At 43.2% G+C, this 121,896-nt stretch overlaps 11 protein-coding genes and 1 long non-coding RNA gene across 13 annotated transcripts; 6 read left to right on the top strand and 6 right to left on the bottom strand.

The window, feature by feature from the left end:
* The first annotated feature begins 12,845 nt into the window (after positions 1 to 12,845).
* On the top strand, positions 12,846 to 13,235 carry LOC115390196 (histone H4). The gene is made up of 2 exons (XM_030093967.1): positions 12,846 to 12,868; positions 12,923 to 13,235. Exon 2 carries the CDS (start codon positions 12,924 to 12,926, stop codon positions 13,233 to 13,235), a length of 312 nt encoding a protein of 103 aa, XP_029949827.1. The 5' UTR covers positions 12,846 to 12,868; position 12,923.
* Positions 13,236 to 16,768: 3,533 nt separating this feature from the next.
* LOC115390182 (histone H2A-like) lies at positions 16,769 to 17,156 on the top strand. The gene has a single exon (XM_030093953.1). It carries the CDS (start codon positions 16,770 to 16,772, stop codon positions 17,154 to 17,156), a length of 387 nt encoding a protein of 128 aa, XP_029949813.1. The 5' UTR covers position 16,769.
* A 2,230-nt stretch (positions 17,157 to 19,386) lies between these two features.
* Positions 19,387 to 19,761, top strand: LOC115390184 (histone H2B 1/2-like). The gene has a single exon (XM_030093956.1). The coding sequence runs from the start codon at positions 19,387 to 19,389 to the stop codon at positions 19,759 to 19,761; it is 375 nt and encodes a 124-aa protein (XP_029949816.1).
* Positions 19,762 to 21,561: 1,800 nt separating this feature from the next.
* Positions 21,562 to 45,612, top strand: LOC115390178 (histone H2A). 2 transcript variants are annotated; one of them, XM_030093948.1, is made up of 3 exons: positions 21,562 to 21,951; positions 44,856 to 44,860; positions 45,601 to 45,612. In XM_030093948.1, exon 1 carries the CDS (start codon positions 21,563 to 21,565, stop codon positions 21,947 to 21,949), a length of 387 nt encoding a protein of 128 aa, XP_029949808.1. In that variant the 5' UTR covers position 21,562; the 3' UTR covers positions 21,950 to 21,951; positions 44,856 to 44,860; positions 45,601 to 45,612. The 2 variants fall into 2 exon arrangements, with proteins under 2 accessions (XP_029949808.1, XP_029949809.1); XM_030093949.1 differs by lacking the exons at positions 44,856 to 44,860; positions 45,601 to 45,612 and adding an exon at positions 22,215 to 22,225.
* On the top strand, positions 24,115 to 24,792 carry LOC115390174 (histone H1-like). Its single transcript, XM_030093944.1, has one exon. The coding sequence runs from the start codon at positions 24,157 to 24,159 to the stop codon at positions 24,790 to 24,792; it is 636 nt and encodes a 211-aa protein (XP_029949804.1). The 5' UTR covers positions 24,115 to 24,156.
* On the top strand, positions 28,051 to 32,154 carry LOC115390188 (histone H2B 1/2-like). The gene is made up of 2 exons (XM_030093960.1): positions 28,051 to 28,462; positions 32,145 to 32,154. Exon 1 carries the CDS (start codon positions 28,074 to 28,076, stop codon positions 28,446 to 28,448), a length of 375 nt encoding a protein of 124 aa, XP_029949820.1. The 5' UTR covers positions 28,051 to 28,073; the 3' UTR covers positions 28,449 to 28,462; positions 32,145 to 32,154.
* On the bottom strand, positions 40,636 to 41,547 carry LOC115390200 (uncharacterized). The gene is made up of 2 exons (XR_003931654.1): positions 41,496 to 41,547; positions 40,636 to 40,862 (listed from the first exon to the last, which is right to left on the bottom strand). It is a non-coding gene; the product is annotated as an uncharacterized LOC115390200 (long non-coding RNA).
* A 164-nt stretch (positions 45,613 to 45,776) lies between the features above and the next one.
* On the bottom strand, positions 45,777 to 46,164 carry LOC115390179 (histone H2A-like). The gene has a single exon (XM_030093950.1). It carries the CDS (start codon positions 46,161 to 46,163, stop codon positions 45,777 to 45,779), a length of 387 nt encoding a protein of 128 aa, XP_029949810.1. The 5' UTR covers position 46,164.
* Positions 46,165 to 49,385: 3,221 nt separating this feature from the next.
* Positions 49,386 to 64,498, bottom strand: LOC115390186 (histone H2B 1/2-like). The gene is made up of 2 exons (XM_030093958.1): positions 64,110 to 64,498; positions 49,386 to 49,430 (listed from the first exon to the last, which is right to left on the bottom strand). Exon 1 carries the CDS (start codon positions 64,496 to 64,498, stop codon positions 64,124 to 64,126), a length of 375 nt encoding a protein of 124 aa, XP_029949818.1. The 3' UTR covers positions 49,386 to 49,430; positions 64,110 to 64,123.
* On the bottom strand, positions 49,396 to 49,823 carry LOC115390185 (histone H2B 1/2-like). The gene has a single exon (XM_030093957.1). The coding sequence runs from the start codon at positions 49,821 to 49,823 to the stop codon at positions 49,449 to 49,451; it is 375 nt and encodes a 124-aa protein (XP_029949817.1). The 3' UTR covers positions 49,396 to 49,448.
* Positions 54,539 to 55,229, bottom strand: LOC115390194 (histone H1-like). The gene has a single exon (XM_030093965.1). The coding sequence runs from the start codon at positions 55,212 to 55,214 to the stop codon at positions 54,579 to 54,581; it is 636 nt and encodes a 211-aa protein (XP_029949825.1). The 5' UTR covers positions 55,215 to 55,229; the 3' UTR covers positions 54,539 to 54,578.
* On the bottom strand, positions 60,826 to 61,219 carry LOC115390183 (histone H2A-like). Its single transcript, XM_030093954.1, has one exon. The coding sequence runs from the start codon at positions 61,216 to 61,218 to the stop codon at positions 60,832 to 60,834; it is 387 nt and encodes a 128-aa protein (XP_029949814.1). The 5' UTR covers position 61,219; the 3' UTR covers positions 60,826 to 60,831.
* Positions 64,499 to 121,896: the final 57,398 nt, after the last annotated feature.

Below are 121,896 nucleotides of genomic sequence, written 5' to 3'. Positions count from 1 at the left end.
TCCGTCTCCTCCTTGTGCGACCGCTACATTGGTGACCCCGACGCTGGACATGTCTGTGGAGTCAAGCAATGGCGTAGGAGCGCAGGGCGCTGCCGCTGTTTATGCCACAGCGATCAAGCTGCCAGACTTCTGGCAAAAGGATCCGGAGCCGTGTTTCCAGCACGTCGAGGTGCAAGTTCGGCTGAGAGGCATCACGGCGGACGAGACATGGTATTACTATGTGGTGGCAGCTCTGCATTCAGCGACCACCAGCGCAGGACAGGTACACCACCCTGAAGGCGCAGCTCCTCCTGCTCTTTCAGTTGTCGGACGCGGAGCGCGCAGAGCGGCTGCTGTCCCTTCACGGCTTGGGAGACAGCACGCCCACAGAACTGATGGAGAACATGCTGGCGAGGCTGGGATCCGGGGATGCCTAATTCGTCTTGACACAGCTGTTCCTGCGCCAGCTGCCGCCTCCGGTCCGCACGGCCTTGGCTACCTCGTAGCTGGTGCGGACTACGGACTACCAGGGTCTAGCGGAGGAGGCCGACAGGATCTTGCTCGTTTCATGACCTTTCAGAGTCCATGCTACCTGCCCGCCAGAGCTGCAACGCCAGCTGGAGGGGGACATACATGCTGCAGTCGTTGCAGCCAGGAAGTGGCGTAAGGACGACTGCGCGCTGTGTTTTTTCCACCGGCGTTTCAGGTCCCGGGCGCAAGCACTGCACACCGCCGTGCGCATTCCCAGTGCAGGGAATGAACACTGTGTCTGGGAGGCATTTTCTGGCGGACACGGGCACACAACGGAGCATTCTACCGGCTTCCAGCACTGATAGAGCCAGCGGTGAACATGGTCCGCAGCTGGATGCCGCAAACGGGTCTGCTATCCACACATTCAGCACCAGATATGTGACTGTGTGTTTTGACGGATGGAAAGTTCGGTTGGGACTTTGTGATGGCTGATGTAGCTGTTCCGATCCTTGGGGCTGATTTCCTCTGTGCACATGGATTATTAGTGGACATTACAAACCGCCGCTTGGTGGATGCGCTCTCCTTTGCCTCCTATTCATGCACTTTGGGGAGGGGTGGATTGCTGTCTTTGACTAATCGTCTGCCCACCGGGGATGTGTACCAGCAGCTCCTGGCCAAGTTCCCAGATCTCATGATCCCCACCTTCTCGGCCTCCCTCATCAAACACGGAGTGGAACATTACATCCCCACGGCTGGGCCGCCGGTTTATGCGCGCCCTCACCGGCTGGATGTGGCTAAACTGGGGATCGCCAGGGAGGAGTTCGCCACTATGGAGTGTCTGGGAATTTTGCGGCGCAGACTTTCCAGTAGCTGATGGACTCTGTGTTATGGGGGTTGCTGTTCCTGTTTGTGTACCTGGATGACATCCTGGTGGCCAGCGCCTCGGCTGAGGAGCACCTGTTACACTTGCGACAGCTCTTCGGAAGGCTTACGGAGCATGGACTAATCAGTAATCCGGCCAAATGCCAGATCAGACTCTCAGAGGTCGAGTGCCTGGGTCATCATGTCTCCTCGCATGGGGTGGTTCCATTACCCACTAAAGTGGAGGCGATTGCCGTTTTTCCGCGTCCTCGCACCACCAGGAGTTCCTTGGCATGGTGAACTTCGACAACCGCTTTATCATACATGCGGCTCACCTGATGCACCTCCTGTATGAGGCTCTGAGGGGTGCAATGGCTAAGCAGGACGTGGACTGGACACCTGAGAGAATCCTGGCATTTGAGAGGGCCAAGGCCGTGCTCTCCAACGCTGCCATGCTGGCGCATCCCTCCCCGACAGCACTGGTCGCACTCACCACTGACGCCTCGGATTATGCAGTGGGTGCGGTCTTTGAGAAGTGGGTGGATGGTGCCTGGCAGCCTCTCACGTTTTTCAACAAGCAGCTGCGAGACAGCGAGAGGAAATATAGCGCATTTGACCGGGAGCTGTTGGCTCTTTTCCTTGTCACATGCCATTTTCGGTTCTTTTTTTTTTTTTGAAATATTTTATTTTTTGGTTTCAAATGCACAACAAATGTACAACAGATAACAAAGAAAATACTTTTAAATTTATCCCCACAACTCCCACCCACCCCTGCTCACTCTGAGAAGAAGAAAAAAGAGAGAAAAAAGAAAGAAGAAAAAAAACACTCCATTTACTATGTTTAAGATACAATTTTGGTTTACAGTTTACATACAGAGACATAAAGCAAAGTGTTGCCAGTCACTTTACAGTTACACCAACAGAGTGTAAATATGGCTGCCAAATTCTGACAAAGGTTTTGTATGATTTTCTTAGACTGTATGTTATCTTTTCTAAAGGCACACAACCATTCATCTCTATATACCATTTGGCTAAAAGCAAGGGGGAATCAGACTTCCATGTAACCGCAATGCATTTTTTAGCTACTGCCAAAGCAATTCCAAGGAATTTAATTTGATACTTAATTAGTGATGCATCAATTTTCATAAGATTTCCGATTAAACAAAGTTCTGGGTCTAGGGGAATGAAAACGTCCATGATCTTGGATAATGTGTCACACAAGTCGAGCCAAAAATTTCTGACCTTGACACATAACCATGTACAATGCATAAAGCAGCCATCTTCAATTTTACACCGAAAGCATAGGTCAGAAAGTTCAGGTTTGGACCTGTGGATTTTTTCTGGAGTTAAATATAATTGATGCAGAAAGTTGTAATGAATTAATCTATATCGTGCATTAATAGTGGCAGATATGCTGTTCTGACATAACTCAGACGAGAGAGAATTTTCAATTGTAGAATTTAAGTCTGTTTCCCACCTCTGTTTCGATTTATAAAGTGCTGGTTTAGGACAGTCTTCTATCAACAAAGAATACACTTTGGAAATAAATTTACATGGTGCATCGTTATGTAATATTTTTTCAAATGCTGTAAGATTGGGTAACACCACATCCTTTCCCAGCGTGCTGCGTAAAAAGGATCGTAGTTGGAGATAGCAAAAAAAGGTTCTATTTGACAAGTCATATTTACTTTTCAGTTGTTCAAAAGACATCAACGTTCCATCCACAAAGCAGTCCCCTAAGATATGTATTCCGTTTTGATACCAAAGTTCCAGAATCTTATTGTTTACAGTCAAAGGAATGAGTGGGTTTTGTTTCAAAGGTGATTTTGGTGACAGACTGATTTTTTGACCAACACTTTTATGTATGTCGTACCATAATTTATTTAGATGCATTAATATGGGATTATCTGTTAATTTAGACAATATTTTTGGATTGTACTTGTAGACAAATTCACCAAAAGCATCATCCTTCAAGGATTTAAATGCAATATTTATCCAAGATGGAACTGTTTTCACCTTCAAACATGGATAAGATGAATCGCATTTGAGCTGCACAATAATATTTTTTAAAATTGGGCAATTGAAGCCCTCCTGATTTGTAATCCCATGTTAATACTTCCAGAGACCTTCTGGCCACTTTTCCATTCCAAATGAATTGCCTCACAGTTTTATTAAGAGAATTAAAAAAGGCTTTTGGAAGAGGAATGGGAAGAGATTGAAAAAGATACTGCAACCTCGGTAGAATATTCATTTTAATACAGCTAATTCGTCCAATCAAAGTGATGGATAAACTTGACCATTTATGCAGGTCTTCCTCAATCTCTCTAATTAGCGGGTCATAGTTTGCATTTAAATGGTCTCCGGAAGGTGTAAAATATCTCGGTATAACTGTGGATAGCAACCTGAAGAACCTGTATAAATTAGAGATACCTTGATATTCAGAGTAATTAAATGATGAGAGTGGAATAATTTCACTTTTGTCATAATTTATTTTGTATCCTGAGACAGAGCCATATAGATCCAGCACGCTCTGTAATCGGACCAGGGATTTAGAGGGGTCCGTTAAGTATACCATTACATCGTCAGCTAGTAAATTAATTTTATGTGAGGTATGACCAACTACAAAACCCTTGATGTCTGAATCCTGTCTAATCGCCTCTGCTAATGGTTCAATAGCCAATACAAACAGACCTGGCGAAAGTGGGCAGCCCTGACGAGATGATCTACTCAAAGGGAATGCAAAAGACATTTGTCCATTAGTGGTAATCCTTGCTTTGGGATGATAATATAAAGTTTTTATCCAATTGATAAAGATCTGTCCAAAACCAAATTTTGATAATACTTTAAATAAATAAGGCCATTCCAGCCTGTCAAAGGCCTTCTCAGCATCTAGGGCTACAGCCACAGTTGGATCAGATCTCGATTTTGCCAAATGGATTATGTTGAATAATCTGCACGAATTATTAGCAGATGTGCGTTTTTGAATGAAACCACTTTGATCTGGATTAATTATTTTTGGCAGTATCTCACATAATCTATTTGCTAATAATTTAGAAAGTAATTTATAATCTGTGTTTAATAAGGATATAGGCCGGTAGGAGGCACATTTCAAAGGATCTTTATTTTTTTTCTTTATAAGTGTTATTATGGCAGTTGTAAAGGATTCAGGTAATGTATGTGTTTTGGCTGATAAATTTATCACATCTGTAATTAAAGGGATGAGTAAATCTTTAAATTCTTTAAAAAATTCAGGAGGGAAACCATCCTCCCCTGGAGCTTTATTAGATGGAAGTGAATTATGAATTTCTGCCTGAGTAAAAGGAAGGTCGAGGTTCTTACTGTCCTCATCATTTATTTTTGATAACTTAATTGTGGATAAAAATTGGTTAGTGTGTGATAAATCATCTGGAAGATCTGATTTATATAAATTGGAGTAGAATTCTTTAAACGTGTCATTTATTTCTGTTGGGTTACATGTAACCCTGCCGGCTCCAGTTTGAATTGCATTAATGGTCCTGCTACATTCCTCAGTTTTCAGTTGCCATGACAAAATTTTATGTGTTTTCTCTCCCAACTCATAGTATCTTTATCTGGATTTTAGAATATCTTTTTCAATTTTGTAAGTATTTAATGTATTGTATTGGAGTTTTTTTTCGAACTAAAGACTGAAAAATGTCATTTGAAGTAGTTCTTTGAAAGTGTTTCTCCAAATCTAAAATTTCTTTTTCCAGTTTTTCAATATCTTCAGTGTATTTCCTTTGTAGACCCTTTGTATAAGAAATTATTTGGCCTCTTAAATAGGCTTTCAAAGTATCCCATAGAATGAAGCAATTAGGAGAGGAGGCACAGTTTGTTTCACAGAAAAACTGAATCTGATCTCTTATAAATAAACAAAAATCGGCTCTTTGAAGAAGGGTGGGATTCAGGCGCCACCTATAGGGTCTATTAGGCACATCAGGGAATATAATGGACAAAGTTAAGGGTGAATGATCAGACAAAATTCTGGACAAATATTCCGATTCCAACACTCTATGAAAAAAGTGAGCAGATAAGAGGAATAAATCAATTCTGGTGTGAGAATTATGAGGACAGGAATAAAAGGAATAATCCCAAGTCTGAGGATGCAATTGTCTCCATATATCGATTAAATTTAGGTCTTTCATAAATGATTGTGTCGTTTTAGCTGCTTTTGACCTGGTAATGGATTTGGAAGATTTGTCCAGAGCAGGATCTCAGCAAAAATTAAAATCACCGCCTATTAATACACTGTGTTGTCCACCTGCAACTTTTAAAAAGATATCTTGCATGAAAGTTTCATCGTCATAGTTAGGAGCATATAAATTAAGAAGTGACCATTTTTCTGAGAATATTTTACAATTAACAAAGACATATCGCCCTGAAGGGTCAATATTAGAGTCAATGACTTCTAAAGGAGTGTTTTTATTCGCCAAAATGGCCGCACCTCTGGCTTTTGAGTTGAAAGATGAGGATATTACCTGCCCTACCCATTCCATTTTTAACTTTTTATGTTCTTGCATAGTAAGGTGAGTTTCTTGGATGAATGCAATGTCAACTTTTATTTTTTTTTAATATGATAAGACTCTTTTCCGTTTAACTGGCCCATTTAGCCCATTAACATTAAGACTAACAAACTTCAAAATCCTGTTCATGTCACTCAGTCTGTTTGATAGCTTTTATAAATCAATACTATACTTAACAAGGTACATAGATGGAGCGACCACACCAAAACAAAAACAAAAAATAGTGAGCCAAAAACCTAACAGTGCCAAACCTGAACATATGGCACACCTCCCATTATAAGTGGTCTTATATACATGAGTAACGTCTAGTTTAACAAATTTTGAAAAAAACAAAATTAACTGCCCATTGGGGGCTCTCCATACAACACAACATAGTAGAAATTTAAGCACTCTTAGCGTAGAAACATGTTAGATTAGAGGAAAAAAAAACGCCTATTACAGAAAACAAAATAATAACAGTCAAACGTCAGATGTTTCAGGGGAACTCACTGTGCTCAATAGCAGTAGAGAGTGAGAATTTTCGAAGTACATCCGCAGTGTCAATCCTGACTCTTCAATCTTCCAACGTGTCCACAAACACTGCCGCATCCTTCGGTGTTTTGAAGAATTTTGCTTTCCCGTCTGGAAGTTTCACTCTCAGTATTGCTGGGTGCAGAAGGGAATACTCCATGCCCAACGATCGCAGCTTCTTCTTTACCGGGTCGAACTCCTTTCTGCGTTTCACAAGACTGGCGCTGAGGTCAGGGAAAAACATTACTGGCTCGTTCTCAAACATGATAGGGCCCTTGTTTGCTTTGGACAGCTTGGCAGAAACACGTAGAATCTTCTCTCGGTCTTGGTAGTTCAGCAGGCGTATCAGAACAGCTCTTGGTTTCTTGTCAGCGGTTGGTCTTGGCGCGGGCGTCCGGTGTGCTCGTTCTATTATCAGCGGTTCAGTGAAGTGCTCACGTCCCAGTATATTGGGCAGCCAGTTAGCAAAGAATGTAGCCGGATCACTTCCTTCACAGCCTTCATGCAAATTCACAATCCGAATGTTGTTGCGTCTGCTGTGATTCTCGAGTGACTCGTTTCTTTCCAGTAAAAACATGTTGTCTTTGGTTAGCTTCGCTATCTGGGCATTCATGTCCGCTATCTGGTCTTCCACTGTACCGATGCGCGCCTCCGCCTCGGTGACACGAGATGTCAGCCCGTCAAGCATACCTTTCAGTCCCGATATGGACTCGTTGATCTCTGCAGTCCGCACGTCCATCTTTTCAGAGAGAGCTTTATGGTAACGCTTCCTTTTACAGTACAGTAATTACCATGTAATAACATGGTAATTGCAAGGTAAGTACCATGTAATAAGGAGAAGTTACTGTAAAGTTACCATGTAATTACAGGGTAACTATGTTGCTAATTACCTAGTACTTTTAGAGTAATTACCAAGCCATTTCCAGGCAAATACCAAGTAACTACCTGGTAGTAAGTATTAATTACTGGGTAATTATAATGTATATAGCAACTATGTTATTAATTGCCAAGTACTTACTAAGTAATTGCTAAGTAATTACCATGTAATCAATGGGAAATGTAGACTTTTTACTAGGTATTACTAGGTACTGCTAGGTGTGTACGCTATGTATTTCCCTAGTAGTCAAGTGTTTTTTACTAATTACCTGGTAACTTCTTAGTATTTCCCAGTAACTACAACATTTACCTGGTAATTACGGTTGAACTGTGGACTACTGCAAAAGGAAGTGAGGCCTGTTTCTACGCTATTACCTGGTAACTACTTATTTGTTACCCAGGAACTGCAAAAATACCTACCTGGAAATTACATGGTTATTAAAGTGCAACTACTGTAAAAGGAAGTGAGGTCTGTTTCCATGTTATTACATGGTAATTACTCATTTGTTACCCAGTAAATAGAAAAATATCTACCTGGAAATTACATAGTTATTAAAGTGGATTTGTACTGTAAAAGGAAGTGAGGTCTTTTTCCATGTTATTACCTGGTAATTACTCAGTATTTAGCTTGTTACTCGGAAACTTTCACATTACCCCACACACTTGCACCACAAATGCAGCAAACCCCATCACTGTCTGTGATACAGTCTCTGAATAGCACACTGTATCTGTCAGGAGATAAGAATTTCCATCAAAACCACCATCACCAGCCATCACATTACATTAAAGGTGTAATACAACATTTTGATTTCCGGGTGGATCACCTAAATAATTGGTGGGTCTGTTTGTCAATCACTCTGACGAGCTGCTTTCGTAAGGCGGTCCTACGTGCTTGCGCCCAATCAGCTTCTCCCTTTTGCGCATGCAAAAGATGTGAAAGTTTCCGAGTAACAAGCTTAATACTGAGTAATTACCAGGTAATAACATGGAAACAGACCTCACTTCCTTTTACAGTACAAATCCACTTTAATAACTATGTAATTTCCAGGTAGATATTTTTCTATTTACTGGGTAACAAATGAGTAATTACCATGTAATAACATGGAAACAGACCTCACTTCCTTTTACAGTAGTTGCACTTTAATAACCATGTAATTTCCAGGTAGGTATTTTTGCAGTTCCTGGGTAACAAATAAGTAGTTACCAGGTAATAGCGTAGAAACAGGCCTCACTTCCTTTTGCAGTAGTCCACAGTTCAACCGTAATTACCAGGTAAATGTTGTAGTTACTGGGAAATACTAAGAAGTTACCAGGTAATTAGTAAAAAACACTTGACTACTAGGGAAATACATAGCGTACACACCTAGCAGTACCTAGTAATACCTAGTAAAAAGTCTACATTTCCCATTGATTACATGGTAATTACTTAGCAATTACTTAGTATATACTTGGCAATTAACAACATAGTTGCTATATACATTATAATTACCCAGTAATTAATACTTACTACCAGGTAGTTACTTGGTATTTGCCTGGAAATGGCTTGGTAATTACTCTAAAAGTACTAGGTAATTAGCAACATAGTTACCCTGTAATTACATGGTAACTTTACAGTAACTTCTCCTTATTACATGGTACTTACCTTGCAATTACCATGTTATTACATGGTAATTACCTAACCGTAAAAGGAAGCGTTACCGGCTGCGGCTTTAATTCCAGTTCGTATCTCCTTAAGTACAAGGGCTATATCCACAGCTTGCGCACCTGGTTCAAGCGCCATCTTGCTAGCTTCTCCGTGAGGGTTTTCTTCTTCACACGATAGAGAATGTGCATTTGTCGAGTTAGCTTGCCCCCTTTTAGACCGCAAGTACATGCCTAAGGTTAATTATCAAAAAGAGCAAAAGATTTAGGCGTTACAAAGGTTTTGAGTGCTTCAGAGGGTAATACGGCGGAGAGCCTCCAAACTAGCGTCTACCTAACCGCTGCATCACGTGACCAACGCCATTTTTGGTTCTTGCTGGAGGGACGGTGGTTCACCGCTTTTGTGGACCACAAGCCCCTCACTTTCGCCATGGCTAAGACCACAGAGCCATGGTCTGCCAGGCAGCAGCACCACCTCTCGGCCATCTCGGAGTTCACCACGAACATTCGGCATGTTGCTGGTAAGAGCAACACTGTCGCTGACTGTCTCTCCCGGGCACATGTGAACTCTGTACAGCTGGGGGTGGATTATGCTGCGATGGCCGCCGGCCAGCAAACTGATGCAGAGGTCCAAGCGTATAGGACGTCCGCTACAGGATTGCAGCTGCAGGACGTGGTGTTTCAGGGCTGCAACGTTTCACTCCTCTGCGATGTCTCCACAGGTCAGCCCCGCCCTATGGTACCTGCCGCCTGGCATCGCCAGGTGTTTGATGCCATCCACGCACTGTTGCATCCTGGAGTGAGGGCGTCAGTGAAGCTGGCAGGGGCGAAGTTTGTCTGGCCAGGCTTCAGGAAGGACGTCAGAAGCTGGGCAGCTTCCTGCGTGGCATGTCAGCGGTCCAAGGTTCACCGCCACACCAGGGCCCTACTGGAGCCGTTCTCTGTGCCGGAGAGGCGATTCGACTACGTCCACCTGGACTTGGTGGGTCTGCTGCCCCCCTCCCACGGTTTTACTCACCTCCTGATTATGGTGGACCGGACCACCAGGTGGCCGGAGGTGGTTCCGCTGGCTTCCACGACGGCAGCGGAGGTGACACGGGCCTTCATTTCCACCTGGGTGGCCCGTTTCGGCACGCCGCTGGATGTCGCGTCTGACAGAGACCCCCAGTTCACCTCCGAGCTCTGTACTGCTGTAGCGAGGAGCCTCGGGGTGAAGCTCCACCTCACCATGGCATTCAACCCCCAGGCTAATAGGCTGTGCGAGCGCTTCCACCGCTCTATGAAGGCTGCCCTCCGTGCCACCCTCATGGACTGCAACTGGGTGGACCGCCTGCCATGGGTCATGCTGGGCCTGCGTTCAGTCCCGAAGGAGGATCTGCAGGCATTGTTAGCTGAGCTGGTGCTGGGTCAGCCACTGCGGGTCCCCGGTCTATTCCTCCCGGATCCTTCAGCGCCCTGGTTGTTGGCGGCCCCCTAGCGGCCCGGTTGCATGGAGCCGGGTCGGAGTTTGGCCCCGGGTCCTGCTCACCACTACCTCCCCCACTCGTATGTTCCAAGGACTTTGATGGCGGCTAGGTATGTGTGTTTTTGCCATGATGCCCACCGGACCCCGCTGCAGCCTTGTTATGATGGCCCGTTCCGCGTTCTGGAGGCAGAGCCCAAGACGTTTGTGTTGTACATGGGCGGGAGGCCGGTCTGGGTTTCGGTGGATCGCCTGAATCCTGCGCATGTTCTCCCAGAGGAGCCGGTGGAGGTGGCGCAGCCCCCGAGACGGGGACGTCCCCCCAGGTCGACTGCTGCCATGGGAGCTCCGGCCCCCGTTACCCTGCCGGCTGGTCCTGCTCCTGCCGCTGTGGAGGTGCGCAGTCGGTATGGCTGTGGGATTAGGCCTCCCTTAAGAGACTTTGACTGATGTTTTTGTGGGAGTTGTTTGTTTCATTCTCCCTTGGGGCGCTTGGTCCCTTCTGAATGTTCAGGGGGTGCCCCCCCCCCACCCCCCCACCCCCCCAGCCCCCCCGGCTGTGTGGTGTCTGCTGGGAGAAGGTGTTTCCTCACATTAGAAGGGGTCGGGTTTAGTCACCTGAGAAGGTGTGGTTCACTGTGGGTGAGGTTAAAAGGGCAGGAACGATCTGTCAGTGTATTGCTTCCTGGAATGACTGCTGCCACCCGTGTGCTGCCACAAAAACGACACCCAGCTCAACTCTCTCGTCCGTCTCCTCCTTGTGCAAGCGCTACAAGATGCTATTTTAATATTGTATAATTAAGCGATATGTATGCACTAAAAAGCAACACTGAAAAGAATATACATTAATTGTATAACTTGTCTGATGTATGGTTTTGATGTATGTAAGGTTTTTAATTATTTTTTTTCTTTTTTCATTTTTTTTCTCATGGATATGGGACTCAATTTGTCTTATACTTAAATGTGAAGGGGTCATAGCCGAGGGAACTTATTTTCAACAGGGGGTGCTGAGAAAAAAAAGGGCGCGTGCGCACACACACACACACACACACACACACACACACACACACACACACACACACACACACACACACACACACACACACACACACACACACACACACAAACAGGTACCAGGCCTAACAGTATGAGATGCTCTTGTGCTGACCGTGTTGCTGACCAACAACTATATATTAAAACTGTAGCTGGGCCGTTAACGGCGATAACGTGCTGCGTTATCGTGAGAGTGTTTTCGCGCGAGAAAAAAAAATGTCGCTGTTAATCTATGCATTTCAAAGTTGGGTATGGGAGCTGGGTCTACACATGCAAAATTCACTTTGATATATTTTAGTGTGGATGTCTGCCTGGCCCAGCCTGGCTGAATAAACGCTGTGGGGGGCGTGAACAAGCCAAACCTGCCCTGCGCCCCGAGAGTCACACCGCGAGTGTAAAAAAAACTGAGTGTAAAAAAACCACACACACGCGCGCTTTTAGCGGTCAAACACGGTCCAGTCCTCATTATTTGCCATATTGAACTCGGCCGAATTATCAGAAAATTGACGAGGAAAAGGTTGGTATAAGGCACAAACTGAAATAACGAGCGCAAATATGAAGAAAATGAAAGTGAATCTTAAATCGCGTGTTTTGTCGGTGCATCGTTTCGGCCAGCTGGGCGTTTTTCAGGCGCTGAAAACACGCAAAATAAAGTGCATTTCCCTTCAACACACAATCTGGCTAAGTATGAGGCACCATGAGGCGTGACTGAATTTAGGCTGTCTTGGAAACATAGCTAAATTAATTATTATTTATAAAATAAAAGTAAGCGATGCAGTTTTCAATTATGGAAGTTTTTGCTACATTCACGAGGGGGTGCTGCAGCACCCTCCGCACCCGTACTTCCCGCGGCCATGGAAGGGGTGGACTTGATAAGTTCTTGGAACTTCTACTTGCTCCTTTCTGAGCACAGTTTAAATGTTATTTGATATTTGGACAACTGTCACTATTGTTGCTGCTCATATAAACAAATTGAGATTGAGATTGAGATAGCATTCCACACACGTATGACAATCACCTTTAAATAAATGTTTTCTTTGCTATTTGGGGAAAATGCACATTGTTGCTGTGATAATAGCAGCGTCATATGGTTCATCTAGTGATTAATCCCATGTAGTAATGGCATCATGTTACCCTACCACAGTGATTCTCAACCCCAGGGGGGCGGCCCACCTTGGGCCAGAAGGTTTTAAACATACTGGCTCAGAAACAAAACTAAGGTTGCACAAACTGAAACACTGCAGTGGGTTTAAAGGGAAAAGAGGTTGTTCTTTTAACATGAGACACGATAAACTGTCAACATCAGCTTTCAGTGGAGAAGAAAAACATCAAGGTTCGTTCTTTGAGTGGAAATAACGAACTGAATAACTCGAGCCTCCAATCCATGTCAGGCACAGAGAACAGTGGCGGCCAATCAGAAGAGATAAGTAGTACAGGCTCCGCCTCTGTCTTCCACTACGTCCTCAGATTGCATGTAAAGGACCGTGACTTACAGTGAGCGTACAATATCGAAACTTCGACAATTGAGAATGAGCGGCAGAGGAAAGGGAGGGAAAGGTCTGGGCAAAGGAGGCGCCAAGCGCCACCGCAAAGTCCTTCGTGACAACATCCAGGGCATCACCAAGCCCGCCATCCGCCGCCTGGCACGCCGCGGCGGAGTCAAGCGCATCTCCGGCCTCATCTACGAGGAGACCCGCGGCGTGCTCAAGGTCTTCCTGGAGAACGTCATCCGGGACGCCGTCACCTACACCGAGCACGCCAAGAGGAAGACCGTCACCGCCATGGACGTCGTCTACGCTCTCAAGAGGCAGGGACGCACTCTGTACGGCTTTGGAGGCTGAAGCTCCATCCAGCTACCTCTACAACCAAAGGCCCTTTTCAGGGCCGCCCACCTTCCCACTGATGAGCTCATTCTCGTAGTTTTCCAGGCAATACTTGATTGTACTGTAGTTCGTAGATCGTGTGTCTGAAAGTGAAATTTAACGTTTTCAGAGCCTCTGATGCCACAGCTGACAGGAATTCTGCTCAGTTTTCTACATTAAAAGTACTCCTACCTCGTCAGATATAAGTAGAGGCAATGGGGGCCCGGCAAGGAAGTCCCTGAGACACCGGGTACCCAAAGTGCTTAATACATATACTGCACAGAAACGACAACAATCGGCTTTTATGAAACGACAATGGGGGCCCCGCACGGCCCTGTCAGCCTTCTGCGCCAAGCTTTGTGTATAATATAATTGACAAGCCTTTCAAAGAATTCTGTTGGTCCCTGGATCTAATAGAAGAGATTAAGGGTTCTCTAGATTTTTCAGTATACATATTATAGCTGGGCCGGTAACATGCTACGTTACCGCAAGACTCTTAACCCGCGAGAAAAAAAATGTCGAGGTAATGTATGCTTTTCAAAGTTGGCTCTGGGAGCTATGTCTACACATGCAAGCTATGCAATTCACTTTGATATATTTTAGTGTGGATGTCTGCCTGGCCCAGCCTGGCTGAATAATGTTGTGGGGGGCGTGAACAAGTCGAACCTGTCCTGCGCCGCGAGAGTCACACTGCTCCTGCTGACCGTCAAAACAAAACACTCGCGCTTTTAGCGGTGAAACGCGATCCATTCCTCATTATTTGCCATATTGAACTCGGCCGAATTATCAGAAAAATCACGAGAAAAAAACTGGTATAAGGCACAAACTGAAATCAGAAGCTAAAATATGAAAACAATGAAAATCAAAATTAAATTACGTGTTCTGCCGGTGCACCGTTTCTCCCGATGGGCTTTCTTCACGCGCTGAAAACACGCAAAACAAAGTACTTTTCCCTTCAACACACAATCTGGCTTAATAAAGATAAGGATGAGGCACAATTCGGCGTGACTGAATTTATCCTGCCTTGGAGATATGAAGTTTGAGGAAGTGTGCGCTCATAAGAAAATTCCATTTGTCATCTGTTTATGACTTGGTTGATGACACATGAACACTGAACTGTGTCAAATTACCTGTTGGTTACCTGTGATGCCTGCTGCTTATTCATGTCTAATTGAATAAACAGAAACTCGTTCTTGATTACTTATTTCTTATTTATGTAGCGCACACACATTTTGAATGGCCTTGGCAGACTTCAAATGAGCCATTTTAATCGATTAACTCCAGGATTACAATTACTCCTGCTTAAGGAATTTAATCGTTGCCCAGCTCTAATACATATCAAATGTCCCGAAGTCCAAAATATTTGATCAATTCACCCTGTCATCCACACGAATTCAGCATTCCGTGGATCTGAAACCGAACATTTTAGAAACCAGGTCCCATGGTGAACAGATCCGAAAACTGTTGAATCCGCGTCTCCGTGTTTACTCCTGTTTTGGAGCATTTCCTGATACGCTTACGTCATTGCGCTAAAGTCGTAACAAATGCGCATCCACGCAACACTGTAAATAACAATGGCGCTGTGCAGTGTAGCAGACGTCCTGCTGAAGACTACGAGCCTTTTGCCGCTTTTACAGCAAAATATTTCACTCCTTCAGCACCACCGGATACAACAAATCAATACTGCATGTTACTTTTTTTTTAATTGTAAATATACACGCACATGGCAAACATTATGCCGGGGTGTACAAAATAAGTGATCAGTTTCTTTCAAATGGTTTAAATTTCTCACAGATCCCGATAGCTTTTACAGCTTTTTTGTTTTCAGAGTCTTTGTTTCAGAGTTTTCAGGAGACAGTTAAGCCAAAATGATGCTGTCTGTTATACTGTAGTCCATTTCAGTGGTGTGACACATTTATTTTTCCTTTGTTTCTCATTTTACTCATTGTGGAGCTTCAGGGTTGTTTTATTTTATTTTTTATTCTTTATTTTTTACATCAGTGTGGTTTAGTACCAATTTCATTAAGTTTTTTTTTTCCATTGTCTTTACAATAATTGTGAACCTTTTATTGTAGGACTTGTATTAATAAAGAAAGGATTCTGAAACGTCTGTGTTGAAAGTTATGTTGGTCTTCATATAATCTGAGCAACAAAATAATACTAAAGTCAACCAGACCATGCAAATGCAATGACTACAGTAATAAGATTTGGCTGCAGGATGATTAAATGATGTAATGGGTAGAAAAATCCAGGAAATGCTGTAAACCACGCCCATTTCTCACATTGTTGACAGCAGTTTAATCTTATCCTGGTAGTTAGCCTGCTGTGGAGCAGCTGGCTGCAGAGAATAAATCACTATGGTGACTTGCCCGGGATAAACTTGGCCAGCTTTCGTGCAATCGACTTGAGGCTAACGTCGTCCAGGATAACCACAAGATCGCCACAGGATAACAACAGTTTGCCGGCTTAATCCCTGATCCTGGTTTTGTGCAATACCCCCCAGGGCTACAAGGCAGAGGCGCTATGATATTCCCATGTATGAAGCGCCACTTTACGGCCTGGCATGTTATTGCAACGTTTCAGCCGTTTTGAAAACAGTCATGTGGATGGTCATAAATATTGAATCAACTCCGTCTTTACAGGCAAACGTTTTTGGAACTATGAGCGTTTTGGCTTCGTGTGGATGGGGCCAAAAATTGTGTGCAAAATTTTTTTTTTTTTTTCGGTGTGCACCTATGGGGTGGGGGCCCGATGATTTTTTTTGCTTGGAGCCCCCCAAGGACCCTTGCCCCACCATTGGATACAAGAACGTCCATCTTTTCTTAGAACTACAATCCAGGGAATGTAGATTAATGTCTGATTATGCTCACACATGCAGGACTTCATCACATGTAATGGAGCTTAATTATTCTCTTGACAGTTCACTCTTTCTTTCTGCATTACTGAAAGGGAAGTAGACCACTTAGACAAAGGTTTGCATTTTTCATAGAATAGTTTCCATTGCCAGACTAAAACAGCTCTGACACCGTGAACAATTTATTACATCAAAATTTCCAGATTATATGAAGAGTTACGATGAAAGCCGCTTTATTGTAGGTTGTGTTCAAAGGGACTGCAATAGGCAGTAAAATGTGACTGTGAAGCTGTAAAGACAAACACGAAGATTTTGCGTTTCAGTCTCCATGATATAAATTCACTTCTCTTTGTCACCAGTCTCCAGACTGCGCGCCTTTTTGAACAAAGAAAGAATGAATATATTAGAAACTGTAAATGCAGTTGAGAAACCACGGCGGGCTTTGTTCTGATTGGTCAGATGGTCTGAGTGGAGCCTCTCTTCAGGATAAGCTTCTGATTGGAGGACGGTTCATTCAGAGCGCGGGCCACACTGCTGAAAGCAGCTTCTCTCATTGGTGCGTCCTGAACTGCCTCGCGCTCTGCCCTGATATAAAGAACACTTGAAGGCAAAGCGCTTCACTTTCTCAGAGAATCAACTCCAGAGAACCCGAAGAGAAGATGAGCGGCAGAGGAAAGACCGGCGGTAAAGCCAGAGCCAAGGCCAAGACCCGCTCGTCCCGTGCGGGCCTCCAGTTCCCGGTGGGCCGTGTTCACAGACTGCTCCGTAAAGGTAACTACGGGGAGCGCGTGGGAGCCGGAGCCCCCGTGTACCTGGCGGCCGTGCTGGAGTACCTGACCGCTGAGATCCTGGAGCTGGCTGGAAACGCCGCCCGCGACAACAAAAAGACCCGCATCATCCCGCGTCATCTGCAGCTGGCTGTGCGCAACGACGAGGAGCTCAACAAGCTGCTGGGTGGAGTCACCATCGCTCAGGGCGGCGTCCTGCCCAACATCCAGGCGGTGCTGCTGCCCAAGAAGACCGAGAAGCCGGCCAAGGCCAAGTAAACGTTTCAAGACTCCTAGGCTTTCAAACAAAACGGCTCTTTTAAGAGCCACCCACCTCTCACTAAGAGCACATTGTCCTTTGTCAGTTACTTAAAAATAACCTTGAATTAAGCGGAGTACTAAGTTTATCGACTAGGTTTTTTTTCTTTTGGTATATACTGTGAACTTACTTGATTTAACCTGAAAGATTGAAAGGAACAAGTGTTGAGCTGTGAGGTTTTAGCAAGAGACTTGACCCCCCCTCTGCTGTGCATGTCTGACCCCATAGCAAGGTCTCCCATATCGCCTCAAAATGATGCAGTTCATTTAGCCTCAACACACGATGTCGGTGTGTGAGTATAACAACTGTATTGTCCTCTTTCACAGGGATTATGCAGTAAGTGAACTCGGGAGACAACCTTGGTGGGCAACAGTCAAAAATGATACTTGTGACAGATTCACTTAATTATCTTTGGCCTTGGGTCATTCAGAATGGTCCTGGGTGCTGATCTTGGCACATGCTGATCTAGTTCCTCTGACCCTTTAAATCTTTATCTGTAAAGCACATTCAATTTTACTTTGAAATCCCAATTTAATTTCAAACGTCATCACTCATTTGTTCTGTCACATTATGAGATTTTCACAGATCTCCAACACAGTGTAAGATGAGCCTATTTTCTGCTGTAAGTTGCTCAATTTTCAGTTGCTTGGTTGCTCGTGCCACAAGATGTCAGAAGCTTCCTGCTGAGACGGCTGCCCCCGCGACCCGGAGAAGCGGTAGAAGATGGATGGAAGGACAAGTTCACCGAATCACCTTTAAAAACAGTTCCTGTCCAACATCACACACACAGTTCATGTGATCCTGACACTGAGGGTGTGTCGATCCTCTTTTGGTCCACCAGGAGGCAGCAGTCCAACACCGCGGAGGGGACTAGTCACGTGATTGTGACCCTCATTCTTCTATTACGTCCTCAGTTAGACTTTATGAAGGCAGAGCACACGCTGCGGAGTTACTCAAGTAGATTCTACTTCATTCGACAACATGAGCGGCAGAGGAAAGGGAGGGAAAGGTCTGGGCAAAGGAGGCGCCAAGCGCCACCGCAAAGTTCTCCGTGACAACATCCAGGGCATCACCAAGCCCGCCATCCGCCGCCTGGCCCGCCGCGGCGGAGTCAAGCGCATCTCCGGCCTCATCTACGAGGAGACCCGCGGCGTGCTCAAGGTCTTCCTGGAGAACGTCATCCGGGACGCCGTCACCTACACCGAGCACGCCAAGAGGAAGACCGTCACCGCCATGGACGTGGTCTACGCTCTGAAGAGGCAGGGACGCACTCTGTACGGCTTCGGAGGCTGAAGCTCCGTCCAGCGACCACTCAAAACAAAACAAAGGCCCTTTTCAGGGCTGCTCACCTTGTCACCGAGGAGCTCTTTCTTATTGTTGACCCATCTAAACAACTAAATGCTAAACCATTTACGGCGAGAGAATTGTGTGAAGTCGCTTTTTATGAAAGACACAATCGATGAGGTGGAGAACGATGAAATACCAGCTTGGCGCGACGTTAGTCTAGGTAAAGGAAGGAAAAAGATGGATTTGACTCAAGTTAAAGCAGTACCCAGTTTAAGACGTGAACTCAAAATTCACCTTCTGATCTCAAACTTGCATGAACAAATATATTAAACCAACTCGAGATTAAATAACCCTGGTCTTAAATCTTACACTGTTTGAAAGCACAATTTCATTTTTTCCAGGTGCGGTCACTTTAATCATAGTAAATGAACTGCAGTCAGACTCTTCAGAGTTGGTCAGTAACAGGTTGAACTTCTATCCACGTGATGTGATCATGTTCAACTCATCCTCTTCTCTCTGCTCTTCTCCTTTATTACATTCTAGTTTTTCTCGTGAACAGAATGAAAACCCCAGCCCAGATCCCAGCTCCCTCCTGACTTCAGACACCTGCTTAGTTCACAGTCAGTCCACTGAAGCTTCACAAACATCAATATTACTCTTTCATATGTTTCTTTTAGCCGGCGTGAACTGATTTTCCCGCTTCTTTGCACAAATGACTGCAGTTGGCGCGCAGTCTGACGGTCAGACCAGTTCCCCTCAGAAACTCGACCCCCACCCTTCAAGCAGCGAGGACTGGAACCAATCACAGCCAGGGGACAGCGCAGCAGCATCTCCATGCAGCCTGTATAAAGAGGACCGCTCCAGCGGGATCCGCATTCTGCTGTGAGGAGCGAGAGAGAGAAAATGCCTGAACCATCCAAACCCGCGCCCAAGAAGGGCTCCAAGAAAGCCGTGAGCAAGACCGCCGGCAAAGGAGGCAAGAAGAGGAGAAAGACCAGGAGGGAGAGCTACGCTATCTATGTGTACAAGGTGCTGAAGCAGGTCCACCCCGACACCGGCATCTCGTCCAAGGCCATGAGCATCATGAACTCGTTCGTCAACGACATCTTCGAGCGCATCGCCTCAGAGGCGTCTCGCCTCGCTCACTACAACAAGCGCTCCACCATCTCCTCCAGGGAGATCCAGACCGCCGTGCGTCTCCTGTTGCCCGGCGAGCTGGCCAAGCACGCCGTGTCCGAGGGCACCAAGGCCGTCACCAAGTACACCAGCTCTAAGTAAAGCGCTCTGCTGCTGCAGTCGAAACCCAAAGGCTCTTTTAAGAGCCACCCACTTCTCTAAAGATCAGATCCTTTTAACCACAAGACAACGTAAAATATGTAGACGGTACCAACTACCAAGATGTAAATGAACAGTTGTTACTTAAGTAAACCTTTCCATATAATGGAAATATCTGAAACCTGAATCAACTATGAGAAGGGAGCAGAATTTGAATTAACTGATACAAAATCAATTTACTGAACAGGTGGAACCAAGAAGGAGGTCTCTCATTAACAAGAACCTCAACTATGAGGTGGTGGAGAGGATGTCAGCTGCTATTGAAAAAGTGATGGAATGGAATGCAGTAGAGTTTTGCATGGGCAAACAATTCCAGCTGTATTCAGAGCCCCTGCATCCGAAGCCTTTAAAGAAAGCATGGAGGGAATAATTTCTTGTCAAAGCTTGTGGAGATTTCAATATTGAGTCACATGCAGTGAAGCTCTGGGATCTGGTCAGATTTAAAGCTGCACAAGTTAAATTTAAAGCAACAACCAGTTCTGTTCTGGGCAATATTGAGAAAATGTTCTGTGACAGGGAGGACGGTTATAACTTCAGAGGAAAACTTAATTTTGAAATGACATTGTGTTTGCTCAAAAAGGAAAAATATGTGTGTTTCAGTTGTTGGTGTGGATTTGTTGGATGCAGGTGAGGAACTGAAACAATGCTCAAAGACAAATGACAAAAGAAAAAAGGCATGAAAAATGCATTTTGGGGAGATATGGTTGAGGATGGGTTGTGTTAAGGGGGGATTTTTTTTCTGTTTGATTATTCTTGAAAACTTGGAGTAGACGTTGAATAATTGAATGTGTACAGATTTAGTTTGTGGATAGCTGCTTACATGTTTATCTTTGGTTCGAAAGTGATTTAAAACAGTGTTATCCGGTTTTAGACAAGTGTAAAAAAGGGGCAGTTTCAGTTTCACACAACTTTTACTTCCTCTTGATGCTTTTCAAATGCTGTTCTTTTTTGTTTGTATTTTGTGGTTTGTTTTTATATTTTTGTTTATTGTTCAAAATAATTATATTCAAACTGAAAATTCCAAATTCAAATTCGGTCTGTAGAGAAGTCGGAGTTTACATGCAAAAGTGTCAAATGCCTTTTATTCAGCTTTGCAGCTGATCTCCATGGTTCATGGAAATGCTTGATTCATCCCAGAGAAATATTCCTGATCGACTGTGACCTGTACACATTTCAGAAAATGTCCCGACAGGACCTGAAAATCACAGGTAAAATGTGAACACTGAATTTGAGCCACACACACAGCTCAAAACTGAGCAAAAGAATATGAGACCAAAACACCCCTGACACCTTGAACAATTCATCACTTCAAAATTTACAGATTGTATGGAGTCGCAATGAAAGCCACTTTTATTCCATTTTTTTTTTGTTCAGAGGGAATGCATTAGGCAATAAAATGATCTTGTGAAGCTGCACAGAGCTGAGTTTTAGTCTTCATGACATAAATTCGGTTCTCTTTGTCATCAGTCTCCAGACTGCGCGCCTTTTTAAACAAAGAAATAATTAACATATTAAAAAACTGCAAATCCTTTTGAAAAACCACGGCGGGCTTTGTTCTGATTGGTCAGATGGTCTGAGTGGAGCCGCTCCTCAGGCTGAGCTGCTGATTGGAGGACGGTTGATTCGAAGCGTGTCATTGGTGCGTCCTGGACTGCCTCGCGCTCTCTGCCCTCTTATAAAGGACACTTGGCGACAAAGCGCTTCTCTTTCTCAGAGAATCAACTCCAGAGAACCTGAAGAGAAGATGAGCGGCAGAGGAAAGACCGGCGGTAAAGCCAGAGCCAAGGCCAAGACCCGCTCGTCCCGTGCGGGCCTCCAGTTCCCGGTGGGCCGTGTTCACAGGCTGCTGCGCAAAGGCAACTACGCGGAGCGGGTGGGAGCCGGAGCCCCCGTGTACCTGGCGGCCGTGCTGGAGTACCTGACCGCTGAGATCCTGGAGCTGGCTGGAAACGCCGCCCGCGACAACAAGAAGACCCGCATCATCCCGCGTCACCTGCAGCTGGCTGTGCGCAACGACGAGGAGCTCAACAAGCTGCTGGGTGGAGTCACCATCGCTCAGGGCGGCGTCCTGCCCAACATCCAGGCGGTGCTGCTGCCCAAGAAGACCGAGAAGCCGGCCAAGGCCAAGTAAACGTCCAAACACCCCGAGGCCTTCAAACACAACGGCTCTTTTAAGAGCCACCCACCTCTCACTAAGAGCAACCAGTGTCCTTGCAGTTTCTGCTTGTCTCCTGGATCGCTTCTGCGCGTGACAGTCATGTCTCGCACTTCACCTCAACACTGCCAATTCATCTTAACCTCTATTGAGATAATTTGGAGCTGTCCATGGTGCCGATATGTGTAGTTGAGTAATTTAACAATCCATATAATCAGTATGGATTGCTTTTTGCATGGAGGAGAGACTTTCGTTAATGGCATTACTTGATTATTTGATTGTACTGAACGACATCTCGACTGTCAGTAAAGGGAAGATGGTTCTCCAATAAAGTGGAACACCTGCATTGTGGAAGTTACTACGGATTTTATACATATTGTACGTCGTCCAAACATACCTTAAAAGCTTGTCCTCGGTCATTCTTTCAAGCTTTTTCATAAAACCCCAAACATAATATAACATTAACAGTGACACAAAGTGGTGGACCTACATGGCGTCAAGTGTTGATTTAGCTGATTTTTCCAGAGGTTGCCATTATCATTTTTGTCAAAAAATGACTTTGACCGTTTTTGTTGATCTGTTTTTTTTTTTATCTTTTTTTTTTTTTTGGGGGGGGGGGGGGGGGTAATAGAGAATGGAATGGAATTGAAAGTTTATTTTGAAAACACAAAAGGAACAGAATAAGAGAATAATAAAGACTTGAATAAAAAATATTCCAAAATTACATTAAACGATGCTCAAGTATTTTATATCACCAAACTCATTCAATTTGACATATTCAGGTGTACAACTTTCCACTTTACTATATCAACAACAGAATACTCCCTCATTATTATTTATGAATGAAATGCCTTCCCAGGCTCAATTCTTGTTTGTTTTTTTTGTTGTTTTTTATTTATTTTTTAATCATAACGAGTCATGTTTGATTTTTGTTAAATTTCCCCACACCGGTTATTCTACAGTTTAACCCCACACATTGTAATTCAGAATGTTTTTAATGCAATTTGAACTTTGTGAACCTTGAAGTTTTGGTTTTCTCTTAAATTGTAACCTTCTCTTGCACAAAACCCCTTGTCTGGATGTTATGATAGGTTCTCTGTTGCTTGATGAAAATTTTCAATGGTTTTGAACTTGATAAGATCAGTAAATTGAGGTTTAATTTAAGTTGCTGTGACATGTTACGTTTCTGTCAATAGAATGAAGAGATTTGTTTCAGCAAATTTATAAAAGGAAAGAAGAAAAAAGCTGAAACTGGGCTTTGATATATCAAAATCCTTTGTGGAGCAATTTCTCAATTCCACCAGTTTAAAATCAGGATATTCCATCGCTTCCTCGGCGATTCAAGGTCCCTAACCTCAAAAAAGTGTTTTACAATTGATCGAAAAGAAGAGGAATGCTGTGAAAGACATGTCAGAGGGAAGAAATGAACTGAATTTGACTGTAAAACCTCAACTCCATCCTGTCAACAAAGCAAAAACCTAAGAACACTCAACTTATGACTTTAATGGCAAAACAACCCTATTTCTTATTTATTGCCCTATTTTCAGGTGTTTTCCTCTGGAAAACCAATATTTGAGCAGTTTAAAGTAGTGTTAGTGAGATGTGCTCCCAGCTGAAGTCAGAAAGGAGCTGCTGCGCTCTGCTTCCGCCTCCATCACTGTGTTTGCTGCTCCGACAAAATGATCATTTTATCATAAAATGGTGATCAGCAGTGGAGGCTTTCCACTCACACTCTGTGAACAAACATGTGCTGAAGCTGTGGGATGTGTTTCCGTGGATGATTGTAGTGTCCGAAAGTATTTTCTGACAGGAAAGAGAGAGAAAAGCCGCTGTGAAGCGCTGAGCTCCGGACTGAATGAGTGACTTCTGAAGGCTCCAGGAACGAATCGCAGAGATCCTGAGAAGAGAATGTGAGCTGAAGGTGAAGAGACAGCAGTCCGCTGTGGACTCGTCCACTTTCAGCCCTCAGCGATGCTCACAAAGCCGTCTGGAGCTCTTTATTCTCCCGACAGAAAACACAAGTGAAGCCTGTTCAGCCTGCGCGCCGGAGCCGGGCGCCGGGCTGAGTCTCCACGGTTCTCATGGTGTGTTTAAGTCCCGCCCGCTGCTCAGAGATCCTCATCTGTGCTCGGACTCTCGTTGCTCCGCGACTCGAAATCTGACCAGCGTGTTATTTTGGAAGAATGGCAGAAGAAGCTCCAGCCGCCGCCCCCGCCGCCTCTCCGGCAAAGCCCAAGGCCGCCAAGAAGAAGTCCGCCCCGAAGAAGCCTCGGACCGGCCCCAGCGTGAGCGACCTCATCGTCAAAGCTGTGGCCGCTTCCAAGGAGCGGAACGGTGTGTCGCTGGCCGCCCTCAAGAAGAACCTGGCCGCCGGAGGCTACGATGTGGACAAGAACAAGGCCCGCGTCAAGACCGCCGTCAAGAGCCTGGTGGCCAAGGGGACCCTGGTCCAGACCAAGGGCACCGGGGCCTCCGGCTCCTTCAAGATGAGCAAGAAGGCCGAGCCCAAGGCCAAGAAGCCCGCCAAGAAAGCGGCTCCCAAAGCCAAGAAGCCCGCCGCCGCCAAGAAGCCCGCAGCGGCTAAAAAGACCAAAGCGGCCGCAGCCAAGAAGACCGCAGCTGCTAAGAAGTCTCCCAAGAAGCCCAAGAAACCCTCAGCGGCCAAGAAGGCGGCAGCCAAGAGCCCCAAGAAGCCCGCCACCAAGAGCCCCAAGAAGAAGAAGGCCCCCGCAGCCAAGAAGGCTCCAGCAGCCAAGAAAGCTCCAGCAAAGAAGGCCGTCAAGCCCAAAGCCAAGAAGACCGCGGCCAAGAAGAAGTGAGCTCTCACTGTCCAACGTCCAACCTCAGCAAAGGCTCTTCTAAGAGCCACCACAGCTCCTCTGGAGACACCAGTCCTCACCACGGGAAATGCACCACATGTCAATGTTATTAGTCCCTCATGTTGTTAGTTACTCATATTACATAGATCAAGATTTTCATCATCCACTTCACCCCCTGATTTATTAACATTTACAGGATCAATCATCAACCTCGGATGTCAAACTAGCCAAGGAGCCAAGCCACAAACCTTGTCAGCAATGTTCACACAAAGCCACTTCACAGCTGACTGTGATGCCCATTAGTCTAATGTCTGCAGGTTCCTGAGTAATGAAGCCCAAGCTTGATGCTCACACCTCCGTAATCCACATGCGACACACAAGAAACCTCCACACAGTCCTCTCCATTCATTTAAGCTCTGTAATTGAGCCTGAAGTCATGTCACAAAAAACACAATGTCCACAAAAATAAATGAAATAACAAAGGCAATATCCACAGATGCAAAGAACAATAGGAAGAGAGCTCAAAGCACTGTGGCTCCACTCCTCATGCCACTCTGTCTTGTCTGATGCAGGACAGCCAAACCCAGAAAGAAACTTCACTTTCTTAACAGGTTATTAAATATAACTTCCAGAAAACCTCACTTTACTCCACAATGTCAAACAAACCTTATCCATATGGATTTTTAACCTCAACTTATTCCTTCACATTTTTTCAAAAGTAAAAAAAAAACACACTATGAACTGTATATAAGCATATGTAAATATTATACAAAACCTGTACATAGTCCCTCCGTATCTCAACCGCAAATAGTTGAATATGAAATCACAATTTTCACATGGAAAACAGAAAAAATACATATTTAAGCTCCCACAATCTGGACTACACGTGTGTGTGTGTGTGTGTGTGTCAGTTCAACCAGTCATTACAGTGATTCACAATACCCCCTGGTCAGTACTCCAACACAGAAACATTCCTGTAACTCTGCACAGTCATGTTGGATCACAAACAGCAACTCGTCTCTTATGCTCAACTGTTTTCCTCCATTAAACGTGTTTCCCTCCACATTACTTTGGGCAAACGGACTGTTGAAAATGTCAGCCAACAGCGACTCTCAGTCTGAGCGCGATTTTTGAAAAACTGTCCTCCAATCAGCAGCTCCTTCTCGTGAGCGTTGTGACCAATGAGAAGAAGAGACGTCACCGCGTCGCCGCTGCTCCTCCTGCTTAAGAGCAGCGACTCTCCGCTCCGTCTGCACTTCTCTTCTCAATCCCTGAAGAGAACAGCCCCAGAAATGGCTCGTACCAAGCAGACCGCGCGTAAATCCACCGGAGGCAAAGCTCCCAGGAAGCAGCTGGCCACCAAGGCCGCCCGCAAGAGCGCCCCGGCCACCGGCGGAGTCAAGAAGCCTCACCGCTACAGGCCCGGCACCGTGGCTCTGCGGGAGATCCGTCGCTACCAGAAGTCCACCGAGCTGCTCATCCGCAAGCTGCCCTTCCAACGCCTGGTGCGAGAGATCGCTCAGGACTTCAAGACCGACCTGCGCTTCCAGAGCTCGGCCGTCATGGCCCTGCAGGAGGCCAGCGAGGCTTACCTGGTGGGCCTGTTCGAGGACACCAACCTGTGCGCCATCCACGCCAAGAGGGTCACCATCATGCCCAAAGACATCCAGCTGGCCCGCCGCATCCGCGGAGAGAGAGCTTAAACTCTCTGCAGGCTGACTGCGCCTCAAAACACAACAACGGCTCTTTTAAGAGCCAACCACACGCACTGAGAGCTGCCTTCTCACGTGACTAGCCACACAAGTTTGCTAGTTAATGAATGTAACGCCTAATTCAAGTGGTCATAAGCTTACAGAAGAAATGGGACTGGTTGGGTCACTTGGTTGCTGGAAATTTCCTTCATCGTATTAGTCAAATTACCTCTGGGGCAATAGTGACACCTAGTGGCTGCACACCAGTAAAACTGAGCTATTTATGTCAACACAACCTTTAAAAATGAAGCTCTGTATCAGCGAGCTCCGCTGGATGACTGGGAGCTGTCCATGGTGCTGATCTCCATTTCACTGATTCCGCTCATGGAGACTGTCCGTGGACAGTCTGCAAATAATACACATGTCGAAGACGGATATTTTCCATCTTACTGATGTTGAATGACAACATAATTGTCACGAAGAACTGGAAATGCCTGGTTTCAACTTTAATTTTCTTCTGTTTGTAGTGCAGGGCTCATGTATTGCAAATCAACTTAGATGCACATCCATGCGCATGCCAATTCCTAAATGTTTTAAACTCGTTTTTTGTTTTACACGAACCACGAACCCATCCAAGATAACGTGAAAGGAGATCAATACATTACTTTTTCATTATTATGAGGGCTGCAAAAGATTCAAGGAGGAACAATACTTAATTTGAAAAAAAAGTCACCTCACTGCGTTTCAGTTCTTACAATGACAGGACCATTCATAGAATACATTTTTTTAATTTAACCAGTATTTAACCAGGGAGGTCCCAATGAGATTAAAAACCTACAAACCTTACAAAGTTACAATTCCAAAAAGACAGTGTTATAAATTACAAATAAAAAAGCAAAATTGTTAGAGATTCATGTACATACACTCAAATAACACTCACCATCTCACCTATGCTCTATTGTTGAATATTGTTTTGTCAGCACCTAAGATATGTTTTATCATGAGTTTAATAAACACATTTTCTCTCGGAAGCGGTGAGAAAAGACCAATGTGTTTTGCATCATCACCCAATTTTGAAACAATTGTTTAAGTCTTGACCTATTCTGACTCCAGATTTCCATTAATCCTGATCTTTTGAACATTTGTTCATTTACTTAACAGCATATGAACAATTTGCTCAAATTTCATATCTGATTGTTTTTTTCTGTATAATTCAATAACTTCTTGTCAGTATGTGGGCATTAAGTGGATGTGAGGAACCACCTCACTGCTGTTTGATGAACTCTTTCAGAAAACTCCCTTGAATCCATCCTAATTCTGCTCTCGTTGCTTTTCGGCTCAAGGGATCCTATTTGAATTTGTTGAGGAGAAAACCGCCACTTCTAACGACTGGCGCGCAGTCGAACGGACGAAGATCAGTTTCCCCTGGAAACAAGGGAGTCCCCCTCCCCCATCCTTTCCCCACCGTCTGACCAGCTGGACCAATCAGCGATGAGACACCACGCAGTGTAATTTACATGCAGCCTGCATAAGAAGAGTCCCTCTGACTGCAGCCGCTCATTCGTTGCTGTGAAGTATCGGAGTGTCAGAATGCCTGAACCCGCCAAGTCTGCGCCCAAGAAGGGCTCCAAGAAAGCCGTGAGCAAGACCGCCGGCAAAGGAGGCAAGAAGAAGAGGAAGACCAGGAGGGAGAGCTATGCCATCTACGTGTACAAGGTGCTGAAGCAGGTCCACCCCGACACCGGCATCTCGTCCAAGGCCATGAGCATCATGAACTCGTTCGTCAACGACATCTTCGAGCGCATCGCCTCGGAGGCGTCTCGCCTGGCTCACTACAACAAGCGCTCCACCATCTCCTCCAGGGAGATCCAGACCGCCGTGCGTCTCCTGCTGCCCGGCGAGCTGGCCAAGCACGCTGTGTCCGAGGGCACCAAGGCCGTCACCAAGTACACCAGCTCCAAGTAAACCGCTCTGCAGCTGTGTCTGCAGTTTAAACCCAAAGGCTCTTTTAAGAGCCACTCACTTCCTCTGAAGATCACGTCTCTGCCTGGTCTGCTACCACAGCTTTCAAGTGTTGAAGAAATTGGGCGGCGGCCCACCGTAGCGACGAATTTTATCCATATGGCTTCAGAAACTACACTGAAGTAGCAAAAGCAAAGCGCTCTGAATTTCAGGTGTAATACATGTGGAAATTTTTTGACGATGTCACATATTACAGTGACACTACAAACTTAAAGTAGAACAGAATATATATAAAATACAAATAATTTAATCATAACCAGCACGTTTAACAAAGTTAAATTAGCTCACCAATAAATACAAACGCAACAAAACAGAAATGAATTGTTACGGGTCTCAGTGTGATGATGACCAAAGTAACAACAAAAATATTGCCTGTTTTAAGCAGGTGAAACGAGGAGACAGAAGACGAGAGGCATCTTCTTTAACTCCCAAATAACGTCTGAATTTTTAATAAACATTCCATTTCATACAACATGTCTGCCTTTTTCATTTCTGGTTGGTTCACGCTTCCATAAGCGGTTCTTCTACAATTCCTAAGAGTCCTTATCACATTCACTGTTCCGTATTCAATCACATTTCATATTCTTTCTCATCGCCTCTGTAACTGAGATGAACACATCTCCATAACCATGTAATCACATTACAATCATTGTGCATAAAGTCACACAGTTTCTGATCACAGTTCTCTATGGGTCTTAAACATGGAATAAAACATGTGTTCTACAAGAAATAATTTCTTAAATCGAATTAATAGAAAATAGTCTTCTGAAAATATACAGATAACTGAAAGAAGCAGTTTCTAAGGTATTCATATAAACTATAAAACATTTTCTTTTAAAATAACCGATTCAGAATAAAACAAAAGTCACATCAGTTCAGAATAAGAATAAGATACTTATTTAACATTGAATCATAAATATTCTGTACACTGCAAACACACAGGAGCCATTAACAAAAAAAAAAAAAAAAACAGCCCAGCAACTGTCGCTTGTTTGACCCAAAATGGCAGCCGCATGGGGAAATCCTACTCCAGGAAGCTGCTTCATATGGATTTTAAACTGACACAAATGGGGGGTGGCAAGATGGCGGACTGAGCAGCAGTGTTTGTTTGTAGCTCCTGAAAATAAGTCCCGAAGTTAAATTATACTGGTTAACAATCCACTTTGAAGTGACGGAATGCAAGACAAGAGGATTATGAAGCCGGCCAAACTTAAAATGGATGATAAAGGTTCGAAATCCTCACCGAACGGTGAACAAAAGGATGACCGTGGATTAGCAGAGCACGACTATGCCATTTAGACCACGACGGTAAACAAGCGGGGCCGCGGCTGTGTCTCGGGCCCAGTGACACCAGTGAAGAATCCGGCGGAGAAAAAGGCGAAGTCTGGTGAGGAGCATCAGGAAGTTTCTAATAATGCCATACTGGAAACAATACAGAGACTTGAAAGTCGTGTTGATGCACAGCTGAAGGATTTAAGTGATCAAACAAAGCAAAGCAGTGTGATACTGGCTAGCTTAGCCAAAGCAGTCCAGTTCAATGCTGAGGAGCTGAAAGAGTGTAAGAAGAAAGTTCAGGATCTGGAAAAGCAAAACGCCCAGCATGGAAGAGACAACTGTGAATTAAAGGAAAGAGTGAAGGAACAAGAACGGTAGAGAATGAGGTGGTTGCTCCGCATTAAAGGCCTGGAGGAAAGAGAAGGGGAGGATATCCACGTGCAAGTTGTCAAAATCCTCCGGAAAATTGCCCCAGACTTGGAGATGAAAATGGAGGAAGAAGTTGATGTTGTTCATAGAGTTGGAAGGAAGATGGATAACAAAGTCAGGCATGTCATCGTGCTGTTTGCCAGGAGATGGATCAAAGATGAGATCTGGCACCGGACCAAGAACTCCCAGGTGTGCAAGGAGAAGAAGATCCACTTCGCAGAAGTGTTACCAAAGGAGGACTGGGAGGAGAGGAAACGCCTTTGGCCACAAATTTGGCCACAAATTGAACAGGCGAGAAAAGAAGGAAAGGTGGCCTTTTTCCGGGGACCACATGGTTTCATCGAGGGACACCGAATTGACAACAAGTGAAAAAGAAGTAACTTTCTTGATAACACAGTGGAAACTTTTATGACGGGACATTAAACGCTGTTGAATTTAGGTTTGCTCGCTCTCTGAGGAGGTTGCGTAAAGGTTACAGGTGCATTTTATTTTTCTTTTTTCTTATTCTCTATCAGTCTTTTCTTCTTTAGTGTTCATGGAAAATGTTAAACTTTCATTTGGTTCATTAAATGTGAGGGGCCTCAAGGACATTGTGAAGAGAAAAGCACTTTTTTTGGTTTGTAAAGGGCAAAAGTGTAATTGTTTACTTTTACAGGGGACTCATTCTACAGAGGGAGATGCATCGTTTTGGACTAATCAATTGGGAGACAGGATTCTATTTAGCCATGGTTCTAACAGGTCAGGAGGTGTGGCTATTGCATTCAACAGATTCCCAGGAGAGATTGTTACATATAAAGCAGATGGAGAGGGTCATTGGTTAACGGTGGTGTTAAAAGTGGAAAGTTTGTTTTTTGTTTTAACGAATATCTATGGATATAACAATGATCGGCAAAATCGGAATTTTTACAAAAGGCGACTGGGTTTCTCTGAGTTTAAGGTTTCATATCCTACTGAATATATTTTGGTGGGAGGTGACTGGAACTTGTCTCCAAATGAGTGGGTGGATAGGATGCCTCCAAGCTTAGAGAAATCTCAGGAAAATGACATTGTTCATGGTTTTATGGCAGACAATTGTTTAACAGATATATGGAGATACCTCAACCCAGCTGTTAAAATTTACTCATGGTTTAAACCTAATGGAGATTGTAAATCCAGGATTGATTGTTGGTTAGGAAGTGATAATGTTTTGACTAATCTTTCACAATCTAAAATCTCTAAAGCCCCCCTGTCAGATCAATGTTTCATTGATTTGATTTTAGAATCCAGCAGAAAGGAAATAAGGGATACTGGAAATTTAATGCCAGAATGTTGCTTAATGAAGAATATTGTACTAAAATAAGAGAATTAATTAATAAATTAAAGTGGCAGCAATGACTCACTTGAAAGCAAAATAGGCAAATGGGAATTTATTAAATTTAAGATTAGACAGTTCTCTATTCAATTTGGCAAAGATCTTAACAAGAAGACAAGGGCCAATGAAAGTAAGCTGCTCAGAGATATAACTCTGATTTGTAATAAACCAGCCTTAAGTCCAGAGGAAAAGAATAAGTTAATAGAGCTGCAAACTAATTTGGATGATCTTTATCTTAACAGGGCTCAGGGTGCATTTATTAGGTCGAGGGCAAAATGGATTGAGGCAGGGGAAAAAAATTCTTCTTATTTTAGTAATTTGGAAAAAAGTAGACAACAGAGAAATTCTATCTCAAGTCTGATTATCAATGGAGGGGAAAACAAAGATATGAAGAGTATAGAAATGGAAGTTTTCTCTTTTTACTCTGATCTCTACTCCTCACATTATTCTATGGAGGATGCTGGTGCTTTTTTAGACAAGATTAAGAAGTCTGTTCCTCATGTTGAAGAGTCCTTCAAAGAGTTATGTGAATCAGATTTAAGAGTTGAAGAGTTAGATTCTGTTATTCCCAGGATGGCTTTAAGCAAATCCCCAGGGCCAGACGGGCTCACAACTAATTTTTATCCGTACTTTTGGAAGGAAATCAGAATTTTGCTGTTTGATGCACTCAAGGAATGTATAGAGAAAAAAGAATTGATGCCTACCATGAAACAAGGTCTGATCATCCTAATTTCTAAACCTGGCAAAGACAAAAGGATATTGGATAATCTTAGGCCAATTAGGTTGCTGAATACAGACTACAAAATTTTTTCAGGGGCTATTGCTGCACGACTAAAAGTAGGTTTGTCTGAAATAATTAGCGAAACGCAGTCTGGTTTTTTAACAGGGGGTTTATTTTGTTTTTAGACTTTTGCAAAGCTTTTGATTCGGTGGAGCACTCCTTTATTTTAAAAACTTTAGATCATTTTGGTTTTGGAAATAAGTTCATAGATCTTGCTTTATGCTTTATGCTTTATAATGCTTTATAATGGAATTAATAGTTCACTAAGTGTAGGTCATGGTACTTCTCCCAGGTTCGACATTAAGAGAGGCATTCAACAAGGTTGTGGGAGCTCACCGTTATTGTCCATAATGGTTGCTGAAATGTTATCTATTTTAATCAAAACCAGTAGGATTAGGGGGTTGAAGGTAATGGAGAAAGAAATTGTGATTAGTCAGTTAGCAGATGACACAACTTTATTTTTGGAGAAGGTTGATCAAATTTCACTGGCTCTGCAAACTATTGATTCTTTTTCAATGGCCTCTGGTTTACAACTTAATTTGAGAAAATGTGAGATTCTGACTTTACATGATTGTCTATTACAGTCTATGTGGAACATAGACGTGAAACAGACAGTCAAATACTTAAGGATTGTTATCTCCAAGGACAAGGTGCTAACTGAAAAATTTAATATCTGTGATTCTGTGGACAAATATAAATCCATTCTAAATAGATGGTTACAAAGAGATGTCTCTATTTTTGGAAGGGTTTTATTAACAAAAATGGATAGTTTGTCGAGAGTCATCTACCCCGCCTTCTCTTTACCGATTTCGAATAAAGTGATCAAAATGATAAATACTATTAACTTTAGATTTATATGGAGAAACAGATGTCAATACATAAGGAAAAATGATATAGTCAAAGGGTATGAAGATGGGGGTATAAACGCGATAGATTTTGATATTATGAATGGCGTCTTAAAATTAAAATGGCTAAAATCGTTTATCACAAATGGGGATTCATTTTGGTTCACTATTCCTAACATGATTTTTCAAAAGGTGGGAGGGATAGACTTTTTGGTGCGTTGTGACTTTGAATGCAGATCGTTGCCGGTTAAACTTTCTGACTATCATCAACAAGTCCTTCTCTATTGGAAATTGCTATACTGCCATAATTTCACTCCTCACAATACACCAATCTGGAATAACTGATATATTTGGTTGCACAAGAAATCAGTTTATAAGGCAGAATGGAATTCAAAAGGAGTCTGGGCTGTGGCTCACCTGCTAGATGAAAATGGGAACCCGTTATTACATGAAGACTTTTGCAAAAAATACCAAATACAATGTAAATTCAAGGAATACACAAAAGTAATAAATGCAATACCGATCTCTTTAAGAGCAATGGTTAAAGAAGATATACGAAACTCTGAAGTCTCCCAGAGACTGAGAAAATTGTGCATTGGGGGGATTAAGTTTGGTGATCGTGCATGTAACAACAAAATTATTAAAAGACTGTTGCTAGATGAAATCTACCCAAATCCAATCAAAAGGTCATATATTTTGAAGCGATTTGAGGTGGAGAAAATTAAAAGCATAAGAAAAAAATTATATTTCATTTCCTTTACCTCCCAAGACCAAAGAACTTTTGAATGAAATTTACCCAACAAACGAGTTTCTAAGACTAAGATTTAATTTTGATGCAAATAACTGTGTGTTCTGTGATGTGGATGTTGAAAACCTGAACCATGTTTTTTTTTTCACTGCAGTGTGGTACACCCCTTTTGTTGTGACTGAAGGAATTGGCTACTTTCAAAGAACATTGGTTTGCCCCTGACAGAAGATTCTGTTATGTTTGGTGTGTTTAAAGATGACAAGAATCTAGAATTTTTACTGAATGTTTTATTGCTTTTGGGAAATGTTTTTATTCACAAATGCAGGTATTTTAAGTCTAGACCTTGTTTTACTCACTGGAAGAATGAGTTTTTCTCTTTTTGTAAATCTTTAAAATTAGTTGATAATAGAAAAGCCCTTCACTTGTTTTCTTTATCGGAAAATTTTGATTTAACTTAAAAGCTCCCTCATAAATTTTATTTTATTTTATTTTATTATTTTTTTAAATTGTTTTTTGGATTTACGCTGACTGCTCAATCTATAATAGTAGCTTGTTGATTTTGATAATACTCATGTGCCTTGTTTGTATGTGTATATGTTCTTGTTCTGAATAAAACTTAATTGAAAAAAAAAACTGACACAAATAACATCAAATATACAGAAAATCGCTGAGACAATATCACGAATTTATCACGAATTAACTGTGTTTTGTAGGTGACTCACAAACCTGTTTCAAGCAGGTGAAAAGAGGGGACAGAAGACGAGAGGCATCTTCTTTAACTCCCGAATAACGTCTGAATGAACGGCAGAAGCGTCCGCCCCTTAACTGTTCCCGGCGCAGCGAGAGAAAACAAAAGTTCCGCCCTTCAATTACACAAAAGTTGAGAAATTGAAATAGTAACAGAAGAATTTCCGACATGAATAAATTAAATATGGTCAACTAAATAAATACATGTGGTCACCCTATTTTAGGGGTGTCACAATTGCAAATAAATAAATAAATTAAATCACGTTAAAATAAATTTAAAAAATTACAATCAAGATACAGGGAGCCTAAACAAGGGTCTGAAGTAGCTTATATTCAGCTAAACGAAACCGTGGAGCATGGGCATGTTTAACTTTTGTATGCATGTGCATAGCAGAGACATTTCAGTCGTGCATTTATATTTGAGGGGATTTTGCATAGGGGCATTTATCTTTATAATACTTTAGTATGATTATGTTGTTCAAAATCAATTGTCATGTTCTTTATAATTATTCCTGCTTGAGTCATTTTAAAAGAAAAGAAATCTGTATTTGTCAATCCATGTCAGTCACGGAAAACACGACGGCCAATCAGAAAGGATAAGCAGTAGAGGCTCCGCCTCTGTCTTCCACCACGTCCTCAGATGGCATGTAAAGCACCGTGACTGGGCGAGTAGGGGAGATTCGGTGTTTCGACTTCGAGAACTGAAGATGAGTGGCAGAGGAAAAGGAGGGAAAGGTCTGGGCAAAGGAGGCGCTAAGCGCCACCGCAAAGTCCTCCGTGACAACATCCAGGGCATCACCAAGCCCGCCATCCGCCGCCTGGCCCGCCGCGGCGGAGTCAAGCGCATCTCCGGCCTCATCTACGAGGAGACCCGCGGCGTGCTCAAGGTCTTCCTGGAGAACGTCATCCGGGACGCCGTCACCTACACCGAGCACGCCAAGAGGAAGACCGTCACCGCCATGGACGTGGTCTACGCTCTTAAGAGGCAGGGACGCACTCTGTACGGCTTCGGAGGCTGAAGCTCCGTCCAGCGACCACACCAAACAAAACAAAGGCCCTTTTCAGGGCCGCCCACCTTTCCATTAAGGAGCTCGACATTTTAGTCATGACATTGTGTGAAGTTCGATGTAGGGGGAGACGCTCGCTTCAGTATGGAGGATCGTTGGTGAAGGCAATCTGACGCTTTCGAAGCAACGGTTTACAACACAATTGTACTGAAAAAAGGTTAATTACTCGGAGCCGAACAAGGACCCCTGGTGGCGAAAGCCATGGAAAGTATGTCGTGTCAGAGCTGAATGTATGTGATGCAGGAGGAGTAATTACATTTGTTTTAATTATTTGTCCACTATAACCCTGTACAGCTAATACTTTGATGTCAGCGTTTCTATTGTTCATAGGCAAACTCTGTGCTGGAGCTGTAGCAGTGCTAGAAGCCAGTCTTTTCTTACTTTCTGGAAGATCCTGCTCAGTTGTTGCTCACTAAGCATTTGGCGGAGTAATGGCGGACAAAATGAAACCTAACCAGCCCGAGCGCGCATTACGTCATTCCTTTCAAATTCTCCCCAAAAAATGCTGGTGCCGGACCGGCACTGCAACTTTCAAGTGACAATTTAGCGCTGTTAGAGGTACTTGTAATGAATATGTTAGGGCACATTGTACACATCATTAAAAATGTGTAACATATTTATGGTGGAAAATAAGTATTTTTAAGGTTGTAAAACTCCTTAATGCACCTTTAAGAATGAACAAAATGTAGGCATAACACGTGTGCTCTAATGCCAACCTTGTTGGGTGAAATCAAATCGAAGTGTTTCCAAACTTCAGAACGTCCTCTTTTTATCAAATCTCTACTCGCTGTCTCTCACTCTCTCTCGACTCACAAACCGCCTCCACAACCCACAAACAGCTGCAGCGCCTTTTAAACCTGTGAAGCAGCGGCTGAAGCGTCACGTGGGTGTGCGCGAATGAAGCTTCAGACGTCACGGATCACGTGATTATCAGGAAACGAGTCAAGCGCTGATGCAAAGCTCAAAGAAGAGGTTCATTTTGTCAACACATGCTTCAAAGCTTTGGTGTCATGGGTAACATCACTGGGGATTATAGATTACAAACTGCTGTGAGCGAGGAAGTCGGATTCGTTTGATACACTATTCCTTGTGATCACAGACCTGGTACATACCTGGTCATAACGTGAACAGAACTGAAACTTTTTTGCAACGACTTACCCAGTGATTGTTTGCGTTGTACTACGTTGTACTACGTTGTAACTACGTTTGACAGAATGTTGTGAAAGTTAGGTGTTTCTGAACACTAGTAAACATCTCATTACACTTTCAAGTGATTGAAGTTTTTGATTATTCAAACTAGTTTACTCACAACAGATGAACTGCAGTCACATCACTGATAAATCAGGTTTCAAGCTGAACTCCTTTCCACATTATGTGATCATGCTGAACACATCCTCTTCTATCTGTGCTCTTCTCCTTTATCATTCACGTTATTCTCAACATGGAAAAAAACCCAACCCAGATCCCAGCTCCCTGCTGACGGAAGCAACAGGCAAATTGTTACAATCTTCATAACCAAAAAGGTCGGTTATGATTCAAAATCGATAAATTGTGCAGCCTTAATTTGCAAAGGAGATACTTTTATGTGAAATCTCAAAAATAGAGCAAAAACAAATCTTTAAATTATTAATAATGTTAAGTATTTCAAATACTATATTAATCATCTTACATTAAATAATCTTTTGATTTTGTAACCCAGGTTACCAGGCCTCATGAACAGTCCAGCTCACCAGTTGATTTATTAGATCAATCAATTAATAAATTCATATTTTTCTCCATGTGACAAAAAAGTTACAGTTCTGCATAAAATGAATAAATAGTGAATAAATAGGAATTACGGTTAAAAATCATAAATATGTTAAAAGATTAAAAAAGATCAACACAGAGAAGTTCATTTATTTGTTTAAACAGAGTAAGTTATTTCATTTCCAGTGTGTCAAAAGTGTTTTTTAAATTGTAAAAGATTCGGGTGACATGAGGAGTTGATGTATTAGTGTAACCAATCAGACAACACCAGGGCGTACGTGCCTGAGGGCTTCCGGTTTTTTCTCTCTCTCTCTGCCGCATCGTGTGAGAGGCAGTGCTGCTATGGAAGTAAATCTGTGCCATCTGATTTTGAATTTGAATTTTTAGACCTGAATTATTTTTGCATCGAAATCTGACTTTGAGTTTTAAAAGCGTTTGAATTTCCAGCACTGATTTCTTTTAACTGTGTAAAAAAATTCATTGCAAAAAAATTCAATGTCTAAAAAAATTCAGTGCAAAAAAATTCAATGTCTAAAAAAATTCAGTGCAAAAAAATTCGACGTCTCGAAAAATTCGGTGTAAAAAAATTCGACGTCTCAAATTCAGTGTCCAAAATTCGGAGTCAGAAATTCGCAGGCAACATCCGGGTAACTACGTCCCTACGGAAGCCCTAAAAGGACAAGATTGATCTTTTTTTTTCAGCGAACCAAAAATCACAGGCTTTCGCCAGACAGCGACGCTCCGCTGCCCCGGACCGCAGACAGAGGTGAGTTTGCCCTGTTAATGAGTTATTTTGTGCTGTTGCCCTTTCAATAACTTATATGATGCACGCAAATCAAAACTATCTGTCCAGAATCTGCACAGTGCAGTAGCCATATTTTGCCTCCTAATACACGGACCTGTGTGTTCTCTTGCTGCTGTCTGTGTTTTAGAGCAGCACGAGCTGCAGCCTTCCAAAGAAAGGCAACAACCTCACCAAATTCACCAGGTAGCTTTATGTAAATACTGCTGTTTCCATGCTGTTTGATACATGCAGACAGATGTGGGACATGCGAGAAAAATAGTTGAGCAGTGATTTAAAAGCTGATGGTGACTATATCAAAGACAGCAAGCAAACTACTGGAGAAACTTGTTCCAGGAGTTCTAATCAGTGTTAAACTTCAGTGGAGACATGGTTGACAAAGGTTTCCTTCAGTTCTGCTTTCTTTTGTTTTTTTCCCCCGATACTTTTGATTTACATGTTTCATAAGGAAAGGTTAGAAAAAAAAAAAAAAAACGATAGCATAAGAACATAGCTCAAAACACAAACACACCCATTCACACCTGGTAGACCTGCACCAAAAGACACATATATGCACATACATGTACACACAACATGCACAGAACACTGATAAGAAGAAAATAGTAATAGTTTGAATGTCATGTCCAGTTCTGCTTTGTTAATGTCATAAAGGTGTCATCTAATTGCATTAACTCACTCACTCACATGCTCACTAACTCACTTTCATTTACTCACACATTCATGTTTATTGACCGATGTCTTGTGTCTTTTTTGTTTTACAGAAGGAGCTGGATGTCGTGATGAGAATGTGGAACACCCAGGGGATCCAGCCAGGCACTAAAGGACACGATGTGTTCCATGGAAAACCTTTCCTCTGTATCATGTACCAGAACTTCACCAAGCACAGGACGACCTCCAGCCAGTGGACAGAGGGAACATTGTCTTGGAGGACATCTGTCTTTGGAAACCTGACTTTGTCTGTGATCCAGATCTTCACCAGCTCTGCCTTGTGGTCATGAACAAAGTGAATCTTGAGGCAGGTCATAAGGCTGCTGGTAACCAGACTGTACAGACAGCTGAGGTTTTAATGAGAGCACGGCTGTCAGAGTCAGATTAACCCCCACCTACCAAAACTGTTCTCACAACAGCTATTGTTAAAAAATGTAGCCTACTGTGTTGAGCACACTTCCATTTCCAGTGTTTTATACACACCTGTTTTCTGATTGTCTCTTTTTACGGTGTTTGTATGAATTATTCCATGGATGCCTTGGAACAAATAAATGTGTTTAATTTTAATGTGGGATGTTTGCATGTCCTCTAAGTCCAACTATGCTTCACAAATATCCACAGTTTCTAAAAGAAAAAATCCATTATTCCATTGTATATGCTTCACTTACACTGCTGTGCTCAGCTGTGGCGTTCTTTAATACTCAAGTAACATTCAAGATCCATGTGTGCTAAGCTTTTTTGGAAAGGTCAAACCATCATCAGGTAATGTTAATTTTATAGGACAGTCTCAGACAAATGCCTGAATGTAAATCATTTTTGTAGATATTTTGATTTTCACCTCAAAGATGTCAGACAGAGCCTAATAAACGTTGATGTCAGCTGGTTTATCTGAATCTTACACCTGTGTGGCAACAGTGTGACGGAACAAATGGTTAACTTGAAACCTAAAACCAGGCATTTCAGTTTATGGTACAGCCAAATCTACACCACGGCTAAATTTCAGTTAAGATCCATAAATTTGTGTGAATGGAATCTCTTGTTTTGACTGATTTGAGTCAGTTTTTACGAAGAGTATCTCTTTATAAAGATAAAACTGTCCAGAAAGGATTATTGAATTGTTCTGATATTTATACCCTCAAATGGAGGCTGAATGGACTCAAATATTTGTGACAACCTCTATAGTCAGTGGCTGCATACTGGTTCACTCTCTGTAGAGTACATCTGTACTTAAATTCCTCCTCATCTCTCTAGGCACACACATCAATGGATGGCTGATGCCCTCGTGCACACCACCCATGTGGGCTCAGTCGCACAGCTTTTTGTTATAGTTTAACACACAACCACATCCATGCACACACTGATAACTGACAATCTGTGAAGTTTTTTTTTTTACATTTTCTAAATAAACAGTGTTGAGCCCTGCATCCTGGCCTCTTCGCCGGTCTTGGTTGCAGACTTGAGCTCCTGGTTGTAAAACACACAACTTCACTGCGAGGTAAGGCTGGGCTCCGTACAGGTAGGTAAAACAGTCTCTCTGGTCTCTTCAATGCTTTAAGAGCATCAGAAACCAGTATTCTTGAAATCAGAGATATGAATCAATATAATTAGACTGGGAAATATAAAAGACTGACTTGAGTTTGAAACAGTTTAATACAAAAATAGAATCTTTGTTGACAATGATATTCTGCAATAAAATCATTCAGGAACTGACAAGAGTTTGTCGAAAATAACACTGCATGAAAGTGAATAAGAGAAAACACAGCAGAAGGTGTAAAGCTGGCCTCCACACAGCTCCAGGATGAGGAGGAGACTTTGACAGGGTTTCCTCATCCTTCGTCCCACCAGCATCTCCGTCCACCTGCCACAGTAAAAACAAAAACTGAAATTATAATAGAAAACACCACTGAACAAGCCCTAAAATGCTATATTAATACAATATACAATCAGGAAGCAGTCTTGGTTGTTTCATCAATAGAATAACGGCTGTTAAAACTAACAAAGCAGAACCTTCTTGCAGTCAGCATCAAGCAGAACATTTTTTCAATTCAGGAAGACCTTAAATTTCACTGTGGCTCATTTCAAGCCTCCATTTCTCATTGACTGTGTCATAATTGATTCATTTTAACTTAATTTTGTAAAGAAAAAAAAAACAAGCAAAGAGTCTGCCTTTTTTGTTTCACTGTGAATTCAGACAAAACATTAGTGAATGTATTTTATTTTATTTGGATGTTTCAGACTTTCAAACACATCTAAAGTTTCTCAAGCAGGTTTCAGTCACCTTGCTCTTGTAAGTTAACATTGCCTGTGACTGATGATTCTGTCAACATAGAATCATTTGAAACAGTGACATATATCTTTTTTTGTAATGAGCATAAGGCTATGGCCATACGGCTGTATGTATGTAACTGCAAAAACACCAGAGTGTAAGGTTGTCAGGATGGCAAGCACGGAAACAGCAGTATTTGAATATTACTTAAGTACATAAAGCTACCTGGTGAATTTGGTGAGGTTGTTGCCGTTCTTTGGAAGGCTGCAGCTCGTCCCGCTGTAAAACACAGACAGCAGCAAGAGAACACACAGGTCCGTGTATTAGGAGGCAAAAAAATGGCTACTGCACTGTGCAGATTCTGGACAGATAGTTTTGATTTGCGTGCATCATATAAGTTATTCAGGAAAGGGCAACAGCACAAAATAACTCATTAACAGCACAAACTCACCTCTGTCTGCGGTCCGGGGCAGCGGAGCGTCGCTGTCTGGTGAAAGCCTGTGATTTTTGGTTCGCTGAAAAAAAAAGATCAATCTTGTCCTTTTAGGGCTTCCGTAGGGACGTAGTTACCCGGATGTTGCCTGCGAATTTCTGACTCCGAATTTTGGACACTGAATTTGAGACGTCGAATTTTTTTACACCGAATTTTTCGAGACGTCGAATTTTTTTGCATTGAATTTTTTTAGACATTGAATTTTTTTGCACTGAATTTTTTTACACATTGAATTTTTTGCACTGAATTTTTTTAGACATTGAATTTTTTTGCAATGAATTTTTTTATACAGTTAAAAGAAATCAGTGCTGGAAATTCAAACGCTTTTAAAATTCAAAGTCAGTTTTCGATGCAAAAATAATTCAGGTCTAAAAATTCAAATTCAAAATCAGATGGCACAGATTTACTTCCATATGCTGCTAGCTTCTGCTGCAGACTACGCAGGGTTTTTTTTTTTTTGTATGAAAAAGCCAGATATTCCAAGCCTAAGTCACTTCTACTGTTGGAGCAAAGAGTGGAGCCTTTCCTTTTCCATGGTAGGTAGGTTTTACAACGGAAACGGAGGAAAACCGGGATCCTGGACTGACGAGAGCCCTGTATTGTGCCCTGTGCCTGGAGTGTGTGTGAACTGTGAGCCTCTGGCCGGGTCTTTCTTTTCCTTGTCTTTTCTTTTCTTTTGTTTTCATTCCCTTCCTTTGTTGGATTCCTGTGCTGACCTTCAAGAAATCATCTTCTACTGGGGACTCATCCTGTGTCTGTAAGGTAACAAGGGGCCTCAGTGGTTGTGGCGGGCCAACCCAAGGAAAGAACCAGAGACTGGAATTTCGATAGACTGATTTATTTGTGGATCGTGGCTGATATTTCATTGCTGAAGAGCTGAAAAGCAGAAAAATTGTTTTGTTATAATTTATTTTTCTTCAACTATTTCTTTGTTCAATACAATCATTTATCAACTTACCTTTAATGTGTGTGAAGTTCTTTACTCGTTCACTCTTTGCAAATTATCAGCCTCCCTTTCTCCTGTAGCGACCGAGACTTCTGATACTGGTCCATAAGGTAATTGATGCATTGATGGAAAAATATCTGTATCTCCCAGTTTTCACCATGAACAGTTAGAGCTGAGGCAGGTTACAATTTGTTTCAAATAAACATTATTATTGAATAAAATATCAAGAACTTTTTAAACATAAAATGAGCCAAAACTTTTGACTGGTAGTGTAAATACAGAAAAATGTGTTTTATATCAAACAACTGACATTACTTATCTATGTACATATAATAATGCCCACCCACCATAGTTGTAATTTAACGTCATTTGTCTCTAATTTTGTTTTTATTTTTCTTACAGCAACATCCAGTCCGATGACAGGTACTTGGGGACACAAATGTTTGAAGCTCATCGACAATATCCCAGACACCTGACCACCAACAGAGAGTCGGTCATCACCATGTGTTGTGACTGCAGACATCTTGTCACCAATGACTGATGAACAGCCACCATGTTTGAGAGCCCCACCCACTCCATCAACCCCAGTGTCTTTGCACCCTGCATCTCCAAAGCAGCCTCGAGGTCTCACTACACCATTACAGACAAGTGAATGAGAGCAGCTGTGTGAAGAGCTCAACAATTTGCGAGCTGAATGGGACAACGTGCGTTAGGGTGCATCAAAATACACATTTCCAGAATATTGGTTTGATTGGGTGCTAAAAGTGTTACCATCCATGCAAAAACAATACATACAAAATATTGAAGCGATATGAGGTGATTTAGAGGTGGAACGGTGCGTCTGATTTTATGCCATAAGGGGGTAACAGGAACTGTGTCCCTTCACTCTGCCCTGCTTGCACATGGCCTGCTGTTTAGTGTGTGTGTGTGTGTGTGTGTGTGTGTGGGTGTGTGCGCGTGTGTGTGCGTTGTTGCAACATTGTTACATTTCAAGCCCGGAGACCTGTATGTTCCAATATTCCCGCACATTTTACCCTCTGTTTTGCGAGAACTATTCTATTTTCCTGCACCTGCATAAAAAAGGGGGGAGGTTTGTCTATATATGTCTATATAAAGTTTTGCCTGTGTAGCTCAGTCACTGAGTCAATTCCCTCAACGCCACCATCACACACCACAGGATCCAGCTCTCACAAGATGGCATTAAGCCCCCGCACCCTGGTTTTTGGTCTGGGCGCCAGCATCACCGGTGCAGATGCCATCATTACTGGCGTCAAGCTGCCAAGTGGTCGCCAGATCCTGTGGTATCATTGTGACACACAACTGCATGCAAAGCCACCAGGTTTGACTGTAAATGGTCTGCACTTATATAGCACTTTTTACACTGCAATATGAGGTTCACCCATTCACACCATACTGGGTGGTGGTAAGCTACTATTGTAGCCACAGCTGCCCTGGGAGGCTGACGGAAGTGAGGCTGCCAATCTGCGCCATCGGCCCCTCCGACCACCAACCAACCATTCACTCTCACACTTAGGCAAGGTGGGACACAATGCCATTGTGTCCGGGGCTGGAACTGCCAACCTTCCGGTTATAAGACAACCTGCTCTACCATCTGAGCTACTGTTGCTGTAGACAGGAGCAAGAAGCAAGCACATCATTACATGCAGTGCAGGTTGTTTCAGAGAGTGACTTCTATGTTCGTTTCAAAATAAATGTTCGAAAAATCGATTTCTTGTCGTTTTTGAGATTGCCTTGACGTTATGCAAGAAATCAACCAAAAACGCCCATTTGGTATTTTTCACATGCTGTGTTCCACCTCTAAATCTCAAGTAATTTCCCCAAAACTTTGCACAAATCATTTTTATGTGTGTCCGAACAAAATGCAACCCCAATCAGATTGATATGTTGAGATTTCATTTTTGCATTGGAATTTGATACACCCTAGCCAATACCGATACCTTTTACTAGGTTTTTTGTTTATTAAATTCACATTTTTAGTTTTATTTTACATACATCACAGGTAGCAGTTTCGCTGTCTGATGCTCTGAAGTAGCTCCTAACAGTTCCTGCTCCTGCTCCTCATCTTAAATTTGCCTTTAATGAGGCTGTCTGGTCAGCAGAAGGAGAAGGAGAGCTGCACACTGAGCCTGAGTGAGCTGAGAGAGAAAGAGGAGCGCTATTTGTAATCACCTCACCTGGAAAATAAAACACGGGACCAAGATTTTAACCAAATACAAGAACAATTGTTTTCAAAAAACACAAGATTACTACAACAATGTCAACATTTCAATAAAAATAATTCCTTTTGCCTTTTTCACACACAGAAAATGTCAATATTGAAAATAAAATTTAAAAAAAATGTAACAGTATAAGCAGTACAACAAAAAGTACAATTACCCGTAGGTTTTTATGAAAAAAAAAAGTCATTAGTGCAAATAAGGTGCAAAATCTAAGTGAGAAAAGCTTTTTCTTTGTCTGTCTCTCGCTCTCTGCTCCGACACGGCAGTGAAACGAAGGGGGGGGGGGGGGGGGGGGGGGGGGGACAGAGCGCTAACGAGTGCCTGAGCACTTTCTGTCGGACCTTAGCTCACTTCAGTGCTCAGACACTCGTACATGAGTGATGAGTACATGAGGAAGGACACACTTAGAAATAAGGTCCAGGCGTCTAAAAAACCGGAGTTGCCTTGTAAGCACGCCGCGGGTCTCCTCGTAGATGAGGCCGGAGATGTGCTCGACTTCGCCGAGGCTCAGAAACTGAGTGACGGGGATTTATATGATATATGCGGACGTAGGAGAAGACCGAGGCGGTGTCTGCTTTGGTCATGTTCTTATTGGCCGCCACTTCTTCTGAGACCAAAATTCATTGCCGAGAGCGTGCAACTGATGAGCAGCTGGCGTATCACACTCGAGTTCGTTTTAGTTTATGAAATCTGCAAACACCGTTTAATTTGAAAGACCCTGTGTGACATATTCTACTATCTGAATCATGATGAGAGTTCGTCTTCATTGCAGAGGTGGGTGGCTCTTAAAAGAGCCGTCGTTTGAAGGCTGAAGAGTTTCGAGGCATTTACTTGGCCTTGGCCGGCTTCTCGGTCTTCTTGGGCAGCAGCACCGCCTGGATGTTGGGCAGGACGCCGCCCTGAGCGATGGTGACTCCACCCAGCAGCTTGTTGAGCTCCTCGTCGTTGCGCACAGCCAGCTGCAGGTGACGCGGGATGATGCGGGTCTTCTTGTTGTCGCGGGCGGCGTTTCCAGCCAGCTCCAAGATCTCAGCGGTCAGGTACTCCAGCACGGCCGCCAGGTACACGGGGGCTCCGGCTCCCACGCGCTCCCCGTAATTACCTTTACGCAGCAGTCTATGAACACGGCCCACCGGGAACTGGAGGCCCGCACGGGACGAGCGGGTCTTGGCCTTGGCTCTGGCTTTACCGCCGGTCTTTCCTCTGCCGCTCATTTTCTCTTCGGGTTCTCTGGAGTTGATTCTCTGAGAAAGTGAAGCGCTTTGCCTCCAAGTGTCCTTTATATGAGGGCAGAGCGCGACGCAGTCCAGGACGCACCAATGAGACGCTTCGAATCAACCGTCCTCCAATCAGCAGCTCAGCCTGAGGAGCGGCTCCACTCAGACCTTCTGACCAATCATAACAAAGCCCGCCGTGGTTTCTCAACTGGATTTACAGTTTCTAATACATTAATTCTTTCTTTTTTCAAAAAGACGCGCAGCCTGGAGACTGATGATCAAGGAAAGACTGTAGGACGCAGACAAAGTCTTCATGTCTGTCGTTCCTTCGTTTCATGGGAATAAAGTAACTGAACCGTGTGTTCGCTTGTTGATATATTTTCATACGTTTCATTTCAGAGATTCCCCCTCTCTATAGCGAATGAAGAAAATAAGCTGTTTCCACTTTGTAGGATGATCTGATCCACTGGGTCCAGAGGCTCATGAGAGACTGGCAGTTGGAGTAAACCCAGTAAAAGGTGTTAAATGAGAAAAGGAAATGTAGTCTTTCGAATCCGTAAAAAAAGGTGAAGAAATCAAATCCACCAGCGTCCAGACGGATGTCAAGTCTGCAAGTTTCATGTGAATGAAGGACATTTTGCTGATGGGAATGTTACTGCTGTAACTTCATCCAGGTTGAGATCTTCTGTGGTCATGTGATGGATCCTAAATTCCACGATGATAATTTCTCTGCATGAACCAAGTTGTAAAAATAAATTGAAATTGATTTAGTTTCACCTATGCAACAGTTGAAGTCCGTTTATTGAAATGTATGATCGCATTAAGTGTTTTAGGGAGATGAAAACTTAACTGTGAAAGCAGGAGAATAAAGAGTCACTATTTAGGTAATGGAGTTTTTCATGCGAGCATGATCACACGTTTATCAATGTTCCTTTTAAACGTAACACGGTTACTCAGAGGTTTGATGAGGTGAGAGTACTTTCTGTAAGCAGAATCAATCACATCACCTGTGGCACCGGATCAACCGAGCCATGTAAGATGGAAAGGGTATAAATGCTTGTACCTTGATTTCTTCAAATATCAATACAAAACAAAATACTCTAAAACATCAAGAACGAGTTCTTCAGTAAGAAGGTGGGCGGCCCTGAAAAGGGCCTTTGTTTTGTTTGGTCGCTGGATGGAGCTTCAGCCTCCGAAGCCGTACAGAGTGCGTCCCTGCCTCTTCAGAGCGTAGACCACGTCCATGGCGGTGACGGTCTTCCTCTTGGCGTGCTCGGTGTAGGTGACGGCGTCCCGGATGACGTTCTCCAGGAAGACCTTGAGCACACCGCGGGTCTCCTCGTAGATGAGGCCAGAGATGCGCTTGACTCCGCCGCGGCGGGCCAGGCGGCGGATGGCGGGCTTGGTGATGCCCTGGATGTTATCACGGAGGACTTTGCGGTGGCGCTTGGCGCCTCCTTTGCCCAGACCTTTCCCTCCCTTTCCTCTGCCGCTCATTTTCAGTTCTCGAAATCGAAACAGTGAATTTCCCCTCCTCGCGCAGTCACGGTGCTTTACGTGCCATCTGAGGACGTGGTGGAAGACAGAGGCGGAGCCTGTACTGCTCATCTTTTCTGATTGGTCGCCACTGTTTTCTGTGATTGACATGGATTGGAGGGTCGAGTTATTCTATTAGTGATTTAAACTCAATGAAAATTACTCAATTAAAAACTACATCAAGGTGACACAAAGCATCCCAGCAGCACCGCCCCTGTTCATTGGTAATGATCTTGATAACATTCCAACACCAAAGTTACAAACTTTATATAATGACAACGTGCATTTTTTTCATATAAAGGGTGCAGTAATGAATTTCTGAGACAATATTTTATAGAAGTAATGTACACTTCATTACCAAGAAAGATACTAAATTTTCAAAATGTTGAAAAAAAAAAAAAAAAATATATATATATATATATATATATATATATATATATATATATATATATATATATATATATATATATATATATATACACACATCTGCTCTTCGAACCTATTTCCTTAAATTCCAAATCCCTCCAAAACAAGGAGAGACATTTTTAAAATGTTGAATGAAATGTATCCCTCAAATGAATTTATGAATTTATAAGAAAAAATATTTAAATTTGTAGTTGAAAACTTTCACCTATGTACCAAAAGGTTTGAAACAACTGAGCACTTGTTCTATTCCTGTCATATAATTCAAAATCTCTGGATATCTTAAGACAATTGGTTGAGTTCCAAATCCATAAATACAGATTTCTTTTCCTTTAAAATTATCCAAGCAGGAATAATTACAAATAACAAGAAAATAGATTATATTGTGAACAACATAATTATAACAAAGTATTATATACATAAATGTCGCTATGCAAATGCACTAATGAATGAAATGTCTCTGCTATGCACACGCATAAAAAGTTACAAATGCCCATGCTCCAAAGTTTTGTTTACCTATGGCTGAATATAAGCTACTATAGACTATTGATTAGGTTCCCTGTATCTTCATTTTTTTTCTTTAATGGCTTGTTTTCATTTATTTACAGTTACTATCGTTTCTATTTTATTATCTTTGTATTACTGACTAATTATGCTTTTGTAAATATATAGGAGGTGTGATTAAATTCTGTTATAGTTCATATATACTCTTGTTCTGTATAACATTAGAATGCCATTGTAATTTCTGTGATATTGTCAAATGTTCATATTATACAAGCCGAAATGCTTGCAGAGGAAAAAAAGTTGGGGTGCTGTGGAATCACAATCTTGAAATATTTAAGCACTCAGAAGTCATATCGAAGGTGCAAAGCAAACAGATGGAGGAGGGGAGTCCCCCGAACCTGGAGCCTCCTAGTGAGACAGCTCAGGCTGGCAGAGACCCGTGGGCATGTCAGGATCAGAATCAGTGACAGGCTAATTGCAATTGCAGTAACTTAGACGATAATTTTGTTACGGCGGTGTCGCAAACACGGCAAAGCAGGAATAGATTTAAGAAGGCACAAATACGAACAGAAAGAATTGACAGGACATGATTACACATTTCACCGAGTCCACCTCAGCCTGGCAGCTGCCCACAGACAGGCGGGGCAGTATAAAAAGCTCAACTATCGTTCCACAAAGCTCAATGTTCATGTGTCAGCAGTGATTCATCATTCCTAACAGTGGGAACACAATTTCATACAGAGGAAGGAGACGTGATCTTCAGATAAGTGGGTGGCTCTTAAAAGAGCCTTTGGGTCTTGGCTGCAGCAGCAGAGCGCTTTACTTGGAGCTGGTGTACTTGGTGACGGCCTTGGTGCCCTCAGACACGGCGTGCTTGGCCAGCTCGCCGGGCAGCAGGAGACGCACGGCGGTCTGGATCTCCCTGGACGTGATAGTAGACCGCTTGTTGTAGTGAGCCAAGCGAGACGCCTCCGAGGCGATACGCTCGAAGATGTCGTTGACGAACGAGTTCATGATGCTCATGGCCTTAGACGAGATGCCGGTGTCGGGGTGGACCTGCTTCAGCACCTTGTACACATAGATGGCATAGCTCTCTCTCCTGGTCTTCCTCTTCTTCTTACCTCCTTTTCCGGCGGTCTTGCTCACGGCTTTCTTCGAGCCCTTCTTAGGCGCAGACTTGGCGGGTTCAGGCATCCTCGTTCTCCGACGCTTCGTAGCAACCAAGGCGCGGCTGTCGTCAGAGAGACTCTTCTTATACAGGGTGCATGTAAAATAGACTGTGTGGTGTCTCATCGCTGATTGGTCCAGCTGGTCAGACGGTGGGAAAGGATGGGGGAGGGGGACTCCCTTGTTTCCAGGGGAAACTGATCTTTGTCCGTTAGACTGCGCGCCAGTAGTTAGAAGTGGCGGTTTTCTCCTCCACAAATTCAAATAGGATGGATTTAGCTGAAAGGCAATGAGAGCAGAAATAGGATTTATTCAGGGAGGTTTTCTGAAAGAGTTCGTCAAACAGCAGTGAGGTGGTTCATCACATCCACTTAATGCCCACATACTGACAAGTTATTGAATTAAAGCCGCAAGCAGAATTGGTCGGGACTGAGCCTCCCCGCCAGCCCACGACTGAGACATCCACCCACTGACATGGAGTTGTTAGCATCTCCCATCCACTAACATGGAGTTGTTAGCATGTCCCATTCACTATAATGGAGCTGTTAGCATCTGACATCCATTAACATGGAGCTGTTAGCATCTCCAATCCACTAACATGAAGCTGTGAGTATCTGTCATGCAATAACATGGAGTTGTTATCATGTCCCTTCCACTAACATGTAGCTCGTAGCATCTGTCATCCACTAACATGGAGTTGTTAGCATGTCCCTTTCACTAACATGGAGCTGTTAGCATCTGTCATCCACTAACATGGAGTTGTCAGCATGTCCCATCCACTAACATGTAGCTCTTAGCATCTGTCCACCACTAACATGGAGTTGTTAGCATCTCCCATCCTCTAAAATGGAGTAGATAGCATCTCCCATCCACTAACATGGAGTTGTTAGCATCTCCCATCCACTAACATGGAGTAGTTAGCATCTTCCATCCACTAACATGGAGTACTTAGCTTCTCCCATCTGCTTTTGACAGTCAGTGAATGAAGGCACTGAGTGTCAGAGTTTGATTGACAGCTGCTGTCAGCTCTGTAACTGCACTGTATGCCCATATATGGTAATGTGAGTTAGAGTGGAGAGAGGAGAAAATAAAAGCTTCTGTTTGGGAAACAACTGCTCCTTGTTCCTTTCCTGTTTGGCAAAACTGAACAAAAAATATCACGTTTGATAGGAAATTTAGTTGTCTTTCAGTTGGTGAGGCTTTCAGAGCAGTCAGACTTTTAGTTTCGACCATAGAGGCCTCAGTTTGTGAGAAGCGCAAGATTTTTCCCCATCCGGCTCCATTATAACTGAGAGCAAAAAAAAATGCAGAGCACACACCTTTTCATACCTGTGAAAACGTACATATAACATGAAATTTTAACCACTTATGTTACATCGTCTTGTTCGGAAGAACCTGGTGAGGCTTTACGTGTGCTCGGTTTGTTGATAGGAGTCACGGTATAGCCAAAATCTCCAGGTGTTCGAGGTGCTGAAAAAGGCGAATTTTTTTCCTTTTTTCCGCATTATAACGGATGAGGGCAGGAGCAAGGCAGGATTTCAGACTTCCAACTTTGAGCACTAATAAAATCCACACCGTAAGACTTTTGACAAAGTTGTTCACAGCTTTTGTAGAGAAATTTGTCCTGTATCACGTCACGTGACTCTTATGTCTGTACAACAAACGGTCTCGGAGGAGATAATTTTTTTGTGAGGAGTGATTTTGAGCAAAACTTTACATTGAAAGGGAAATCGCGGACTTCCTGTTGGATTTAGGTCAGGGGTGTGTGTGTGTGAAATGTAGATCTTGATGAGACGAACGTGTCAACGTTGGTTTGATCTCGCTACGACATTCCTACGGGTCGTGGCGCCTATTTTACTGTTTCTAGGTGGCGCTAGAGAGCAGATGGGGTTAAATTTTCCATTTTATAAAATTGTTCGCCGGTCATGATGTGCGTGCCAAATTCGGTGAGTTTTCGTGCATGTTTAGGCGGTCAAATTTGGGGTCAAATGAGTGGTGACGATAATATCTAAGAAGAAACACCGGAAGAACAATAGAGACCTTGGTCCGTAATTATACAGAAAAAACAATCAGATGTGAAATTTGAGTAAATTGTTCACACGCTGATATGAATGTTCAAAAAGATCAGGACTGATGGAAATCTGGAGTCAGAATTGGTCAAGAGTTAAATTGTTTTAAAATTCGGTGATGATACAAAACATATTGGTCTCTTGTCAATCTGCTTCCAAGAGAAAATGTGTTTATTAAACTCATGATAAAATATATCTTGGGTGCTGATAAAACAATGTTCAACAACACAGCATAGGTGTATGGAGGAGTGTATTGTACATGGATTTCTATTCTATGAATGGTCATGTCAAATGAAGTACTGAAATGCACAGGAAGTTGACTTATATCCAAGGAAGTATTGTTCCTCCTTGAATCTGTTGCAACCCTAATATTAAAATGTATTGACCTTCTTTCACGTTCTTTGATGTTTGTGGTTCTTGAATAGCTGAGAAGGGTTTAATACATTTAAGAATTGCAGTGCACTTGGATATGCATCTCCGTGGATTTGCCCTGAACTGAAAAAATCAAGTTGAAACCAAGCATTTCCTGTTCTCCGTGACAATTCTCTTCATTCAACATCAGTAAGATGAGAAGTGTCTTCCACATGTGCATCAGTTGCACACTCCCCGCGGAAAAGTCAGTTTTCCATGAGCGGCATCATTGACATGAAGATCAGCACCATGGACAGCTCCCAGTCATCCAGCGGAGCAGTTCAGGTTGACGAGGGTGCAGCTACTAGGTGTCGCTGTTGCTCCTGCTCCAGATGCAATGACTCGTCAAGATTGGTTTTCATGTGGTCCAACCAGCCCCATTTTTTTCTGTAAGCTGATGAACAAGTTAACTAATTTTAACATTCATTCAACTAGCAATCTTACAGTGTCAAGTCACGTGAGAAAGCAGCTCTCAGTACGTGTGGTTGGCTCTTAAAAGAGCCGTTGTTGTGTTTTGAGACGCAGGCAGCCAGCAGAGAGTTTAAGCTCTCTCTCCGCGGATGCGGCGGGCCAGCTGGATGTCTTTGGGCATGATGGTGACCCTCTTGGCGTGGATGGCGCACAGGTTGGTGTCCTCGAACAGGCCCACCAGGTAAGCCTCGCTGGCCTCCTGCAGGGCCATGACGGCCGAGCTCTGGAAGCGCAGGTCGGTCTTGAAGTCCTGAGCGATCTCTCGCACCAGGCGCTGGAAGGGCAGCTTGCGGATGAGCAGCTCGGTGGACTTCTGGTAGCGACGGATCTCCCGCAGAGCCACGGTGCCGGGCCTGTAGCGGTGAGGCTTCTTGACTCCGCCGGTGGCCGGGGCGCTCTTGCGGGCGGCCTTGGTGGCCAGCTGCTTCCTGGGAGCTTTGCCTCCGGTGGATTTACGCGCGGTCTGCTTGGTACGAGCCATTTCTGGGGCTGTTTTCTTCAGGGATTGAGAAGAGAAGTGCAGACGGAGCGGAGAGTCGCTGCTCTTAAGCAGGAGGAGCAGCGGCGACGCGGTGACGTCTCTTCTTCTCATTGGTCACAACGGTCACGAGAAGGAGCTGCTGATTGGAGGACAGTTTTTCAAAAATCGCGCTCAGACTGAGAGTCGCTGTTGGCTGACATTTTCAACAGTCCGTTTGCCCAAAGTAATGTGGAGGGAAACACGTTTAATGGAGGAAAACAGTTGAGCATAAGAGACGAGTTGCTGTTTGTGATCCAACATGACTGTGCAGAGTTACAGGAATGTTTCTGTGTTGTGTTGTGTGTTCTAGGGGGTATTGTGAATCACTCTAATGACTGGTTGAACTGACACACACACACACACACACACACACACACACACACACACACACACACACACACACACACACACACACACACACACACACACGTGTAGTCCAGATTGTGGGAGCTTAAATATGTATTTTTCTGTTTTCCAAGTGAAAATTGTGATTTCATATTCAACTATTTGTGGTTGAGATACGGAGGGACTATGTACAGGTTTTGTATAATATTTACATATGCTTATATACAGTTCATAGTGTGTTTTTTTTACTTTTGAAAATATGTGAAGGAATAAGTTGAGGTTAAAAATCCATATGGATAAGGTTTGTTTGACATTGTGGAGTTAAGTGAGGTTTTCTGGAAGTTATATTTAATTGCCTGTTAAGAAAGTGAAGTTTCTTTCTGGGTTTGGCTGTCCTGCATCAGACAAGACAGAGTGGCATGAGGAGTGGAGCCACAGTGCTTTGAGCTCTCTTCCTGTTGTTCTTTGCATCTGTGGATATTGCCTTTGTTATTTCATTTATTTTTGTGGACATTGTGTTTTTTGTGACATGACTTCAGGCTCAGTTAAAGAGCTCAAATGAATGGAGAGGACTGTGTGGAGGTTTCTTGTGTGTCGCATGTGATTACGGAGGAGGTGTGAGCATCAAGCTTGGGCTCCATTACTCAGGAACCTACAGACATTAGACTGACTAATGGGCATCACAGTCAGCTGTGAAGTGGCTTTGTGTGAACATTGCTGACAAGGTTTGTGGCTTGCCTCCGTAGCTAATTTGACATCCTGGGTTGATGATTGATCCTGTTAATGTTAATAAATCAGGGGTTGAAGTGGATGATGAAAATATCGATGATTAAATATGACTAATTAACAACATTAGGGACTAATAATGACATGTGCATTTCCCGTGGTGAGGACTGGTGTCTCTAGAGGAGCTGTGGTGGCTCTTAGAAGAGCCTTTGCTGAGGTTGGACGTTGGACAGTGAGAGCTCACTTCTTCTTGGCCGCGGTCTTCTTGGCTTTGGGCTTGACGGCCTTCTTTGCTGGAGCTTTCTTGGCTGCTGGAGCCTTCTTGGCTGCGGGGGCCTTCTTCTTCTTGGGGCTCTTGGTGGCGGGCTTCTTGGGGCTCTTGGCTGCCGCCTTCTTGGCCGCTGAGGGTTTCTTGGGTTTCTTGGGAGACTTCTTAGCAGCTACGGTCTTCTTGGCTGCGGCCGCTTTGGTCTTTTTAGCCGCTGCGGGCTTCTTGGCGGCGGCGGGCTTCTTGGCTTTGGGAGCCGCTTTCTTGGCGGGCTTCTTGGCCTTGGGCTCGGCCTTCTTGCTCATCTTGAAGGAGCCGGAGGCCCCGGTGCCCTTGGTCTGGACCAGGGTCCCCTTGGCCACCAGGCTCTTGACGGCGGTCTTGACGCGGGCCTTGTTCTTGTCCACATCGTAGCCTCCGGCGGCCAGGTTCTTCTTGAGGGCGGCCAGCGACACGCCGTTCCGCTCCTTGGAAGCGGCCACAGCTTTGACGATGAGGTCGCTCACGCTGGGGCCGGTCCGGGCCTTCTTCGGGGCGGACTTCTTCTTGGCGGCCTTGGGCTTTGCCGGAGAGGCGGCGGGGGCGGCGGCCGGAGCTTCTTCTGCCATTCTTCCAAAATAACACGCTGGTCAGATTTCGAGTCGCGGAGAAACGGGAGTCCGAGCACAGATGAGGATCTCCGAGCAGCGGGCGGGACTTAAACACACCATGAGAACCGTGGAGACTCAGCCCGGCGCCCGGCTCCGGCGCGTAGGCTGAACAGGCTTCACTTGTGTTTTCTGTCGGGAGAATAAAGAGCTCCAGACGGCTTTGTGAGCATCGCTGAGGGCTGAAAGTGGACGAGTCCACAGCGGACTGCTGTCTCTTCACCTTCAGCTCACATTCTCTTCTCAGGATCTCTGCGATTCGTTCCTGGAGCCTTCAGAAGTCACTCATTCAGTCCGGAGCTCAGCACTTCACAGCGGCTTTTCTCTCTCTTTCCTGTCAGAAAGTACTTTCGGACACTACAATCATCCACGGAAACACATCCCACAGCTTCAGCACATGTTTGTTCACAGAGTGTGAGTAGAAAGCCTCCACTGCTGATCACCATTTTATGATAAAATGATCATTTTGTCGGAGCAGCAAACACAGTGATGGAGGCGGAAGCAGAGCGCACACTGTATTAAAAAAAAAATTGGTTGAATTGATTATTCATAGGGTGAAGCGTTTCACGAAATGTTTTGAGTTGACTCAATTACTATTTAAAAACATTGACTGAACGAAAAACTCTTCGTTGGCTATTAATTCAGCCAATTGCTTAATAATCGTTGACAGAACGAAAGACTGTTGGCTTATTAACTGAGCCAATTGAAACAAATGAGTTGACACCATGTCATATTCCACATCATGTGCTCACTCAACTAGGACTTATTAGTCATTACAACTATAAAGTAATAATTGAGTGAATAACATAATAATGACTGCATGAATTAATATTTAAATGATATATACTCAACATAAAATATAGCCTAATTAAAGACTAATAAAGACAAATTTACTTTAAATGTTTATTTTTCTGTGTACAAAACAAAACATTTAAATTCAAATTCAAAAAATTACACAACATTTGAAAAGAGTGCAAAACAGAGCAACACCAATAGCTGACAGTATAAGCTGTAAAGGAAAGTCTGGGGTTCAAGGCTCGTAAGGATGTAGCAATGGCACAGCTTCCAGGCCTCCTGGAGGCCCCACAATCTCCAGGATACCCATTGGCATGGGGCTGGAGGCTTCGTACACACCATCTGGCTATAGATGGAGCACATTAATAAAAAGGAAATTAAAAACAATATCCAAATGATATTGATGGACAGATGGATGTTCTCCTTGAAATGCTGATTTACCTGGCAGGTCTTGAAAAGCTCGGTTTTCTCCCCCAGGTAATACTGCAGCCCTTTGACAGCCACCACCCTCCGATGTTTAACGATCTCTGTGGTCTGGATACACAGGACAAGTCAAGTCACATGCATATTGTTCATACATGTACATTATACAGCATATTTCATACAAGACGTGTAAACTCAAAGTGCTTAAACATGAAAACAAAGTAAACAGTTCTAAATTAAAACAAAAACCAACAATGTAATGCTGTCACTGTACAATTTTTTACAATGTCGACTCTTTCAGTCATAGTGTGGGAATGGAGTGGGCAGGCAGCTCATTTCACATCTAGAATCTAAAGGCTGATTCATTGTAACTGCATACATACATCTACTGTATGTACAGTGTACTGAAAACAGCTTCTACTGAAAATAGCAGACTGACAAGCTCACTATGTGACATTGTGAGCTTGTCGATCAGCTATTCTCAGCAGAAGCTTTACCCACAATAACAGAAAACACTATTTTCAATCGTGAGGGACTCCGGACACCCAGTAGGGTTTAAGTGATGAAGACACATTTGTCCGTTATTTTCCATCTTACCTGCTCGTCTCGGTACTCCAACAGACTCCTTAGTGTCACTTGAGTGGGGTGGTGAGCTGCGGTGCGGTGTGCTCTGGTGTGCTCATCCAAGGAGGGGAAGAACGTTTCCATCAATTCTTTTCCTGTTACTCTTCTGAATTCTGCATGTACCTGCAAAACAATTAGATAATGAAGAGACAACTTGTGAATGTACAACCTGTAGACAGATCATAGCAAAAACCACAGATGTAGCATCACGTCACTTGCTCAGGACAGATCAGAGTGACCATCTTCAATACCAGGCTTAAAGGGCCATTCCACCTTTGAGGCATCAGACCCTTTATTTATTGTTAGGGTATAAGAAACATGGCCCTGGTGTTGTTTTTGTGTTTATTCTGTGTTTCTAGAAATATTAGTCTAACTTCCTCTTGACAAAATCATTACATCTGATTTCTCTTCCCACCTACAGTTAGTTCCACCCCTCTCCAGTGCATATGGTTGTCTCAGTTGTGTGACATTTTATGTGGAAGGAACAAAGTAAAACATACACAAACTTACCTGACCCAACAGGAATAGGGCTGGCCATCTCTGGCTGAATGTGGAGACATGCACATCTTCAGCAACGACCTCCTTTCGTCTGAGGGAGAAGATACATAACTATAGATATGCGACAGATATTTACAGGGTAGTGCAAGTCAATGAGAAGAAACTGTGTCAAACAGAAGAAACTGCCCTGAGTAGAGAGATGCCAAAATAAAAAGTTAAGATGGAAGCCAAAGAACGGCACAGCCAATTTATTTCATGATGTGTTGTGGGCTTGTAGATCTGTTGTTTTCACTAGTTTGGGTCCTGGCAAATGTCATAATTCCCCTTTGGGTCACAGGCAAAAAGGTTTGGGAGCCACTGCTTTAGGAGACTGTGAAATGACCCTTACAAGTTAGGAAAAAGTGTTTTCCTTAAAGGTATAATGGAGGATTTTCTCGATAAAGTCGAAGCCAAACGTCTGTTACTCGCTTATTGAAAAACGCGCATGCGCCAGACCATCCTACCTGCTCTGCTGCTCCGACGAGCGCGCTTGACGGCGTGACGCAAGCATTTCTTCAGCGTGATTGACATGTCAGAGGACCAATAGTTGACGCTCGCATCACGCCATTCATTGGCTAAAACATCGTCCATTATACCGTTATATATTCAAACAACTTTAATGGGACTGGGGTCCATTTAGTTCAATTTGTACTTTGTCAGAGTTAAGGGAACCCAGTGGTTTGAGAATGACAGGATTACAGCTACTTTCCCGCCGAGACGTTTGCTTCCCGACTGATGGTTTGCTTGCTAGGCTGTTTACCAGGCAAAACCATATTATAAATCTATGCTAGAGGAAGCTGGCCAACGAGCTGACGGCGTTCGTCCGCCAACAGCTGTCGCACAGAGGCGCTGCTATGCCCACGCCGGGGCGAGTGTCAGCTAGCCGGCTAACGGGCGAACGTGCCGCTCGCGGGACAGGAGCTAGGCGTCAGCTAGCAGGCGGACGTGCCGCTCGCGGGACCGGAGCTAGCTTTAGCTAAACCCTGCCCCGCGGGTTTGGCTAACGTGCGGACGTGCTGCTCGTGGGGCCTCGGGCGCTGTTAGACGGCTAATGCTGTTAGCTGGCTAAACATTGACCTGATGAATTAGAGGGGTAATATGTAAGTTAGCTGCCCGGCTACCCAAGCTAACTGGCTAGCTAGCAAGCAAAAAATGTTACAGTCCCCCAAGAACAGATTCCACAGAAAAACAAATTTCTTTTGACTCTGGTTTCAGAGATTGACAATGTTAATAAGCAAACGCACAGTGTTGCTTACCTGTCACTCCTCGTCCCTCCGTGAGGCCGTGTCGACAAACTTTGTGGCTTTGCCGTACTTCCTTTGCTCGAAGTTCATTACCGCAAATGACGCCGCCCACATTTGTTCAGTCAACAAATGCAAAACTTGTCCAATCCATTCACTCAATTACTGTATGTTAGTTGAGTCAATATCAGCCATTGTGGGCGTTCACCCAACAACAATTTATCACCTGACTCAATATTTTTTATGAATAATTGTACAAACATTTATTAACTGGCTTTCCCAATAACAACACTTGAGCCAATGGTCTATTTCAACTTGCCTTAGCAATCTTCTAATTGAGTCAATGTTTTGGTAATTGGGTTTTTTACGGTGCAGCAGCTCCTTTCTGACTTCAGCTGGGAGCACATCTCACTAACACTACTTTAAACTGCTCAAATATTAGTTTTCCAGAGGAAAACACCTGAAAATAAAGCAATAAATAAGAAATAGGGTTGTTTTGTCATTAAAGTCATAAGTTGAGTGTTCTTAGGTTTTTGCTTTGTTGACAGGATGGAGTTGAGGTTTTACAGTCAACTTCAGTTCATCTGTTCCCTCTGACATGTCTTTCACAGCATTCCTCTTCTATCAATTATAAATCACATTTAGGGACATTGAATCTCCTAGGGAGTGATGGAATATCCTGATTTTAAACTGGAATTGATAAATTTCTCTTCAAAGGATTTTAATATGTGAAATGCCAGTTTGAATTTCGACTTTACTTTTTTTCTTTACTTTTTAAATTTGCTGAAACAAATCTCTTGATTCTATTGACAGGAAGGTAACATTTCACAGCATCTGAAATTACACCTCAATTTACTGATCTTGTAGAGTTCACAACCATTTAAATTTTTCTTAAAGCAACAAATATCCTATAATAACAACATCCCGAAAAAGTTTTGTGCAAGAGAAGGTTCCAACTTAAGAGAAAACCAAAACTTCAAGGTTCACCAAGTTCAAACTGCATTATGTTTTTTTTTTGTTTTCAACCTATCCAACAGCCTGTGTGGGGAAATTAAACAAAAATCAATCATGACTCATTATAATAATAAAAAAGAAATACAAATAATTGAGCCTGGGAAGGTATTTAAGTCATAAATAATGAGGGAGTATTCTGTTGTGAATACACTGGAATGGAAACTTGTACACCTGAATCTGTGAAATTGAAGGAGTGTGGTGGCATAGAAATACTTGTGCTTTGTTTAATGTAATTTTGGAATCTTTATTCATTTTTTGTATGTCTTTCTTATTCTTGTTCTGTTCTTTTGCATCATCAAAATAAACTATTTCAATTCCATTGCATTCAATATTGTCACCTTCCAAAAAAAAAGGAATACAAAATAAATAAAAATGGTCAGTCATTTTTTTTTTAACAAGAATGATAATGATGCAGGCCTTGTCTGGAAAAATCACATAAATCAACACTTGACACCATGGAGTTCCACCACTTTGTGTAACTGAATAAATACTCTATGTTTTGGGTTTCGTCAAAAAGCTGAAAAAAACGACTGAGGCGATGAGATAATTTTACATATATTCACCTCATGTAGTAATGTCGAATGAGTTAATTGATTATTCAACACAAATTGCAATCACTTACTAAATAACTTCTTAGTTTTTCCTGACATACAGGTGGCCCACTTTGACAAAATGGGCCATCATAAGATGAGCACTACACAAAATCAGCACCAAGGAATCTGAATCATCTCAATCAAGATAATAATTAATTGATAGTGTTGAGGTGATGTGGGAGACATGATTGAGATGCGGAGAGGGGATGCAGGTGGTTTAAGGTCTTTTGTAACACTTCCGGTTACTTCTTACTTCGTCACGAGAAAATGTAACGACAGTTGCTGCTCCTCGTGAGAGGTGGGTGGCTCTTAAAAGAGCCGTTGTTTGAAGGCTGAAGGGTCTCGAGGCGTTTACTTGGCCTTGGCCGGTTTTTCGGTCTTCTTGGGCAGCAGCACCGCCTGGATGTTGGGCAGGACGCCGCCCTGAGCGATGGTGACTCCACCCAGCAGCTTGTTGAGCTCCTCGTCGTTGCGCACAGCCAGCTGCAGGTGACGCGGGATGATGCGGGTCTTCTTGTTGTCGCGGGCGGCGTTTCCAGCCAGCTCCAGGATCTCAGCAGTCAGGTATTCGAGCACGGCCGCCAGGTACACGGGAGCTCCGGCTCCCACGCGCTCCCCGTAGTTGCCTTTACGCAGCAGCCTGTGAACACGGCCCACCGGGAACTGGAGGCCCGCACGGGACGAGCGGGTCTTGGCCTTGGCTCTGGCTTTACCGCCGGTCTTTCCTCTGCCGCTCATTTTCTCTCTGGGTTCTCTGGAGTTGATTCTCTAAGAAAGTGAAGCGCTTTGCCTCCAAGTGTACTTTATATCAGGGCAGAGCGCGAGGCAGTCCAGGACGCACCAATGAGAGAAGCCGCTTCCAGCAGCGTGACCCGCGCTCTAAATGAACCGTCCTCCAATCAGCAGCTCAGCCTGACCATGGTCATTCAGACCATCTGACCAATCAGAATAAAGCCCGCCGTGGTTTCCCAAGTGAATTTACACAGTTTGTGATACATTCAGTCTCTTTGTTCAAAAAGGCGCGCATGATGACAAAGAGAAGCGAATTTACATCATGAAGACTGAAACGCAGACAAAGGCTTTATGTTTGTGTTTACAGCTTCACAATAACATTTTACTGCCTATTGCAGTCCCTTTGAACACAACTTATATTAAATAAAAGCGGCTTTCATTGCGACTATCCATAGAATCTGTGAATTTTGAAGTTCCAGTCGTGTTTTAGTCCGATGTTCGTTTGCTCACTTTTGGTGAATGAAAGAATTTTTAACACTTTTCTATGTAAACTCAGTCTTCACTGAGGATTGAATTTGAAATTGGGATATTCAAACTGAATGTCAAAAAAAAAAAAAAAAATTAAGAGCACAACATACAAACTAAAAAACAACAGTGTCCAAAAAGGAGCAGAAAGAAGTAAGTTAAGTGAAATCAAAGCTGCCCCTTATTTTACTTGTCTAAACTGAATAAAACAGTGTTATAAATCACTTTCCAACAAAAGATAAACATGTAAGCAGCTATCCCCAAATGAAATATGGACACATAAATTATTGTTTAATGTCCACTCAGTGTTTCACAAAATAATAATCACATAAAATCACCCCTTAAAACAACCCATTTTCAAACCTCCAACTCCCCCAAATTTCTTTTATTTTATCTTCTTTATAATGAATTTGTCTGTGAGCATTGTTTCAGTTCCTCATCAGACCCATTCCACAAATCCACACCAACAACTGAAACACACATACTTTTCCTTTTTGAACAAACACAATGTCATTTTAAAATTAAGTTTTCCTGTGAAGTTATAACTGTCCTCCCTGTCACAGAACATGTTCTCAATGTTGCCCAGAACAGAGTTGGTTGTTGATTCAAATTTAACTTGTGCGGCTTTTAATTTGACTCGATCCCAGAGTTTCACTGCATGTGACTCTATACTGAAATCTACACAAAATGAAAAGAGTCTTCTGACAAGCTTTGACAGGAAAATATCCCCTGCATGCTCTCTTTCAAGGTTTCAGATGCAGGTGCTCTGAATACACAACAGGAAAGTTTTTTCCATGCAAAACTCTACTGCAATACATTCCATCATTTCATCAATAGCAGCTGACATCCTCTCCACCACCTTATAGTTAAAGTTCTTGTTTATTAGAGTGAGACCTGCCCTTTTTTGATTCCACCTGTTCATTAAAGCGACACTAAGGAACTTTCAATTTTCGTTGATTTTGGCGTGCCAGTGGACAAAAGCGGTAGTGTTTTGCCTGAACGAAAACCACAGTTCCCATGAGGACTTGAGGCGTCGTAAAATGCTGCTCCCGGTGGCGTGCTTTCGGACTGAACTCGCCTACATTTGTTTCCAGTGGCTGCGTGAAGGATGGATAGCGACGAGGTAATGAATCTAATGGTGGCTAAACAATGTTATATCATGATGCTGAAAATAAATGTTTGACTTTGGTGAACGTAACTTTGTTTTTGTACCGCTTTTCCCCCCTCGGAGACCACAGACATGTTGCATGCCGTAAAGCAGTCCGCACATTTGGAGTTTTTTAGCGTGCAGGGTTCCTCACAGTTGCTTAGTCCAAGTGAAAGCAATACTGACGCCCTCAGCCCGTGACAGAGGGGTCATTCAACTAGTTGTAAGCCGATGTATCATCACAAAAGATATTAAAATGTTTTATTAAAGGTGTACATTTGGATACATTTTGATTTCCGGGTGGATCACCTAAATAATTGGTGGGTCTGTTTGTCAATCATTCTGACGAGTTGCTTTCATAAGGCGGTTCTACGTGCTTGTGCCAAATCAGCTTCTCCCTTTTGCGCATGCGCATTCAGAGTGTTTATGCAGCCGGTGAGTTTCTGAGCTAGTACTTACCGATGGCGAGTCTGACATAATGAAACTGTAACTGTTTCGAGAAAAAAAGCTTTATTTATGAGCGAGGCGGATCGCAGAAACTGTAAACAGAGCCGTGCACGCCGGAGAAGAGGAGATCGCGCTCGTACACTTCCGCGTTTCCTGGGAGAAGCAGGAGAGCCAGGCGGATGGTCTGGCGCATGCGCGTTGTTCAAAAAGTGAGTAACAGACGTGGGGCTTCGTCTTTTCGAGAAAATCGTGTATTAGACCTTTAAGGTTGAAAAGTTATCAAGTGTCACTATAAATTGAATTTTTATCCTTTCAATTCAGAATCTGCTGCCCTCTCAGAGTTGATCCAGGTTTCAGATATTGCCGACATGCAATGGTTAATTGATGTGACAAATGTTCTTTTACATCTTGGTAGTTGGCATTTAAGATTCTGCTGTTGAAATGAATAATCAACACTACCTTGTCTACATTAAAACATGGTGCTGCTCATTCATGTCGTAAATTTTTGATTCTTCATGAAATTTTAACAATAGATTGTACCTTCCTTTCTTGTCCTTAACACGTAACACGTCTGAATATGGCTGATTTCAACATCAATATTCAGAACTGATCTTGACAGATTTAATTTATTCAGGCTACAACAGTCAGACAGTACCAACCATCATGGTCACAATTGGTACTTTTTACATTTTATGCTGTAAATCATGATTAACAGGAGGTGATCTTCAGAGGAAGTGGGTGGCTCTTAAAAGAGCCTTTGGGTTTTCACTGCAGATACAGCTGCAGAGCGGTTTACTTGGAGCTGGTGTACTTGGTGACGGCCTTGGTGCCCTCGGACACGGCGTGCTTGGCCAGCTCACCGGGCAGCAGGAGACGCACGGTGGTCTGGATCTCCCTGGAGGAGATGGTGGAGCGCTTGTTGTAGTGAGCCAGGCGAGATGTCTCCGAGGCGATGCGCTCGAAGATGTCGTTCACAAACGAGTTCATGATGCTCATGGCCTTGGACGAGATGCCGGTGTCGGGGTGGACCTGCTTCAGCACCTTGTACACGTAGATGGCGTAGCTCTCCTTCCTGGTCTTCCTCTTCTTCTTGCCTCCTTTGCCAGTGGTCTTGTTCACGGCTTTCTTGGAGCCTTTCTTGGGCGCGGGTGTGGATGGTACAGGCATTTTCACTCTCTTTCGGGTGAACCAGTGTGGCAAATTCCCCTGTTCTTGTCCTCAACTGGTTTAATGGTCGGACAGACCACCTCCGCAAACGTCTCCTGCGTCGCCTGCGCAACAACAATTGGAGTAACAGTAGCTGTTGCTCCACATTGATGAGCTCCAGCTCCAAAAACAACTGCTCTGTCGCCATTGTTGCCTCTGACTGACCGAAAGAGAAACAACAGACCTGCGAAGAGCCTCCCACAAATAAACACAGACACTGCCACGCCCACCTAGCGGCTTGGCAGTGAAATTGCAAAGGATGGTGTTGCCTTGACACAGAAGCAAGATATGCTCAGTGACACCGTAGGGTTGCCGGAGTAGGTAAGGAGAACCATAAATCAGGCTTTGCTCCTCACGGAAGAATGCAGACCTTGGCTGGAGCAGTCTTCTTTATACAGGCTGCATGGAGATGCTGCTGTGCTGTCCCCTGGCTGTGATTGGTTCCAGTCCTCGCTGCTTGAAGGGTGGGGGTCGAGTTTCTGAGGGGAACTGGTCTGACCAAGACTGCATGCCAACTGCAGTCATTTGTGCAAAGAAGCGGGAAAATCAGTTCACGCCGGCTAAAAGAAACATTTAAAAGAGTAATATTGATGTTTGTGAAGCTTTAGTGGAGTGACTGTGAACTAAGCAGGTGTCTGAAGTCAGGAGGGAGCTCGGATCTGGGTTGGGGTTTTTTACATGTTGAGAAAAATGTGAATCTTATACCCCTTTCCCACTGCAACTAGCGGGTCAATCCGTGTTTTCAACCCGCTTATAGACTCCTTTCCCACTGCCTGCAGACCCGGGTCTTGCCGCCTGCTGGTGAGCCGCGTTGCTGAGTTTTCCCATTGCTGATGGTGTCCTACGTTGATGATATCATCAGAGCACGGAGCACGACGGAAGAAAACAATGCAGCGGAATACGTCACCTGTAGATGAATCTCCTTTTCCCCACAGATCAGGGGAAGCCCTCTGGTCTCTCTATCTTGCCAATACTGGGTCATCTTGACGAAGGATATCTCACGCTATGTCAAGAAATAACAACTAACGTGCTAATGTAGCCACGCTGCGTCGACGTCATCACGTAAGGCCCCGGATGTATCCCTCCCGCAAAAAGCCGGTAGAAAGCTGACCCGCTGAAAACCTGGGTCGATTGCAGGGTTGAATGACCCGGGTCTTAATGCCAATGAAACCCTTTCACACTGCCATGAGGAGTCGATTATTAGCAGGTTTCAACAGGTTTTTTGGCCAGTGTGAAAGGGGCTTAATAAAGGAGAAGAGCACAGATAGAAGAGGATGTGTTCAACATGATCACATAACGTGGAAAGGAGTTCAGCTTTAAACCTGATTTATCAATGATGTGACTGCAGTTCATCTGTTGTGAGTAAATTAGTTTGAATAATCAAAAATTTCAATCACTTTAAAGTGTAATGAAATATTTACTAGTGTTCACAAACATAACTTCCACAACATTCTGTCAAACGTAGTTACAACGCAGACAATCACTGGGTAAGTCCTTGTGAAATAAGTTTAAGTTATTCTGTTCACGTTTTGACCAGGTATTTATAGTGGTGGGCGGATCGATCCAAAAATTGATAGTATCGATACCAAAGTTAGTATTGGTATTGGATCGATACCAGCACGTTAAAATCGATTTTTTTTTTTTTTTTGCCCTGGCAGAGAGAGAGAGAGAGAGAGAGAGAGAGAGAGAGAGAGAGAGAGAGAGAAATGGTGGATGAATAAAGAAACACTGCGTGGACTTAGTATTTAGGGTTAGGGTACTTATTTAACAGCTTCAGATAAAGACACTGCATCATGTAATGTGTGCAGGAAGGTATTTCTCTGCTGGGGTAACACCACCAATCTTCACAAACATTTAAAAGCAGCATAAACGGAGGTCGGAGGAGGAAGCACCCGGATTAACCAGACCCCACACAGAGACGGGTCTCTGCCTGAGGTTTTTCCAAAAGAAGCCTCAAGAATATCAATGGAGCTGTTTTATAGAAGTCAAGTTAAGTTTTTGGTATTTCCAGCATCATTTGATGTTACTTTTCAATTGGTGGTCAAAGATGTCATTTTAGCAGTGATTAAACTATTTTCTATAGCTGGGCCGTTAACGGCGATTAAGTGCTGTGTTATTGTGAGAGTCTTAACGCGTGAGAAAAAAATTGTCGCCATTAATCTAATCTGTCCTGTGCCCCAAGCCAGAGAGTCACACCGCGCTCCAGCTGAGCGGCAAAACACACACACACACACACATACACACACACACACGCACAGTCTTGTATTTCTATCCTTGTGGGGACCGTCCATTGACTCCCATTCATGTCTAGCCCCTAACCCTGACCCTTACCCTAACCCTAACCCACACCACAACAAAGCCTAACCCTAAAGAAATGTTTTTGCACTTTTACTTTTTTCAGTAACAACAACATGGTCAAGAAAACACTGTTTCTCCTACTTAGGACCGGAAAAAGGTCCCCACAAGGCACGTCGTTCCACGTTTTGCTATCCTTGTGGGGACATTTGGCCCCAACAAGGATAGAAATACGAGAACGCACACACACACACACACACACACACACACACACACACACACACACACACACACATCACCACCAATAACAGAGTAGATGAAAATTAGAAGTTTCTTATGAGCGCTCACTTCCTCAAACTTCATCCTATCTCCAAGACAGCCTGATTTCAGTCACCCCGAATTTTGCCTCATACTTACTTTATTAAACCAGATTGTGTGTTGAAGGGAAACGTACTTTATGTTGTATGTTTTAAGCGCCTGAAAAAATGCCCAGCTGGCCGAAACGCTGCACCGTGATTTAAGTTTCACTTTCATTTTCATCATATTTACGCTCCTTATTTCAGTTTGTGCCTCATACCAGCATTTTCCTCGTGATTTTTCTGATAATTCGGCAGAGTTCAATATGGCAAATAATGAGGAATGGACCATGTTTCACCGCTAAAAGCGTGTGTGTGTGTGTGTGTGTGTGTGTGTGTGTGTGTGTGTGTGTGTGTGTGTGTGTGTGTGTGTGTGTGTGTGTGTGTGTGTTCTTGTATTTCTATCCTTGTCGGGGCCAAATGTCCCCACAAGGATAGCAAAATGTGGAACGACGTGCCTTGTGGGGACCTTTTTCCGGTCCTAAGTAGGAGAAACAGTGTTTTCTTGACCTTGTTGTTGTTACTGAAAAAAGTAAAAGTGCAAAAACATTTCTTTAGGGTTAGGCTTTGTTGTGGTGTGGGTTAGGGTTAGGGTAAGGGTCAGGGTTAGGGGCTAGACATGAATGGGAGTCAATGGACGGTCCCCACAAGGATAGAAATACAAGACTGTGCGTGTGTGTGTGTGTGTGTGTGTGTGTGTGTGTGTGTGTGTTGGGTGGCAATCTTGGTAAAGACTTGGTATTTTAAGCTATTATAAATCATATTTGATGAATTGTAAAATTATGTAACACACATATTTTGAATGGAATCGGCAGACTTCAAATGAGCCATAAATCCTGATAGTGTTAATGGAAGTAAAAAAAATATATATAATATACATCAAAGGTGGTGGTGAATGACAGCCAGCTATAGTTTACAGTATATTTGCACTAATGACTGGAGTTGTTTAAAGCATGTGACTCTGAACCAGATGCTGTGTGGTAGTCGACGCAGCATTTGTGTTTTTAAAGTTGTGTTTATCGTGTTATTAGCTGTGCATTTTCAGGTATTTTCTTACATCTATTTGTTTACTGTAGTATAACTACTCACAATATCCAGGGGCAAAAAGGGAACCACGGGGCATAAGCTCTTTGACAAAAGAGCAAACAGCCAATAGTATTTTGCATCTTATTTGAACTATTGAGTTTTTTTTTTTTTTTTTTTTCATAAATACCTATGGGCAATGGTACTTTCTGTTGTACTGCTAATATTGTTAGTTATGTTTTTAGTATTGACATTTTTGGTGTGTTAGAAAGGCAATAGGAATAATGTTTTTATTGAAATGTTGACATTGTATTTTTTTATTATCTTTATTGGAAGCAATTTCAACTTGACATACAATACAGAGAACTTACAGAATATAACATTGTTGTAGTATTCTTGTTAGTTAATAAAAAAATATTTAATTTGATTAAAATCTTAGTCCCGTTTCATTATCCTGGTGAGGTAATTTCAAATAGCGCTACTCTCAGCTCATTCAGGCTCAGTGTGCAGCTCCCCTTCTGCTGATCGGACAGACTGGCTCATTAATGGCATTAAGATGAGGGAGAGGAGCAGATATTGGGAGCTGCTTTACAGCATCCGACCACTAAATTGCTACCTGTGACGTACGTAAATTAAAAATGTAAACAAAATAAAACCTAGTGAAAAGTATCGGTATCACCGACACTGGCCCAGGGTTTACTTGGTATTGGATCGATACCAAAATTAGGAGTATGATCCACCACTAGTATCTACCAGGTGTGATCATTAGAAATTGTGTTGGATCGGACTAATCCGACATCCTCGCTCACAGCAGTGCGCAATGAATGATCCCCCTCACTAGAGAGAATGTCCCTCCTCACAACTTGCACACAATTTAAATTATTGAGACATCGAGCTCTTCAGTGAGGTGGGTGGCCCTGAAAAGGGCCTTTGTTTTGTTTGGTGTGGTCGCTGGACGGAGCTTCAGCCTCCGAAGCCGTACAGAGTGCGTCCCTGCCTCTTGAGAGCGTAGACCACGTCCATGGCGGTGACGGTCTTCCTCTTGGCGTGCTCGGTGTAGGTGACGGCGTCCCGGATGACGTTCTCCAGGAAGACCTTGAGCACGCCGCGGGTCTCCTCGTAGATGAGGCCGGAGATGCGCTTGACTCCGCCGCGGCGGGCCAGGCGGCGGATGGCGGGCTTGGTGATACCCTGGATGTTATCACGGAGGACTTTGCGGTGGCGCTTGGCGCCTCCTTTGCCCAGACCTTTCCCGCCCTTTCCTCTGCCGCTCATACTGTCTGCTTAGGAGGAAACTGACTGAATAGCCTCTGCATCGTCTGGTCTGTTCTCATAAAGTCTAACTGAGGACGTAATAGAAGAACGATGGTCACAATCACGTGACCAACCCCCCTCCGTGGTGTTGTGCTGCTGGACTGCTGCCTCCTGGTGGACCAACAGAGGATCAACACACCATCCAAATGTCAGGATCACATGAACTGTGTGTGTGATGTTGGGCAGGAACTGTTTTTGCAAGTGATTGAATTGACTTAGGAAATTTGAGACAATTGTGTTGAATTGAATTTCCCCTATATGTGGTTCTTTACATATAAATACAAACCAGTTTGAAAACAGTGACCCAGGAGAGTCTAGCCTTCCTGAGTTGTAGGGATGTCCAGGAATGTCGACATTGAATTGAGAAGAAAAATTTGGGAAAGATGCATTGTGAGCCCAACAAAATTGAATATCTGAAAATATAGGAATGAATGGGATTTCAGCAGGATAAATTCAAATTTGAGTTCACTAAATCCAGCAAAAACCATTGTTTGCCTAACATATTCTTATGGGACTTGGTAGTTGTAATAAAAATCAAACTTTGCCGTCTGTTTTGTTGAATGTTCACGTTCTAACTGTTATTAATGTTTCTAACATACCTATCTGAGAGTGCACGTGTGTGGTTTCATCACAAAGAACAACCAACCAGCCATGCTCACTGCCCTACATGCTATTTATATGATTTTGAAATCTCTCAAATCTCTCTACCATTTCTGTGAGTGGACATACTTTTCAAAATGTGAATGTGAAACTTTTCTCAAATCAAAACACAAAAATGGCACAGTTTCACTTAAAATGTTGTGAAAAATCCTCCATATGATGAAAATCCTCAGAACAGCGCATCAGAATAAGCATCCCCTGAGTAAACCTGCTCCTGATGGTCCCAGCACATTTTCCTTTTCAGAGTACACTCTAGGTATGATCATTCACAAATTCTGTGAGTTTGGTGACTGTAAGACTTTTTCCTCGGGTCCCTGAGGGCCTGCATGATAGAGAATGTATTGCCTTTATTGTCAAGTGGAGTCGCCCATACCCGAAATTGATGGGGTTTAAAGACACCCAGGCAGCTAATTACAGTGCTCCGTCTTAAGAGGAGTGTCGTCGAGTGTGCATCCCGCCCCACACAGGCCAGTGGCTGTAACTGGGCTCTTTGAGAAGGGGTGTGTTTCACAGCAGGGGTGCCTTTTTCTGCATGACAGATGTCATACATAGGGATTTATAATCAAGTACATATTTAAATTTATTCAGTACTGCAATATTCTTAGATATTTTTGTTTGAACATATTTAAAAAGCGACTTCCAGTTCAATTTGTTATCAATCAACACCCCCAAAAATTTAAACTTATCAACCTTTTCAATTATTTCCTGATCGATAATGAGTGTTTGTGATCTTTTAGCGGTTACTGAAAATCATATATTTAGTCTTACTTAAATTGAGTAATAATCTGTTACAGTCAAACCATACTTTCAGTTGGTGCATTTCAGCTGTTACCTTGTCAAGTAACATGTCTATATGTTCATCTGAGCAAAAAATATTTGTGTCATCTGCAAACAACACTAGTTTCAGCACCGAAGAAACTTTAGACATGTCATTGATGTATAGAATAAACAGTTTAGGGCCAAGCCCTGACCCCTGGGGGACACCGCAAGTTATGTTTAAGCAATCTGAAGTAGTATTGCCCATATTGACAAATTGCTTGCGATTGCTTAAATAACTTTTAACCCATTCCAGTGCCACTCCCCCTCATCCCATACCTCTCCAGCTTATCAACCAAAATCCAATGATTGATGGTATCAAATGCTTTTTTGAGATCTATGAACAGCCCAATTGCATAATATTTTATTGTCCATTGCGTTACTGATTTCTTCCATTGCTTCAGTTATTGCAAGGGAAGTAGATCAATTTTTCCTAAACCCGTATTGGCTGTTAGTGAGGAGGCTGTGTTTATCTATAAATTTTTCCAGTCTACTGTCAAATAATTTTTCGAAAATCTTTGAAAATTGTGATAATAAAGCGACAGGCCTATAATTTGTAAATTGGTGTTTATCCCCACTTTTGTACAGTGCAACTTTTGCAATTTTCATTGAATTTGGGAAAGTGCCAGATTTGAATGATAGGTTGCAGAGGTATGTGAGAGGCTTTGAAATGCTCAATATAACATCTTTCACAATTGCCATGTCAATTCCATTACAGTCTTCAGATTTTTTGCTTTTGCTTTTCAATACAATATTGACCAGTTCATTTTCTTCAACATCAAAAAGAAACATAGAGTCAACATTGCGTTCTACTAAATTTTTAAATTTTCCAGAATCCGAATCAGATTTTATGATTTCTGCATGATTTGGACCAACGTCCACAAAGAATTCATTAAAGTGGTTAGCAATAGTTTGTGGATCCACTATCTCGGTGTGCCCTTCATAAAATACTCAGGGTAATTCTTATGCTTTCTTCCAACCTTAATTATAGTATTCAATGCTTTCCAAATACCTTTTATGTTCTTTTTATTTTCAGTTAATATTCTATCATAATAATCTTTTTAACTTTTCCTTAAAATATCTGTAAGCTTGTTTTTGTATTTTTTTATATCGGTCTTCACTTTCCTTCGTTTTTTGTTTTATAAATTCTTTGTAGAGAGAGTTCTTTTTCCTGCAGGCATTTTGTAGTCCATGAGTAATCCATGGGCATTTTGAATATGACTGTCTCCTGCTTGACCTCTTTAAAGGACCGTTTTTGTTATATAGTAGAATGAAAGTACTCAGAAATTTATCATATGCAATGTTGACATCATGTTCCTCATACACAAAATTCCAGTCTTGGGCACATAATTCTTGTTTAAATTCCCCAATGGATTACTCCATTCTTAGTCTTCTATACTCTTCAATCTTTTTTGGCATTTTAGTCTTACATTTGGAATCATATACAGTGAAAATTGGTAAATGATCATTTATATCTATTATCAATAATCCACTTTTTGCTGACATTTCAGTATCATTAGTAAATATATTATCTATCAATGTAGCACAGTGTGAAGTAATCCTGCTTGGTCTAGTGATTAATGGGTAAAGGTTCAAACTTGTCATTGTGCTTTTAAATTCATTGGTTAGTTTGTGTGTGTTTGAATTGAGGAGGTCTATGTTGAAGTCACCACAAATAAATACGGATTTATTACTAAATGTGGAGAAGGTTTCCTCAATCCATTCATTAAACTGTATTAAGTCAGAGCCTGGAGCTCTATATAAGCAGCTGATCAGCACATTTTTAGCTTTTTCTAAGGATACTTCTATAGCCAGGCTTTGAAGCATATTATCAATAACATTACTCATTTTCTCTATAACTTTAAATTTGAAACAGCTGTCAATAAACATTGCAACCCCCCCTCCCGATTTAATTTTCCTCTGAGTATGTAAGAACTCATACCCTTCCAATCATTCCCCTCTATGTTCCGCACAACCAGCACCTTGGCTTCCTCTGGTGTACCGTTAAGCCTGATCAAAATTTTACACTTGGCGGTCCATGTATTCTGAATTTTTCGTTGCTTCCTCAGAAGACGGGCTTTTCTTGCTATATCTGCATTTCGTTTTGTTAGGTGCTCATTTAAATACACATTAGTCCTCTTTAGCTTCCGAACTTGTCTAAGCAGGTCACTTTTGTCTTTTCGATTCACGAACCTCATTATGACTGCTGGTTTGTCGCTGGGATTTCTCCTGGGTAAGGGACGGCAAGCTTCAATGTTTTTGCAGTCTAGGTCAATCCCCTTAGTCTGAAGAAAAGTGGCCACCTGGTGCTCAACAGAGCTGGCATCAAGCTCGCTTGGATGTCTCCCGTTGTCAGCAGCCACAGCCCGAGCATAGGTCCTGGGTTTGATCTGTAATCTAGTGACGATAACATCATTAGCCCTGGTATATTGTTCCAGATCAGCCACTCGATCTTCTAAGGCAGCTATCCTCTTGTCCTTTTCGGCGTTACTTAGACGCAATGCTTCAACCTCCTTCACCAGTCTGACAAGCTGTGACTGTTTCTCACTGACATCAGATATCTCCTTCGTCAGAAAGTCCAGTGACTTTTTGATCTCATCGAGATCGTCTGAGGACTGCTTTGTCTTGGGACCCATTTATCCACCGTAAGGCCAGCGGTCAGTACCTGTGCTGGGCGTGCCTCTTGATCTTCAGGCCGATGTCAGCCGTGAGCTCCGGTGTAGCTCTGGATCTTCAGGCCGATGTCAGCCGTGCGCTCCGGTGTGGCTCTGCAGAGGCCGATGTTTTTGAACATGAGAATAAGTTCTCAATAAACTTACCTGCTGGCCTTCATGTTCCAGCTGCCGTTTGCTGCAGGCAGAGTGTTCAGCATCAGCATGCTGGACACGCTGCTCTACCAGGTGGGGAAACAAAGTCCAAACACTTTGTTAATGTACTTAAGTACATTTTGCACCGCTGCATGAAAAGAGGAATTTTCGTTAGTAAACAGCACTGGAAATTGCTGTGAAATTTCAAGTTATTGGGGACTCGCAGTCAAGACAGACAACTACTGAGATCTGTCTGGAATTGATGTGAATGACTGATCTGTCAGTGTCCAGGAGTCAAATGCTGTGAGCAATACAAATACAAATCAGAGAGGTCTGTGTGTGGAAAGGGTAGGGAGTGGTGTGATTGAGTATTCACACATGCATTGTTAGAGGGGACACACACACACACACACACACACACACACACACACACACACACACACACACACAACTATTATTACTACTTGATTTTAATACAGATTTTAGTGTAACAAAGACACTTTCATCATCGCCAATACCCTAAATCTCAATTACTGTACAGAGCAGCATGCCTACAGTCACCTTTTCTTAAATATAACTTACTCGTAACTGCACTGTGACTCTGTTTACCACACATCTTCCTACAATGCACTCAAGAGCAAGAGATGAGGAGGGATATGAAATATGTGTTCCCTTTTGGCTCAAACCTTGAGTGGCTTTCCACAAACATGTCTGTCTGGACAGGAATGAAGCAAGGCACTCTTGTCTACATTTAGTGTAAGAACAGTATGTGAAAAGTCCTTCCACAGTGGAGATTTAGGAAAAACGTCATCTTTTGTTTACCATGTTCAGTTCAGTTTATTTTGGACAAAGAAAACAGTTGGGAAAAAAAAAACTGTCAATTAACCAGGTTTTTATGAAGGTCCGTGTAAAGGAAGATGTCTTTAAAAGTATAGAAGGGCAAATAAACATTTTTGTAAATACCCAGTGTAAATGGCTGTAATGTTATTTTATTGCGTGTTTAAATTTGTATTAAATGAAATTAAAAGCATAGAAGGGCAAATAAACATTTCTGTAAATACCCAGTGTAAATGGCTGTAATGTTATTTTATTGCGTGTTTAAATTTGTATTAAATGAATACAAGAGGGGGCAAAAAGACAAGGGGCTGTACAAATGTGGATCTGAATATTGGGGGAATATTATTGTATAATGTTGTGATTTATTTTTGTATTTATTTTGTATATTTTATATTTTTTTGCATTGTAAACGACGACCCAGAAGTTACCTGCGTGCGATCTTTAAATGCGTCTGCTTGGCTCCCATCTTGATTGGACCTTGATTGGAGCAAGCGCAGTCGGTAGCGCAGATAGCAACCACTGGCTCACTGTCGGTGGGGACTTCACCTCTCAGGTCTTACTGCAGTATTTTCTGACTCCCCAGAAATATTCGACTCCTTCTTCACATGAACGTGCGCAAATTAAGTTTAACTTCGTGGCCACTTCACTCGGGTTTCTGTTGTACAGTTACTGCTTTTTGTCGTTTTAGAGTTGAATGTGATTAAGAAGCGAACCGTGGACATACTTTTTTCTGTTAAATATGATTAGGTATCCAACAGTAAGCATGATTCTCCTCCTGTTGTCACCTGCATGTCCACTACCAGTGCTGCCATCGGTGGAAATGTGACGTTTGCTCAGCTTTACTCGTATGAGACCCTTAATTTTTCAAATGTCATCATTGTTGTACTCTCCCTCACAATAAACTGGCGTACATTCCAATCTCCTCATTGAAAATCTGCCAGAACAAAAGCCACGTTTTTGTAATTGTAATTGTTGCATTTAGAGCCATTAGTGAGTTTGAAACACCTACGCTATTATTTACATATTTAACATAATTTGTATATTGCACAGCTCATGTTCAGATTGTGATAATAATAATTATAATAACAATAATAATAATAATAATAATAATAATAATAATAATGATAATAATAATAATAATTTATACAATTTAAAAAGCGCCTTTCAAAGCACCCAAGGACACTTAACATTAAAAAAACACTTAAAAAATTAAAAACAGTGATAACAACATAAACAGAGGTGAAAATAGTCTGTGTTTTCTGACAAGAAGGGGTTGATTGATAGATTAAAATCAGTGACACCCAAGTGTGAAGTTACTTTGTGTATGTGGTGAACCGTGATGCTAAAATGCATATTTTAGCTGTTTGCAGGTAAGAAGGGAGAGTTGGAACTGTTTAATTGATAGGTAAATATGTTCTGTGTGAGTTTATGATCCCAACTGGATGTTATGTGATATTGTTTAAGAATAGTTCTTGTTCAAATGATGTAATGTACTGAAACCAGCTGGTGGTTAGCACTGGTGGCCTAGTTACCATGAATGGGTATGAAGTGGGGATGAAGAGATATGAGCCTGCAAGTAGTTAACTTAGAAGAGATACATGATTGATTGGTTTATTTTGACAATGTTTGGTAGACATGATTAGCTGAATTGAATGGAATTGTTTAACTATATGTTGATATATTAATTTGTGTAGCAGCTAATTGTTGTCATGTGAGAATGCACTTTGGATTTTAATGTTGCTGTGCAAGAAGGACGTGTCATTAAAGGACAGCTTACTCTCCAAAACAACGCAAACCATACATCTGTCCATTGAGGAATGCAAATCCTGTGTCTCATGAAAAGAGGATCAGGGCGGACCGCAGAGGCTCATACTATGCCTGCAGCCATGTCAAGAACATGCCTTCTTGAAGATCTCAATTTGAGACCCGCACAGCCCCTCAGTGGCTCAGTGTGAAGCTTACGTCAGGCCAGCACCAACTCTTTCATACATGGATTTGCAAAGTTATGAACCCAGTAAAAGTCACTACTTTTTTTAACAAACACTACAGATTTAAAGCTAGGGTCGGCGAGCTTAGAAAACTAGCATGTAGCACGAATGTAGCATCTCCCCAAGGCTCCGCCCAAATCCCACCCCATTGGAGGAGCTCCCGTTGGGAGCGAACGCACTGGACCCGGAAGCGACGCGCGCCACGCGCACGGAGTTTGTGATCGCCTCCAATGTTATTAACCTTTCTGACTGCCCGCACACAACGCGAATAGGAGCGCAGCGCGCCCGCTCCGCTTCATTCTATTTTTCACGCGAGCGCCGAGAGCGCTTTGGCGTGCACTGGCCCTGGTTCACGCGAGCCGCGCGCGCACTGAACCAGGGCCAGTGCACGCCATTGAAATGTACACGCAGGTGGCTGGTAGAACGGCGAAGGGATTTGATTGGTTTCTTAAGAGCGGTCTGCGCCTTCCGATTGGTCGGAGTTTTTACTGTCCTTTTGCCGATACAGTTGTCAGATTTTTTCCGCACCTTTTTTCCGTACACATAATGTATTGACTTCTCCCAGGGGGCAGGGAGCATTTCAGTCAGTATGACAAAAAATGCTTTTGGACAACATCGGCTACCCTAGCTTTAATTCAAATAGTTCATTAAAAAAAAAAAAAAACCTTTAACTCCTTCAGCTGTCTCAAAGTGCTTCACACATCACATTCATGCACTAATGTTTTTTTCTCCACTGGGAGTGATTTGGTGTTCATTGCTCAATGACACGTTGAAATACAGGATAAGATAAGGGACTGAACCTCAACACATTTGACTGCAAACTGACCCGCTTCTCCAACACAGCCATGGCTGGACAAATCATCCACTAGCTTTTCAAACTGACTTTAATATTTTAGCTTGGACTTTTGAGGCAACGATAGGTCTTGCCTTTAAAGAAGCATGCACACTGATGAATGTTTAATTACTTAAGCCCTCAAACATAGCCTGGGGTCCTGTGACGTGTTTCTGTTAATAATACCAAGGACAGCATTAAAAATGAACATCCAACAGGGCCCTTTCTTTCACTGAGCTTGAATATGTGAGCTCAGCCTCATCCCTGCAAAAACTGCACCTTAAATAAACTATACATTGCATGTTCTCTAGATCCTTGCAACATTCATAATGTTCAAAGCTTAGCTATTTATTAGTGCTGGGCAACAATTAAATTTCTTAATCGCGATTCATCGCAGAAAGATTAATCGCATTATGTACATAAAGCAATAATGAATTCAAAAGTACTCTGTAATGATCATCCTGCCCCCAGTCGGGGACAGGGACCTTGTTTTTTTGCAAGAATTTTGCAAATAGCATAATTTATCAATAATAATTTTAAAATTCATCAAATATGATTTATAGTAACTTAAAAACGTAAAAAACCAAGTCTTCACCAAGATTGCCACCCCGACCCCCCCCAGACACACACACACACACACACACACACACACACACACACACACACACACACACACACACACAGGTTTGTATTTCTATCCTTGTGAGGACACTCATTGACATAATGCATTTCCTAGCCCCTCACCCTGACCCTTACCCTAACCACAACAAAGCCTATCCCTAAAGAAATGTTTTTGCACTTTTACTTTTTTCAGTAACAACAACATGGTCAAGAAAACACTGTTTCCCCTCATTAGGAAAGGAAAAACGGTCCCCACAAGGCACATCGTGCCAGTTTTCCTATCCTTGTGGGGACATTTGGGCCCCACAAGTATAGAAAAGCGCGCGCGCACACACGCACGCACACGCACACACGCGCGCGCGCACACACACACACACACACCAGCAAGAGCAGAGCAGAGGAAAAATGAAATTTGTTATGATCACACACTTCCTCAAACTTCATTCTATTTCTGACCTTCAGAGAAGGCAGGATAAATTCAGTCAAGCCGAATTGTTCCTCGTTAAGACAGATTGTGTGTTGAAGGGAAATTGACTTTATTTTGCGTGTTTTCAGCGCCTGAAGACTGCGCTGGAAGGCCGAAACGGTCTGCCAGCAAAAGACGCGATTTAAGTTTCTTTCGCTTTTGTCATATTTGCGCTCCTTATTTCAGTTTGTGCCTTATACCAGTGATTTCTCTGGTAATTCGGCTGAGTTTGTTATGGCAAATAATGAGGAATGGACCGTGTTTTACCGCAGAAAGCGCCGCAGATGTGTGTGCGTTTTTGACGCTCAGCTGGAGCACAATGTGTGTGTGTGTGTGTGTGTGTGTGTGTGTGTGGGGGGGGGTTGGGGCGGGGGGGTGGGGGGGGTGGGGGGGTTGGGGTGGGGTGGGGGGGGGGGGGGGGGGGCATAACGCCTGATGAAAATATTTGTCGCCGTTAAGGAAGCAGCATGCCCAGCCCTACTATTTATTTCTACATTCCCCAAGGTTTTTGAGAATATAAGAGGAATTACATATATATGATTTTCTTTCTGTTATGAGAGAGTGAAGCATGTAATAAGTGCTGTTCCAGCAGGTTGGAACATCCTGTTGGAGTGATTTGACAGGCTGATTGAGCTGCACTTGAATGTCTTCCAGGTAAGTGTAGGCTAAAGGAGAGTTTTCAAAATGTCCCACGACTTTTTGTCCCACTGCCACTGTGTTGGCTACACTTCTCTGAGCCATCAGTCCCTCCTTTACAACCAGCTGAAGGGTGTGTGCCACATACAGGAGGCTCGGGAGCTCTGCATCACCAATAGCTTTTACCATATTCTTCATGTTACACAACATAGACTGCACTTTTACGAAAGCCAGATGTCTGATGGATAGCATTGAACTCATTTGCAATGGCTTGGCCAGTGTGTGAGCCTCTGAATTGCTTTGCATGCAGAGCGGCCCTCTGTAGTTTAGAATTATGGCTGATCCACTGTGCAGACAGGCTGATGAGAGACACTGGGCTGACGCTGCTGCTCCATGTGTCCATGGTGAAGCTTAAAGTTTGAACGTCATGCAACAGGTCGTGGATGTGTTTTTTCACAAAGTCATGCAGGTTTGGTAGTACCCTGTCTGTGATACAGGTATGGCTAGGGATCTCATACCTCAGCTCCAGTATGCCAGAATCCGAAATCATGTACCGCAGACCGTGGCTGATCTTTCAGGGCTGCATTCTGGGCAATAGTATTTGTGATTTTGACCATGCGTAGGTTGTCTCTTATAATTTTTTCCCACGTCACCAGAGTCTTCTGCAGAGTTGGTTGTCTGTTGTCAGTGCTGCAAGTGAACTTCTTTTATTCTATCTCGTTTTGGAATTTCTAATGTTTAATAAAGTTACTTGTATTATAAGCAGTAGATTTTGTACGTCCTCTGGAGAGTTTGCATTGGGTTTTGTTTTCGTCAATGTCATTCATCTCAAAATAATTCCACACCACTGACATGATGCCTCGCTCTCAAGCCCCCCTACCTCTGTCTCCAACTAGTGGCTGGCCTTTGCTTATGTTTTCTCCCTGCTTTCCTTTCCTTTAGTGAACGTGTGCTTCTGGTGAGTGAGGTGTGGACTGGTGCAGGGAAGCAGCTGATTACCTGAGTGCTTTCACCTGCAGTGGCGCCTGCGCTACACCAAATGACTCATCTCCTTATAAAGCTGGCTCAGACTACAGTGCAGCGTCGGACTGCAGATCTACCAACTAGGGATGTCCTGATAAAACTTTTTCACTTCCGATACGATACCGATATTGCAACCTTGAGTTTTGGCCGATACCGATATTGGTCCGATACGATATCAGCGTGAATCATGCTTACTTTATTACTTATTTTTTAATGTGGAATGTTGGAAAAGGCTTGATCAAGTGATGTTACACAGAGAACAACAGTCAGCAACAGTAGGTATGAGAAAAACTCACCCATTTATTATTAACCGATTGGCTACAAACATTTTAACCTTCAACGTAATATCTGCAGTACTCTGCAGTTGAATAAAATAAGAAATACATTATAATAAGCTGAAAAATAGTCTAAATGACTCCAATATAACCAAATTATACTTTTAAAGTGCAAACAATTCCAGTCCTCTTCAGTTATTTTTTACTGTCAGTATATGGTGGAACAACTGAAACCGAGGATGAAAACAACAAAAACAACACAATACTGTCCACTGTCCAACTGCTCAAACCTCATAGTTCACAGCTCCAGGTTCACTGACTGGCTTAGTCTTCGCTACAAAAAAAAAAAAACTTGCTTCAAACATGCTATGAGGTTGGTCGTATTAAACTTTCCGGGTTCTCTGCCACCACGGGAAACTTGTGCATGACAAGTGTTGCACTCAGCTGCAGCGTCTCTGTCCGAGTATACGGTAAAATACTGCCACATAGCGACATCCTGCTCCTACAGTAGCGCACACACAGAGGCGGTGGTGTTGTGATCACGTGGGCTCTGCATGCTGGATCAGAGGCGTTCTATTGGCTGGATCCGGATGCGCTTCTTCTTTGGCGTTTGTAGCAGACGGCACCAACGTTAAGGTGCATTACTGCCACCTACTGTTTGAGAATGTGAACCAGAGTCACTTCTGGATAGAAGTGCTGGAGCGGAAAATGGACAGCTTAACGGGGCGCTTATATCGGAGATTTTAGATTCAATCCGATAAAATCCGATACTTGTTTTTTGGCTGATATCGGACCGATAGGGTCGGGACACCCCTACTACCAACAGTTAGTAGAACCTGTGTTGCTCTGCTGTGCTCTGCTCTACTCAGCTCTGACCAAGTTTTTCTTCTGCACCCTCAGGAATCACCCCACTGCACCAAGTTCTGGACCACACCCCTGAGCCTCCTCCATTTCACATTGACTCTGTTCCAGACAAGTCTCTTGGACGTCATCCCACCGGACTGCTGCACCAGTATTCTTGTTCGATCTCGCCACCAGCAACACATCCATGATCCCATTGTGGTGTCTGCTGGGAGAGGGTGTTTCCTCACATTAGAAGGGGCGGGGTTTAGTCACGTGAGGAGGTATGGTGCACTGTTAGTGGGGTGAACAGGGCAGGAATGATCTGTCAAGTGGTGCTTCCTGGAATGACTGCTGTCACCTGTGTGCAGCGAATAAACAACACCCAGCTCAACTCTCTCGTCCGTCTCCTCCTTGTGCAACCGCAACATTGGTGACCCTGACGCTGGACATGTCTGTGGAGTCAAGCAACGGCGTAGGAGCGCAGGGCGCTGCCGCTGTTACCCAGGTGAGAAAAGCCCTTTCTCCCTTGGTTCTCTTCATAAAAAAAGTTATTTCTCCCACACCGTGCGTCATGACGTCACGCGGCCACATGACGAAGCGCGCCCAATGGCAGTCTACAAACACAGGCTGCAGATGGCGGCCGCTAGTCGCGTTGGGGTCACGGTTGGAAGGAGGAAGCAGCAGGTATGTCGGAGCGTTGCACGCTTAAATCAAAGCTGATCATCTTGAGACTAAACACAGTGCATGTCGGACCATAGGAGCTGATTACCAGAGCCGTCGGCTGTCTGTAGCCGAGCCGTGCAGAGAGCAAATGTCGGAATTGGTGAGTCGCGCTAGCATTAGCATTAGCCTCCATTCATTCATTCATTTACACTGCCTATGTTCTGGATGTCAATGTTTAATGAACTGAAGCACTGCTATTTATTTATTGGACGATTAATCACCTGTCTGGTGACTATGATATGAAATATGCACTTTAAAGCCAGTTTTCATTGTGAAGCTGGTGTTTGTCATGCACAGCCCAGCTGATCACTGGAGCTGTTTTTGCACTTTGATTGTGTGTTACTTGAACACTGATTGTATTTATATTTATTCAAATTGGATTTTATAATGGATATTATTGTACAATATGGACTTTGTTGTATTTATCACAATATGTTATTCAGTACAAGATTATTGGAGTGGAGTCAGGCACGAGAGCCTGAGAACTTTTGGAGAAACAGACCAAGCATGGACCCTGCTCTGTCCTGCTCTGCCCGGTCAAGCAGGTAGGATACATCACACTGCAGCTGCCTTCATTCTGCCCCCGCAACTCATTTACAGGCCACTTTTCAATCATTACATCCCCTTCCCCAATTTGGATTTCCCTCTGGACACTCACAAGTGGGACCTGAACTGGTTGTTTTTCCCACCTGACACATGGATCCCTACACGGTCCTCGCACCATCAAGTCCCTGCACTTCCTTGGCATGGTGAACTTCTACAACCGCTTTATCGTACATGCGGCTCACCTGATGCACCCCCTGTATGAGGCACTGAGGGGTGCAACGGTTAAGCATGACGTGGACTGGACACCCGAGAGAATCCTGGCATTTGAGAGGGCCAAGGCCACGCTCTCCAACGCCGCCATGCTGACGCATCCCTCCCCGACAGCACCGGTCGCACTCACCACTGACGCCTCGGATTATGCAGTGGATGCGGTCTTTGAGAAGTGGGTGGATGGTGCCTGGCAGCCTCTCGCATTTTTCAACAAGCAGCTGCGAGACAGCGAGAGGAAATATAGCGCATTTGACCGGGAGAGCAATGCCATCGCTGACGGTCTCTCCCGGGCACATGTGAACTCTGTGCAGCTGAGTGGATTATGCTGCGATGGCCACTGACCAGCAGACTGATGCAGAAATCCAAGCATATAGGACAGCCGCTACAGGGTTGCAGCTGCAGGACATGGCGTTTCAGGGCTGCAACATGTCGCTCCTCTGCGATGTCTCCACAGGTCAGCACCGCCCTATGGTACCTGCGGGCTGGCGTCGCCAGGTGTTTGATGCCATCCACACACTGTCACATCCTGGGGTGAGGGCATCAGTGAAGCTGGTGGGGGCCAAGTTTGTCTGGCCGGGCCTCAGGAAGGATGTCAGAAGCTGGGCAGCTTCCTGCGTGGCATGTCGGCGGTCCAAGGTTCACCGCCCAGTTCACCTCCGAGCTCTGGACTGTGCTAGCAAGAAGCCTCAGGGTGAAGCTCCACCTCACTACGGCGTTCAACCCCCAGGCTAATGGGCTGTGCGAGCGCTTCCACCGCTCTATGAAGGCTGCCCTCAGTGCCACCCTCGCCGACTGCAACTGGGTGGACCACCTGCCGTGGGTCATGCTGGGCCTGCGTTCAGCCCTGAAGGAGGATCTGCAGGCATCGTCTGCTGAGCTGGTCCTGCGTCAGCCACTGGCCCCCGCTCCCCGGTGAATTCCTCCCGGATCCTTCAGCGCCCTGGGTGTTGGCGGCCCCCCAGTGGCCCAGTTGCACGGAGCCGGGTCGGAGTTTGGCCCCAGTTACAGCTCAACACTGCCTCCCCGGCTCCTATGTTCAGAGGACTTTGATGGTGGCTAGGTATGTGTTTTTTTGCCATGATGCCCACCGGGCCCCACTGCAGCCTTCTTATGATGGCCCGTTCCGCGTTCTGGAGGCGGAGCCCAAGACATTTGTGTTGGACATGGGCGGGAGGCCAGTCCGGGTTTCGGTGGATCGGCTGAAGCCTGCGTATGTTCTGCCGGAGGAGCCGGTGGAGGCGGCGCAATCCCCGAGACGGGGACGTCCCCCAAGTCGACTGCTGCCATGGGAGCTCTGGCCCCTGTTACCCCGCCGGCTGGTCCTGCTCCTGCCGCTGTGGAGGTGCGCAGTCGGTATGGCCGTGTGATTAGGCCGCCCTTAGGAGACTTTGTCTGATGTTTCTGTTGGAGTTGTTTGTTTGAATTAATTAATTAATTAATTAATTAATTATTCATTTATTTGTTTCATTCTCCCTTGGGGCGCTTGATCCCTTCTGAATGTTCGGGGGGGGCTGTGTGGTGTCTGCTGGGAAAAGGTGTTTCCTCACATTAGAAGGGGCGGGGTTTAGTCACGTGATGAGGTGTGGTGCACTGTTGGTGGGGTTAAAAGGGCAGGAATGATCTGTCAAGTGGTGCTTCCTGGAATGACTGCTGTCACCTGTGTGCTATAAACAACACCCAGCTCAACTCTCTCGTCCATCTCCTCCTTGTGTGACTGCCACACCATCTCCTTTTGCCCTCCTCTCAGTAAGCTCTGTCCCTCGCTGGGTTGTAGTGGTGGGGCTGCAGTGCAGTGTATTAGTATCCTCTGTTAGTATTCTTGGTTAAGTAGTGCTGGCTAGTTCTGTTCAGTCCTTGGTTTGTTCAGCTCGTGGTTTGCCAGTTTGTGCCATTGTAGAGTCAGATGGTGTTACTGCCCGAGTCCTCAGTTAGCTACATTTTAAAGTACTTGGAGACCTGTTTTGTTTTCTGTGCATCCCTAGTAGTAACTATTATGTAACTTGTTGCTTTTTGTCATTAAATGTCAATATAGCTTATTGACTTAATTCCAACAGTACATTTGAAGTGAAAACACCATGTTCATTATGTTGTGGGTGTCTGTTTACATGACAGCAGTGCTGGGAGCCACTGAAAATGTAGCATTTTGGAAACGGCTCAAGAATAAATTTCAAAAATTGCTTGGGATCTGTCTCCTTGCTTTTAGCATTGTGTGCATCAGTCTGTCCATCTTCGATGCCACTTTATCCTACTCAAGGTCCTGGGGAGGTGAAGTAAATCCCAGCGAACTGTGAGCGAAGGCAGTTTAAACCCTGGTCAGGTCACCATTACATCACAGACCACACATACCTTCACACCCATGCTTTCAAGTGAAAATGGATTTTTTTTTATTTTATTTTGGTGGTCTGTTTTGATAACAATGTTACTCTGAGTTACTGAAAACACAAATTTTTGAAAATGGCTCTCACGCTGGAACTTTTCAAAAAGTTATGACTCTGCTTCCATGTAAACAGAAGAGAAGACAACTTTTCTGAAGTGTTGTTACTGTGCATGCGCACCACAGCCGTAGTAAATACTTATGCACTTGTGTTGGCAGATAGTAACAACTAGAGATGAGCTGATCTGATATTGTGGATTGATACTGGTTCCAATATTAGCCAAAACAGCTGGATAAGATATTAGAATTTATATTTTAGAAAATGTCCGACACGCTCCATAAAGCCCACCATAAACACAACGGAGCTGCATGTTCACGTTTTCATGTGCCATACCTTCAAACATACATTACTCTTTTGATGCTGACTACAAAATTACCTTGCATGGCTTCTACGTTTTTGAGAGAACTGTGTGGTTGAACTGTGTGGTTGAGTTCCAATACTGTGTGCACATTCATTGGAAATAATTTAGCCAGGTACACATTACTTCAAGGATTTCAATTTCATGACAGAAACTTAATGACTGAAATGTCAAGTGAAGGCCATTCCTCTGAGAAATAAACCCTCACAGACCGTCCTTGAATAAAAAAAAACTGAGTTAAGTCCTGCTCTGCCCGTGGCCTACCGTGACCTCCCTGCAGAGTGGACCAAAGTGAAACAATCATTTTACCTGAAAAATCAATGAATGTGTTGTAACTCAGTTGGCTTCCTCGGGCAGTTTAGTGTTGTGGCCTTGTTCTGGATATAATGATGGAAAGAACTCTGTCCGTCTCTGTCAGTGTAGATCTATACTTCATTTTCATCTGCTGGCTTTACACATCAGTAGCTCATATCCATGCACTGTACCACATAACAGTGCCTTCAGGTTGAAACAGCTGTGAAGTTGTTTGTCCCTGTTTCCTGAGTGGTACACGACCTCAGAAGTTCATCACGAAAAGTGGAGCTCCAGAAGAAGTGCTTTAAAAATGGATCAACTTTTTCAGTATCATTTAGTTTTGTTCAAGTCAAATTTTATGAAATAATTTCCAACTGTTTACCTGATTTAGATTATGAGAACTATACCTACCACAGTTCTCGTAAATGATAGTTGTGTTTTGAGATATTAGGCATGTTTACATGGGCCAAACAATCCTCCTTATAATGAGATTGTAAGGTGAAGCGAATTGTAAATGTATCATAAACACCTGAGTGGATCCATTTCACTCGGAGCAAATTAAATTTCACATCTGATTGTACAAGGTAGTCTACGCCGATCAATAATCTACTTGTGCGTCATATAAATCACGCCTGACAATGGAGTGAATTGTATGGGCACATTATTCATTCCGCGCATGTGTTCCTTCATACGTAGTGACGTGATGACGTGCTCAGGAGCTAAACAGGAAGCAGGAAACTCAAACACAAGCAGAAGAAATGGCCAGTGGTTGGGAAAAACTTTTTAATAAAAGCCCTGAGAGAGGAAACGCTGGAGAGGAGAGATGAACGCTAATTATTCTGTCCTCACACAGTCGTGCTTGACTGTGCTAGATAGATAGCTAACAAAAAAGACTGCAAGCAGTTGAGGTGCTCTTATCTTTTATGTAAAACTGGAAAAAATAAACACAAGAAAAAAATAAATACATCAATGTACACATAATAAATGATTCAAACAACATGAATCAGCTCAAATTGCACACATCTCAAGCATCACATTGGTTTGACCTTACAGAACAGCATTCCTGTGTTTACAGCCAGTGGAAAATATATCTGTTATAATGTACCGGACAGTCACACATGCTAGTAGCTAACATAGATGCTAACTCTCCACTTATCCAAAACATCTCTTGATTTGCTGACAAATAAAACTTAACATCACTTAGTAAAACATAACAACAGCATCACATGCAATAACTTACGGACAAAGATACGTTCAGGCTAAACCGCCGATGAAATTGTCTTTCCATCATGCTGCTGTGATTGTGCTTCATGTAGAAAAAAAGCCCAACAAAAACGAAACTGAAATCAAGTCTGGTCACCAGGGGGCAGTATCTGAAAACAATTCACCTGGGACTTAGGGACAATATCTCACTGGAACTGTACACTAATCGCTCAACACCGAGCGAGAACAGCTCTGTGGTAGACTACCAAAAGGAAAGACTCACAAAAAACACTAAACTTATAAATCTATTGTAACTGTAGATAACCGACGTTTGCTAGAACGACTAAAAGTTTCAGTCAGGTTTTCAACATCTGTACCTCACAAGTTAACAGGGAAACCAGTTAATTGAAACACCAGTAGGCGGAGCAGAGCCTCACAGACGGAAGCCAGTCAGCCGGTGTACTCGGCACAACTAGGGCTGGGTTTAAAAAATCGATTAATCGATTTTGAATCGATTCTCCATTTAATAGCCCTACATCGATTCATAAAACCCTTGAATCGATCTATTTAATGCGTCTTTTTCCCCCATAGTGTAATGTGACTTCTCGCACGACACGAGCTCTCGCGTGAACTGCACTGGCTCATGTCCTTCCCCTCCATCATCACCACCATCTTCCTCCTCCACCAGCTCAGGCTCCAAAATGTCCCCAGTGGCGATGCAGAGGTTGTGCAGGAAGAGGCAGGCAGTGATGACCTCAGGCACAAACTCCACCTTCACCTCTAGTGCCTTGAGGAAAATGGAGCGCCACCTCGTCTACAGGACCCCAAAAGCCCTCTCCACCACACACCGTGCCTTGGACAGCCTGGCGTTGAACCTGCCCTACATGGCATTGCGGACAGGCTCCCTGAAGGGTGTCAGGAGGCAGATTGGCTCAGTCAAGCAGGGGTGTCCGCCATCCCCAATCAGATATCATCCAGGAGGTGGGTACAGCTGGTGCACAAAGAAAGGGCCGCTCCTCAGGACCCTGGCATCATGCACACAGCCAGAGAAGCCCACCACCATGTCCAGATAACAGCCCTTGTGGTCACATATAGCCTGAAAATGGACGGAGTGGAACAGCTTCCTGTTAAAATAGTCCCAGGTGGGACGATGCCGACATGACACCCATCAATGCTTCCTGCCACTCTGGAGAAAGCAGGGCACCCAGCCAACTGCTGGAATCCAGTGCCGATCTCCTCCAGCTCCTGCCTGTCAGGGAAGCGGATGAGCTTCCTGAACACCCCCTGAATGACCCTGCTGACCTCGTGGATCATTTCATGGCAGGTGGTGCAGGGAATGTCAAATGCCTCTGACACAACCCGGTAGGACGTCCCACAGGCCAGCCAGTACACGAACACCAGGACCTTAAAGCACTTTCCCCATCCATGGTCCTTGTCTGCCACAAACTGGATGAGGCTGTCCAGGGACTCCCAGGACACACCGAAGTCCTTCCCAGTATCACCTCCACTGAAAAAGAGGCGCAGAAGAGGAACCTGGGGATTCACCCTATAGTATGGCCCTCTTGACGCTACCTGTAAAAGACTTTATGATAAATTTGTTCCACATTATTGTTTATCTTGTTATTTATTCATTTTAATAAACTTTATTCAGTTCACAAAGACTGTTTCTTAATGATGTACATTTACAAAGCTGAGTGTGTTATAGATATAATTTTCCCTCCAATTTTTGTGCTAGTAGGTATGTTATATTAGAGATTTCTGATTGGATTTACATTGATTAAAAATAGTTTAAAAAAAAAAAAAAAAACACTTACACCTGACAACAAGTCCATGTTGAAAGCGACCATGATGTACCGAAGACGGCGAGCCGATCTTCGTTGAAGAGCCGAAAAAACTCTCCATTGGTAAGGCATCCTGGTCCAATTCCGTTCACGGGACACCGGTCCAAACAGCGATGTTAAGCGAGATATATTGTTGAAAGGTTGGCCTCTTGTTTTCAAAGTAAAAGCACAGATTTATCACTGAGGTTTTTTTGCATGGGAAAGGGAAAGGGGTGGTTTATTTTTGTGAAAATAACCGGAAGTGCGTTGCTCACTGCGGCTGGCTTGAATTTCGCCAAATTCGTCCGAACAAAATCATAAACGGTTGGTATTCGGACAAATAAATGCCATACTCGGGCTCTAAACGACTGCTTTGTCACCTAATTTAAAAAAAAAAAAAAACTCGATTAAGTTATACATTTGAAGAGTTTAGAGCTAAAGTGAAATCAGCTTTAGCCGGTCGATTTCGGCTGGGGGATTTCGGCTGGGCGAGGAGTGCAATGCATTGTGGGTTATGTAGTATGCTGTAGTGTCAACGCTTTGCATACTGTCTGATGGACTGGGTATGCAGTATGGACAGTATGGGTATGGAAGTACGTAGTAGGCAGTTTGCGGTTTCGAACACAGCCCAGGTGTGTGAGATGCAGGTGTAGCAGTTGCAGTAACTGCCGTAACACTCTCCTGTCTCCTTTGGCTCCATTGAAATCTGTCGTTATCCGGAGCTTTCACCTCCGTGTGTCCGAGATGTAATAAGGGAGCCCAGTCTAGATGAGTTTCATTCATTTCATAAGCAGGTCTCCCTGAAAAACACACACGCCCATTATTACTTTTAAAATGAGGTCAGTTATAATGTACTCTCAAAGTCAATCTCCTATGAGCGAGGATAATTATGATATAAATTCAAAAGTAATCAAAAGCAAGTGGAGGAGAGACAGAGAGAGAGAGAGTGTGTTTGCTTTGTTATTACTTACCTGAGCTAGCTTGGCTAATGCTAGCAACCAACTAAATGCTACGTGTGAAACAGCATAACACTACTAACACTGCAACATGCTAGTAATTTAACAGAACTTACCAGTCTGAAAATGCACTCGTGAACACACTAACGTGTCGGGTGATGGCGTTGAAAGTGATGTTTGGTCATCTCACGGCTGCTATCCAGTCCATTCTTTGTCCTGAAAAGCCCACAATGCATTGCGTTTTTTTCCACTCCATACATCATCTTTTCGAGCCCTATAATCTGCTCCAAGAGGCTCTTTTATACAAGGATTGAATGTGTCTCGCAAATGCGTTTAATGTGGTTGTTTTCAATTGGATTAAAAAACACACCCTGTAAACTGGGCCCATAACTGCATGTACACCAATCAGCAATGACATGGTCTGTCTAATGCTTAGTGAATCTCCTTTTTATTGCAAAAGAGCCCAGGCCTGTCAACACTTCTGGAGTGAACTGCCCAAACAGAAGATATGTTGGCGCATCGTATCCCTTCATTCAGCTTAGACTAAAGAATCTACAATTAGGTGTGAATTTACCTCAACATATCCAATTTTAGGCCTGTTTCCAATCTGCCTTTTCTCTCGAAGGCTTTAGAAAGAGTTGTTTTTATTCATCTGCAGGCATTTTTATACCCCTTTCACACTGCAACTAGCGGGTCGACCCGTGTTTTCGACCAGCTAATAATCGCCTTTTGTGTCCTTTCACACTGCATGCAGACCCGCATCTAATTGTCTGCTGGCGAGCTGCGTCGCTGCGTCTTCCCGCGCTGATAGTGTCCCGCGCTGATGACATCATCAGCGCGACGGAGCAAAGCGAAAGTAAACAATGCAGCGGAACACAGTCCTCATTACCTGTAGACGAATCTCCTCTTCCCCACGGATCCAGAGGAGCTCTCTGGTCTCGCTATCTTGCCAATACTGGGTCATCTTGACGAAGAAAATCTCACGCTGTGTCCAGAAACAACAACTAGCATGCTAACGTAGCCACGCTGCGTCGACGTCATCTTTAAGTTACCGCGTCGACTCGCGTCAGCCTTTCACACTCCCTTTGGCCCCTCCCACTAAAAAGCCGATGGTAGCGACCCGCTAAAAACCTGCGTCGATTGCAGGGTTGAAAAACCCGGGTCTAATGCCAAGTGAACACTTTCACACTGCCATGAGGACCCGGTTAATTAGCGGGTTTAAACGGGATTTTTGTCCAGTGTGAAAGGGGTATTTGAGACAAACTCTGTTTTTGATCAATTCCAATTTGGTTTTAGATCCCACTATAACACTGAGTCAGCTCAGCTAAAGGTCCACAAAGATATTGCCCTGTCTGTGGACGCTGGGAATCCTGCTGTGCGGTTTTGATACAGTTCACCACGCAGTCCTTGTATCTCGCCTTGAGCAGTATGTTGGTATCCGTGACACTGCTCTCCAACGGTTCAGGTCATACTTGGCTAATAGGAGCTTCTCTGTTATGATTGGCGACCTCTTCATGTGCTTCCCTCGCCTGTGGGGTGCCCCAGGGTTCCATCCTTGGCCCTGTTCTTTTCTCACTGTATATCCTATGCCAGGGATCACTTATAAAATACACAGTCTGTCTTTTCACTTTTATGCAGATGACTTGCAGATATATTTACCTATGATGCCAGATGAAAATACCTAGAGCAGTGACTAAACTGCTGGACTGTATTAATGATGTAAAATGTGGCTGTTGTAGAACTTCTTGCATTTAAACGACAACAATACAGAATGTGTCCTCTTTGGCATGCTACCTATATCCAATGTTTGTACAGCCCACAGCACTCTGGCCCCATTTTTAAACCATTTGTTGGAAACCTTGGAGTAACATTTGACAACTCGCTTAAATTTGACAAACAGATCAGTTCCGTTGTCAGAACAAGCTGTCTTCAGCACCATCTCTAGGCAAAGGTGAAGCTGTTTCTCTGTTGGCAGGATCTCCAAAAGGCAATTAATATTTTTATTAGCTCAAGACTGCACTATTGTAATGCCCTTTATGTTGGCCTCAGCCAGTCTTCAATTTCACGTCTCCAGCTTCTACAGACAGTTGCTGCCCAATTTTTAACAGTGTCATCCAGACTTAATTAGGAGCAAGTGGAACATCCCAGACTGGGTCAAACCATCATGGTCTGGGGGAAACTTTGAGTTCATTGTCATGAAAGCCCTTACTTGTTATGAAATTCAGTTGATGAACTTACAATCATATTCATAGAAGTATTATTAAATAATACTTCAATATTAAATATTTTGAATAATTGCTAATTTCATTATTATTTTTTTAATCTCACGTACCACCTGGCGTACCTTCAAGTACCTTGACATCCGCTGCCCAAGACTGAACCACAAAATCTGAGTAATGTTAAACCTACACTAAGGAACTTTTCAACCTTAATAAAACATTTTAATACCTTTTGTGATGATACATCGACTTACAACTAGTTGAATGACCCCTCTGTCACGGGCTGAGGGCGTCAGTATTGCTTTCACTTGGACTAAGCAACTATGAGGAGGGTGATAGGAACCCTGCACACTAACAAACTCCAAATGTGCAGACTGCTTTACGGCATGCGTCACATCATGATATAACATTGTTTAGCCGCCATTAAATTCATTACCTCATCGCTATCCATCCTTCACACAGCCACTGGAAACAAATGTAGGCGAGTTCAGTCCGACAGCATGCCACCGGGAGCAGCATTTTACGACGTCACGCGCTAGTCCTCATGGGAACTGTAGTATTCCTTCAGGCAAAACACTACCGCTTTGTCCACTGGCGCCGCCAAAATCAACGAAAACTGAAAGTTCTTTAGTGTTGCTTTAAATTTTGATGTAATTTAGCAAAACGGCTTTTTCTTGATGATACTCGTGATCCCACAAGCATTTGTGGGAATAAACTAGATAACATTAAGGTCTTTGAGCAGATTGTTTATGGTCCATAGGACCACAACTAGTGCGAGAAGTGAAACAATACATTCATAAACAATCAGTTATTGTCAAATGAAAATATCCAGACTTTATTAGGTTATTTTATGCAGGTACAGCAACCATTTTATACATGTAGAAATGAAGTCTGCTGAGTGCCAGTTGTCCGTTTGATGACTAAGTAATTTATCTGTATATTTTCCTGGAGTTGACTGTCATATACTGTAGGTTTGTTACCAACTACTATAACAGCTGGTTCCTTTTTCACAAAGCTATCTAACCACTAAAGTGCTAACGAGCTCATAGCATCATTTTGTTTTGCATGTTTGAAAAATAGCCGCATATATAGTGTTGCAGTTCTTCAACAGAAAGTAGGCTGCATGCCACATGTACGTATATTTTTGTAACAATGGGTTGTGTCTTGACTCCGACTCTCTTTTTCTTTTCAGCATGATGCTTGAGCAGATCACTGAAGATCTTGATGATGAAGATGGCATTTACACTGAGTACCATCTCAATGGCAGCCTATTTATCATCAAATGTCCAAGTCCACACAAACACCCTTTAAGTACTGATCTGGGACCTCCTCTTTGTAGACAATGCTGACCTTGTTGCCCACACAGGGAGAGCCCTATATGTTTTCCAGAGGTTCTTCAGGCTAGAAGTCTACCTGCCTATCACCAGCCTGCACCTTGGGAAGATTACCACCTTTCTCATATGACAATTTTCAAAACATAACTGAAATTAGTAGCAGTTCATTTAGCTGGGTTGCACCATCCTCTTAGATGCCCAGATTGGCAAGGAAATTAACCACAGATTAGGGAACCATGTACAGTAATTGATAGACTTTACAAACACTGAAGATGAGCACTAAGATCAGTATCTACAGGGCTGTTTGTACTTGCCATATATCCTCCCGTAAAGCTCGGCGTCAAGGGTCACCTATTGCTGCCACTTATGACCACTTGAGAGCTTCCATCATCCTCAACATTCATTGAGGTGACTTCAGTACCAATATTAGGGTCCTCATAAAGACAGACACGATCAGCATTGAGGCCCTGTTTTTGAATTCACAGCTATGCCGAGCAGGATATGTTTCCAGGATAGGGGATTATTATATTTTTGCACTATTACTTGTTTCATATTGCAACTTTAATTGCTTTTTGCACCCCCCTGTGTGTTCTATGAGCCTCTTGCACCGGTGTATTTCTCCTCTGTGAGACTGATAAAGTATTCTAATATCACCTGTCCAAGGTCTCCATGTATGGTGTACTTTCCATGGCCCTCAGTGCCTGTCACATCAACCATCACCAGTGGTAACCACTCTCTTCAGACCACTACACCTTGCTCAAACTACCAACTTCTCTTCTGTTTGTCTTTCAAGATTATCTATATAGGGCTACCCTTGAGGGAAAACATCAGAGAAAGAATTATGCGGCAGCAGCACCAGACACTGAACAGACCTTCACCTGCCGCCACTCCAGCCAAACATTCTATCACGTTGGCCTTGTCAGTCATGAGTGTGCTAGCAGTGGATATGGACCCCTACATTAACGATTTTCATTCACAAAGCAAGGCCAAGGACGTACAGAATCAGTAGGAGTGGAGAGATTGTAGAAAGTGTTTTACTTACATGTCCAAATATGACTTTGACAACCTCATTGCAGGTGAAGGCTTGAACTGTACATGTGAACTCTGGCTTCGTTGATCCTTGCTAGGAGAACCAGTGCTTCAGACAGATAAAGTATCACTGTAGTACAACAACATGGATCCATTATAATGCACCCAGAGGATAAATCACTATAAAAAGCTTGACATATCACACCAATTTCCCTCATTAACACTCTGCCAATCATAAAATAGGTTTTGTAAGTGATGGCACTGAGATATCAATTCATACTTTGATATAACTGGGAAGTGGTATGCTAAAAAATTAAATTTAACACCAGGAAGATTAATGTTTTTGGTACATGCAGTTAATACTGAAGGGTGAAGCAGATATTTGTGGCAACACTTACACCGGCCAGCAGGGGTCAGTGGAGTGCTGGAGTCTGATTAAGTATTCATCTGCTGAAGCTGAATAAGCGGAAAAAGGATTTCAATCAACAGTGGTGTGGATGAAACACACACGAACGACTGGCCTGTCTATCATGTGCACACTCGATGTGACGGTGTCATGCCGTGCCACTGCCCTGTTTTTGACAGCCACCCTGCGGCCCTACAAACACACACACACACACACACACACACACAGGCAGGTCTTCAATCATTCCTCACACACTCAATCTCCACTTCCCCCTTGTCAGACACTTGCAGACGGACACAGATACACATGGCAGTGCTTCTCCTGGTTCGGTCACCGGTGGGTTGGCACTTGATGGAGCTTTTGAGTGAAGAAGCAATGAAGAGGTTGAGAGGTTTCACTGAGCTAAGCTCCCAATCCTTTAGAGGCTCGCTGTTTGTCAGCTGAGTGAGAGATTCACTGTTAACACTTACATCAGACTGAGTGGATCTCAACACCATTTTTTTAATCACATGGGTGATTTTTGCGTCATCAATATAAATCCTCTATTTTTATTGTTGTAGAGGTTGTTTTGATGGTCACCTTTAATTCGGGTAAGTCCGATCGGAGCTTATAAACTTTTCTCTTGAACATTAAAGTCAGAGGTGTTTTGATTTATTTATTTGTCATTGGGATGCAATGACTTCAATGCCAGTTTTGGCTATAGGGTCCGACAGTGCATGGAGTCCTCGTACAACTGTCTGTGTTCTCTCCATTGATAATGTTGATGGTTTATTGCAACCAGCATGTAGCTGTGTTTTTATTACAGTAACAACCGACAGTGCCAACTTGTGGCCTGCCATGCAAACTATATTGTTTTCAGTGGTTCTGACATTGTACACACACATGGTTTTCAGAAAGTTTCCATGCAAATGTGAAACTTTTTTGATTAAAAAAAAGTATTTGTTTCCACTGGAAGTTTTTTTTTTTTTTTTTTTTTTTTTTTTTTTTTACCTGTCCTGTCTAGCATGGAAGCAGCAGAAGGAGAGTCTGGCTGCTGTTGTGTTCTCAACAGATTTGCTTTTCCAAGAGGAGCTTAAAAGTATAAAGCACCTCTTGTTAACTTTTTTTTTTGTATAATTCTTTATATTTACCCCCCCACCCCCACCCCCACCACCCCCCCTCCAGGCACCGGACACCTGCCCCGGACAGAGCCTAGAGCACAGGGCCCAAGAGCCCAAGAGCCACCCCCCCCCCCCCCCCCCCCGACTCAGGCGGAGGGCTATGACCATACCCACCTACCCCGAGATCCAGGGCATCATACCTCCCCCGAAGCCCACACCCCTCCACCCCCCAGCCGAAAACCCTCCACTTCCTGCTCCCCCTGTCCTCTCCCACCTCACTCCCCCCAGCCTCACCCAGCCAGCCCACCCCCTACTCCCTAACCCCCCCCCACCTTCTGTGATTGAGGCCACTTGGATGCCCCCTCCACCACACCCAATTTGATAAGCACACCTCCCAAAACCCTTCGTGTGTGTGAATGAGAGCGGGAGGAGAGAGAGGTTCGGAGATGCCACAGCACCCCCGTCACCCAGGAGAGAGCAGCCCCCCCCCCCCCCCCCCCCCCCCCCCCCCCCCCCCCAGCACCAGGGCGGACAGCGACCATAACCAGAGAGCCACCGACACAAGAAGCACATACCCATCATGCATCAAGAGGAGTGCAGGCGAGGACAGACAGGAGGCAGCGGAACCCAGACTTCACTGTCAGCGTCATGTAAACGGGGCCTTAGGTCTCTGTTCTAATTCACTTCTCTTCCTGAGAGATCACTGAGGCAGAAGTAAATGCTAGATATCTTATTGGTTGTGAAGTATCACCAGAAGTCACAGTGTGGGGGTGAATATGCAAAAACATGCAAAATAGCTCAAACTGAGGACATGATTTTGTAACATTCCACCATATTCTGCCCCAGGAAGCGTTATGAAATGGTATAATGCTAAATTACACCTCTTTTTGTTTTGGTAATTTCAATTTGTTCATGTTTTATGATGCTGTGGGAGTAGCAAAACTGGACAGCACAATGTCATCTTTGTTCTTTTGAATGCACCTAATTATTTTTGCATAAAAGCTGTGGAAAAGATTTGAAATTGGCCAGAATCTTTGTGGGTCACATATGTAATGTGTGGCCCCAATTGTCCATTGATCTCTATCAGACTCTGTTCTTAAACATTGGTTTTTAACAAAGCTTTTTTTCTCTCTCTCTCCAGTTATAATGAAAAGTATGAAAATCTATGATGAGAAATTACACCAGAAATAGAGCTATTTCCAATTTTTTTTTGACACAATCAAGAAAGAAAATAAATAAATGAAGCTTTATAGAGTAATGAGTTATTTTTAATTTAGTAAGTACTGTATATTATTCTATTTTAGCTCAGTAATACAAACTGTAACAAACTACTGATGTTAGTAACTTGAACAGTAAAGTGTGATCTTCTCATTAACTTCATCAGTCTGATCTTAACAGTGCTTGATTTAATGTTCTTCAGTTAATAGGGGAGTCAGAATATCTTCTCAGTGGAACAGGAGAGAAACTGGAAAGAACTTTGCTGGCACAGACATGGATTGGGAGAGTTGTCTTGAGGGAATGTAATAAAAACAGTGACAAAGAAATGACTGGCATTCTGCAGACTGCTGTGGGAAAGCACTGGCCTGGTTTCTGAACCATCAGCAGAGCTCTAAAAGACAAAGTAAACGAGAAGAAATAAGCTTAACCAACTGGCATACCATCATCTTAATGCAGTGAAAGCTGGACAGCTGAAAACAATACGTTTTTACAAGTCTGTCTACTTTTTATTGAAAATAGATGTCGTTAAAAGCCAGCATCAATTAGTCAGTTTGATGACTCTACAAGTTATTATAAAGTAGGCAATGCTTTGGAAAGTTCTCCAGATCTTTTCCCTTATTTTGCTTTTTAAAACTAGCTTGTTAAAAAAGTACCTGTTACTTTTGTCCCTCAGATAGCTTTAGTGTAAATACAAGTTAGAGGTTTACACAGTAAATTGTCCAACATAAGCAAAGTTCCACACTAATCACACATGATCTTTCACATGTATTTACCCTCAAACTGCTTCACTGAAAGCACTTAGAGGGTTTTGCTCCAAGGTAAAGCGGAACAGGGGGCAAATCCACGCTCAACAACTTCAGTCAATAAGATGCTGCTATTAATTACTTTAAAAAGTACAGCTACTACAGTGGAATGTAACTAAAGAGGAGATGGGTGGGCTTCAGAAAAGTTTACAATACACAGTAAACATTTGCAATGGCCAGTACACAGCTACAATATGGACTGGGAGTTACGACACTCTGGAGAGGCCACCATTGCCTTTAATGTCCATCGACTCATGCACGTACAGAACTAATATGGTCATTGTGTGCATGTGCAGTCGCAGCACAGAAAAGTTGTGTTTACTTCTGTTTACATAAAGTTGGAGCATTTTCAGAAAATTATGTTTTCCCCATTTACATGGAAAAGAGGTTGGGCTGTTTTTAAAAAGTTCCACCATGCGAGTTGTCTCCAAAAAGTTGTGCTTTCACAGACCCCCAAAATACCACAGAAATTTTGTGTTTCCACTTGAAGTTGATGTGTAAACAGGGCAGGGTTTTGTTCATGTTGAAGTGTGGGAAGTTTGGGAATTGTTCATGAATCTATGTCCATCCATCTTCTTCACTGTTTTACATGATCAGGGTGATGGGACCAATCATCTTTTGCAATAATCATGACATACACACCTATGACATGTTTAACCCCAAGTGCTTACTATTTTATCCTGGAGAAAAAAAAATGCATACACAGGGAGAACAGCCCACAGAACAGGCCCAGGCCCACCATCATTTCACGTGATGTGCTATTGAAACATGCTTTTGACTGTTGTTAACAGTATTTGAGGGGAGAAAAAGAAACAAACATTACATTTGCACTAATTGATATGGTGATAGCGTCTGAGTGTCAACTCACAACCAGACTGTACTCAGCTCAGTTCCAGACATTTTTGCTTGTAATTCCCAGTTCGTGACCTAAATGATTTGCTCGGTATTTGATACGCATCTATTTTTTTTACTGCTTTCCCAAGTGTTCCTTCATTTTCATCATCTGTGCTCACTCCAATGTCCTGAATAAATGTATTCCCCTGTTAAACACTGTGTTGCGCGAGCCATGCATGTAGTGTGTCGGGTGTGTTCAGTCCAGGTCATACGGTTGCCCTTGTTTGCCAGGGGCACCAGATGGTGGGTCTGCAGGAGCCGGCCTGCTCACAGTTCCTCCTTCCCCCCATCAAATAGGACCAATGCCCACCCCAAGACCCACCTTTGTACAATATATCCATTTGATGTTAGAGCGATGGTTCGGTTCTGAAAGCAAAATGACAAGTTTACCCACAAAATGCCATCGACAAATTAGAGTAAAAGCAAAGCAGGGGTCCATTTACTTCAACCTATTATTATATCAAAGCATCTATTGATTCCTTGTAGCAGGATTTCAGTTATCTCATGTGTAGACGAGTTAAAGAAAATAGGTTACACATGAAAGCACGCAAGGAAAGCTTTGGGAAGCAAGTACAAAGGAAACTCGAGCTCCCATTATCTGTGATTATTGATGGGTACACTTCAATTCAATGCAGTTTTATTTCAAGACAACACAGTCATTTCAAGGCATTTTGAGAGAGAGAGAAAAAAATCCACATGAGCAAGTGTTGGCAACGGTGGAAAGGAAATACTTCTTTTTAACAGGAAGAAACCTGCACAACCAGACTCAGAGGTGGAAACTTTCTGCTGTTCCAGATGGGGTTAGGGGACGGAAGGACAGAAAAGGACAGGACAGACAGACAGACTGTGGGGAGAGATTCAAACCCTGGTTTGGGTAAAGGGTCGTCTTTCTCTGTCACATCAGGAAATGCCACCGTCTCTCATTTCTGATTTGATGCAGTAGCCTATACTTTGTCCCTCATCTTTAACGTAACTTTAGAAAGCTAAATTCTCAAAGGAGACTACAAAATACAGATCAGACAAGTGCAGCCTGTAAAATGTCAAGACAGATGGGATCGAAGGGGTGAGAGGACAAGGACGATTAGATGCATGGAAAGGACCATCGAAGCTTAGAGGACTAAGCTTCATTGTGTCTGAATGGAAGATAGGTTGACAATTGACTGAGAACAGACTAGAGATTGGTTCTTGGAACCAGAATTGGAGGCAGAATGAGATTCAGGCTCTCTGTCAGCTGATTCTCACTTTTGAGAGACCACAAAAAGATATAAAAACATGAAAGGAAAGCTTCATGGATCTATTCACAGAATAGCAGAGTGAATAGTTCAAACACACACACACACACACACACACACACACACACACACAAACAGTATAAGTATTGTCTTCAAAGAAAGGAAACTGTATCTACGAATAAAAAAAAAAATATCTTGATAACAGCACGAAAAAGGTCATGTATTTGGTCTTAAATAGAGATTTGAAAAAAATATCTGTCTGAGTTTTGTTGACTTGAATACCCAGAATCCTCGGGTGAGCAATCAGAGGACTGCCGGCGGCGTGCTCCTGCCTCGTCCAGCTGTTCGTCGCTCATTTATGCTAAATGGCACTGAAGGGCTGGCAGGCAATCGGAGAGACGGTTCAGTCAGTGTGGGGCAAGAGCCTCCTGCTGAGCTGCTCCATCATCACAAATACAAGAGTAAAGAGAGTGATGTATCAGCGTGTGGTTTTATTTCAATGTTAATTCCCCGAATAATTCTCTATTTATAAAGTTTTAATGCCATCACACTGGTGACAGCTGGAGGCTAAAAGTAGGCATATTTTAAGTTTAAACATACAGTATTCTACCGTTCTTTTCAGTTCAGTATCTCAAGTACACCTCAAGGATTTTTAATTATTTTTTTTACATTTCAAACAACATGCTTTTTGTCCCAGTTTTAGGAATAAAAATGTTGCAACGTATGACAGTGGCCTCATATTTCCCGTTTATACTTCTTACAACTTTGCAGGAGAGCCTTGGATGATTTTTGAGTTTCTTAAAATTACTTCATCGAGACTTTTCTGAACGAAAAAACTTAAGCAATGCATTTTCAATGGAAACATTGTCATGTTTAGGGGAAATATTAAACTTGTGCTCATGCTGCAATGAAAACAATCAAGCTTAAGTAAGACGGAGAGAAAGAGAGTAGCTCTGCAACCCAATTTCTTTTCTTTGTTTTTTTTTTTTTTTTGATCTATGACATTGATGGACCTGATAGGGGGACAGAAAGTAAAAGAAACAACTTTCGCCTACCTGCATAAGGATATGACAGAGGGCATTCTACGGACTTTTCTTGGAGATTATAGCTGGTAGTGAGCTGGGACATGCAAAATTTAGTTTCTTTAATTTTGTTCTGACAAATTTGAGCACATTTCTGCCAAAAGCTGATGCACATGGTACAAGGTGATGATTTAAATTATCCTCCATATAACTGTTGAACATTACTAATATAATATTCTGCTTTCTTCATTGTTGTAATTCAACCTGACTCTAAATTCTGAGCTTTACATTGTGACAGGAAGGCAAGAAAAGCATGGATAATACAAGACACTGTGATCGGACCAAGGCCTGTGCTCTCATCAAGTACAAGCTTGTGAATCAAGAGATCGTCACTTGCTGTACACAATGTTTTCTTCTTCTTCTTTTTTTTTTTTTTTTTGAGTGGGTAGGACTCAGGGGCCTGTTGCTTTCCTGGAGCTCCCGGGATGACGAGACAGCTCTCTGTGCCATAGTACCTCAGTCAGGGGTCACTAATCTGGGCGGCAACGCCAAGGAGCAGACCTTGGAGTGGGACCAGCTCCTCCAACGTGAACAAAGAGAAGCATGACATGTGCATACTAATGTGTGTGTGTGTGTGTGTGTGTGTGTGTGTGTGTGTGTGTGTGTGTGTGTTTAGTATAAGCTGCATAATATATTGTACATATGACATGATGAATAAAACATGTACCACCACACAGGTGTCTAGCCGTCATGGGTTTGATGTGTATGTTGACAGATGTTTTATGATAAATGTGCATGCGCACACACAGGTGCACACTCACACACACACTCACACACACACACACACACACACACACTAAGGCAGAAGTGCTGAGCTCTTGGCTGCAGTGCTGCTGAGTGCAGACCAACCTCACCACTTGGCCCAGCAGCACTACTGCAAAGCACCATTTAACCCTGTGTGTTTCTGAGTGTGTGTTCCACTATCTGCAGTGTGTATTGCTGTTCGCTGAGTGGAGACATCCATCCAATTAGGACTTTGTTGAGCTTTAGATGTAGTGCAACTTTAAATAGGTTTTGATCAATTTATCAGAAAACACCATGAGACCACGATAATTCAAAGCCAACAAAAGGATGTCCACTGGATTACTCCACCCAGTCTTTTCATCAGAGAAATGATCTGCTTTCTTGATCAGCCATTATGTCATAACAGCAGGAAAAAAAGGAAAGAGGTTTAACAAAGAAAACTGGCCATTTATCCACCATGCAACTTTATTGGGCTGTACTGTTTCCCCTCACTTTGCTACAAACTGCTGCTACATTTGTACATCCATTCCATAAGAGCTGTGGAAATGAGAGTGGCACAAATTCCCAGTGGGAAAAAACATGTTCAAGCTTCTCAAAAATGCTCCAAGAAGCAGGTCTGACCTCTTTGGTTTTGCTGGAAGTTGAAAAAAGTACTCCCTCTGAAGCTTGATTATTCATATTTATAGGCATAAATAAGAATGCTACTTTTTTGTGCCTATTTTTTCATAACAGAATTGTTGCTTGAAGGTAAAAAGCAATACAGCAACGGCTTTTCATTTCGCCCCCATCTCAGTTGGTGGTGAGCTTGTTTGTCTCTTCTCTGGACTCTGACAGCAGTAATAAAGGGCACTGCCGGAGGTGGCCATGCTGCTTGTTTGTTATTGGCATGTGGATGCTGTGAACGGGGAATTGGAGCTCTTCCAACTGGTAATCATCCCAGTTACTACCTGCATGAAAGTAGAATTACCCTCAATTTCCCATTCTCTCAAAGCATTAAGCAAATGCAGTTTCACCTAATGTTTAGCTTTGTTCACTAATCACAGATGTAAACATGAATGCTTCCTGAATTAGGAAAATTAGAGGAATATATTTTGGTCGTGACTAATGGCTGCACTTGGAGTTAAGATCCATTAGTCCCATAAAGACAGTCAAAAAAAAAAGTTTATTCTCTGCCTTCAGACAGCACAAAACTTGAATAAGAATAAATAAAAATAATAATAATAATAATAAAAAACATACATCATCAATCAAATTAAAGGAACAGTGTGGATGATTTCTAGTGATTCACATTCACCAAATTTAAATGCCAAAAGTGCTGGAATTGATGTTCTTAATTCAGACACAACTAAAACGATAATGTCTGCATGAAGACCAGTCCTGTGTTCTCTCATTGCCACCATGATTCTTAGGAATAGTGACTTTGTTGTGTATCTTGTGTTTGTTTTGTTTTGCATGAAGCAGCAATTTTATATTGTGATTTATATGACAGTTTGTAACCGTATGAAAGTTTACACAAAAATTTTAGAAGAAAAAACTAACATGACTGAATCACATAACTGGCACAATCAGAAGCAATAAAATGGAATAACAACATCAGTCAGACATCTCTGGTAGTCTTTCTGTTCTTTTTTTGTCATATATGGTTGTGGATAATATTTAATAATAATAACCTTTTGTGTATGCCATTACAAATAAATACATTTGAAATATATGTACAATCAGACTTGTGAGATGAGGGAATAGAAAAAGTTTGGTATTTTATTCAGCATTTTTTTTTTTAGAATACAATAAAGTTTCAGAATCTCGTGTAAATATGAAATATTATTTGAACTGTCTCACTGTATTCTGTCTTTTGGTTTGTTTAGCCTCTCCAATTGTTATTTTGTCAACTGCAAATAATTTACATAAAATATATTAAATTGTGTCAGTGATGGGTTTCCTTCTGGGAATGTTGTTTTACTACAGCGTAGTCAAAGTTGACCATTCAAAAAAGTCAACCCCCCAGAAAAAAAAAATAAATAAATAAATTTGTGGCCACTGGACAAAATAAAATTATATTATAAGCCCCTGAAATGAAAATAATGAACCTCTCATTAGTTTAAGACACTTCACAGAACAAAATATACTCTTTTAAAGAAAAAAAAAAAAAAGCATAAATAGTCTACTAAAACAATGCAGCAGGTCAGGTGGCATTTTCCCGCCAAGTGCCCGATAAGGCTGAGGCTGTAAGAGCGCCCCTGTGTGGCCTGGCTGTCCTATGAGAACGGCCGGAGAGCAACATGGTGTCTGTGACGAGTGTCTGTGTGGAATTGTTGCCTCCGCCAAGGAGGTTATGTAATCATGTCGGTTTGTTGGTTTGTTGGTTTGTTTGCTGGTTGGTTGGTTGGTTTGTTAGCAACATTACAGAAAAAGTTATGGATGGATTGCAATGAAACTTTGTGAAAAGGTGGGTCTTGGGCTAACTTAGAATCCATTAAATTTTGGTGATGATCTGGATCACTGTCTGGATCCAGGAACTTTTTAAAGGATTCTTTATCATTGAGAGATAGGGAGTCTTTCACATAGTTGGGCATAACTCAACAATAAATGACAAGAGGGCTTAGCAAAAAAAATTAAAGTGTCAGTTCTTCAATGACTCTAAGAGATATCAGCTGCTGATCCAGATCACGGAAGTATTCCGGATACCAGGATCCAGAACTGACAAAAATAGGGGACTTCCGGATTGTCAGTCACTGTGAGGAAACACATTGAGATATGAACAAGCAACAAACAGCCTTCTCCCATACATTGTTTGTGTTGGGGAGAAATAAAATATTTTTTAGTATATATGGTGTTCTTATTGTTGTTGGTGACTGATTTGAGCTGTGGCGGAGGTCTGCGCTCTCTGAGTGCCAAATTCTAGTTTGTCATAAGAGTGTGCAGCGCACCCTCGACTGAAATACAACTCTGTTTTAGGAGGAATCACGGTGAAGTTTGTGAGCGGTGTAAGGAACCAGGACGTAGTGAGAAATGTTGGCACGTGTACACTGCCTGCATTCAGTGTCTCCATACATATCATCTAAATCCTACTGTGGATAAAAGTAATATCATTTGTTCATTAAAGCACCCAAACAGCATGACAGTGATAGATTGATTAATGCTACATTTTGACATAATTATTCAGAAAGCATAGTCAAACAATAATTTAAAATGCACAGTATGAACGGGTTGCTTTCCTGGGTGACTGTCAACTAAAACTATCAAGTACCAGGAGAGTATGTACTGGCAGTCATGGTACTCTGGGCTGCCACTGTGGTTATCGCCATCTTACTCCGGAACGTGCACACTAATGTTTGTTCCTCTTTCAGAGTCGTTTTCTTAAAATGTTTTTTCAGTGCATTTTCAAAGTGAACAAAAGTGAATGAAAGTTTTCCATTTTCACTTTGAAACATTGTCAGTTAAATGTGGCCTGAGATGGCAAAGGGGCCAGATAATCTTCCTCATCTGAGGATGTATGAAAGCAAATATGGAGAAAAAAATGTAATTCAAATGTATGCGATTTCATTTTCAGGATGAAAACTGATTATTTGTTCATTGACATTGATAATCATCCAAACTGCATTTTCATTGTCACCACTGCTTATTCTGGGACTTCATTAGAATGAAAAGAAAAATGATATTCAAGATTTTATTTTCAAAACATGCCCCAGGAAACAGGTAGCAAAATTCAATTTGAAATGTCAAATTTGAAAATTGTGCAATATCAGAAATGGTTTTCAGTTTTAAGTTTATGGCTGCACTTTTTGAGTCATAATTAACAAGAATAATCAATCATCCAAACTGGTTTTGACAGCAGTTAAGGGGTTATGATATACTGGTGTCTGTAAAACATCAAAACATGGAATAAAATGAAACATACACCGACCCATTAACTACTGTCAGTCAAACGGTGAATTATTTTCCCTGCTGGGGCTGTATGTAATAAATGACAAGTAGCAGCAATTAATTTAACTAATTGATATTGGAATGGTTTTAAACCATTGGAGGATCCCATACGGTGGCTGTGCCCAACTTATAATCGCTGTGTCATGTTTATCGAAGGCTCCTAGGAGGTGATAGTGTGTCGCTCCATCTGTCGCCGAGACTCCTCCCATCCCCTGCTGGCCGACCGAGCCACCAGGCTCAGGAGGAGCTACAGACTGACAGATGGACAAATAGTAGATGTGCAAGCACATAAAGAAAAACCATCAGGATCCGGAGAGCAGCAAGGGGATGAATGAGTCTCACATTTAATTATCCACCTAATGATCTCAGAGTAGTGCCATTATGGAGAAAAGGAGGGAGCGAGCAAGAGGGGAACACATAAAGTGACAGAGAGGTCATTGAGGGGAGGAAGGGGCGGGACTTACAGACTGCTATGCTGATTCTACTTTGTAAGTGTGTGCCCGCCTAAGGGCTTCGCTAGTGGCACTCCCCTTGGCGCAGCCAATCAACTGAGACAACAAAAGCTCGACGCACCAATCGCCGCCGCCCGATTGCGCAGCTCCACGCCCCGCCGAGGGTATACCCCGAGCTGGAGGCAGCCATTCGCCCTTCTTCTTCCTCAGCATCACTTGAGACATTAAGAAGCCACAAGTTTCTTCGGATCAAGATTCATTGGATCAAGATGGATGGACCAGCCCGTGACCAGTCGCCATCGGGTGTCGGGCCTATCACCCTGCTCATCGAGCAAGATCTTCACGAGCGCTGCTTCTTCTGCCCTGGCTGGCAGCATCACCGCCAGCGGCCTTTCTGCCCTGCCTCACTCTGCCGCTCGAGGTAACCCAGCGGCTAGCGGCCTTCAATATGTGCTGTCTCACCAGCTCCCACGGATACAGCAGCGGCGTCCCCGCGTCTAAGGAGCCCACGCAATGCGACGGCGCCTTCTCCACCTTCTCCAGACCGTCGTGAGACAGTTTAGTTTGCCCTACTCTTGATGTGTTGTTGCAGTACTCCTGCCTGAGCCCCCCGCGAGCCCGTGGAGCACCTCGAGGGGCTCTTCACCTCCGCCGCTCAACGCACCGGCCTCGTGCCTCCGCCATAGCCTCTGGAGCCGGCGCAGCGTGACTTAGCACTTGGGCTAGCAACCCAGTCACAGACTCGGTCCCGGACTGCGGTGCTGTGTCCCGCCGTGCCACTGTTCCAGGCCAACGTACGGCATGTCTGGGACGCCCCACTCACCACCAAGAGGACGGTGAGGGGCTACCATTAGCACTGCTGTTTGTGATACATTGCTAAGGAGCAGCTATTCCCTCTTCCCATGCTTGTATGACTGAGCATACCAAGCTCGGCGGGGCTCTTTCCCTCCCTTCTCTTGCTACGTGGTTAACAGAGAACGGGGAGCGGAGCACGTGCGAAGCAGCCTGGACGCACAGCACTATCACCGGCTCTCCCTCCAAACGCTCGCACTGCTGCTGTGTAAGCGGGACGCAGCGGCGAGCTTGGCCGCTGGCTCTCCCGCTGAGGGCGGCGCGCAGTCAGAGCGCTGTCGAGGTCCTGCACGGTGCCTCGCAACACTCCAAACTACGTTTCACCGGGTTCTGCCTGTGTTAAGCACAGCGAGGTGTCAGAGCGGCGGAATGATCTGGATCAGAACGTTTAGCTCCCTGCCTGGCTCGTCTGAGGATGACCCACGGCTGCGGTTGCTGTGCCCGGTCAGGGCCCTGCGTTATTATGTCCAGCGCACAGCTGGCTTTCACACCATGGACCAGCTGTTTGTGAGGTTTGGAGCCCGAGGGCATGGAGCCCCGCTGACCTCTCAGCGTCTCACCCACTGGGTGGTGGGTGGGGTCGCTATTGCAGCTGCTTACGAGGCACAGAATCTCTCGCCGCCGGCAGTGATACGTGCTCATTCCACACGAAGTGTGGCTGCCTCTGTGGCTCTGTGCAGAGCAATCACAGTGTGTGACATCTGCCAGGCTGCGTTCTGCGCCTCTGCATCCACTTTTGTGTGTTCATATCTGTTGGATATGTGCACGGACTCTGTGGCCATGTTGGGTTTCAGCGAGAACGCAAGTTCGGTCGCTTAACCGTTTCAGTCCTTTAGCCTGTCTGCCGCGTCCCGAGTGGGACCGCGGACCAGGGCTTTCCCCACCTGCCACTTGGTTTTGCCGCAGCCTGCGGATGTTGTGACTGCGACGGCGCTTAGCGGGAACAGGGGTTCTGCCGCTTGCCGTGTTGGTCTTCTTGCCCATTTGGGTGGGGTCGCGGACCAGGGTTTTTTCCCACCTGCCGCTTTGCTTTGCCGCGGTCTGCAGATGTTATTGCAGTGGCGGCACTTAGCGGGAACAGGAGTTCTGCCGCTTGCCGTATTGGATTCTCTAGCCCGGCTGCCGCTTCCCGTATGTGGGTCGCGGACCAGGGGTTTCCCCGCCTGCCGCTGTGGCTTGCCCCGTCCGGCGTGTGTGTGTGCATCACTGTGGCAATGCTTGTTCATGTCGCGGGCAGCGCTTTGGCGCATGGATGCCCGCCTTGTTCTTCGGGAGTTCTGCAGTCGTTCTGGACGTACAGTTTGTTTACTTCCGTCTTACGCACCAATCCCGTCAGCAGCCAGCTGGGAGTACATTCATCGACCTACGGCCTTCGCCTGGGTATGTGCCACTAGCGAAGCCCATAGGCGGGCTAAGCACTTACGAAGTAGAATTTGTAGTTACTGGACGTAACTCCAGTTCTACGAGTAAGTGCGTGCCGGCCTACCTGCTGGCCCAGCTGTCTGCTTCCCTTACTTGGCTGATTCAGAAGAAGGGAGAATGGCTGCCTCCAGCTCGGGGTATACCCTCAGCGTGGCGTGGAGCTGCGCCATCGGGCAGCAGGGATTGGTGCGTCAAGCTTTTGTTGTCTCAGTTGATTGGCTGCGCCAAGGGGAGTGCCACTAGCAAAGCCCGTAGGCGGGCACGCACTTACTCGTAGAACTGGAGTTACGTCCAGTAACTATTAATTTCACTTATATACTTTTTTTTTCCCACTGCGTCAGTAGGCCATGAATGATTTCCACTCTTAATCGTATTCACCTATTCACACATGTTCAAACACCACTGGAGGCAGCTGCTCTGCAAGACACTCAATCCATCCATTGGGAGCAGTTGTCTTGCTCAAGGACACTTTGACATGTGGCTCAAGTGAGATGACAAAAACAGTAGATATCGGATAGACTCAATATTATACTCATCAAATATATCTTTAAAACCACTTTTTTTCCTCTGATCTGAACTCCCATTTCTGTCAAAGGTCAACGATACACACACTCTTAGCTTTCCTCATGATATTCCAATATCACAGTCAGATTACATTCTCACCTTTGCTTGAAGCAGAGTAGCACAGATCCTCAGGAGGTTTGACTTGGGGTAAGAAACTGTCCTTTTGTAGAAAGACTTTATGTGGATCAACTGGAGCCTCTTTCCAGAAGGAAAAAGTGTGAAGTGTTCATCACTGGAGTGGAAGGGGTCAGCCATTATTGTCTAGTGTGTTTCTAACACTGTAGTCCTTGGAGAGAAAACAGACATTAAAATATCTTTTCTGCCATTTTCATGATAACCTGCAGCAGCGTAAGGTCAACAAGTTTACAGTTCTCATACCAAGCTGAAGTTGAATTTATATGACATTTTGAAGCAAAAACAAAAAACTTTTCTTGCTTTTTGGGGTCCATTTATGCAACAACGGGACTCAGAGTCACAAAAACGGCTCCTAAGGTGGAAATTTTCAGAAACACTACAATTCCATCTCCACGGAAACATGGCAAAAATGCAGCTTTTCAAAATCGCTCGGTGAATGGTGAAGAGGCTGCTACTGTGCACCACGGCTGGAGTAAACTCCTCTGCACATGTACGAGTCGATGGACAATAACAATGGCAGCCTCCAGAGTGGCGTGACAAACAGTCCATATTCTCCTGGGACTTGATAGTTTAGTTAAGTCACCCATAACAGCAATCTCAATTAGTCTGTCCATATGAATGCAAGTTTAATCATCATTGGTAATGTTTATAGTACATTGTGCTTGTGGTTTCATTTAAAGAACAACCAGCAGCACCCACTGGTGGTCCCCCATGAAAATTAAGTTTTCAGCTTTTCTGTGATTTTCCTGTAAATGAACATTGTTTTCAAAATTCTGCTGTGTAAAAGTGAAGCTTTGTGCAGCTTAAGCACAGAAACAAAGCATTTTAACTTGAAACATCTTGTAAACAGGGCTTTTCAGTGTCAAGACACTGAAAAGTTTTTCTGTAGAATGATGTTCTACAATTCTACAATTCAGGGTTCATGTCATGATGGGTAGTGTCACAGACTGCGGGTGAACCCAAAAGCAGACCGGACCAATTCAGATGCAGAGCAGGTTTTATTTAGCAGCCAAGTCCAAAGGGGTGATCCAAGCCAGAGTCAAAACAAAATATAAATGTGTGTAGGGGTGAGCACACACATCAACAGCATACATACATAACTGCAAAATGTTCAGACATTTTTGTCATTTGCATATGCAAATAAATTATTATTTTGCTGTGAAAATCCCTTCCTCAGTGTTGTTTTTCTTGTTGTAGATAAAGAAACCACAGTTCAGATGTATGAGTTTCCCTAAAGCAAAAAATATTAGCATCAAAGTCATTTTTCTATTTGAAATGTTGTTTTTTCACCAAAATTTTGAGCCCTTTCCATTTTCTTCCCTTCTTGGCTAGAGGGAGAAACCAACCTACCTGCCGATTACTAAGAACGGAAGAAGGAAGAAACAAACTTCATTTTCTTGATGAAAGAAGAGAGTCGACTGTTTTGGTAGGTTCAATGTTTACATACTCATACTAAATGTTGTGTGTTTGTTTAGGAATCGTCAGTGTAAATCCTTGAAAACACCAGCAATCTGGGCCTCTTTGCTCTGAAAATGTCTGGCAATCATTGAGTAAACTCTAAATAGTGAAACATATTACCCCATTACTGATTTTTTTGCCTTTATTCTCCATTTCTTTTTTCATGCAATTATTCAAACAATTTACTCGAGTACTTCATTCCTTTTTGCTGATCGATTTCAGACGTTCTACCTTCATAATAATCTTAATCTTGAGATTTTTTTGTGTTACTTGTTGTAAAGATCATGAATCGTCATGCTGCTTTTAAACCATAATCCTATTCTTCTCTCTGGTTAGATGTGACATCTGTAAGAACCAAGGGTTCTTTGCCAGTCTTCACATTGACGAAGGGATTAATGATTAAAGAGATGCAGGGCTGTTATCACCAAAAATAAAGAAGAGGATTCATTTGCAGTAGAAGCATATTAAATGAAAAAAAAATTAAGTAAACAGCATCAGGCTTCAGGATTACCCAGTTATATTCTCAACATTTTTAAGGAGGTTGTCAAACTTGTATACTGCTGTAAATCCTCCCCCGCAGCTGGAATCAAAAGAGACAAATGATCCAGGGATGATTACTCACATGACCCAAACCTTTTCACACTGCAATCATTACAACGGACGTCCTCCTTCACACAGCACCAGTAACAGCGGATACCGATGCCCCACACCGTGTTTTCAGTACACTTTTTGAGAGTGATAGCTGACCTTTAAAGCGCCGACACACACACAGAAGATTTTGGGGAGGAGGTTTAATCGCCCTTGTGTTGGCCAATGATTTTCAGTCAGACTTACATTGCTGAAGGTGTATTTTCTGACTGATTACGTCATTGGAAGCGAATCTCATTTGTACAGTGTGGAGCTAAAAAAAAAGAAAAACCTTTCAGTGCGGCTTGGAATTCAAAAATGGCTTTTGGCTCATTGTTACTGGAAAGGTCAAAATATTAAGAAAATGACTTATTAGATTGACAGATTTGACAAGCCCTTTGAGCCGTGTGTGGATGCCACCTCGCTTTAACTTTTTTTCACCTTTTGTTGCACGGATAAACTCATTTCTTAAATGCACTTCAACATGAAGCACATGCCAGCTGGTGCAGAACCGCAACCAGTTTGATACGGGGCGGGAACCCGCTCATCTGCAGAGGTCCCCCGGCTGAGGCTGTTCAATGGTCCGTCAGGCCCAAAACATCCAACATCTGTTCACATCATTCTGCACCATTCCACGATATGAAAAGAAAAGAAAAAGCCCTCTGGGGTGCTACACAGCCATAATATAAAAACACAGTGCAACATTTTTCAAACGTTGCAACATCAAAAGTACATCGTTTTCAGTGTTTGATTTCAGTGTCATTAAAAATCGCTTTCGCATGTTGCTGCGTCATCGTAAAACACTGCAAGAAAACATAGTTTTTTCATCAGAAATGTCTTCAGAGAAGTGGACACACCACTGAGACCTGAGCTGATGGATCAGTGATGTTGCCATGAAGGTTTACAAACTGGCATTAGCCCCAAAGCTGTGCTGTTATGTTGAGCATGTCAAACACACACAGGATTTTTTTGACTCATCACATTTTTAAAATTGTTTTCATGTTGAGTTGTTGTCATTTTCAATAATGATGGTTTGGTTTTGTGAAAATATCGGGAAGGATTGGGGGCATCAGTTGGGCTTAGTGAAGAGTTGAGTGCAATCTGGGGTGATGATTTTCACAGCTGGCGGGTAGAAGCTGTGCTGCAGGTGGATTGTTCTGGTTTTTCCGTAATGCTCAATATCGTCCTCCGGGGGGTGGGCTGGGGGGGCAGGGGATGTCCAGAGTGAGTGGGATCCTCTGCGATGAGCGTGACCTTCTTCTTGACTCCAGTGTGAAAGGCCTCTCGGTGAAGTAGTGTGGTCCCAGTAGTTTTATCAGATGCCCTCGCCACCTGCTGCAGTTCCTCCTGTCCTCTGCAGTGCAGCTGGTGAACCACACTGTGCAGCAGTATGTCAGGAGGCTCTCAGTGGTGCATCTGCAAGAATTCATCAGCATGGTTTGAAGATGGGGAGCCTGCTTTAGCTTCCTGAGGAAGTAAAGTATATGTTGTACCTTCCCCACATGGTGGGAGACGTTGACGGCCCATGTGAGGTCAGTCGACATGTGCACTCCAAGGGATTCCTGAAAGGCTTCACGTTCACATGGCAACAATTTGAAAATGAATTCATTTACATGGAAACAGAAGAAACACTGAAAATGACATTAGCATGCCAGGCCACGAGTTGGCACTGTTGGTTGTTCTTGTAATCAAGCCACAAACTTGTACGCAGGCGATGCGCTAACAGCACATGCATGTGTGTGTGTTGATGTGTGATGTGTGTTGGAAAGCATCAAATGAATGCATGCAGATTGGAATTCTTTCACTGGAGAACTGGAGAGTTGAGGATTAGAAGCTTCACCGGGCTCTTCAGTGATCGTTCTATATCTGGGATTGCCATCATAGAGAACTCCTGTGTAGGATGAAGTTTATCAACTACACTATCATCATTATGCTGTAATTTTATTGCTAACAAGGTGCCATGTTGTTCATTTGTTTGACAGTAGTTGACTCCAGCAGCGAGGAGAGCTCTGCTTTCAAAGGGCACAGGGTTGCAGAGAATTTTATCAATATAAGACCTGATCTCGTGGCTTTCCTGCATTTGTTTCTCATTCAGATTTGCTCTCAGCTTTGAACATTCCACAGCACTCCAACTTTTCTTGAATTCAGGTCGGGTGCAGGAATTAAATCAATATTTCCACTTTTACCTTTTCTCTTTTGCGCTGCCTGTATTTATATCTCTGTGAAGAGTGTGTGTAATTTTGGCACCTTTTTTTCTTCGCATGTATCAAACACACTTAAGGACACATTTAAAAGGCCTCGGTGATAAAAGCCTCGTCTGGTTGTGATCTCAGACTGACGGAGAGAAGCGGTTGCACTGTCTCGAGGGAAAAGACGACCCTGTGAAGGACAAACAGCTGCTCGACCTTCTTTTCCTAGGAACGTTTCCTCAGAAGGCCTTTATGTGCAGTCAGCGCTTTCAAGTTGACAGAACCAATCATGTTTAATCAGTTTTCTATAAACGTAGGATTTTTTTTTTTTCTAAACGTAGGATTTTTACTTACTACACCTTATGAAATTACACCTTACTACACCTCGTTCTGCATTGTTAAAGAACAAAATCTGGCAAATTTGAATTAGAAAATTCCAAAACAAAATTGTGTGTTATCAAATTTTATACCCAGCCTCTAAAATATGTGCATATTAACCAATTAAGTTACTTAATAGGAATCTTCACCCTTTTCAAATGTCTGTGTTTCAGCAGCACCTCAAAGAAAACATGCTGTCAGCACTGCTGTCTTTTGTTCACTTACTTCACTCTCCTCAGAGGCAACCAGAGCATCAAGTGTACAACAAGAGGTCATGATCATGTGATGATGATAGATGATACATGAGCAAGTGAGCAGACTATGTGTGTTTCAGTGATGTTTGCTATCATGATCTATAGTCCCTTCGAGAGCCCGGTGCAGTTCTGCATGCTAACTGAGGAGTTTCAAGCAGCTGCATGGGTCATTATGATGGAGGAGCAATCCTCAAATGGCATATTTCTTCAAATCACCGGGAAAAAAGCAGCAAGTTAACATCCCTCAGCTGCCTTTGAGATGTCTGCACTACAGATTCATCATTTCGGCTGACTGCTAAGGTCAATCGTAACAGACGGCCGCAGCCATAAATCAAAAGCCAGACTGAATCCTGGAATTACAGTCAGTCAGATTTCTCAATTTCCAGTGTCCCCTCTCATGTGATAAATCAAACAACAACTAAGAAATCCCCATTTGGAAAAGAGCCAAAGAGCTTGTATATTGTTATTCTGGTAGTCTAACACGATGGTTTAAGACATCTTTTCTTTTGGGCTGTTGTAATTCAGACATTCATAAATTCTGATGCAAGTTGTTTTATAAGCTAATTTAAAACGAGTGTGCACGTGTTTAAAGCTGCATGCTACATTTCACTAGTCCTCCTCCCTCTATTCCCTACAGACTGTCACTGGTATGCATGAGGGCCTGATGTGAAAAGAGACAAGTGGACACAGGGTGGACAGCGCCGACGTGACAGAGGTGCACAACTATCCCCCCGGGTCGGAATCGCTCTCTAGTGTCTTGGAGGGCTCTTGACCTTCCTTGTTCTGTTTGCACGAGAAACGAACAAGGTGAAACTCAATAAGATTTTGATCAACCACTCCGTCACCTCCACTGTGCTTCGCTCTGTTTCTCCGAGCAGCTGTGTGAGATAAAGAAGAGGGGAGATGCTTGGTTAGAATGTGCCGGCAATGTAAAGCAGCTTCAGTGCTTTGGCATGATTCTGTTGACTCCAATTTTGATTTCTTAGGGAAAATTCACCATTGTCGGAGTGCTGGGACTCTACATGAGGTGTGTAGTTTTTTTGATTTTGTTGTCGTTCATGAAATATGAATTCTTATGAACTCAAATGCAATTTAAAAATCCCAAATTCCACCGTCATGGAACTGCTGAAGGAAACTGAAGCACTAAGAGAAAATGCTCATGATAACAGACATGAAAAGTGGCTGTTTGAGAACACAGGAAACAGGAAGCAGCAAAGAGGAAGTAGTAGGATTGGATTGTTTTTTACCATTTCAAGTCAGACCAGGAAACTGGACGGAGCCAAAATTCTTTAGGTGAAATGGAACTGTACCAGTTTGACCAACAATTTAATCATTAGCTGCCTTGCCTTACCAAACAGGGGAAAAGAAATAGAGCAGCGGCAAGAATTTTCAAAGGTGTTCATCATCGTGTTAGTGTGTGAGTTAATTTTGAGATTAAAATTCTTAAAAACTGTTGTAATGGTTCAATAGATGTTGGTAACCCATATAATCCACATCACAGAAATCAAATCTAGTGGTCTAAGTTTTGTGCAACAATATGAAATGATTAAGGAAATAAAGTATTTAATATAGTTGATATTCTTTCAAGTAAAAGTGCTAACTGTTTAAAGTGCTAAAGGGAGCAGTAGCTCCCTTTAGGCTAAAATGCCATAAGCCCAATGCGCAACCCTGGTTAAATGAAGTGACGCACAACCTCAGACAGGCGTGTAGGCACGCTGAACAGCAGTGGAAGAAGGACCATCTCCAAGTCTCCATGCAAATACTAAGGGACAGGCTCATGGCGTATCAGAGAGCAGTTAGAGCTACAAAAAGTACTTTTCTGTCAAACCTGGTGTCCACAAATTATCACAAACCCCAGATGCTTTTCAACACGCTGAAATCTGTTGTAAATCCGTGTGATAACATCATTCATGCGCCCTCAGAAACCCTTTGTGAAAATTTCCTGTCATTTTTCACAAACAAAATTTATGCTCTCAGATTGGCTTCTTCGTCTGTAGACGACCCACCGGCTCCATCAGTTTGTCATTCCAGTTTTGACTGTTTTGAACCTGTGTCTCTAACTGAACTGACTAAAGTTCAGCAGTTGAAACCCTCTTCATGTCCTCTGGACTTCGTCCCAAGTCGCTTGTTTAAGGATGTATTTGATTGTATTGGTCCATGCATTGTGCAAATGGTGAATGTCTCCTTAATGTCTGGATGTTTTCCGTCATCACGGAAACATGCTGTTATACAGCCACTCATCAAAAGATGAACCTTGATCCAAATGTGTTGTCTAACTTTAGACCCATCTCAAAGCTGCCCTTTGTGTCCAAAGTTTCAGAGAAAGTTGTCTATAACCAGCTGCAGACTTACCTTCATTTAAACAAAATTGGGGAAAAGTTCCAATCAGGGTTCAAAGTGCGACACAGCACTGAAACTGCCCTTTTAAAACTTTTTAACGACCTTCTTTTAACTGTTGACGCAAGAAAATCTGCTGTCCTTTTGCTTTCAGACTTGTCTGCCGCCTTTGATACTGTAGATCACAGCATCCTCCTGTCCTACCTGAAGACACATTTTAGGCATTCAAGGGTACAGCACTCAATTGGTTTCGATCCTATCTTTCTGATCGAAGCTTCTCTGTAAATCTGGGACAATACTCATCCTCTGTGTCGCCAAACAATTATGGCGTTCCCCAGGGTTCAGTATTAGCGGCTGTCCTGTTTGCTCTGTATATGCTCCCTTTGGGTTCTATATTTAAAAAGCATAAAGTCTTCTTTCACTGTTTGCAGATGACATCCAGGTTTATTTACCTGTTACAGCCAGTGACTGTCAGTCTGCAGTAAAAACACTGCAGGACTGTCTCAGCGATGTTCAGACATGGATGAGTGCAAATTTCCTGAACATAAACAAGGATAAAACTGAGATTTTGGTGTTTGGTCCCAATAACCCCCTGCAAGGACATGACAGTGTCATTGGTCCTCATTCCTCCTTCTGCCAGCCTTTTGTGAGAAACTTGGGGGTGATGGTCGACCCTCTGTTTAAATTTGACAAACACATCAGTTCTGTCATCAAGGCCATCTTTTTCCATTTCAGGACTTTGGCCAAAATTAAAGGGGCTGTATCATGCTTTTTTAGCTAGTCCAAACCCTAGAAATGGCATTAACATAGTAATAGTTTATTTTTGTAGCAAAGGAAAAGTTATTTTGTGTGAAATAAAAGATTTTCTGGGGCTAATTCTGAAACCCGGAAGAGAAAACGCTCTGTTTCACTGAAAATCCTGCCTCTCCCCCTGTGGACTTTGACTGACAGCGTACTTCAACCAATCAGCGCTTCGTTAGCATCTCTAAGGGTTAGCTTTAGCTCTTTAGCTCTAGCTTCTCTACACGGAAATACACACGAAAACATCTTTTCCTGTTAGAAACTCACCAAGCGCAGACCCTTCAGACCCTTCAGACTCTTGCCGGCTGTGGTTCAGTGGGGAGAGCAGTCATCTTGCAATCAGGAGGTTGTTAGTTCGATTCCTGTCTCCCCCTGTCTGCATGTCGAAGTGTCCTTGGGCAAGACACTGAACCCTAAATTGCCCCCAGTGGGTGGACTGAGCGCCTTGCATGGCAGCCGCCTCCACTGGTGTGTGAATGTGAGTGTGAATGGGTGAATGTGTTAATGCAGTGTAAAGCGCTTTGGGCTCTGTCAATGCAGTGTAAAAGCGCTATATAAGTGTAGACCATTTACCATTTGCTCTTGCTTGACTGTTGCTTTCAGACGATGGTTAAAGTTTATCTCCGTAATCAGAGTTAGAAAAAAGCGGCAACGCTGATTGCCGAGGGCCTGCGGGAGGGGGGCTCAGGGGAGCCATCTTCTCCGTGTGACGTGAACGTAGGAAACAGAGCGTTTTCACGGTGCGGGAGGGGCTGCCTCTCTGAGCAGCACAATACGGAGGAAAGCTCAAACACGCAGGCACGAAGGAAAAAAAACGCTTTGGGGGTGTTTTTGGTGAGTACATAGCCATATAACAAGGTTAAAACATACAAAAAGTGAATTTTGCATGATACAGCCCCTTTGAATCTTATCTTCCCCTGGCTGATTTTGAAAGAGTGATCCATGCATTTATAACTTCTCGTTTGGACTATTGTAATACGTTGTATGTTGGGCTGGACCAGGGTGCCCTGCAGCGCCTGCAAGGCGTACAAAATGCTGCAGCCCGTCTCCTGACTAAAACAAAGAAGCGAGAGCACATCACCCCTGTGCTGCGCACTTTACATTGGCTGCCTGTCTGCTTTCGAGTGGAATTTAAAATTTTATTGATCACTTTTAAGTGTTTGCACTCCTTGGGCCCCCCATACCTGAAAGATATGTTGCAGCCCTACTCGCCAACCAGAGACTTGAGGTCAGCTGACCTGCTCCGGTTGGTTGTCCCTAAAGCCAGGCTCAAAACCAGGGGTGACAGAGCCTTCTCTGTAGCTGTACCCACCCTCTGCAACAGCCCCCCCTGGATGTCAGGTCCTCCCAGTCTGTAGGACAGTTTAAGTCCAGACTGAAAACACACCTCTTCTTGAAGGCTTTTTAAACACTAGCTAAACTGGAGTATATTCTTGGTGTCTTATTTGTCTTATCTGTGTTTTTATTAATATGTTTTGGTGAGCATTTTATTTTCATTTATTTATTCTATCTTTTTCTTTTTACTTTTCTATTTCTGTGAAGCACTTTGGTCAACTGTTGTTGTTTTTTAAATGTGTTATATAAATTGAATTGAATTGAATTGAATTGAATTGAATTGAATTGAATTGAATTGAATTGAACTGAATTGAATTGAATTGAATTGAATTGAATTTAAATGTTTGTTGACCAACTTTTGGGTGTCTGTACATGTTTGTGAAGGATTTTATTGCAAAAATGGTTTCGACTTGAGGCCTGGCATGCAAGTACATCGTTTTCTAAACGTGGCCATGTAAAGGAGAAATGTTTCTCATGAAAAATGATGATTGTACTTGAAATGTTGTGTAAACTTAGATAGGTCTTTCAGGAAGGACAGTTTCCAGATTCCTCCTGCATGGAGAAAGTAGCAACGTGCATTACTTTGATTTTAGCCCCTCATTCAACATTTTTTTTTTTTTTTTACACTGATTCAAGCAGCAGTTCTGCTCTCTCTGAAACGTGTTGGGTGTTCCCTTGTGCTGTTGTGTGTTTGGGATTATTGTCTTGCAGAAATATTTACCCTCGTTTTATCTCCATCATCCTGACAGATGGCATCTGACGTTTGTCAAGAAGGCTTTATCAATCACTCCCTGCGCAGGGAGCAGGGAGTGCTGTTTGAGTCCGCTGTGGATTCAAACAGCTACGGTTTGTCATGTGTTGTGGAATCTGCAGCAGAAATAAATTCCCTCATTTCTTGATTGTTTTTTGCACAGGATATGGCTTAGCTCCATTTTTAACCACCGTCAGATCCTCACATTTTGTTTCTGAGGTCAAAAAAATTCTATCGGCCGATCTGCAAGAGTACGATACATCTTGAGTCCAGTCATTTTCACAGAAACTTGACCACAGACATCTGTAGCCTAACTAGCAATACACTACATCTTGTTGCCTCGTGTGATTGGTTTGTTAAAGAAACACTAAAGAAACACGGCCGCATGGTGGAGCAGGGATTGGTGCTCTTGCCTCACAGTAAGAATGTTCTTGGTTCAAATACCAAGTTCTCCCTGGGTACTCCGACTTCCTTCTACAGTCCAAAAGCTTGCATGTCAGGTTAATTGTCCTAAATTGCCCCTTGGTTTGAGAGTGCCTGGCTATCCAGGGTGGACCCCACCCCCACGACCCTGAAGAGGACGAGCAGCTCAGAAAATGAATGAATAAAAGAAAACACTCTCCAAAAACCCAAAACAATGGAATGATAGGAATGTCATCTGTCAGATTTGTGACAACACTGAAACTTTTCAATTCCGGACTAGATAGGAATTCCTTAATCTTGTTGTTTGGGCACGACTTGCATTCTAATTTCATTACAGTGACCAGAGTAAGGACATAAAACATAATTGTTGGTTTCTATGTTTTGACTCAAAGAAAGTGCATGAATGAACAATGAAAAAATATCTTCAATTAGATTTAAGTGGTTACATTTCTCTTATCTCTAAAAATATAGCTAAATTTTCTCATTTTTGGAGGCACTAAAAAAACCATTGTTGCTTGGTTGTTGTCACTGTTTCCCAACAAGTTTTTCCAAAAACTAATTACAAAATTGAGAAAAAGGCAACAAAAAAAAAAGCTAATTATCAATGTTAACACTGAGCACTGCTAATGCAACACTGCAGTAAATAGAGCTCAATATTAATGAGACATGCAGCACAAGATCTTGGTGAGTTTGTCACAGAGATGAGTCCACTCAACATTCTGTAATTCTAGCTCGGTTACAACATATAAACTTTTTACTTTTCCCATTACTATCAAAAGCAAGTGTTAATTGCTCATTACTAGATAGATATAAGGCATTATATTAAAGCCGGGTTTAAAGTTTTGAGTGAAAATGCATCGTTTCTTTGCATTTTCATTTCAGAAAGGTTTCTCGTTTACATTAAAACAGCAGAACCGCTGAAAAATGATATAGGCAGCATGTTGGACCACGAGTGGGTGCTGTTGTTTGATTTTCTGTAAAAACCACACACGCGCACACACACACACACACACACACACACACACACACACACACACACTATATGCCATAAACATTAACAGTTATGAGTATACAGTCATCCACATGGACAGACAATAAAGTTGCAGTTATGGATGACTCTCAATTACATAACTATCGAGTCTCAGGAGAATATGGACCTGGAGTCATGACGCTCTTCAGGCTACCATTGCTGTTATTGTCCATCCACTTGCACATGCGCAGGATGAACTATTTACCACGGCTTCAGAAAAACTGTGTTTTTGAAACAAAAGTTGTCTATTTTAACTTGAAAACATTGTGTAAATGGGGCCTTAGTCTATTTCGTACACACGGTGTAAACTGGAAACTTGCCAGTGTTAAAGTGACTTTGAAAGTGTTCTGAGAAGCTAATGTGAAATCACTCTCATTATGTGAACTGACAAACTGATCTCACTGCACTTGATCTAGTCGCAAGACATGATCGTCATCCTACTTTTGGAGGAAACTTCCCAACGTATAAATAATCCAATAATATTGCTTGTCAGCTCTTTCTAAAATTCTTTGGGGCTGACTTGTTAGTTGTTGATTCCTTTGTTCCAAACTGAGAAGTTTTGTCCACTATGTGAATCCACCGCCTTTTCTTCCACTCTGAAAATTAGTTCAGAAAACCGCTATAAATTCCTCCACATACTGTAGCAAATTGTTTTTATTGAGAGGATTTCAGCACCTTCAACTGATAGAATTACTTAACAGGAGCCGATAGGATTATAACATTTAGAGTCGTCAAGTGGCCAGTGGTAGCTGCCTTAGTTGATGCGAGTCTCTGGAAGAAAAAACATTTGTTATTCATCTGTCTGACATGTACAAGAAAGCTCTGTGAACTGTGATAAGCTGGCTTTGTTTTACAGATGTTTGTCACATATTCAGCATGCACTGGAACTGAGTGGCTGGCATGCAGATCAACTCCTCCATTGCTGAATCCAGAGTTGTCTTACAGAGAGATTTGATCATCTGCAGATTC

This window comes from Salarias fasciatus, chromosome 6, assembly GCF_902148845.1.
Source record: "Salarias fasciatus chromosome 6, fSalaFa1.1, whole genome shotgun sequence".
NCBI classification, from domain to species: Eukaryota; Metazoa; Chordata; class Actinopteri; order Blenniiformes; family Blenniidae; genus Salarias; species Salarias fasciatus.
The sequence above is the reverse complement of the archived record's forward strand: the minus strand, read 5'-3'. Positions and strand labels throughout refer to the sequence as shown.

Excerpts from the sequence above, each read along its gene's own strand:
- LOC115390196 (XM_030093967.1), top strand. The coding sequence starts at position 12,924 with ATGAGCGGCAGAGGAAAGGGAGGGAAAGGTCTGGGCAAAGGAGGCGCC.
- LOC115390182 (XM_030093953.1), top strand. The coding sequence starts at position 16,770 with ATGAGCGGCAGAGGAAAGACCGGCGGTAAAGCCAGAGCCAAGGCCAAG.
- LOC115390184 (XM_030093956.1), top strand. The coding sequence starts at position 19,387 with ATGCCTGAACCATCCAAACCCGCGCCCAAGAAGGGCTCCAAGAAAGCC.
- LOC115390178 (XM_030093948.1), top strand. The coding sequence starts at position 21,563 with ATGAGCGGCAGAGGAAAGACCGGCGGTAAAGCCAGAGCCAAGGCCAAG.
- LOC115390174 (XM_030093944.1), top strand. The coding sequence starts at position 24,157 with ATGGCAGAAGAAGCTCCAGCCGCCGCCCCCGCCGCCTCTCCGGCAAAG.
- LOC115390188 (XM_030093960.1), top strand. The coding sequence starts at position 28,074 with ATGCCTGAACCCGCCAAGTCTGCGCCCAAGAAGGGCTCCAAGAAAGCC.
- LOC115390179 (XM_030093950.1), bottom strand. The coding sequence starts at position 46,163 with ATGAGCGGCAGAGGAAAGACCGGCGGTAAAGCCAGAGCCAAGGCCAAG.
- LOC115390185 (XM_030093957.1), bottom strand. The coding sequence starts at position 49,823 with ATGCCTGAACCCGCCAAGTCTGCGCCTAAGAAGGGCTCGAAGAAAGCC.
- LOC115390194 (XM_030093965.1), bottom strand. The coding sequence starts at position 55,214 with ATGGCAGAAGAAGCTCCGGCCGCCGCCCCCGCCGCCTCTCCGGCAAAG.
- LOC115390183 (XM_030093954.1), bottom strand. The coding sequence starts at position 61,218 with ATGAGCGGCAGAGGAAAGACCGGCGGTAAAGCCAGAGCCAAGGCCAAG.
- LOC115390186 (XM_030093958.1), bottom strand. The coding sequence starts at position 64,498 with ATGCCTGTACCATCCACACCCGCGCCCAAGAAAGGCTCCAAGAAAGCC.